The 125,511-nt window shown below is 44.0% G+C and overlaps 1 protein-coding gene across 1 annotated transcript; it reads left to right on the top strand.

The window, feature by feature from the left end:
• Positions 1-9,399: 9,399 nt before the first annotated feature.
• On the top strand, positions 9,400-120,363 carry LOC120989835 (microsomal triglyceride transfer protein). Its single transcript, XM_040418189.1, has 17 exons — positions 9,400-9,541; positions 41,666-41,853; positions 43,154-43,297; positions 65,815-65,922; positions 67,202-67,318; positions 69,589-69,728; positions 77,310-77,460; positions 79,594-79,751; positions 91,540-91,708; positions 92,608-92,715; positions 95,411-95,623; positions 96,499-96,710; positions 98,864-98,961; positions 99,594-99,715; positions 109,525-109,752; positions 115,138-115,261; positions 120,225-120,363. Exons 1-17 carry the CDS (start codon positions 9,478-9,480, stop codon positions 120,233-120,235), a joined length of 2,355 nt encoding a protein of 784 aa, XP_040274123.1. The 5' UTR covers positions 9,400-9,477; the 3' UTR covers positions 120,236-120,363.
• Positions 120,364-125,511: the final 5,148 nt, after the last annotated feature.

Here is a 125,511-nt window from a genome sequence, read left to right as displayed (position 1 = left end):
TCCGAAGGAGCTCTGAAAAATGAAAGGTGAAATCTGATTGGTTGCTATGGGCAACTAAGCCAGTTTTCCTTTACACCAGGGTTGATAAATCTAGCCCTGTGTGTCACTTTGCCAGTATAGTGTTATTTTTTTAATAAAATTGCAGCGGGTTGTGTGACCACACGTTCTCTGCCTTCATGAGCAGCGGGCTCCCCCATTTTTGTCACACAACACTCATGATAAACTGTGATTTTGTGAACACTACTGCAAATTGCCAAGTGTGTGACAGATTCCCTTTAGGCTAGGGCTACACATAAGACATTAAGTTCGCATTGCCACATTGTACCATCAGATTTAATGATTGTCCATTGGGTAACGTTCTGACCCCTCGGGGGTAGACTGGCCACAGACCCCACAGGGAAACTTGCCTGAGCACTCAGCGTGGCCGCCAGCCAGGTGATCTGACGCTCCCAGAGTTAATACTTCTGTACCCGGCCGGCGGCTGCAGGTGCCATCCTGAACTCAGAATTCAACTGCTCCGGAGGCAGCTGGAGTAGGAGCACGGAACATGTCACTGCACGGGGGCAGCTTCTGGGGAGTTATTTGTGTGCTGCACTGTGGTATCTGGTTCTGCTGGGGCAGTATATTGTGCTGCACTGTGGTGTCTGGTTCTGCTGGGGCAGTATATTGTGCTGCACTGTGGTGTCTGGTTCTGCTGGGGCAGTATATTGTGCTGCACTGTGGTATTTGGTTCTGCTGCGGCAGTATATTGTGGTGTCTGGTTCTGTTGGGACAGTATATTATTCTGCACTGTGGTATTTGGTTCTGCTGGGGCAGTATATTGTGCTGCACTGTGGTATTTGGTTCTGTTAGGGCAGTATATTCTTCTGCACTGTGATATTTGGTTCTGCTGGGGCAGTATATTGTGCTCCACTGTGGTATTTGGTTCTGCTAGGGTAGTATATTGTCATACCAGACATCCCAACCTGCAAAAACTCATTTCAAGGAGGTGCACTTCTTATTTCAGGGAGGTTTTCTTTTCTTTTTTTTTCACAAACTTTTTATTACATTTTCCAGACATATGCAGTATCTGCACACTTTGCTCTATGGTGTGGAGGACTGGGCTCATTACCGTGCCCCAAATTATCATATTTATGTATATGATTAAAGGGATTCTGTCACCACCTATAAGCCCTGTGAGCTAAACACATGCTCATGTCCAGGGCAGCATTCTGATTTCTAAGGTGGCCTTATAAAAGCTATTTGTGGCTTTATTCTGTGGAAAAAGAGGTTTTACTAACCTGTCAATCATTGAATTAAGGTGCCCAAGCAGGGGAGGTCTGTGGATGCATGGTGCCCGGCCGCACGCATCGCCGTTCGTGCCCAGCGCCGCCTTCTACTTCTCATTGCCGCCTCTCCCTCTCCTCCCGCTTTGAGATCCCGCTCAGCCTGATGCGCCGTTGCGGACTGGTGGCATCGGCTTCTTCTTGCACTGTGCGCACGCGCCGAGAAGGGGACACTGCTGGCAGGTTGCCGGAAAGGTTTACTGCGAGTAAACTAGAGATGAGAAGTTCGGATCTTTCACATGAATCGGTTCATTTGAATCAGTTCATTCAAATGAACCGAATCATGAATCAAATCTTCGGTTCATTCGCTGAGCTGACAAGAAGCAAGTGAACGAAGCTTAGGTTGCGCAATGCGCATGCGCGAATGCTTCGATTCACTTGCTGACTCGGCTCTTGGTCTGCGTCAGGAAGTTTATTCTTTAAAACCCTGTGTGTAATTATCTACCCCACTGTAGGAAAAAAATCAAGCTTCCAGGGGGTGTGAATTTAACACTGGGGTAAATAATATAATTAAAATGGAGGGTTAAATGTGTAAATGTATTTAAAAAAAATACATCTCTCTCAATAGTTCTATAGCTACTGAATGAGACAGAAGAAGGGATGCCTTTAACATAAATATCTCCTTGAGAAGCCAATTTGACCCTAAAGGGTTAATTCAACCTGTAATCTAAACTCTGTGTCCTGTCACTTCTCTTATCTCTCTGCTCTGCTATCAGTGAACCTTTTGGGATATATTGTCTCACATGAGGGTGTCAGGGAGCCGCTATCTAATAGCGGGAGACTCCATGAACGTCCGGGAGACTTGAGATCCCTGTCATACACTGTGGTATTTGCTTCTGCTGGGGCAGTATATTGTGCTGCACTGTGGTATTTGGTTCTGCTGGGGCAGTATATTGTGCTGCACTGTGGTATTTGGTTCTGCTGGGGCAGTATTTTGTGATACACTGTGGTATTTGGTTCTGCTGGGGCAGTACATTGTGCTGCACTGTGGTATTTGGTTCTACTGGGGCAGTATATTGTGCTGCACTGTGGTATTTGGTTCTGCTCGGGCAGTATATTGTCATACACTGTGGTATTTGGTTCTGCTGGGGCAGTTTTTTGTGATACACTGTGGTATTTAGTTCTGCTGGGGCAGTGTTTTGTCATACACTGTGGTGTCTGGTTCTGCTGGGGCAGTATATTGTGCTGCACTGTGGTATTTGGTTCTGCTGGGGTAGTATATTGTGCTGCACTGTGGTATTTGGTTCTGCTGGGGCAGTATATTGTGCTGTACTGTGGTATTTGGTTCTGCTGGGGCAGTATATTGTGTTGCACTGTGGTATTTGGTTCTGCTGGGGCAGTACATTGTGATGCACTGTGGTATTTGGTTCTGCTGGGGCAGTATTTTGTGATACACTGTGGTATTTGGTTCTGCTGGGGCAGTGTTTTGTCATACACTGGTGTCTGGTTCTGCTGGGGCAGTATATTGTGCTGCACTGTGGTATTTGGTTCTGCTCGGGCAGTATATTGTCATACACTGTGGTATTTGGTTCTGCTGGGGCAGTATATTGTGTTGCACTGTGGTATTTGGTTCTGCTGGGGCAGTATTTTGTGATACACTGTGGTATTTGGTTCTGCTCGGGCAGTATATTGTGATACACTGTGGTGTCTGGTTCTGCTGGGGCAGTACATTTTGCTGCACTGTGGTATTTGGTTCTGCTGGGGCAGTATATTGTGCTGCACTGTGGTATTTGGTTCTGCTGGGGCAGTATATTGTCATACACTGTGGTATTTGGTTCTGCTGGGGCAGTATTTTGTGATACACTGTGGTATTTAGTTCTGCTGGGGCAGTGTTTTGTCATACACTGTGGTGTCTGGTTCTGCTGGGGCAGTATATTGTGCTGCACTGTGGTATTTGGTTCTGCTGGGGCAGTATATTGTGCTGCGCTGTGGTGTCTGGTTCTGCTGGGGCAGTATATTGTGCTGCGCTGTGGTGTCTGGTTCTGCTGGGGCAGTATATTGTGCTGCACTGTGGTATTTGGTTCTGCTGGGGCAGTATATTGTGCTGCGCTGTGGTATTTGGTTCTGCTGGGGCAGTATATTGTGCTGCGCTGTGGTATTTGGTTCTGCTGGGGCAGTATATTGTGCTGCGCTGTGGTATTTGGTTCTGCTGGGGCAGTATATTGTGTTGCACTGTGGTATTTGGTTCTGCTGGGGCAGTATATTGTGCTGCGCTGTGGTATTTGGTTCTGCTGGGGCAGTATATTGTGCTGCGCTGTGGTATTTGGTTCTGCTGGGGCAGTATATTGTGCTGCGCTGTGGTATTTGGTTCTGCTGGGGCAGTATATTGTGCTGCGCTGTGGTATTTGGTTCTGCTGGGGCAGTATATTGTGTTGCACTGTGGTATTTGGTTCTGCTGGGGCAGTATATTGTGCTGCGCTGTGGTATTTGGTTCTGCTGGGGCAGTATATTGTGCTGCGCTGTGGTATTTGGTTCTGCTGGGGCAGTATATTGTGTTGCACTGTGGTATTTGGTTCTGCTGGGGCAGTATTTTGTGATACACTGTGATTTGGAACCGCCTAGTACAGGGCTGGCCAACCTGCGGCTCTCCAGCTGTTGTAAAACTACAATTCCCACCATGCCCGGCTGTAGGCTGATAGCTGTAGACTGTCTGGGCATGCTGGGAGTTGTAGTTTTGCAACAGCTGGAGAGCCTCAGGTTGGCCACCCCTGGTAGGTGGCCACTTTTTATTTTATTTTTTCAGGGCCACTTTCTCAGTCCATTCCTGCCAACCCCCAACCTGCAGCTGAAGTCTCTTTGCCACGGCTGCACTGGATCCTGGAAATATCCAATGTAAAGATATCGAGGGAGATTTATCAAAAGTAGATAGGAAAACAGACTTAGATGCCCATAGCAATCAATCAGATTCCACCTTTCATTTTCCAAAGGAGCTTTAAAAAGTGGAATCTGGTTGCTATTGACAACTACGCCTATTTTCCTTTCCACCAGTTTTGATAAATCTCCCCTGTTGTGTGCGGAAGTTATATTTAAAGAGGACCTTTCACCGATTCTTACCCTATGAACTAAGTATACATACATGTGGAGCGGCGCCCGGGGATCTCTCTGCACTTACTATTATCCCCGGGCGCCGCTCCGTTCTCCTGCTATGTCCTCCGGTATCTCCGTTCCCTAAGTTATGGTAGGCGGAGTCTGCCCTAGCGCTGGCCAATCGCATTGCAGAGCTCACAGCCTGGGAGAAAATAACCTCCCAGGCTGTGAGCTCTGCGCTGCGATTGGCCAGCGCTAGGGCAGACTCCGCCTACCATAACTTAGGGACTGGTATCTCCGCCTACTATAACTTAGTGAGCGGAGATACCGGAGGGCATAGCAGGAGAACGGAGCGGCGCCCGGGGATAATAGTAAGTGCAGTGAGATCCCTGGGCGCCGCTCTCCATGTCTGTATAGTTAGTTCATAGGGTAAGAATCGGTGAAAGGTCCTCTTTAAGGGCCTGGTCTAGGGTCTGAAATAAATTTACGGGGTCTGGTCTGCGGTTGTCCAGCCTTTTGTTAGGATGTGGACCAAGGCAGGTGCGCGTGGCTGTAAGCACCACAGCCAGTGTCCGGTTCCCTTGGTTACCAGGCAGGGGCACCAGCTATTTAGTGGCAACGTCACATCCAGCTTCTGAAGTCACGCAGGTCACATGATTGGGGACGCTCCATGTGACCTGCAAACTCGGTCTATTTGAACCACTGCTGGCCACAGTTGCCTATGAATTAGGTCTTTGTACTTCACTAGTCTGCATAGTGGACTGCGTTTTCTGTTTTTTGGATTTCGGTTTGCTCCTGACTATCTTCTGCTTGATTCTTCTCCTAGTTTGACCTTGCCTTAGATTTGGATCTGCTTTCGTCTGACGTTTTGGACCCCGACTCTACCGCTCGTGTTTGACTTCGGCTTGGTATTGTGCCACTCTTTTTCTTCTAATTTTGCTTTGATTATACAATCCTGGTTTTGACCCGGTCCGTACGAGTTTGTGTTTATTCTGGTTTTGTATCTCTCTATTCTGGAAGCCTGTCTGTCACTTTGTTTATTATTTTCTCCTTGCCTTCTCCCCTTAGGTCCCAGCACCTAGTCAGGAAGGGATGGTCCTCCAGTTGTGGGCCGTCACCTAGGACAGATTGTGCAATTAGGCAGTGTGGGTAAGTTAGGGCTCACCATTCCCTGCCATGGCACTTTTAGTCAGGATAGGCCATCACTTGCTGATTGGCAGAGGTGCCAGATCCCCGCCAATCAGCTGTACGGTTTAGCTCCATCAGCAGAAGTCAGCAGTACTGTCATCATTGCAGTGGAGGGAGCTCATTGTTCCCATTGACTCCAGCTGTACTCATTTGTATTAGATTTAAAGTACCACATTTTGGTTTTCTCTTACATTGGTCAAGCAGAGGTGACGCCAGAATACTACTATTTATGAGTATTGCGGCTGACACTGCAACAGGAATTCACTGTGATTGCTATTGTTAGGACATGTTCACATGTCAAAAATTTTCACATCAAATCCACGGTAGGTCGGTCACAGGGTTTCGTCATTTGAACATCATCCTTTTTATGCCGTTAAAAGAAAAAGAGCCTGGCAAGGTTTTATGGGTTTGCTGTCACTTTTATGGAAGCACTGTGGCAGTCACTTTTTTCGAATCGCAACCTTTTTCAACCCTCTCTGCTCAATTCTAAGCCTGTCCACTAGATGGCGATATACTTTAAGAAACTGACAATTTACAGCCAAGCATGCTCCAGTCCTCAATTCCCACCGGTCAGTCATGACTTGAGAATATCCCACAGAATGAGTAACTTTGATAAGTCCCTTATCAGCTGCTCAGTAAGACGGAAATCCAGAAAACATGGCATGCTGGGGTTTCATGAGGACTGGAATTGAGAAACACAGTGCCTGACATTTATGAAGCCAAAGGGCCAATTTTACACAAGCGTAATAAGTCCATAAAATATATTCTCCCCTAATGCTCATGCCACCAGTACAATTCAGTACAGCCAAGGTCAGGCAGGTACACACAGCATTATAAATCATTATAATGCCGTAAGTTCATGTCACAGGAGAAGTTTTCAGTCCTGGAAATACTGCTGGCACAGAGTGTATTTCATGGACTGAATACGTTCATGTGAAATTGGCCAAACCTTGGGGTAAAAGTAGACCAATATTGCTACGCCTTCACATTTGTATCCATTGAAGCCTATGGGAAGTGGCAGAGACAGAGGCCTTCTCATGTTAGTTGCATAGTTATAGGGGCGGCTGAAGTTACAACCAGACCCTGAATCCAGGAGGACCTGAAATGCTCCTGCACCATGTCAGTTGGCCGAGTTACTGTAGCAAGTGGGGCATGTGTAGCTTTCATTAGGTGGGACACACAGCCCCAAGTTACCACATTATCTCCTCCAAATTTAGGGTCTGATCTGAGGGCTGATAAAATTTTGGCCTCTAGTTTGGCATCTTGATTAATTTGGGGACTGATCTACATAGTTGATTCATTTTGTGGTCGGGGAGATCTGGTCTAAGGTCTGATTTGGGTCTAAATGTTGGAGTCTGAAATAATTTTTGGCTCTTGTCTGAATTAAGAAAGAATGTTGTATGATTTAATTTGGGGTTTTGAATTGAAAAAATATAACAGTAAAATAAAGGGCATATTAGAATGGCAGAACCACTGCAACAACCATCTAAATCTCTGCTATGTATGCCATTGGATTAGAAAGATATAATGCATTCGGAAAGTCTTCAGACCGTTTCACTTTTTCCAAATTTTGTTATGTTGCGGATTTGAGATAAAATTTTCAAAAATCACGTTCTCTGTACTTTGTTGCATTCAGCTTTCCCTCAACCCTGACCGTTCCTCCTGCCCCACCCCCACAGCATGATGCTGCCACCACCATGCTTAAAGAGGACCTTTCACCTGAAAATGCAAGTTAAACTAAAGATATACCCTTACTTGCCGGCCCCCGGTGGTGCTTATTCAGTTCTTCATTTTGCTCAGTGCCCCCGTTTGTCCGCGGTGCCCCCTGCAATATTTCCCGCCTTCTATGCTAATGAGCCATTCGGCTCAACTGGGCGGGCCTGCACAAGTTCTCCCGGGCGTGTCTTTCTTCTCCCTTTTTGGCCTAAATGCAGAACACTTTGTGTGGTGGAAAACGAACACTGCACATCACCCTGAACACACCATCCCCACTGTGAAACAGGGTTGTGGCTGCATCATTCTGTGGGAATGCTTTTCTTCAGCAGAGACAAGGAAGCTGGTCAGAGTTGATGGGAAGATGGATGGAGCGAAATACAGGGCAATCCTCGAAGAAAACCTGTCTACGAGAACAGAATACCAGAACTCAAAACCCACTTATTTATTGCATAGTGCCAACACGGCAATTTATCCTGAATACTACCATGCAATACAGTATATCTTCCATGTACTTTATCATTTAGCTATAATAGCCTGCCTACATTCAATGCTCTGCCAGTGCCATTCATAGTGCGCCCTGCGCTGATGAATGTCAAGTAAAGTCTAAGGAATATTAGTACACCATATACTTTTTTCCAGGGTGCAGGTGCCCACAGAGAGGGCTCTGAGCGCCGCCTCTGCCACCAGTACCATAGGTTCGCCACCACTGGTCTATAGGCTTGGAAAGTATCGTTTGTAATTGGATTAAAAACTGGCTGAAGAACCATGTCCAGAGAGTTGTGGTCAAAGATTCCTATTCAGAATGGTCCCAGGTTATAAGTGGTGTACCCCAAGATTCAGTGCTGGGTCCTCTATTATTTAATTTATTTATTAATGATATTGAGGATGGGATTAATAGCACCATTCCTATTTTGCAGATGACACTAAGCTATGTAGTACTGTGCAGTCTATGGAAGATGTCTATAAAATGCAAGCTGACTTGAACACTGAGTGATTGGGCATCAACTTGGCAAATGGGGTTCAATGTGGATAAATGTAAAGTTATGCATCTTGGTAGTAATAATCTATGTGTATCATATGTCCTAGGGAAGGTTATATTGGAAGAGTCACTTATAGAGAAGGATTTGGGTTTCCTTGTAGATGGTAGATTAAATAACGGCATACAATGTTAATCAGCTGCTTCTAAGGCCACCAGGATATTGTCATGCATTAAACGAGACATCGACTCACGGGGCAGGGATGTAATACTACCACTTTACAAAGCGTTGGTGCGGCCTCATCTGGAATATGTAGTTCAGTTCTGGGCACCAGTCCATATAAAGGATGAAAGGATGCTCTGGAGCTGGAGAGAGTACAAAGGAGAGAGACTAAACTCATAAGTGGCATGGAGGGTCTTAGTTATGAAGAAAGATTAAAAGAATTACATTTATTTAGTCTTGAGAAGAGACGTCTAAGGGGGGACATGATTAACCTATACTAATATATAAATGGGCCATACAAAAAATACGGTGAAAAACTGTTCCATGCCCTCAAAAGACAAGGGGGCACTGCTTCCGACTGGAGAAGAAAAAGTTCAGTCTCCAGATGCTTCAAGGCTTCTTTACTGTAAGAACTGTGAATCTGTGGAATAGTCTTCCTCAGGACGTGGTCACAGCACAGCTCATCCCCGTCCCCGCCTGCCATTGGCTGCCCCCCCCCTTCCAGACACCAGATGTTTTCATCCATGTACAGGGAGAAGAAGCAGGGGCGGGGACCAGCAGTGGCGCAGGAAGCGGGGTAAGTATATTACCTGTGAGGGGCCTGGCACACGGGGGGGGGGGGCTGTTGGGGACATTGGATAACCCCTTTAAGTAAAATGTACATGTAACATAGAGTGGTATTTGTCCAGCACTTAGTAAATATCATCCTCATCGTTGGCACTCATCTCAATGACCTCCGTGTTTACCATATGTACTTTGTGTGGAACAATGTACGGAGAAATCACAGTTTAAATAATGAGGGTACCATCTAGAAAGTCTTCCAGAATAATCATTAACTAAAAGACCTTTAGTCAACACAACTAACACATGGAGTTTGGATTCTGACCTTTACTACATCTAGATAAACATTGTTCTCCAGACTCGGTCTTTCCTTACCTAGTCTGAATCTCTACCCGGTAACAACTGGCCACTGATTCCTAGTAAATGAACCAACGCTGTCATTGGAGAAAGAGAACGGAATAATGATATCGCTCACCTTGTTATTTTTTTTCTGTATATTTTCCACATTTTCAGCTTCCATTAAAGGTAAGCATATTTAGACACCATTTACTGAGACTCCAGTGAGATACTTTCTCAGGCTTGTTTTTTCTCAAGTTGTATTCCTTAGATAGCGCAGACTGAGTGTATGTAATAATAAGCTCTCACAAGTCATATAATGTGTCATATTCTATATTTAAATGGGCTATACATACCAGAAAAGAGTTTGGTGTGATATTGTATAGCATTCCAGTGTATGGTGTGGAGAGGGCCTTGCTGTTGTTTTTCCTAGTGGTACTAAATATGTTACTGTGACTTCAGACGAAGCAGAATATTTCATTACAAAACATACACATATATCTATATATTACAGTGGGAGCGGTTTTGGTTCAGAGATAGATACGTTACTTTTATATACCGTAAATCTTGTGTTTTCATGGTGGTTTCACACATTGGGGGCATGTATAAAAGAGATATGCAATTTTTTTTTGAATAGAAAAGTGGTACATTTTGGTGCAAGTCAAGTTTTGCAGAAACATTTTAGATTTTTTTTTGCCGTTTTACAACACCCTTGTCACTTAAAAAAAAATATATAAATCAACTACAGGTGGGACCTCAATGGCCCAACACATTTAAAGTAAACCTGTCAACATGAAAGTTCAGTGTAGACAGCATGTTATAGAGCAGGAGGAGCTGAGTAGGATGATATATCGTTTTATGGGAAATTATTCAGTAAAACTTTTCATTTATACATTTAAATCTCTGCTCACTCTATGTTTAGGAGTCATGTGGGAGGTCCTACCTAGTGATTGACAGCTAGCCAACTATAAAAGGAAGGTTATTAATCACCGGTGGGACCATGCACATGACTCTGAAGATCAAAAAGAGCAGAGACTTGAGAGCAGATATTTAAATGTGAATTACAAGGTTTGGTGAATCACTTCCCACAAAACTATATATCGATCTGCTCAGCTCCTCCTGCTCTATACCCTGCTGCCGGCAGATAGGAATGCATTTTCATAGTGACCTTGGAAAAGTGGCGCACATTACACCTGAAATATACACCAGCTCCCTTATGTTTTAGATTAAATTTTCTGACACACGGAACTCCGGAAGATGCGTCAAAATTAGAGGCATCCTCCTAATAATTTTGGTACAGTCTTAACAAAATCCCCCCATATTTTTCATGCTGTTTTTATGACATCGTGTATCTTTGGTGCGTTTTTTTTTTTTTGCAGTTCTTTCTACCTGAGGTGACACAAGGGCCCCTCTTCTACTTTCTTCTAGAGCAGGGATGGCCAACCTGCGACTCCCCAGCTGTTGTAAAACTACAACTCCCACAATGCCCTGCTGTAGGCTGATGGCTGTAGGCAGTTTGGGCATGCTGGGAATTGTAGTTTTGCAACAACTGGAGAGCCTCAGGTTGTCCATCCCTGTTCTAGAGGATATATTTTTTAAAATGCCCCCCTACTCCAGCGGGACCTGTGAAGACAACTACATGTATCTGTTGTCCATCTCTCCATTTGGGATTTGTGGATCCTGACCTGGCATTGCTGGACTTCCAGTCCCTGTATGTATACTTCCTGCATTGACAGGATCATGTGCGCTGTTCCAAACAGTGATTGGCCTCAGCTATGGCATGCACCCAAGTTGTACATCACTGCAGAGTCTAAGGCCGCTTGGGGACACATTTCCATTGAGTGCTGCAGTGCTTGTGAGTCAGTCCATGCAGGAAGTTTACATGCAGGGACTGAAGGCCAGTGAAGATAGGCCGGGACCCACGGAGCCCAAATAGAGCAGTGGGGAGCAGGTAAGTATAGCTTCCTCCACAGGCCCCGCTTGTAGGCAGACCAAAAAATCCAGGGCAACCCATTTAAAGGTAACCTGTCACCATTAAAATAGAATATATGCTGCATGTTATAGATCAGGAGGAGGTGAGCAGATTGATGTATAGTTTTATGGGAAAAGATTCAGTATAACTTGTATATAATACATTTCTGCTCATTCTGGACTTTGAAGTAAAGGAGCCGATCCTATCAGTGATTGACAGTTATCTCTGTATACACAGTCATAGAGAGAGGCTGTCAATCACTGATAGGACTGCCTCCTGGACTTCAAAGCCCAGAATGAGCAGGAATTTAAAGGGAACCTGTCACCTGGATTTTGGGTATAGAGCTAAGGACATGGGTTGCTAGATCGCCGCTAGCACATCCGCAATATCCAGTCCCCATAGCTCTGTGTGCTTTTATTGTGTCAAAAAAACTATTTTATAGATATGTAAATTAATCTTAGATGAGTCCTGTCTCCTCCATGCTTTAGAGATAAGTCCAGCGTTCTCTGATTCTGAGCCCAGCCACCCCCACTGTGAAGGAGCCCAGCACCGCCCCGCATCCTCCGAATCTCCTCCTTGCTCTCCAACGTCACAAAGCTAGAGCTAGCGCATGCATAGTTCGTTCCCTGAGGCTGATGCTAGCACAGGGATGGAACACTATGCCGACACTGCGCGCGCGCTAGCTCGCACATCGCGAGATTACGGCGCTCTAGCTTTATGACGTCGGGGAGCAAGGAGGAGATTTGGAGAATGCGGGGCGGTGCTGGGCTCCTTCACAGTGGGTGTGGCTGGGCTCTGGAAACTTTAGTAGCCTCCTTTACATATATATAAAATCGTTTTCTTTACACAATAAAAGCACACAGAGCTATGAGGACTGGATATTGTGGATGTGCTAGCGGCCATCTAGCAACCCATGTCCTCAGCTCTATACCCAAAATCCAGGTGACAGGTTCCCTTTAAATGAATAATTTACTGAAGTTTTACTGAATCTTTTTCTGCAAAACTACCGCTAGATATCAATCTGCTCAGCTTCTCCTGCTTTATGTCATGATGCCTTTAGTTCATACACCATGTTCAACATGACACTAAATGCTGATTGGCCAGTTCAGTGCGAGCGCCCAGCAAAGAGCAAACCGAGGAGAATGAGCAGCGTTGCAGTATGTCACTGGCTGGGTCGGGGTGGGGAGCCTGAGCAGAGGGGAAGCGGGGCCCGCCCAAGCTCCAGATAGGGACTTGGGAGTCGGGACAGAAGACTGTAGCATTGATAAATACATAACTACAAACATAGGGGCGGGGCCTTCCATGCACTTCGGGCCCCCCCTTGCCACGGGCCCCATAGCAGCTGCGTGCGCTGCCTATATTGGCGGTACGCCACTGTAACGGGCGTTTAGAGAGGAGTGCACCCATCTGATGGCCATTAAAATAGGTTACACAGAAAAAGACATTCAGGGGTTAAAATAAATTTAAAAAAAATTCAACCACTTGCATGCATGGGACACTTGCCCCTCGTTGAATGCAGCAGGACCTGTGCTCCAAGCGCGCCCACGTTGCAACCGTCACACAACCGGCAGCGTCATACAGTACTAGCAAAGCGAATGAGATTTAACAAATCTCATGTACACTTTGTTTTTGTTTTTCTGTGACCTGCCGTGGGGGTTTATAAATCTTCTGCATGTCAGTTGCTTGAGTGGGGCTCCATAGGAAGTAACTCAGGGGGACAGAGGCTGCCGCACAGAGCCGGAGCACCGCCGGAAGTACGGCACTGGTTGGGAAGGGGTTAAAACACAATAAAAACTATAATGTGTGTAATTGACCCAGAGAATGAAGGTAACATGTCAGTTTTACCACATAGAGAACATCCTAAAAACAAAACCCATAAAACTATGGCGGTAATGCGTTTTTTCCAATTCCATCCCATTTTCAGCCTCCCTGTGACTCGTCTCTGTGATCTTTGAGCAGAGAGCTGCTGTTTTTACCAGTTTGCACTGTGATAAGCTCGATTAGTTCATGTATTTAAATCACAATGTACTGTTCTATTTCCACCGCAGGCAAATGTACGAAAGCACCACAAAGAGGGTCATTTATCAAACTGGTTTGTGTAAAGTAGAACTGGCTTAGTTGCCCATAGCAACCAATCAGATTCCACCATTCATTTTGGACAGCTCCTTTGGAAAATGAAAGATGGAATCTGATTGGTTGCTATGAGCAACCAAGCCAGTTCTACTTTACACCATTTTGATAAATGACCCCCAAAGTGTTCCAGTGCGATTAGGGTTATTATTGCATTGCATGCACGGCGACCTGATCCACCACCCATATAAATGTGATAAAGGGCAGGATTGCCAGAAAGGTCTATTGTGGCCAGGGCCGGACTGGGACAAAAAATAGGCCCGGGCAGTTTTGACTGAGCAGCCCAATCACATGACCCCCATCAGGCCCCACCCCCTTGCAGTCTAGGGGCAGAGCCAAAACCGGAAGCACAATTGAGAGGCAGGGCCAGCCACCAGTAAGATAGGAAGGCTTCAGCCAACACACAAGCTTCTTTGGGGGTCCCCAGGTGACATTAGGGGTCTTAGTACGATCCGGCCACCTAATCCGGCAGAAAATGCAAGGTATCGACTAGACACAAAGCACAGCATGCAGCGGTTTATGTCTCGCTGATTCTCTGCATTTTTCCCAGATTGTGGCCGGATCTCTGCCGTACCCCATTATAGTTAATAGGGCTGGCGGGCATTCTGTCTGCATCCAGCAGTGCCGGATCCAGTGAATTCTCAGCTGGAACAGCCTGCCAGGATCACTAACGCAGATGTGAAAGTAGCCTAATACAGCGCTACATACCTCTTATATCCAGTGACGTCTCCTCTGATGTAGATGTTCTCTTTCTTCATCTTCTACATTCAGACCAGACCACCGTGATAATTTCTTTCAGCCATCTCACGTCTCTGCAGAGTTTAACATCCCATCATGCACCCCCAATACTGAGAAGCTGTGCTCCCCAAAACTATACTGCAAAAAGAACTGTGCTAAGCTGATGCTGTGCCAGGGTGCCCCCAAAGTAATGGTGCTCCCAAAGTCCCAACAATAGTAATTATTTCTTTGCCAGAGTGCATTTAGTAGTAATAGTGCTCCTACAGTACCCCCAACAGTAATTGTGTCCCACAAGTAATAATGCTCCCATAGTCCCCCAGTTGTAATAAAGCCCACCATAATGCCCCGATAGTAATAATTCTCTTTATAATGTGTGACAGTAGAACCCCCCCTTATAATGTGCACCAGTACAAAAAATGCCCCGTTGTGTGGCAGTAAAAAAATAAATACCTCCTCTTAGTGCCCCCAGTAGAGCCAATGTCCCCAGAGTGCCCTCATGTGTTCCAATGACCCGTACTGTGTGCCACTACAAAAAACACTTCGTGCCACCAGTTGAGCTTAGGTGCCCATAGTGACCTTATAATTTGTGCCAGTATAAAATACTCCTATATAGTCCCCCCAGAAGATGCCCCCATATTGCTCCTTCCCCGTCTCCATAGTGCCCTCCATAATGTGGCACTATAAAATGCCCCTATAGACTGCCCCACATAGATACCCCTATAATGCTCCTTTCCTCCCTTCTCCATAGTGGCATCAAAATGGGTGCCAGTATTAAATGCCCCTATATAATGCCCTCATAGTGCTCTTGTCCCCCACTTCTCCATAGTGCCCACCTATAATGCATGCCAGTATATAGGGCCCCCAGTAGATGCCCCCATAGTGCTCCTTCCCCTCTTCTCCATAGTGCCCCCCCATAATGTGCCAGTATATAGGGCCCCCATAGTGCTTTCCCTCTTCTCCATAGTGCCCCCGTATTGTGCCAGTATATAGGCCCTCCCCATATTGTGCCAGTATATATGGCCCCATAGTGCTTCCCCTCTTCTCCATAGTGCCGACCCCCCCATATTGTGGCAGTATATAGGGCCCCATAGTGCTTCCCCTCTTCTGCATAGTGTCCCCCCCATATTGTGCCAGTATATAGGGCCCCATAGTGACCCCCCCATATTGTGCCAGTATATAGGGCCCCATAGTGCTTCCCCTCTTCTCCATAGTGCCCCCCCATGTTGTGCCAGTATATAGGGCCCCATAGTGCTTCCCCTCTTCTCCCTAGTGCCGACCCCCCCCATATTGTGCCAGTATATAGGGCCCCATAGTGCTTCCCCTCTTCTGCATAGTGTCCCCCTCATATTGTGCCAGTATATAGGGCCCCATAGTGCCCCCCCATATTGTGCCAGTATATAGGGCCCCATAGTGCTTCCCCTCTTCTCCATAGTGCCGACCCCCCCATATTGTGCCAGTATATAGGCCCCATAGTGCTTCCCCTCTTCTGCATAGTGTCCCCCCCCCCCATATTGTGCCAGTATATAGGGCCCTATAGTGCTTCCCCTCTTCTCCATAGTGCCGACCCCCCCCCCATATTGTGCCAGTATACAGACCAAAAGTTTGGACACACCTTCTCATTCAAAGAGTTTTCTTTATTTTCATGACTATGAAGGCATCAAAACTATGAATTAACACAGGTGGAATTATATACATAACAAACAAGTGTGAAACAACTGAAAATATGTCATATTCTAGGTTCTCCAAAGTAGCCACCTTTTGCTTTGATTACTGCTTTGCACACTCTTGGCATTCTCTTGATGAGCTTCAAGAGGTAGTCCCCTGAAATGGTCTTCCAACAGTCTTGAAGGAGTTCCCAGAGATGCTTAGCACTTGTTGGCCCTTTTGCCTTCGCTCTGCGGTCCAGCTCACCCCAAACCATCTCGATTGGGTTCAGGTCCGGTGACTGTGGAGGCCAGGTCATCTGGCGCAGCACCCCATCACTCTCCTTCATGGTCAAATAGCCCTTACTTTCAAAGTTTTCCCAATTTTTCGGCTGACTGACTGACCTTCATTTCTTAAAGTAATGATGGCCACTAGATTTTCTTTACTTAGCTGCTTTTTTCTTGCCATAATACAAATTCTAACAGTCTATTCAGTAGGACTATCAGCTGTGTATCCACCTGACTTCTCCTCAACGCAACTGATGGTCCCAACCCCATTTATAAGGCAAGAAATCCCACTTATTAAACCTGACAGGGCACACCTGTGAAGTGAAAACCATTTAAGGGGACTACCTCTTGAAGCTCATCAAGAGAATGCCAAGAGTGTGCAAAGCAGTAATCAAAGCAAAAGGTGGCTACTTTGAAGAACCTAGAATATGACATATTTTCAGTTGTTTCACACTTGTTTGTTATGTATATAATTCCACATGTGTTAATTCATAGTTTTGATGCCTTTTCATAGTCATGAAAATAAAGAAAACTCTTTGAATGAGAAGGTGTGTCCAAACTTTTGGTCTGTACTGTATATGGCCCCATAGTGCTTCCCCTCTTCTCCATAGTGCCGACCCCCCCTATATTGTGCCAGTATATAGGGCCCCCGCCCCCCTTCTTGCCACAGTATAGTATAAAATTAAATAATAAAAACAATAAACTCATATACTTACCTCCATGCTACTGTCAGCGATGCGATGCAGGCCTCTTCCGGCCTGTGTCCCGCGCTGTACGGCTCGGGCGGCGCGCGCAATGACGTCATCCCTCCGCCTGCACCGGCCTCTGATAGGCTACAGGCCTAGTGCCTGTAGTCTATCAGAGGAATGGGCAAGGGAGATGCCTCTCCCCTGCTCCATTCATCTGTATCGCTGTCCTGAGGACAGCGATACAGATGAATATGGAGATGAGCACTTCCACAATGGAAGCGCTCATCTCCACTCCTGCCCGGCTGCTGCCACATTAATAAAAATAAAAAAACAACTCAGCCGGCGGCCCGGCTGATTGTGTTCGGCCCGGTCCACCAGGCGGCCCGGCCCACTGGGCAAATGCCCGGTCTGCCCTATGGCCAGTCCGGCCCTGCTTGTGGCTATGTTTATTGGTGACGCTGGATGTTCTGAGAATTACTGGGATTGTATTGGAACTCTCTTTCTGTGCAGTCCCCATTTCTTACTGAAAATCTGTGAGTTTACAAGTCTAGGAAATTTCCTGAGAATGAAATACAGTAGGGATCTCTCTTCTGACGTGGATTAGTTATAGCTTCTCAAATAGTAAATCTGCCTAGCTATGGAGGAGTATCAGGAGAAGAGATGTTCACCAAGTTTATTGCAGTACAGTTGTACAGTAGCCATTACTAGATTTGTAATACTTAGCTTTTTTACATTGGCTTAGGTTTCAAAATGTTAGGGGTATGAGGTCAGTGCAAGGTTTTCTCTGCATTGCCCCTTATCTACCATTTGATAGTATTTTATTGCACCTCTTTATTGATTAAATCTTATTGATTAAATCCTATTCTGAAGGTTAGTGCTCCTCCTGAGATAACTCGGGTTATAACTCATTTTCCTTTGGCCATAAACTTATAAATCTTACACAGCTGTTGGTTGAGAAATGTATCAAACACTGGAGTTTAGATAAAGAGTTAGGTAGCTGGCACTTTTTGCACACTCATTGATAATATAGCTCTTGATAAACAGGTTTACAAGAAGGCAGTATCATTTTTAGAACACGCAGACACAGGTTTTATAACAGCCAGTTTGACCTAAGCCAAGGAATCTTTGATTGGACGTGTGTCCTTGTGTAGTCACTTTACATTTTCCAAGTGCACCATGGATGAATGTCTAAAGGTTTTAAGGGGTTGGCTTATGAAGACAACACCTGTCCATACGTCCTATTAATACTATGAACATAATACATGAGGGTCCCCTGCTTGGGACCCACTCTTTGTGGCAGAATGGAGAGTATGGTGGACTCAAGCTGTATTTGCCTTACATGAATAAACATCGTTTCCAGAAAGGCAGCTTAAAATAAAGACATACTTTCACCCAGTTCAGCCTATTATCCTAAATAGTCCAGGGAAGGAAAAAACTGTGCATCCCCCTACAGATCATTGATAAATATATTGAAGAGAATAGGGCCAAATACTGACCCTTGTGCAGATCTGGCTAAGGTTTTAAACAGTCAGTGCAAGGTTTTCATTTCATAGTAATTAATTACATTACACATTAATTATGTATTTGACATCCAACTTACCTCCTCATAGAAACTGTAGTTAAAGGGTTATTCCCATCTTGGATATTGGGGTCATATCACTAGGATATGTTCCCAATTAGAGATGGCCTTGCAGGTTCGCCCGGCGGTCGTTTCGCGGCGAACTTTGCGCGTTCGCGATTCACCGAACATGCGAACATATGGCGATGTCAGCTGGCACCATATTCTTTTGCATTGTGCCGAACTTTGACCCATGACACAGCCATCAGGTGGGAAAGGACAGCCAATTGAAATGTTTCAGCAAATGGACACACCACCACCCTATAAAATAACCCGATCTGGCAGCCATTTTACATTCTGTTTTTTGCCAGTGTAGGGAGAGCTTGCTGTGTGGAGCAGGGACAGGCTGTTAGGGCCACCAAACGCTAGCTAATAGGGCCACAAAAGTCCTTTTAAGGACTGGTATAGGTGTGCTATCGATAGGTGTGATATACTGAGGGGTGTGATATACTTATAATATACTTTCTAACATAGAAAGTATATTCTAGTGCATTTGTATTGTGCAGCAGTTGTGTGGGGTTCTGCTGTGATACCGCAGCTATGTAAGAGGGCAAGCGCTATTGGAACAACTAATTGCCATGGGTGTGATATACCTGTTGCCCCCAAAAAAACAGATTGATCGGTGTAATATACCTTCTACCACAAAATACTGATTGAGGGCTGCGATATACCTGTTGCCACAAATAAACAGGGTGGCGTGATATAACTGTTGTGGCAAAAACAATAATTGAGGGGTGTGATATACCTGCTTCCGCAAAATACTGATTAAGGGGTTTGATATACCTGCTTCCACCAAATATTGATTGAGGGGTGCAATATACCTGCTTCCACAAAATACTGATTATGGGGTTTGATATACCTGCTTCCACCAAGTATTGATTGAGGGCTGCGATATACCGTATTTTTTGCCCTATAAGACGCACCTGCCCATAAGACGCACCTAGGTTTTTGAGGAGGAAAATAAGAAAAAAAATATTTTTAACCAAAAGGTGTGCTTTTGGTGGGTTTTGAACTAATGGTGGTCTGTGCATGACACTACTATGGAGGATCTGTGGATGGCACTGTTATGGGGGGGATCTGTGGGTGGTACTGTTATGGGGGGATCTGTGGATGGCACTGTTATGGGGGGATCTGTGAATGGCACTGTTATGGGGGGATCTGAGGGGGGCACTTTTATGGGGGAGATCTGTGGATGGCACTGTTATGGGGGGGTGATCTGTGGATGGCACTGTTATGGGGGGGTGAACTGTGGATGGCACTGTTATGGAGGGGGATCTGTGGATGGCACTGTTATGGAGGAGGATCTGTGGATGGCACTGTTATGGGGGTGGATCTGTGGATGGCACTGCTATATATGTGTCACCCACAGATCCCCCACCCCATAACAGTGCCATCCACATATCCCCCACCCCATAATAGTGGCATCCACAGATGCCCTAATATACTGGAGCTAAACCTGTGGGAGGGGCCGGTGGCATGCAAATGCGGCGGGGCCGGTGAGGTCACTGTACTTTATAAATGAAGTAGGCGGCGCAGGCACGTTACATCAGTGAGTTACGGACGGCCGCCCACCTGCCCTGCTCTGCCTGCTACAGGACATTTAGTAAGTAGTACAGATGGGGCTTGGGATCGGAACTTCAATTAAAGTTATTATATAAGGTTTAGGCAATAAAGCAGTGAGTGAGCGGCGGGGCCGGAGTACAGTGACCGCACCGGCCCCGCCACATTTGCATGACACCGTCCCCTCCTCCCTCCCCCCTCCAGATGATACATCGCAGTCTGCGATGCTAAATGGCAGCATTCGCCCCATTTTTCCCACACTTTTGGGGGGAAAAAGTGTGTTTTATGGGGCGAAAAATACGGTACTTGCTTCCATAAAATACTCATTAAGGGGTTCGATATACCTGTTTCTACCAAATATTGATTGAGGCCTGCAATATACCTGCTTCCACAAAATACTGATTAAGGGGTTTGATATGCCTGCTTCCACAAAATACTGATTGAGGGCTGCGATATACCTGCTTCCACAAAATACTGATTAAGGGGTTTGATATACCTGTTTCCATCAAATATTGATTGAGGGGTGCGATATACCTGCTTCCACAAAATACTAATTAAGGGGTTTGAGATACCTGCTTCCAGCAAAGATTTATTGAGGCCTGCGATATACCTGCTTCCACAAAATACTGATTAAGGGGTTTGATATGCCTGCTTCCACCAAATATTGATTGAGGCCTGCGATATACCTGCTTCCACAAAATACTGATTAAGGTGTTCGATATACCTGTTTCCACAAAATATTGATTGAGGCCTGCGATACACCTGCTTCCACAAAATACTGATTAAGGGGTTTGATATGCCTGCTTCCACAAAATACTGATTGAGGGCTGCGATATACCTGCTTCCACAAAATACTGATTAAGGGGTTTGATATACCTGTTTCCATCAAATATTGATTGAGGGGTGCGATATACCTGCTTCCACAAAATACTAATTAAGGGGTTTGAGATACCTGCTTCCAGCAAAGATTTATTGAGGCCTGCGATATACCTGCTTCCACAAAATACTGATTAAGGGGTTTGATATGCCTGCTTCCACCAAATATTGATTGAGGCCTGCGATATACCTGCTTCCACAAAATACTGATTAAGGTGTTCGATATACCTGTTTCCACCAAATATTGATTGAGACCTGCGATGTACCTGCTTCCACAAAATACTGATTAAGGTGTTCAATATACCTGTTTCCACCAAATATTCATCGAGGCCTGCGATATACCTGCTTCCACAAATACTGCTCTTCTCTAGGGACTTAGGCACAGGGTCATTTTGAAAATGACAGGCAGATGAAGAGGCAGGCCGTTCTGCAGAGGTGGTAGAGGTCGGGCAGGTACACCAGGCAGAGGCCTAAGTGGGAAGTTGGAGAAGGCGCGTGCGATTACTTCAAAGGGCGCACCAGAGTTGGTTGAGTGGCTCACTCAGCCTTCTGCTTCTGCACCCTCCTCACTCTCTGCTGTGTGCACCCCCAAATACACCACCACCACCATAGCCCCTCCACTCGAGTCAGAGGAATTATTTTCCCATCAATTCCCAGACCTTACTGATGTGCAGATATTCTTGACATCGGATGAGGAAGAGGAGGTAGCAACAGCCGCTATCCAGTGGTCTGACGACAGTACCCAGATCAGCCCAAGGAGGGAGGTCCCCGCTGTTGCTGCCTACTCCGAGATCTCAAATGTCAGTGGTGGTGAAGGTGACGATTATGACATGTCGATGGACGTCACGTGGGTGCCCACAAGAGAGGAAGAGGAGGGGAGTTCAGAGGGAGAGACGGAGCAGCAGAGAGGGAGGAGAAGGAGGAAAAGCAGGCATAGCTCACAGGGCACAGTATGCAAAAAACAGACTGCAAATATATCTGGAGCGAGCTATCCACCATGCACGGTCACTTCTGGCGCTCCCAGGACGCCGGCACATGACTCTGCAGTGTGGGCTTTTTTTAATGTGTCAGCTGCTGACAATAGTGTTGCCATCTGCAGCCTGTGCTGTCAATGCGTAAGTTGCGGAAAGCCCAACACTCATCTAGGGACGACCGCCTTAAGAAGGCACCTGGCCTCCCATCACCGAGTCCAGTGGGAGCAACGCCGTCAGAACCCACAAATCCACACTCCTGGTGCTCCACGTCCTTCCTCTTCTCCTCTCTTCTCCCATTTGTCCTCCACTCCACCTTGCCGTTGTCTCGTTTATCTGGCAGAAGGCAGGCTTCGGTGGCCCAAATGTTTGAGCGTAAAAAGTTGATGACGCCGGATAATTCTCTTGCCCAATGGCTGACCGCTGGCTTGTCGGAACTGCTAGCCCGCCAACTACTGCCATATATACTGGACTCAGAGGCCTTTAGAAAATTTGTGGCCATTGAAGGTCCCCAGAAGGAAATATTTCTCCCAGAAGGGCATCCCAGAGCTATATGGCCACGTTCAGCGGCAAGTAAATATATCTCTGGCACACGGTGTCGGTGCCAAGATACATATGACCACAGACACGTGGTGTAGCAAATATGGGCAGGGAAGGTACATTTTACTGCCCACTGGGTGAACCTTCTGACGGCTGTCAAGCATGTAACCCATGGCTCCCGTGTGGATTTGGTGTTACCGCCAAGGATTGTATGCAGGCCTGCCTCTTCTTCTCCTCCTTCTACTCCATCCTCCGTCTCCTCCTCGGCTGACTTCTCCTTTTCCACTGCTTCCATCTCTTCCTCTGTGCCCCCCAAGCTCCCCAGAATCTATTCGACGTCCCAGGTGATACGTTGCCATGCTGTGCTGCAGCTGTTGTGCCTGAAAGCCAAGAGCGACACTGGTCCTGCACTGCTTTCAGCTCCGCGGTCACAGGCCGATAAGTGGCTAACCCCACTCAATTTAACAGTTGGTAAAGTGGTGTGCGACAACAGTGCCAATCTGCTGAGCTCGCTGAAACAGGGCAAAATAACACATGTGCCGTGCATGGCACACGTCCTGAACTTAGTCGTTCGTTGCCAAATACCTTGGGGTCCAGGACGTCTTGCGGCAGGCCAGGAAAATCTCTGGCCATTTTAGAAGATCTTACACAGCCATGGCTCGCCTTGCTGACGTTCAGCGGCGACACCACTTGCCCGTCAGACGTCTGATTTGTGACAGCCTGACACGCTGGAACTCCACCTTGTACAGTACAGACCAAAAGTTTGGACACACCTTCTCATTCAAAGAGTTTTCTTTATTTTCATGACTATGAAAATTGTAGATTCACACTGAAGGCATCAAAACTATGAATTAACACATGTGGAATTATATACATAACAAACAAGTGTGAAACAACTGAAAATATGTCATATTCTAGGTTCTTCAAAGTAGCCACCTTTTGCTTTGATTACTGCTTTGCACACTCTTGGCATTCTCTTGATGAGCTTCAAGAGGTAGTCCCCTGAAATGTTTTTCACTTCTCAGGTGTGCCCTGTCAGGTTTAATAAGTGGGATTTCTTGCCTTATAAATGGGGTTGGGACCATCAGTTGCATTGAGGAGAAGTCAGGTGGATACACAGCTGATAGTCCTATTGAATAGACTGTTAGAATTTGTATTATGGCAAGAAAAAAGCAGCTAAGTAAAGAAAAACAAGTGGCCATCATTACTTTAAGAAATGAAGGTCAGTCGAAAAATTGGGAAAACTTGAAAGTAAGGGCTATTTGACCATGAAGGAGAGTGATGGGGTGCTGTGCCAGATGACCTGGCCTCCACAGTCACCGGACCTGAACCCAATCAAGATGGTTTGGGGTGAGCTGGACCGCAGAGTGAAGGCAAAAGGGCCAACAAGTGCTAAGAATCTCTGGGAACTCCTTCAAGACTGTTGGAAGACCATTTCAGGTGACTACCTCTTAATGCTCATCAAGAGAATGCCAAGAGTGTGCAAAGCAGTAATCAAAGCAAAAGGTGGCTACTTTGAAGAACCTAGAATATGACATATTTTCAGTTGTTTCACACTTGTTTGTTATGTATATAATTCCACATGTGTTAATTCATAGTTTTGATGCCTTCATAGTCATGAAAATAAAGAAAACTCTTTGAATGAGAAGGTGTGTCCAAACTTTTGGTCTGTACTGTATATGCTTGATAGGCTGCTCCAGCAGCAACGTGCCGTTAACGACTACCTGTACGAACTCTGCAGCAGGACAGGTTCTGGGGAGCTTGGTTTCTTTTCACCGTGCCAGTAGCTGCCCATGCGCGATGCATGCAGACTTCTGCAGCCATTTGATGAGATCACCAAACTGGTCAGTCACAGCCAGGGCGCCATCAGTGACAACGTACCTTACGCCTTATTTCTGGAGTGTGCATTGCGTCATGTCATTGATCAAGCCATCGAGGAGCAGGAGCTGGAAGATGAGGAAGTCGCAATGCTGAATGAATTCCCAGGGGGGGCTACTCCATCTGAGACAAGTCAGCAGGAGTCTGAAGAGGAGTCAGAGAAGGATGGTGGCTGGGGGGAGGAGGAGGAGGAGCAAGAAGAGCAGGCTTTGAGGGGGACTTTAAACTTTTCAGGGATTCCTGGTGTTGTCCGTGGCTGGGGGGAGGAGACTGAGGATGACATTCTCCTGGGCGATAAGCAGGAGCCAGGGTGCTCCATCGTTTCTAATTTAGTGCAAATAGGGGCCTTCATGCTCCAGTGTTTGAAGAGGGACCCCCATATAAAAAGCATAAAGGGCAAGGACCAGTACTGGGTGCAACGTACTTAGACCTCCGGTACAAACACAAAATGGCAGAAATTTTACCAGCATCACAGAGGGCTGTCAGAATGCAGCATTTCCAGACCTGTTGCGGGCGCTGGCAGAGGAATTTCCACCCACAACGAAACAGGTGCGGGTACCAATCCTACCGCGCCTGCAAGAAGAGGGCGGTTTGAAGATGTGTTGGTCACTTCGGATATGAGATAATTCTTGCAGCCAACCCATCGACAGCCGTCCCCGGTATCCAGCCTCAGGGAACGCCTAGACCGACAGGTGTCTGGCTACATCTGGTTAACGGCCAATGTGGAGGCTCTGAGAAGCAAGGAACCCCTTGACTACTGGGTGTGCAGGCTTGACCTGTGGCCAGAGCTGGCACAATTTGCCACGGAACTCTTGGCTTGCCCCTCGTCGAGTGTCCTGTCTGAAAGGACGTTCAGCGCAGCAGGGGGGATCGTGACCAATAAGCGCACTCGCCTAGCTCACGACAGTGTGGACTACCTCACATTTCTAAAAATAAATGAGGCATGTATCTTGGAGGAATTCAACACCTGTGACAACCACGTGTAATTTAATTTCCTCATGCCAGCCCACACATATCCGCCACCACTCCAGAACAAAGAATGGTCCTTGTCTTATGTATATACAGTGGCATAAAAGGCCTTTTCTGTCAGGTGAATGCCTAATTTTTGGGGCCTGTACTCCCGTGGCCTAAAATAAAAATTTTCTAGGCTCCATTAGGGCACATTTTTGAGAGTTTCCCTTTAAGACGCATAGAAATGGCCCCTGATTAAAATACATATTTTTTGTGGGAATTTTTGCCAATGATCCCCCTCTGGTATGTCACTGTCCATGTTGTGGGACTAGTTTTGCACTTCTAGTAAGTATTTGGTGGCTGCAAATATGACCTGAAGGTTTTTCAGGTTCGCCTGCCATTAAAGTCAATGGGGCCCGCCGCGAACACACGGTTCGCGAACATTTAATCACGAACGTGCGTTTGCGAACCGTCCCGGCCAATGTTCGTCCATCACTATTCCCAATGTCTTATAGGTGCAGGTCCCACCTATACTTAGAATGGAGCCCGCAAATAGCCGATTGGCACACTTGTCTATTTTCAGAAGTCTGATTAAAATTAATGGGGAGTCCCACTGAAATGATTCAGGTGAAACACATCGGAAGAGGAGTACAATATGGTCTACAACTAGCATTGGAGTTCAGACAGGCCAGGGCTTTAGGTTTGAGTACTGTCTGGGATAGCCATTTTAACTGCAATTGCTCCGCTGGGCCATTGGTAGGGCAGACGTATACAGCAGACCTGCTTATTGGGAGACTATGGAAGTGCGGTTGACCCCAGAAAGAATGCTCAATAGACCTGACCCACTACATGAAACCTTTATGTTTGTTTGTTTTGGTGTTCACACAAGTTGACTCTCAATAGAAACAAACAACATTTACATTTTAACATTCTGACCTGACACTCTTTACCAGACCCTCCTAGTAATCTATCAACCCAATCTGGGATATGTCGAACCCGAGCACCAGGAAGATAATACAGCCTTGACACCGGTCCTTATGACAGATTGTTCTATCTGTCTATACCTCTAATGATTGAGTCTCCTACTACCAGCACCTGTCTGGCCTGCTCTACTGGTCTTCTTCTTACTGGAGCTAGCATTCCCGTGTCTGGCAGAGGAAGTGTCTTGCTGTAGCAGTGCCATCCTTGAACTGACATCCCCCTTATCCGCCAACTTGGCAAACTTGTTGGGGTGTGTCAGATCAGAACTAGCCTTCCTGACTCTCCCGCCTTCTGCTACCCAGCTATCATCTTCCCACACATCTACACAAGCGAGTATCTGTTCGGTGAGCAGCAAACTCTTTTCCATATTGTCAAACATCTCATTGTTACAGTTTGCTTATTTAGATACAGGATCTGGGCTTCCAAACGTGCAGTTTGCTCACATTGTACACAGTAATATGCACCCTCAAAAGGCTGTTCAAGGACTGCATACATACGTAGCACAAGATGTGCACTGGTCTCCATTGTCAGTCATGGAACACATACTTGCTAATGAGGATTACACCAGGAAAAAAAGGTAACTTATACAATGCAATGAAACTGATAAACAAATGAATGTAGTACTCTCCTAAAGTCCCTGAGTCTAAGGTCACATAATCTCGTCATACACTTAAGACAAACACACACTTTAGATCAAAACACACTTACTTTGTCAGTTTGCTTGTAAAGTATATATATTTTTTCAATCAGCAGCAAAACAGTCTACTGATTCTTTTCCCCTGGATTTAAAGGGAAGTAGCAGCCAGTCACTTTACTGCTGTGGTTCTCAACCTTTCTAAAGCCGTGACCCCCAACCATTAAATTTTTTTCCTCGCTACGTCATAACTAATTTTGCTACTGTTATGAATTGTAATGTAAATATCTGATATGCAGGATGTATTTTTATTGCTACAAATTGAACATAATTAAAGCAGAGTAATTCAAATCAGCGGTGCTCAGGGTACCCCCAAATAAATAAATCAGTGGTGCATCAGGTTTCCCCCAAATAAATAATTCAATGGTGCTCAGGGTCCCCCAAATAAATAAATCAGAAGTGCTCAGGGTCCCCCAAATAAATAAATCAGCGGTGCTTCAGGTCCCCCCCCCCCCCCCCCAAATAAATAAATCAATGGTGCTCAGGGTCCCCCAAATAAATAAATAAATCAGAAGTGCTCAGGGTCCCCCAAATAAATAAATCAGTGGTGCTTCATGTCCCCCCAAATAAATTAAGCCTTGCTCAGCCAAATAATTAAAATAAAATTAGCCAGGCTCAGCCAGGCTCAATTAAATCATTGGTGGCAGTGGTGCTCAGCGGCGGTGTCATTAACGAAAAAACTCAGACCTCAGCAGACAGGCGGCCCGACTTACCCGTCCAGACGTCAGGCTCCTTCAAGCACAGGCAGTGATAGGACATCACTTCCTGTGCGCGAGGATAAGGGGCCGCTGCCGTTGTGCGGGCGACCCACAATAGGAAGCTTCAGGCGACCCCCTGGAAAGGGCCGATCGACCCCCAAAGGGGTCGCGACCCCTAGGTTGAGAACCGCTGCTTTACTGTAATGAAATGAGTTAAAAATAAAACTGCTTACAATAATATCATGAAGCTGAATTGACATTGGTGGTGAAAAATCACTTCTTACTTTTTATTCAAAATAAGAGAAGATTGCAGAGGAAAGGAACAATAGAAGTATTACCAAAAATGGGAATGCATTCCCATTTTTTACTTGTTTCCATTTTGGGATACAAAATGGATGGGAGGACTGACCCCTACAACACTAATGTGAATAATTGTACTAATTATACAAAATAATCTGTGTGTGCTTAGCAGATCATCAATAAAGCATTAGCCGTGTTCTGGATATGTGTTTGGTGCACAGTAACTCGGCTTTTGAGAAGGGAACAAAATTAAAATCCAAGGTTTTATTATGTAACATCATCATAAAAGCGTGCTGTCAGCAATGTAATCAATATGGTTCATGTGACTGCTCTAGACACCTAAGGGCTCTTTACACGGGTCGACAATTGAACATATCATCGCTAAACAGCGTTACTAATAAACGATGAACTTGCACCGCCAATTACCCGATTAATTAGGAAAACGCTTGTTCATCGGGTAATTGTATCTTTTGTGCAGCACAAAAGATGATCGTTTCCCAGTGGCAGATCGTGCTGTGTAAACACAATCTGCTGCCGGGAAACAACGAGTCCTTATAGGGAAGAGCAGTGGAATTAGCGATCACTCCTCCCCATACTCTGGAGAAGATCGCTGCATGTAAATGCAGCAGTCTCCTCCTCTAGCGATCAGCAGATTGTAGGGAAGGAACATTACTTCCCGACAGTCTGCTAGATTGTCGTCCTGTGTAAAGGGACTATTACACATTTAGGTTCTTTTTCAAATCATGTCTAAGTTCAGGGTCCTAGGCATCTAAAAGGAAACGTGTTTGATATCAACACCCACTGGGCGGTACAAACAACCGTAAGGTTACCACAGGTAAGTAGCTAAGTAAACATAAATAAACTACAGTACAATATACACCCTAAAAAACAAAACACTACAAATTTCTCAAAGTAGTTGCATTGTACACGGTGGAAGTACCTCCATTTCAAACCTTCTTGATACCTTGTATCCCTATTCAAAACTCAATGTTTCCACTCTCGATCCCTTTTCAGCCTGACATGAATGAGTTGATCTCATAAAAAAACATTTAGCATTTCGGTCTGTACCTCACCTCTGACACTGCTAGAACACTAATCCAAGCTCTTTCTTTCTCTCTCTCACCTGGATTACTGTAATTCACTACCAATGGACTCTGCTTCCAACCAATACTGAGTGCAGCAGCCAGGTTGATCTTTGTGTTTAGCGGATATACTAACATCTCGGCACTCTATTGCTCAGTACATTGGCTGCATATTTCTTGTAGTCTAATATTCAAAACTCATCTACTATACCATACCAATCATATACATCTCACCTTTCATAAAAAAAACTATGGACCTAATTTATCATATATTTTCCCGTGCTTACGACTTTTTAGCGTTTTGCCGCCTTTACCAATATCCCGAAAAACCCAGCCACATTTATCTTCTTGTAAGCCAGTTTACTGGTGTAGAAGACTAAAATCTATGTAAGCCCCTGGGTGTATGGACTGCAGAAGGCTGCACCTAATTTATGATGAGGAGATCTCCTCATTCTAAATTAGGCGCAGCCTCCAGCAGTGCGCAGGGTTATCATGGACTGCTGTATGCCAACGGTCTATGATAAATCAGGCCCTATGACTCTTATCTTCACTTCTAACATCTTCTCGCTTTCTGTCTGCACAAACTCTCCTGTGCTGCACCCATTTTTTGGAACTTACAGCCCTTGTACCATTACTTGCTTCTAACATTCCCAGGCTTAAAAGTACATTGAATTCTAGTTTCTTCAAGGACAACTATGTCACATAACCATAACTATGGCCCAAAAATGCTCTAGTTACTTCCACTATGCTCTCCTATGTCCTTAACTTACTACCTATTGCTTCATCACTCTGCAAATTATCTCTCTATCTGTAGTGTTACTGATACTGAACTCTTTACAAAGAGCAAGTGACCTACACACAGTACCTGTGCAGGAACCCTCTACTGTTTAAGTATGCTCCTGCCCTAAGTAACTGTTCTTTGTGCTGTTTTTTACTGTTTACGATAAATAACTAACAGAATCTGATATGGGCTACGGTTCATATAGGTTCTCTTAAGGAAATACTATTGTAACACCGTGGCTGTGCACCTACTGTCTCACTGAAAGGATTTAACTTAGGGAAACTTCTAAGAGTGTTATCTAAGTGTTTCCCTGCTTTGTACCTCCCCACCCTGTACAGGGACCTGGCCTTTGCTGCAGAGGAACCACCAGGCCACTACCTCTTGGAGAAGTCTCTGTTCAGTAACAGTTGACCCAGGCGTGTCATAATCATTGCGTGTCACACCAGTGCGTGGTATCAAGGACATAGGCAAAATTGAGGTCTGTGGATAAGCAAAGATCAGGACAGAGTTAATACAGTAAACAGGCATAGGTAAGGGAAGGCATCAATATAATGAACAGGCCAAGGTCAGGATGTGCGGAACAGGGTCAGCAGGTAAACAAGCAGAGGTCAGGCACAAGAGGTCAGAACACACAAAACACTTTTTCAGGGGCTAGAAACACTAGGAACCTTATTGCTCAGCCACCTTCCCATTCCCCAGGGAATGCAGCCATTTAGTGTGCTGGCCATTAAGAGCCAGCGAGAGCATGCACGCTTCCTAAGGGAACACACACCTGGAGAGGCTAGAAGTGTAGAGTGGCAGAGATACACCACGCTCTGGTACCCACCAGGAGAGATGAGATGCTGGATGGCACTGGCACCACTGCAGGAGAGGTGAATATACTGGCGGCCATGCCCTCAGGGAGTGATAAGATGCCAGTGGGCATGGACTGCCAGCATTGCAACTACTCTGGTGAAATATATTTGTGCTCTGCTTTATACACACAGGTTTTCTTTATGATGAACTTTGACATTGGTCCTCTTCCTGTCTTTATCAGTGTGAAATCAGAATGTCACAGTGTCCCAGGCAACTATCCAGGGCTCAGTCTGCTATATCCACCCCCATTCTGCTCAAGAACCGAATTCGATTAACTCATATGGACTGTTGTTTCTACATTTCGGGTGTTTATCATATATTAAAAATGTTTTGCTGATTCTACTTCGTCTACATTTTCTGTACATATTGAGGCAGATTTACTAATCCTATAGATGGCGTAAAGTTAGACCGGCTGTAATAGACCTTTACTAAATATATCACAGTAACAATAGCTTTTACAAAGACAATAAACTTGGTGCAGGGATAGACACTTTTATCTAACTTTACACCGTTTATGGTTTGACTTACTCTGCAACTGAATTTTAGACCAGAATTGTGTTGCAATTTTGGCGCAAACGTCACACCTTAGGCTACATCAATTTCCCTGCTAAACTATGGTGAGCTAGGTGCAGAGGTATTCTCTAAACCTAAAGGCGCCATAGATCTGCCATATGGTGCCAAAATATAGTGTCATTTATGACTGTCTAGGTGTACTCACATTAGTAAATGTAGGCCACCATGTACATTTATTTGTTATTTTATACAGTTTGTATATTATGCTATTTTATATGCAGTCAACCCAGGATTTTTTTTTCAGGATTGGGTAACAACAGAGCCATCTCATTTAGCAGTCTAACAAATGACAGTGTCATGACCGGCGTGCCGATCACATACGTGATGCAAGGGGAGGGAAAAGGGAAGCCCCTGTCCAAGGGAGAGGGAAAGGTGGTGACCCCTAACTCACCTTGAGGCTGGCACCTGACTGCCCTGACGTCCCTAGATGGGTTCCTCCCCCGTACGTCGATCACGTGCCTAAACCCTGGCTTTCCCTAAGATGAGCCCTACGTAGTGAATAGGGCGGTGGGAACACTAGTCCGCACCACTAACACTAAAGGAAAACACCAAGGAGAGGACAGACAATACAGACAAAACATATAATCCCAGGTGGGCGACAACAGAAGACAACAGAAGCCCAACAGGGATCCGGAGGGTAACGCTCTGGAACAACAACCAGGAATCTCAGCTACACAGCTTCAGTGGGTCAGTATAGAAGTCCAGGCAGGAAGCTCTATATCTGGCAACCAGAGAAGTGGGAGAGGGGAATATAAGGAGGTTGGGAGTGCTGGACAAGAAACAGCTGAGGAGAAGGAGCTACGGATCCCTGAGTAAACCAAAAAGGGTTGCAAGGCAAACCCAGAAAGCTACCATTAAGAAACAGCACTCTCTTTCTACATAGAACGCGCAGCCACCCACTGCGACTTCCTGACCCCGGGTATAACGGAGTCAGGCGTGGCTCTTGACACCCTCGTGACAGACAGTCTCATAAAAGTCTTGCTTTTCCCTCCCCTCCTAGATATGTTATTCTTTGGATTTCACTCATGAATAAAAAAAGGAGTCCAGGTGCTTTTCACTCCTGCAGCGATGCTTTTCACTCATGACCCATCAACTTCCTCTATGTTGGCTTAGATTTCCCATGCTCCACGGGGACGTTTAACATAACGCTAACCCAATGACAGCTATGAAGGTCACATTAATTTAAGCCTTCCAGATGTCCTAGTTTAGCATTCTGAAGCTAATTCCACTGACCGATCAGAATCTAAGACAGAAGATTACATAAGGAGGGACATATATAAGAGTAGAATAGACAGCAAGTACGGTATACTGTATATACGGATTAGTAGATGTCAAACTATCGCATAAGAATAATCTATTTAAGGTAACAGAAATGTTTTTGAGATTGAAGTAGTTAAAGAAGGATTCTACCGTCTTGTTATGCCAACATTTATAGTTTTCTTAATTTTTTTTATTGAAACATGAATGCCAATGACACACATTGAGTGTTGCAATTTCTTCCTTGTCTTCCTGTTGTCCTCGCGCTTCCACGTATCCAGATTGTGACACCCCATGAGCTGGATATATATGTGTTGATATGATACAAAACAGCAATTTCACTTGTTAGCTAAAAATTACAATTTAGGTTAGGAGATCTCCCATGGCACATCACTATTCCATTATTTTATGATTGTGGGGGTCCTCTGGGACCCACATGATTCTGAGCTTTCCCTGCGCAGTAGTGCTCCCCTCCCCTTAGCTATGCATGGCATCACAGCTCGCCCCATTAACGTGAATATGGCCATGCTGCAGTGCGCTGCATAGCGAGTGGCCGGAGCACCACTGTGCAGGGAAAAACAGTGAAGAGTATGCAGCGATAAACCAGCACTGCGGCCCCTTCATTTTCAGAAGCAGTAGAGATCACAGAAGTCAGTGATTGCATATCCTAGCAATATTCCATCCCTTTATAAGATGGGAACACCCCTTTAAGCCCTTATAGTCACTTTATGATTGGTGGGGTTCTGCCTTTTGGGTCCCCCAATAATCCTAAGAATGACATTTTCCATGCACAGCAGTGCTCATGTCCACCTGGCTATGTGGTGAACCACGGTTGGACCCATTTGGGGGTACAGGTGACTTTTTGAGTACTTTATTCCTCTTTATAACTGTTTTTTGGAAACAAAATACACCGAAAACAGCTATTCTGCCTTTTTAATTTTTTTTAAGTTTATAGCATTTACTATGTGGGATAAAAAGGTGATAATTTTTTTGGCTATGGGACTCTACATATGTGGTGATACCAATAATGTGAAGGTTTTTTTTTATTCTTTTTATTTATTTCAATAATAAAACAATGTGTAAAACCACTTCCTATGGAATCTGATGTGTTAAATAGCATGGTAGTACAGTAAATAAAAGTGCTCATTTTCTTTTTCCTTTTCGTGGAAAAAAAGACCCCTATATGTTTTTTTCATGTTACTCACCTATATAGCGCCAACATATTCCACAGTGCTTTTCAGACACTATCATCGCTCGCTGTCCAGTGGGGCTCACAATCTAAGTTCCCTATCAGTATATCTTTGGAGTGGGGGAGGAAACCAGAGTACCCGGAGGAAACCTACGCAAACACAGGGAGAACCTACAAACTCCATGCAGATGTTGTCCTTGGTCGGGTCTGAACCTAGGACCAGTGCTAACCACTGAGCCACTATGCTGCCATATGTGACAATAAGAGAGCAAGTATGCCTTCTAATTGATATGGGTAGGGGGATAAATTTTAAACAAGTTTATATTATCCCTCCCCCTGGGTCATCTCAGACTGTACAAGGACAAGAGCAAGATTACAGATCCTCCTCCTGTCCCTACATTACCTTCCTTCCTCCCCTACCCAGTCTTCACCTAGGCTGATGGGAAAGCTGCAACTATATGCAGCGCCACTTCAACCTGCTGTAGTCAAGATTGTTGGGCACTAGCCACGTTCCAGCCTGGGTTAGAGCCTTTAGTAGTGGCTCCCTCCCTGGTATAAATGCTGAAACTTTTGATACCTTGTGTCTTTCACTCCTAAATACATGAGGATGTTTTTCTGTATGGAGTATATGCAATGGGTACTATAGGTACTATCTCTACTGTATTTATCGAATATCTATCTATGTATCCATCTATCTCTACTCTACTATATTTATCTAATATCTATCTATATCTATTGTATTCATCAGTCTGTCTATCTCTACTGTATGTATCTATCTATATCTATCCATATCTACTATATTTAATATTTAACTGTCTACCTCTTACTTTATTTAATGTCTATCTGATCTTTATTTTAGTTTTTGCTTTTATCACCATTTTTGTCATTTTTTTCTCTGTGCTCACACAGTATATGTGTTGTAATGAAATACTGCTGTTGCTACAAACCTAAGCTATTAGTTAACGACCCCTCAATTATAAGACATGCATGGCCTCCTACATAACCCCACAGTCACAGCTGTTGTTATCCTGTGACAGGATCTACTGCCCTGTGAGGAGCAGAGTCCATGGAGCTGCATGTGTTCAGTGTGGGAGGCTGCCCAGAGTGACAGCAAGAATCTCTTCTTGTTCCTCCTAATAAGACTTGATCTTAATGACATCTAATATTAAGATAACCTATTCATACAGTGCTCCCCAGATTAGAAAGTCTTATTTCTGTATTTGCCCACACATGGAGTCGTTTATTGGATAATTGTTTTTAAGTACTAAAGGGGAACAGTAGTAACTCCTGAAGCACCTCCAATCCTTGACTATTCTTGTGAGGATGACAATGGTCCTAGTGCTGGATGAAGGAGGGAGGTGTGAAACATGCCTGGTGAAGAGGGGGAAATGGCAGGAGAGATAATAGGGGTCATATATGAAGCGTTGAGTCTGTACATCAGAAAATATGTTTGTCATATTAGACCTTGCCTTGAGGTCAGGTGGCAACAAAGTAATGAACTAGTCTACATTTTCACAAGACCTCATGGACATGACTGTATTTTTGGTCTGCGTCTGATGCACATTTTTTGTGGTTCAGACGCAGACCTATTGATTTCTATGGGACTGCAAAAAATGCAAACAGTACATGGATTTCATCTGCGTGCTGTTCGCATTCATATGACATGTCCCATTCTTGTCCATTTTGCGGACAAGAATAGGCAATTTTTTACTAGTGGGCCCACGGAAAGAGCGAAATGCAGACAGCTGGTATCCATATTTTGTGGATCCTCAGTTTGCAGATCGCAAAATACATTTGGTCATGTATATGAGGCCCAAATATAATGCAGATTCAGGATTATTACAATCAGAGAAACATTGGAGTAAAGACTGATTCATGACCATGTCTCTTTCCTCAGTAATATTTAGGGTCAGATGACAAATTGATGTTAGCTACACATGTGATGCAGAAAAGCATGGGCGTTTCATAGAATGTGATCTGTGAATGAAGAAGAGCTTTTACTAACGTGGGAGATAACATAGTAGACATGTTATGAACAGACATATTAATTGCAGTTAAAGCGAAATGAATGATGAGTAATAGGATCATGGATTGAAGCCCTTAATTGGCTCTACTGCTGCTTTTGCCATATATAGTAGACTTTCTGGACAGGTTGGCAGGTTCTCCTGAAACACAGTCTGACAGATTTGAGCTACAGTATGTTACTGTTACTTTTCAGGTTGATTATTTGTTTGGTATTTTTGCTGCATCCATTTATTATAAAAAAAATACTGGCTTGTGTAGATTTCAATACATTAACCGTTTCTCTAGCAGGGTCCCCAGTAGTCTCCCAAACTATTTCTGAGGTTCTTTAAAACAAATAGTGGCCAATTTTACTACTACATCATTTTAGTTGTATCAGTGCAAATAGTCTTCTGACGCTGGGTTCACACCTGAGCATACTCTGTTGCGCTCTGTATGCGCGATTTTATCGGGCGTTTACATACGAGGCTCCGGAAACAAGCAAACGCCCATTGTCGCGCGTTCCCGGAAGTCTATGTGCGGGAACGGGCGACATTACGCCCCAAAGAAGCTCCTGTACTTCTTGCAGCGTTCGTACGCGCTGTAAAACGCTCAGGTGAGAACCATGCCCATAGGGAATCATTGGTTCTTGCCTGTTGAGCGTTTTACAGCGCGTAAGAACGCGCTGTAAAACGCTCAGGTGTGAACCCGGCCTTAGTAAAGCTATAACTGAGCATTGCTGAATAGAATCTGTCTTCAGTTCTACTGAGCACTGAAGACACCTGTGTGAAGACACCTGTGTGTAACAAGTCAGATAGGCAGGGTGAAGGACAGTGATATTTAGGGCACATATACATAGTCAGGGACTTGGGTAGTATAAAGAGGCAGCTGGAAACCTCTGTATGTTACACACAGGCGTCTTCAGCACTCAGTCAAACACTGAAGACAGACTCTAACACTGTTAGATCTTGGCTAAGAAGACTTTTTATACCCTGTTACAAAGCAATATCTTTCTCTAATAAAGTAGATTACGAGAATGTTTAATATCCCTGTCCCCTACACAATATTAAAAATAACTGAAACAATAGTTACACTTTACAGGAGTTGGCCCATCATAGACAGTGGGGCATATCGCTAAAATATGTCCCCATTGTCTTATAGGTGCGGGTCCTATCTCTGGGACCCACACCTACTCCAAGAACGGAGCAGGTAAAGGTGGTGGTCCATTCATTTATTTGGGGCCGCCGAAAAAAGCAGAGCGCTGGCTTGGCTATTTCCGTCCACCCCATTAAAATGAATGGAAGCGGTGGCCGCGCAAGCGCGGTGAGCTCCCATTCACTTGTATGGGGAGAGTGCTTGGCGGTGTCCGGAACCCGGGAAACCCGGGTTCCTCCAGCCACTGCTCTCCCTGCTCCGTTCTTGGCGTAGGTGTGAGTCCCAGAGTTGGGACCCGCACCTACCAGACAATGTGGGAATATCCTGGCGATATGCCCCCCAATGCCTATGATGGGCCAACCCCTTTAAGCAGGATCAAGAATACAGTGGCCAAGAAAGTTCTTTATTGACCCATACATCTTTGTCACAACAAACAACCTCTGTCTGCCTTGCAGAAAAGCCAATGTCCTCACACTGTCTTGTCAGTATATCGGATGGACTCTTTTTTTTTTCTGCATTTGGTATTCAAGTGACTCATTGTAGTGTACCCACCAAACCTGTTTCCAAGAGTAGGGTGGAATCATATACTGTACTGGATGTTTTCAGTCACTCAGTGTCCCACCCAACTAGTAATACTCATGGTAGCCATTAAGTACTAAATAACGTGATCATATATGTGATCAGGATGAGTTAGGCTCTGTTCACATGACATCTCAACAATATTTTTATTGCATGTACAGTATATTGCAATACTACTTCATTTGAAATGTCCTATTCATTGCCTAGTATTACTTTTCATGGAATAACCCCTTTAATGACAACCTATTACAACTGTGAGAACATTCAGCAAGATTATCAGCGTGTACTGAATGTGCAATTCAATCAGTGTCAATGCAATGCAAATCAAAGTGTCACATCAATTTATAAAACAGGAAAACCTAAAAGTAAACAAAAATAATTTATTGCTTACAAAAGTTTCTCTGTCAACATGCCTAATAAAGAATTTCCAATGTATAACATAGGAGTATGCTGGGCAGGTGACAGATATGCATACTTAGCATGTCGCTTTCTCAGCCAGTGACACTTGCTTGTGCGTGTATTACCAAGTTATGCAGTATACTATGACATGATTTAATTATAGACCACACATACTTATGCAATTGGTGATCAGTAAATGTTCTGATGAGCTATCCAACTCTAAAGCTACTGTACCAACTCTTTTATCCAGAAGCGTAACTATAATTCATGGGGCCCCGTAGCAAAATAAAAAAACAGTAACATCAGTAGCAATAATAAAGGTATGTATGATAGCACCATAAATCAGAAAACCTACATAATAGTAAAAAGCCACTATATTGTTATTCCTTACAAAATGTACAATTGTTATAGTATCTGATAGCCTCCCCCTAACCTCTGGGCCCCATACAAAGTGCTATGGCTGCTATAGCCCATGCTTTTATACAAAAATTTATTTTTCTCTAAATTCTGTTAGAACTTACAAATGACATATTTGTGTTGTAGTTATCATACGCCTGTATATTTATAATACAGTAACTTCAGTGTCCATCTGCAGATTTCATGGACATACATTTCACTATTCAGATGCAGCAATACGGTTCTTGTTTTAAAATGTATCTTTATAGGTCTTTTTCCAGGATTTTAATATCAATTGCCTCAGGATCAGTGGTGATCCGACCCCCACACTTCCACCAGTCAGCTGCTTCACAGTAGCTCTGGCACCGGAGCGCCAGTGTGAACAGCGCTCCAGTTACCACTACACAAGAGACAGAGCTGTGTAGCTCCATCACCAACTTCCGGCCTGTCCTGGAAAGCCCCTTTAAGGGATAATCTCTTTTAGACAACACACTGTCAAACCTTCTATTAGGGTATCATGAGTTTATTGAGGGGGTCCACTGTTCAGGACTTGATTTCAATGGATGTTGATTTCAATGGAAAATTTATATTGTTTAAATTGATATACTGTATATTACCCCTATCCACTAACTAGATAGGGGATAACTGCTAGATCTGTGGGCATCCGGCCATTTGACATTGTACCTGGTGTGGTGCCAGGACTCTGCGTTATTAGATGCAGCTCTGCTGCTCAAAGTGCTTTGAGGGGACGGGGTGCTGCTCAAAACAAAGCAGGGTGCAGTGCTAAAGGAGTTGGCAGTGCAACCTCCCATTTCCCTGAGGACAACCTTCAGAAGTTGGCAAGTATGGGTTAAAGGGGTTCTTTGTGATTTTCATATTGATGGCCTGTCCTCAGGATTGGTCATCTGCTGTACGAAGAGGCTGCAGAGTTCCGTGGTTGCTTAGGTCTCTTCTTAGTGTCACGGCCTATGGTGTGCGCTGTGACACTGTTGCTACACTTGCAGTTGCCCGCGGCAACGTGTTGCTGTGTGAGCATGCGCTGGCAGTGTCTCGGCCTTCTGGGTGATTGCCGGGACATGGTTGCCACGCATGCTGTTGCCGGTGGTAACATGTGGATTGTTATGCTTGTGTGTGCACTTCCCCTTTAAGTGGCTTCCTTCCCTTGCCTGGTGTTGGAAGGGTTAACTCCCTTCCTAGTGTTTTGTGAACAGTGGGTTTATGTGGGTGTGGGTGTGGCTGCTTGGGCTATTTAGTCTCTGCTGGAAGCCTGTAGCTCTGGGTTCCTCCAGCCTTGGTGTATGCTGGTGGTTCACGGTTCCTGGCTTGTGTCAGCTGTCCAGTGAGGGCCACCCTTGTGGTCATAGATGTTCTATGTTATCCCGGTGTTTCCTTCCCTTCCTGTCTTTATTTGTATGGAGTGGGTGATGTTCAGGGTGTTTGTATGTTTAGTTTGGTGTTTCATGTCTGGTGGTGTTTGGCGTCCAGCATGTTTGGCTAGACATTCCCCTGTCTTATGTTTATTGCAGCTATGGGTGTCCTGGGTCCCTGTGTGGTTTGTGGTGTGTGCTGTGTCCTCTAATGTTGGTGTGGACACCAGCACTTGTGCACGGGTTCCAGTCAGTGTGTCTGTGGAAGGTAAGTGTGTTATGGGTTCTGCTTACCTGCCATCTCAATAGCTGTATGTGTTCCCCTCTCCTTGCAGTCTGGCCTCAGATAGAGACTCCTGTTCCTCCATAACTGGGATGAACAGGTCGTCTCTCCCCTGCCCCTAAGTGAGGGATTTCCAGGGCGACTCAGGATATTCGGTATCATGGGTATGAGCCGTCCCACCATCGGGGTCCGCTCATACGGTGAGGAGTCAGGGAGAGGATTAGGGATGTTGTAGGAGGTGACCTGCTCCCTTATTACTAGTGTTGAGTGCGAATATTCGAATAGTGAATTTTTTTCTCAAATATCGCAACTTTGAGATTTCGTGAATATAGTGCTATATATTCGCTATATCGAATATTTGTAAATTTTAAACATCTGAAAAAACATGTTCGCCCACTGCTTCTTGCTTGTGGGCCAATGAGTCATTGGCCCACAAATAAGATTATGCCACTATATTAGCTAAATCGATTGATTCTACATAATTTTTTCGAATATTTGCTATATTGCAAGAAGCAGGTTGGAATCAATTTTGTTATTCGTATTCCCGATTTTTACCTGAAAATCGGGAATGTTATGAATGATCGCGTGAGGATTCGATCTTATGAGTGACGTCATCGTAATCGCTAATATACTTGTTATTTAATCAACTTCGGCATACACCTCCCTGACAAGTGTCCCTGTCACCATGGGAACGCCTGTGGGTTAGAATATACCATCGGATCTGAGTTTTCCCCAAGATCGTGAAAACTCAGATCCAATGGTATATTCTAACCTACAGGTGTTCCCATGGTGACTGGGACGCTTGTCGGGGAGCAGTATGCAAAAGTGGAATAACAGTACAGATTGTAAAAAAAAAAAAAAAAAGACGAATATTCAAAATAACTAATATATTGCTATAACTTTGTTTTTTAGAATATTCGTCATATTCTAAAAATCTAAGTTATAGCGAATATTCATAAAATACACATATGGACTGCCATTTAGCTAATAGTGCTGTATTTTTTGTAATTTTTTTTATAGTGTATGTTTTTTCCAAAAATGAAGTTCAGAAGAGGCAAAAAAATTCAACTATAAAAAAAAGATTATAGCACTATATTAGCTAAATTATGTGTATTTTACGAATATTCGCGATATTGCTATAACTTCGTATTTTACATTATTTGTAATATTCTAAAAAACGAAGTTATAGCAATATAACGAATATTCGTAAAATACACATATTAGCCATAGCCAACCAATATGAAAGTTGCCTTATACAGTTTAAAGAAAGTCGCAATACGCATATTATTCGAGATGAATAGAATAATGACGAATATTCAATCGAATATTCGTGAAATATTGCGAAATCGAATATGGCACCTCCCGCTCAACACTACTTATTACTCCTTTTTGACCTGGCTTACCCCCTTTACCCTTTGACACCGCAGGGTGAGGGGTTTCCCCCACTCCCCGCCGTGACACTTAGGCCATGTGACATCACATTCATCTGTCACATGGCCTTGGCGCAGTTCAGTCTCATTCCATTGAATAGGGCTGAGCTGTGATACCAAACACAGCCGCTAACCAATGGATGGTGCTGTGTTTGGTAAACTGTGAGGAAGCCACAGCACTCACCAGTGCTCCGGTAAGTGCCGTGGCTTCCTAAAAAAGCTGATCAGTGGGGGTGGCGGGAGTTGCACCCATGCCAATCTCATATTAATGATCTACAGTACAGTATTCTGAGTATTGGCCATCAATATGAAAATGTGCCACATTTTGGTGTATGTTACTTGTATGAACTGAAACAGTGGTTGGACTGGATAGAATGAAGTGACGTGGCCCAGTCGATCTATTTTCTAATGACAGATGTTAACTTTCCTTTTTATATAGTACATACCGCAGGCCCAAGACTAAACAATGACAAGGTATATAAATATGCATATACAGCGGAAGTACTAATAGATAAACCAAGAGGATCCCCTGAGGATAGTGTGGGATACAAGATTTCATCTGATGTAGAAGTCAACTTGATATGGAGAAACCCTACCAACAAGGATGACCAACTCATCAAGATTGTGGTATGTTTTCTCACACCAGAATTATAGTAATTATGGAATGATATTTTACACATGTACCACTATGCTCCGGTATGCCCCCTTTACCAACCAAGTCCAATAAGTAATTTGTGAATTATCACTTCTCATATGAGTTGTACAACACAGTGGACCAGTCCTGAAAACTAGAAAGATATCAGAGTAAAAAATGCACCAAAAACCAAATGAGCTTATTCTTTGTTTCCTTATCAAAAATACTTCACATTATAGTTCATACAAAAATAACTGATGGTCAAAAGCACATATTTATCACAAAAGTCCATACCTAGCAATAAAGTCCTGTATGCATAGGGTAGCAAGCATGTAGCTACGTTTCGGGGGTCTGCCCCTTTTGTCAAGCGTGTTTGCCGTAGCTACATGCTTGCTAGTCACCATCACATGTGCTGAACCTCAGAAAGACCCTATGCATACAGGACTTAATTGCTGGGTATGGACTTTTGTGATAAATATGTGCTTTTGACCATGAGTCATTTTTGTATGCACTATAATGTGAAGTATTTTTGAAAAGGAAACATAAAGAAGATCATTTTGTTTTTGGTGCGTTTTATACTCTGAGTCTGAATTGGAGTAGAGTTGGGATATCGACATTTCTGCACCACTGGGGTCATGTTGCATGATTAATGTTTATGCCACTTACAATACTGACACCTAAAAAAAAAAGGGTCCAAATAGTGTAAAATAAAAAAGTCATACTCCTCTTCCCGCTCTGACACTTCCCATTCCCCTGTCGATCTCTACTTCCTAATCCTTCTTAAAACACAGGAAATAACTGCTCCGCCAATCACTGGCTGCAGCAGTCATCCTCCTCAGCCAGTGAGAACAGAAAGTAAAAGGGGAAAGTGCTGGGGGATCAGTTAAGTGGGTATGAGTTATTTTATTTTACACCATCCTGAGCCTCTTTAATCAGCCGGACAACCTCTTTAAGGCATTTTTTTAAATCACACATGGCATCACAAATTATAAAGTTGTTACTTTATTTTAAAGATTATTATTATTATTATTATTATTATTATTATTATTGTTGTTATTGTTATTGTTATTGTTATTATTATTCAGCAGCAGCATTCCAGTAGTATGGTGTATATTAGCTGATCATAGCTCATAGCAACACTTTTAAGTGACCAGTGGCCATCGCCGGGCATGAGGCACCTTACTACTCTGGCATGACTCTACTCCTCATTGGTACATAGTGTTTGAGTGATGATGCCAAAATTACACAATACACACAAGACATTACTAATTCAGTTGTTTCTTTTAATTACAGATGAAAAATATTAAAGTTGAAAATATAAACCTACGTTCACAAGGTCCAAATATTTTTACTGAAACTAGCGCTGCACAATTACTAGGTGATACTAACCTGGCTATCCTCCAGAGACCAATGCTTGTGCAGTGGACTAATGGAAAGGTAAGTTATTATTGCAGATCTTGTGTTATTTATGTCATAATCTCAGTCATATAAAGCCCAATGTATACCCAATCATGTGGTCACCACATCATCATGCCATACAGTGGCATAACTAGAAAGGACTGGGCCCCACAGCAGATTTTTTTATGGCAACCCTCTCCTCCCTTGCAACCCCGACCCCCCCCCCCCCCCCCCCCGTGTCTCAGACCAGGCCGGGCAGCTGCTCCGTCCGTTTCCTACACTGTCACTGTATATAATGTAATTGTATAATACTGTTGAGGGGGCCCTGACAGGGGGGGTAGCTAGAAATGCATGGGCCCCATAGCAAAACAAATTTATGGGCCCCCCCCTGTGCCATCCACAGATCCCCCTCCCCTAAATAGTGCCATCCACAGATCCCCCTCCCCTAATTTGTGCCATCCACAGATCCCCCTCCCCTAAATAGTGCCATCCACAGTATCAGGTGCCTCCCCCCCCCAGGTGTTGGCACCTGATACTGGATTCTATCTGATGTGCCTGGCGACTTAGGCTACTTTACCGTTTGCCGCACAGCTCTCCGGCAAGCTGTTTCGGCATAGAATGCCAGGAATCGGCCAGACAAAAACTGTTGCATGCAAACGTTTTTGTCCTGTTAAATCCCGGTATATTTGCCAGGTAGTGGTGGGATCTTTGCCAGACCTCATTATAGTCAATGGGGCCTGCCGGCATTCAAGTAACATCCAGCAATGGCGGATCCGGGGGAACTCTGGCAGACTGTTCTATAAAATCAATTCCATTCACCTGACTGGGACTTGCAGATGTCCTTGTGCTTACCTCACCATTAAAATGAATGGAACTTATTCTTAGTTGTGGAAATTTCTGCAACAAAATCCCCAGTATGTGAAAGCATCCTTAGACTGGGTATTAACATTTTAAAGGAAAAACTTGAATCCACTCCTGGTTTTGGCTTCAAAAACTGCATTAAATGCCTAAATGTGGAAACCCAGCCTGAGGGCTGTATAAGGCTACTTTTCACATTAGCGGCAGCCCTCTCCGGCAGGCTGTTCCGACAGGTGAAGAGCCTGCCGGATCTGTGCTGCCGCTAGTGCATGCGTGCCGCCAGAAGTCCACTCCGGCCCGATTCACTATAATGAGGTCCGGCTGCAGCACGGCAAACATGCCGAGAGGCGTCTGGAATAAAACTACGACATGGCCGGAGCAGACTCCTGGCGGCACGAGTGCACTAGCGGCAGCACGGATCCGGAAGGCTGTTCACCTGCCGGAACAGCCTGCAGGAGAAGGCTGCCGCTAATGTGAAAGTAGCCTTAGACCTGGTGATAGTCGAGCAGATCATCACTAACAAGTGTACGTAGGAACGCTCATTAGTGATGATCTGCAATAGTGGCGCTGATTACCCAATGCTCGTTCATCGGCTACTCGCAGTCTTTAGGCAGGTTAAAAAAATCGCTTGTCGGTGGCATATAGCACTGTCTTATCACGATCTGCTGCCAGGAGATAATGATTCTGTTTTGGGACAAGCAATGACATTACCGATCACTCCCCCCTTATATAGTGGAGGAGATCGCTGTATGTAATAGCAGCGGTCTCCTCCACTAATGAGCAGGCGATTGTAGGGAAGGAATGCGTGTTTCCCAACAATCGTATGTGAAATCTTGCAGTGTAATACAGCCCTAAAGGTGCATTATGCCAATAGATTATCTGACCAATTTCTGTCCAATCAGACCAATAGTTGGTGTTTAGAACAAAAGATCTGTGTGTGTAAGCGGCCATCTGACCAGATAATCTGTTGGTGTAAATGCACCCTTCAGAGACAGATATGCAGTAAAATAAGCTTCACTTATCACCATGTACCATAAACTAATAAATTAAAATACTTGTATAAAGGTCACATACAACCAATCAAAATAAAGACACTTGTTTAAATCAGTGGAGGCCTTATCTGAATATGCTTAGAGACAAAGAATCCTGTACCAACTGCTCTCAGCAACAAGGATCTATAAAGTAGGTTTAATTATTGCTTCTAAACCTTATTGCAAAATGTAGTCATAGGCTAAAGGTTTCCTCACTCACCTATACTAAAACAAGGTTTTCTCTGTGTTATGTTTTTTGCTAGGTAAAGTTGGAATAACATATGTGCAGGAGAAAAAAAACAAAACGGAATTTTTAAGATCCAGAAACTGGGTTAGATTGGGAGAATGCTGAGGAAATAATTAGTAATCAATAAAGGAGTTTTCCGGGATCTCATTACTTATGTCTTTTCCTAACTATAAACTAATGAGGGTCTGATTCTTGGCACCCCAATGAACTGGTGCTGATTAGTGCCGTCACTCCTTAAAGGGAGTCTGTCATCAAAGTTTCACCTTTTTAACACTTCCCATAGCTTTCTAGCAGCCTTACAGTTAATAAAAAAGTTACCTTTATGAGCAATCCTGGACTTATAAAACTGGCAAAAAACAACTTAGTAGCATATGCAAATGAAGGCTCGCAAGTGCCCAGGGGCAGCGTTACCCTCGTAGGTGCCCAGCTAGCTCAGCCTTATTGTCGCTTCCCCCCGCCCATTCTTTCCCTCTGACGCCCATCTACTTACTACTTGTTTCACCGAGATCCCGCGCCTGCGCACTCAGGCCGGCGCATGCACACTGTGATGCCCATTCCTTGTATGGCATAACAGTAATTAATGCGCATGCGCCGTTAGCCGGCGCATGCGCATTAATTACTGTGATGCTGTACAAGGAATGGGCATCGCAGTGCGCATGCGGCGGGCGACGGACTGAGTGTGCAGGCGCAGGATCTCGATGAAACAAGAAGTAAGTAGATGGGCGGCCAGAGGGAAAGAATGGGCGGGAGGAAGCGACGATAAGGCTGAGCTAGCTGGGCACCTACGAGGGTAACGCCGCCCCTGGGCACTTGCGAGCCCTCATTTGCATATGCTACTAAGTTGTTTTTTGCTGGTTTTATAAGTCCAGGATTGCTCATAAAGGTAAAGTTTTTATCAACTGTAATGCTGCTAGAAAGCTATGGGAAGGATTAAAAATATGAAACTTTGACAGACTCCTTTTTAAGGGTACTTCTACACAGCAATTTTGACCACAACAGATGCTGTGCGCCCAAAGATCTCAGCGTCGCAGGGCTGTCATAGGAATGAATAAGGCTACAGCGTGACTTGCGCATTTGCTGCAACCGCAACATGCAAGTTGCCTAAAATTTGTTCTCATCATATTGAACACATGGTCATGCATAGAATATATCATATTCTCTTTCATATTAGTTAAAAGGGTTGTCCCATTTCAACATTTATGGCATACTGATAGTATATGTCACAAATGTCAAATTGTTGTGGGTCCAACCTCTGGGACAAAAATCCATATCCAAAACGGAGCTTCTGAAGTGAAGAGTAAGCAGGCATGCATGTTTGGCCACCCCTCTTTGGTGGGAAGTCTGAAAATAGCCGAGCACCATCAGCCTCAAAGCAGCAAATGGTGAGTTGACCACTTCTGCGTGGCTTGCTCTCCATTCACTGCTAGGGGAATTCCAACAAGAGCCAAGTGGGCTTGCTATTTTTGGAAGTCTCCTAGCAGTGAATGGAGAGGACGCTGCGTATGCGTAATGTGCTCTCTTTCACTTCAGTGGGTTCCAGAAGGTGTTCCAGGCATTTACAGTACTTCTCTTTCAGTAAAATAATATTTTCTGACATTGCTTCTGATCTTGCCCCCAACTTATTTCAGATTGCGTGACCTTGGTCTCATTTTCAGCTTCTTATTAAAGAAGCACTCCCACCAAAAAATGTATTCTATGAACTGTTAGAAAGGTACACGATGTAAACTGTATTGAAGGTCATTTTCTTATCAGTGACTGTATTTGTCAGTCATAACCTCCCTTCTGATCCTCAGCTGTGTCATCTGACCAACACTCTGTCTCTCTAAATGGGAGGCCTCAATGCCAGTCTCATAGGAATGAATAGAGAAGTAGCTGACTTTCTGTCCTGTGTGAGTTGGAGAATCAGAGGAGGATCAGAAGGGAGGTTATTACTCTCCAATACAGTCACCAGTAAGAAGATTACCGTCACTACAATTTACATGTACCTGTCTAACAGGTCAGAGAATACATTTTTTTGTGGGAGTGCTTCTTTAAAAGCACCTCCTTTCTGAACCTTATTTAAATGTTTAACAAGATTTTGATCCTGTCATCCCTTACCTCTCTTTCCTCAAGGCTGTATAATTTAAGTTTAAGTACTGTATTTCTTATGTTTTTTGCTGAAGACCCTCCACCATTTTTTCATTCATCTATTTATTTAATTGTGAGAGCATAATGCTGACTTTGGGTGGTTTTTGAGAGGCTAGTGCTGATTTTCCCTTCCAATAACATGACTAAAAATAAAGGAAAAAAAATATCAAGAAAGGCATAAGTATCTTCTGCATCGGTTTTCGTTTAGTTGATCCTATATATGTGCCATATACCTCACCACCTTTCTACCTTACTTGACAAATTTCCACAGTCTGGTAAAAAATAGCTGGGCACTCACTGATACTTGGAACCACACAGATTTATTGACAATAAAACATGCAACAATGGCAAATATTCGAATAAAAAGATGGCATATAATATCAATGACACAATAAATCGATGACCTATAATAAAATCGAAACCATGCGACTTAAAAGATACCACATGATAAAATGCTCGTAAAGAGGATCGTCCTATAATGAAAAATCGTGTAATGGATAATCTCTCTTCCTAGAATGCGAAAAGCCAAATCACATGGCGCGTGTGCGGCGTCCCGCTACACAGGCCTAGAGAAGCGTGTTTGAACAGAAAACCAAAGCGATGTTTGAAAGGAAAAGCCACAGCGATTCGAATGATAGTATGCCGTATAAAGCCGAAAGTCTTGAGACACTGGTGTTGTATGCTAACAGATACACTTACGTGTCCACGATTCTACCCTTTGATTAAGCCCTTTGATTGAAGCGTTTCTTGTTCACATCACACGCTGACCAGCAGGCATGTATCGATATCTGATGAACCTTCGGGCCAATGACATCCTTACACAGGTAGGCGGGTAGTTTTACTCCTCCACGACTAACGGCTTGTAGTTAGTAATGGCTGTGTTGATCCGTAGATAAAAAATCGCGTGGCAAAAATGTCATGCCAGAAGTGGTATATAGTCCAATATGATGATTCGAACGAGGGCCTCTTTGTTCTTGAATTGGGGGCCAGTAGTACCAAACGTGTTTAGGGACTGTATATCATCCCTTCCTCAGTGGTTCTGAGGAAGGGATTAGAGTTGAGCGAACCTGAACTGTGAAGTTCGGATTCGTACCGAACTTTACGATTTTTTTTTTTCCACCCGAACATTTACGTAAAAGTTCGGGTTTGGTGTTCGGCGATTTCTATGGTGCTTTTTTTAAAGGCTGCAAAGCAGCCAATCAACAAGCGTCATACTACTTGCCCTAAGAAGCCATCACAGCCATGCCTACTATTGGCATGGCTGTGATTGGCCAAGTGCACCATGTGACCCAGCCACCTTAAAAGCTGGAGTCACGTAGCGCTGCATGTCACTCTGCTCTTCACTAGTGTAGGGATAGGTTGCTGCTGCTGAGGGAGAGATTAGGCAGGGAGAAATACAACGAAGTCCTGAAATTCTGCACATCTACAGATGAGAATCATCGATCTTTTGTGGGTTCAGAGCACACAGGTTTTGTGCCTGCCCTGAGCGTTTTTTTCAGACACTTTTTTTCAGTGGTCATCGGCGGCTATTTTACCGCAATTGCAGTGCACCAGCACAGCATTGCATGATCTGACGCTTGTCTTCAGGCCATACCGCTCTGACCCAATCTGTGTGTGACCGTACCCATTTAGAAGTAGCTGAACTAAAGCTATTTTGCTGAGAATCTGTCATATTAACCAGCCCATATACACCACTGTGACACTATCTGTGTGTGACCAAACCTATTTAGAAGTAGCTGAAATAAATCTATTTTGCTGGGAATCTGTCATATTAACCAGCCCATATATACCGTTCCCTTTATTTTTTATTTCTTGCTTGGCGGAACGCTAATCATGAGGAAAAATTCTAATAAGGGACACGGTCGTGGTGGTGGTGTTGGTGGAGACACTGCTGCAGGGAGAGGACGTGGCCGTTCGGGCCCAGCTACACGTCCTAGTGAACCAACTACTTCGGGTCCCAGTAGGCGCCAGAATATCCAGAGATATTTGGTCTGGCCTAATGCCGTTCTAAGGATGGTAAGGCCTGAGCAAGTACAGGCGATAGTCGATTGGGTGGCTGACAGTGGATCCAGCGTGTTCACATTATCTCCCACCCAGTCTTCTGCAGAAAGCGCACAGGTGACGCCTGAAACCCATAACCATCAGTCTGTCACATCACCCCCGTGCATATCAGGGAACCTGTCTGAGCCTCAAGTCATGCAGCAGTCTCTTATGCTGTTTGAAGACTCTGCTGGCAAGGTTTCCCAAGGGCATCCACCTAGCCCTTCCCCAGGGGTGGAAGACATAGAATGAACTGACGCACAACCACTTATGTTTCCTGATGAGGACATGGGAATACCACCTCAGCACGTCTCTGATGACGAAACACAGGTGCCAACTGCTGCGTCTTTCTGCAGTGTGCAGACCGAAAAGGAGGTCAGGGAGGAAGACTGGGTGGAAGACGATGCAGGGGACGATGAGATCCTAGACCCCACATGGAATGAAGGTCGTGCCACTGACTTTCACAGTTCGGAGGAAGAGGCAGTGGTGAGACCGAGCCAACAGCGCAGCAAAAGAGGGAGCAGGCTGCAAAAGCAGAGCAGCCGTGGAAAAGACAGTTCGCCTGCTACTGGCCACCGCCACCAGGGACCGAGCACACCAAAGGCAGCTTCAAGGAGTTCCCTGGCATGGCACTTCTTCACACAATGTGCTGATGACAAGACCCGAGTGGTTTGAATGCTGTGCCATCAGAGCCTGAAGCGAGGCATTAACGTTCTGAACCTTAGCACAACCTGCATGACCAGGCATCTTCATGCGAGACACGGGCTGCAGTGGAGTAAGCACCTTCAAAACCAAGAAAGGGCTCAGGCCCCTCCTGCTCCCTCTTCTGCTGCTGCCTTGGCCTCTTCCTCCGCCTCTGGAGGAACGTTGGCACCTGCCACCCAGCAAACAGAGGATGTGCCACCACCACCACCTCCGTCACCAAGCATCTCCACCATGTTACACGGAAGCCCACCTAGCCACCCTCAATCTCTGGCCCTGAATGCCAGCATTTCTAAACTACTGGCCTTTATAATGCTGTCATTCAGGCTGGTGGAGACGGACAACTTCAAACAGCTCATGTCGCTTGCTGTCCCACAGTACATCGTTCCCAGCCGCCACTACTTCTCCAGGAGAGCCGTGCCTTCCCTGCACAACCAAGTATCGGATAAAATCAAGTGTGCACTGCGCAACGCCATCTGTGGCAAGGTCCACCTAACCACAGATACGTGGACCAGTAAGCATGGCCAGGGATGCTAGATCTCCCTAACTGCACACTGGGTAAATGTAGTGGCGGCTGTGCCCCAGGTGGAGAGCTGTTTGGCGCACGTCCTTCCGCCGCCAAGGATCGCAGGGCATCATTCTTTTCCTCCTGTTGCCTCCTCCTCGGCTTCCTCCTCCTCTTATACCACCTCCTCATCCGGTCAGCAACAGACCTTCACCACCAACTTCAGCACAGCCAGGGGTAAAAGTCAGCAGGCCGTTCTGTAACTGATGTGTTTGGGGGACAGGCCCCAAACCGCGCAGGAGTTGTGGCGGGGTATAGAACAGATCAACGATTGGTTGCTGCCAGTGAGCCTCAAGCCCGGCCTGGTGGTGTGCGATAATGGGCGAAATCTCGTTGCAGCTCTGGGACTAGCCGGTTTGACGCATATCCCTTGCCTGGCGCATGTGCTGAATTTGGTGGTGCAGAAATTCATTCACAACTACCCCAAGATGTCTGAGCTGCTGCATAAAGTGCAGGCCGTCTGTGCGCGCTTCCGCCGTTCTCATCCTGCCGCCACTCTCCTGTCTGCGCTACAGCGTAACTTCGGCGTTGCCGCTCACCGCCTCATATGCGACGTGCCCACCAGGTGGAACTCCACCTTGCACATGCTGGAGAGACTGTGCGAGCAGCAGCAGGCCATAGTGGAGTTTCAGCTGCAGCACACACAGGTGAGTCGCACTGTGGAACAGCACCACTTCACCACCAATGACTGGGCCTCCATGCGAGACCTGTGTGCCCTGTTGCGCTGTTTCGAGTACTCCACCAACATCGCCAGTGGCGATGACTCCGTTATCAGCGTTACAATACCACTTCTATGTCTCCTTGAGAAAACACTTAGGGCGATGATGGAAGATGATGTGGGCCAGGCAGAGGAGGAGGAGGAAGAGGGGTCATTTCTAAGACTTTCAGGCCAGTCTTTTAGAAGTGACTCAGAGGGAGGTTTTTTGCAACAGCAGAGGCCAGGTACAAATTTGGCCAGCCAGGGCCCACTACTGGAGGAGGATAAGGAGGAGGATGAAGCATGTTCACAGCAGGGTGGCACCCAACGCAGCTCGTGCCCATCACTGGTGCGTGGCAGGGGGGATATGGAGGACGCAGACGATACGCCTCCCACAGAGGACATTGTCCTTACCTCTGGGCAGCCTGGCACACATGAGCGACTACATGCTGCAGTGCCTGCTCAACGACTGCAGAGTTGCCCACATTTTAACATGTGCTGACTACTGGGTGGCAACCCTGCTGGATCCACGTTACAAAGACAATGTGCCGTCCTTAATTCCCTCACTGGAGCGTGATAGGAAGATGCGCCACTACAGGCGCACGCTGGTAGAGGCGCTCCTGAGAGAATTCCCGACTGACGCCGGGGGACAAGTAGAAGCACAAAGCGAAGGCAGGGGAGGAGGAAGAGGTCGCCAATGCAGCTGTGTCAGTGCCAGCACCTCAGAAGGCAGGGTTAGCATGGCCGACATGTGGAAAAGCTTTGTCACCTCGCCGCAAAACAACCGGCTCCAACTGCTGATATGAAGCGTGTTAGCAGGAGGCAGCATTTGACCAACATGGTGGAACAGTACCTGTGCACACGACTACACGTACTGACTGATGGTTCTGCCCCATTCAACTTCTGGGTCTCCAAATTGTCCACATGGCCAGAGCTTGCCCTGTATGCCTTTGAGGTGCTGGCCTGCCCTGCAGCCAGTGTACTCTCTTAACATGTATTTAGCATGGCAGGAGGCGTTATTACAGACAGACTCAGCCGCCTGTCCACAGCCAACGTGGACAAGCTCACGTTCATTAAAATGAACCAGGCCTGGTTCCCACAAGACTTGTCTGTACCTTGTGCAGAATAGACAGTTCTAACGGCCTCAACCATCTATCCTTGTACTCAAGTGCACTTATTCCTTTTTTTTTTTTTATATGTCCCAATATTTTGGGGGATACCCCTATGTAAAATTGCTAAATAACACACATCTGTGTTGGCTACCTATTCCTCCTTCGCCGCTGCTTCCACTAAGACCGCCACGTAAGCCTACACCGCCACATCCACCCATTCACCGCCTCCTCAACCTCTTCCTCCTAGATCATTCCTAATTTTTATTTGAGGTCTTTTATGTTATTTTATTTCATTTCCCTATCCACATTTGTTTGCAGAGCATTTGCCATGCTCTTAAGCACATTTTGCTGCTTTTGCAGCCCTCTAGCTCTTTCCAGGGCTATTTTAGTGGCAAAAGTTCAGGTCCCCATTGACTTTAAAGTTCGGCCGAACCTGCCGAACCCGAACACCCAGGTGTCCGCTCAACTCTAGAAGGGACGATATACAGTCCCAAAATGCATTTGGTACTACTGCCCCCCAATTCAAAAACAGAGGCCTTCTTTCGAATCACGTATTGGACTATATACCACTTCTGGCATTACATTTTTGCCACGTGATTTTTTTTTATCTACGGATCAACAGAGCCATTACTAACTACAAGCCGTTAGCCGTGGAGGAGTAAAACTACCCGCCTACCTGAGTAAGGGCGTCATTGGCCTGAAGGTTCATCAGCTATCGATACATGCCTGCTGGTCAGCGTGTGATGTGAACAAGAAACGTTTCAATCGAAGGGCTTAATCAAAGGGTAGAATCGTGGACACGTAAGTGTATCTGTTACCATACAACACCAGTGTCTCAAGACTTTCGGCTTTATACGGCATACTCTATCATATTCGAATCGCTGTGCCTTTTCCTTTCAAACATTGCTGTGGTTTTCTGTTCAAACACGCTTCTCTAGGCCTGTGTAGCGGAATGCCGCACACGCGCCATGTGATTTGGCTTTTCGCATTCTAGGAGGAGAGATTATCCATTACACAATTTTCCATCATAGGACGATCCTCTTTACGAACATTTTATCGTGTGGTATCTTTTAAGTCGCATGGTTTCGATTTTATTATATGTCATCGATTATGTCATTGATATTAGATGCCATCTTTTTATTTGAATATTTGCCATTGTTGCATGTTTTATTGTCAATAAATCTGTGTGGTTCCAAGTATCAGTGAGTGGCCAGCTATTTTTTACCATATTTTGTACCAGTATAGTGGGTGAGTCTGTATCAGCTGTGAGCACCACTCCTCCGTGATCTAACACTCTTGTGCAGCCTAATTACCATTATCATATTTCCACAGTCGACTGCCACAATTAAAGGGGCTTACAAGATTGGAAAGACATGGCTTCCAGAAACAATGGCAGACCAATTCATTGGTTATGTCTGGTATTGCAGCTGCGATACATTGATGTGACTGGAGCTGAGCTGCAGTATCACACTTGTGGAGATGTGGGGCAGTGTTTTTGAAGAAAGTAGGCATGTTTTTCTAATCCTGGACAACCCTTTTAAAGACTAAGACATTTTTCTTACAAAATACGGTTTCTTATAGGTTGTAGAGTTCTGTTGCAGTAGTTATTTTAGCAGTGTTGCTTGGCCCATAATGGCACACAAGAAATTCCGTATTTTGCTTGTTATCTTCAAATGTACAAAAGCTGATTTCCTCCTTTTTAATGGGATAAGGTTTCATCTACATTGTGAACCCCATGCTGAGATAACGTTGGCATCTGACTACATGGTATGCTGATGCCCACTGGTGTAACATTCTTTTCAAGTTGATGGTTATTCACACAGCCGTATTTTTGTTTAGTTTGCTATCTGTTACTATTACAAGTAAATGGGTCCAAACATGAGATGAGAGCATTAAAGGCTTGAGATTGACAGGCCCAGGCAAGATGTCTGTCCCTGTCATTCAATGGAGAGAGCAGAGTCTCTTGAGCAGTGGGGACAGCCCCTCGCTGCTCAAGCAGGCTGAGTTAGGAAAGAATTTGCTTCAAACTAATCGATTCGCTCCCCTCTAGTCCAAACCTAGAAACTCGCTGAAGGCCCTATTCTGGTCTGTTTTGCAGATCTGACTCATGCATTGCATGAGGGAGGGGGGGGGAATGGAGAGCACAATGAAGCCATTCGTGTGCTGTCTGCCTTTTTTTTATTTTTTATTTTTTTTATCCATTTTTTTACAGACGTGAAAAAATAGACAGTCATGTAAATGAGCCCTTAGGTAGTTTCCCAATACCTTCTGAATAGTAGCTCCAAAACAGAGCTTGATTTTAGCGCAAAGTTCATTTTGCTATTCATGAGTCATCTTACATGGAAGAGGTTACACTAGGACAGCACAAAGGGTAATTCCTAGAATAGTGCGTAATGCAGTGTTATCACTTCTTATTATACACTAAACATTTTAAAATCAAACAGGTTCTTAACCTGGAGTCCATATAGAAGCTATTGGATTGATGTGAGCAATAAGAAAACATAATACTAGTTGAATGTGTCACCACAGACATTATCACATTTTAGTTGTTTTAGATATTACAAAATATTGTTTGCGCTGAAACCTAGTTAAAGGGTCAATAGATTCACCTGATGAATCTGCGGCACAAAAAGGTTGAAATCCCTTGGTTTGAAAATAAACCATACAGAAGACAGTTCCTGTTACTCTCTAACAGCAAATCAGCAGTGAGGAGAAGTTGCGTGGCTTGGCGGTTGTGTATTGATGCTGCCCCTCAATACAACTTGATGGGAGGGTATGGACACAGCTGAGTGAAGGTCCTCAGATGCTTCTGGTGAAAAAACAGTGATGGCATATCTGAGCAAATGCCAACACTTCCTCTAATGGAAATAACCCTTGAAAGAAAATGAAGTACAAGAACCTGTATACAGTTTCTTAAGACTTGTGGCTCCAGGAGGGCATCTTGAAAATTGTAATACCAAAAAAACTGGTTTTGGAACTAAAAGTGGCCCCATGATGTAGGTGGCCCTAGTAATGCCCCCTATAGTGCCCCAGTATTAAAAAATATGCCCCTGGTAATGGTCTCTATAGTACCCCAGTATTAACATTCCCCAGTAATGCTCCTATAATGTCCCCAGTAATAAAAATTCACCCGTAGTGCCCCCCAGTAATGCTACCTATAGTGCCCCAGTATGTTTCCCACAGTTGTGGTCCTTTAATAAAGCTTTGTGTCAATATGTCTGTGTCTGGTTTATCTGCTGTCTTTAACTGTATGTGGAAATGTCAAAGCTCAAGTGTAATCGCCTTAAACCATTTATAATTTCAATCAAGATAGTACTGTTGTTATCTTTGTCTAGTGAAGGTTGCAGTCCTGGAGTGCACTCACCTGTCCCTTTTTGACTTTTTATATTTTTTAATATAAGACTAATGGTGAAAGTGTAATTGCCATTTCAAAAGCAGTAGAGACAGTCATTTTAATAACTCTCGTAATACTTTATTAGGAAAATATATATGTAATTTTATTTAGGAAAAAATGGTCTACCCTAAAGAGAATCCATCTTCTGTATTCTACTGAACTCTGAATACAGCTTATTATAAGATGCAGAGGTCGGCTTCTCAGCCTGCCTCTGCTCTCTCTGCCTAATTGTCTCGTTATGTGTAACTAGCCTATATTAAGGGGGGTTACCATGATTTGTACTGAGTCCCTTCCCTGCACTAAGAGTCAGTGCCTATATCATCTGCTGAACGCTGCATCCCTGCTCCTCTATCTTCCCAGTGCTAACCAGAAACTCACTATGAAGATAGAGATGACAGTAAGTCTACTGTGTGCCTGTGTTAATTACAGTGCTGTTCATTGTCTTCCCAGCTTCGTCCCTGGTTAGTTATTAGGCATTTTGTAGATGGAGAACCGCACTGCAGCGAACAGTAAGTTCTAGACACAGGCTCATAGTACAATAACACTACCCTCTATCTTCCCAGTAAGTTTTTGGTTAGCACTGGGAAGATAAGGAGAGGAGCGGGGTTGCAGCGCTCAAAGCTGATAGCAGATTATATGGGCACAGACTCGGTACAAGGAAGGGACCCAGTATAAATAATAGTAAACACCTTATTAAAATAGGTAAACATAGGGAAGCAGTGGCTGGGGCAAAAGCAGATTCAATACCTCTGCATTTTACAGTTCGGCCTTATTCACTCTACCGTAGCAGGTCCATGCCTGTATTGCAGCCCACAAACAGCGGGTCCATTCACCACACCTTCAGAGGGCACACAGTGGGCACGGTCAGAGCCCGTGCATTGCAGACCGAAAATTGCGGACTGCAGCACAGGCATGGCTGGTACACGGTTGTGTGCATGAGGCCTAGGCTAAGCCATATTCTGCGTTCAGTGGAACACTGAAGACGGATTCTCCTTTGCAGTGCTCGGAGTGTTGCTAAAGGGACCTTTTAGAGCCAGTGTTTTAATAAAATGGCACTTTTTTACCTAATAAAGTATATTAAATAAGTTATTAACATGACTGTCCCAACAATTTTTTTCTGTTTAAGCAGGCTAAGCCAAACATCTAATATGTATGGGAGCCTTTCAGCTCTCCCTCAACGTCAGACATGGTGGATAACGATCGAGCAGTGTTATTTCAACACCCCATTCATTTAGTTCTAGGGGAGATAAGCCGCTGTCAGAGGTGTCTGACAGCAGCTTTCTCCCCTCTCCCATTCAGCTGATCAAGCATGTGTATAGGGAGGGAGGGGAGTGGTAATCTGGAGAGATAGCTGTCAGCCAAAGCTATCTAATGGGCATGGCACGTCTGTGGTGCAACACATTTCAGGAAAGTCATAAGGGAATTTAAAAAGATTATAAAGTCAAACGTGGCCATGTTAAGAAGAATGAGAACTTTATAATTATTATTATTCTGCCATTTAAATCTTACTAATGCTCGGCCTGGGTCTGTGCTGCATGTACAGTAAATCTACATAGGTCACATCTTATCCCTGCATGGCTGGTTTCACATTATGTTTTAGCACTTTGCTAGGCTTTCTATTCAGGATATACGTATGAATACCCAAAAGTGGTAATCAAATTTATACCACAACAAGTACATTCACTTTTTAATCTTTCAGAGTTAAAAGGATTCATCCATGGACTCAGTTTGACCTGCTTTCTGTTTGATGACAGCCAGAATAGCATAGTCTATCAAGCAACAAAGCCAGAAACTAATGGAAGCAGGTCCTTTGACCTAAAGTGAATGTACCATTTGCAGTACATACGTTTGAATACGGCTTTCGAGTATTAAAATGTATACCCCCCAAGAGAAAGTCCAACAGGGGGCTAAAAGGTAATGTTAACCCAGCCTACACTGCATGGACAGTGGTGAAAATAAGTATTTGATACACTGGCGATTTTGCAAGTTTTCCCACCTACAAAGAATGGAGGTCTGTAATTTGTATCGTAGGTACACGTCAACTGTGAGAGACAGAATCTAAAGAAAAATACAGAAAATCACATTGTATGATTTTTTTAAATAATTAATTTGCATTTTATTGCATGAAATAAGTATTTGATCACCTACCACCCAGCAAGAATTCTGGCTCTTACAGACCTGTTAGTTTTTCTTTAAGAAGCCCTCCTACTCTGCACTCATTACCTGTATTAATTGCACCTGTTTGAACTCATTACCTTGATTGTGTGGACAGATGTCTTTTATAAATCACACTCCAACCTCTCGACCATGGCTAAGACCAAAGATCTGTCTAAGGGCCCCAGGGACAAAATTGTAGACCTGCACAAGGCTGCGATGGGCTCCAGGACAATAGGCAAGCAGCTTGGTGAGAAGGCAACAACTGTTGGCGCAATTATTATAAAATGGAGGAAACGCAAGATGACTGTCAACCTTCCTTGGACTGGGGCTCCATGCAAGATCTCGCCTTGTGGGGTAAGGATTCTGAGAAAAGTAAGGAATCGGCCCAGAACTACATGGGAGGACCTAGTCAATGACCTGAAGAGAGCTGGGACCACAGTCTAAATATTACCTTTAGTAACACACTACGCCGTCATGGATTAAAATCCTGCAGGGCACTTAAGGTCCCCCTGCTCACTCCAGCACATGTTCAGGCTCGTTTGAAGTTTGCCAATGACCATCTGGATGATCCAGAAGGAGGCATGGGAGAAAGTCATGTGGTCAGATAAGACCAAAATAGAACTTTTTGGTATCAACTCAACTCGCTGTGTTTGGAGGAAGAAGGATAAGTACAACCCCAGGAACACCGTCCCAACCATGAAGCATGGGGGTGGAAACATCATACTTTGGGGGTGCTTTTCTGCAAAGGACAGGACGACTGCAACTTACTGAAGGGAGGATGGATAGGGCCATGTATTGCAAGATTTTGGCCAACAACCTCCTTCCCTCAGTAAAAGCATTGAAGATGGGTCGCGGCTGGGTCTTCAAGCATGACAATGAACTGAAACACACAGCCAGGGAAACTAAGGAGTGACCCCGTTAAAGCATTTCAAGGTCCTGGAGTGGCTTAGCCAGTCTCCAGACCTGAACCCATTTGAAAATCTTTGGAGGGAGCTGAAACTCAATGTAGCCCAGCGACAGTCCTGAAACCTGAAATATCCGGAGAGGATCTTTATGGAGGAGAGGACCAAAGTCCCTGCTGCAGTGTGTGCAAACTTGGTCAAGAACTACAGGAAACATCTGACCTCTGTAACAGACAAAGGTTTCTGTACCAAATATTAAGTTCTGTTTTTTTTACTTATTTCATGCAATAAAATGCAAATTATTTAAAAATCATACAATGTTATTTTCTGGCTTTGTTTTTAGATTCTGTCTCTCACAATTGAAGTGTACCTACGATAAAAATTACAGCCCTCTTCATTCGTTATAGGTGGAAAAACTTGCAAAATCGCCAGTGTATCAAATATATTTTCCCCACTGTATAGTAGTTGCCATATGTACATGGCCGTTGATATTATTAAAGGATCTATTGGATGATTGATTGGATGAAGTAGACACTTGGTAACCTGATAACCTGATAAAGCTGTTCTCCGTACAATTTACAGAAGAGAGGGTACATGTGTGTCCTCATCAGTGTCAAGCCTGGAGGAGCATTACAAAAAGTAAAGAATATTTAAAAATAACCGATTCTAACTCTATTTTATTTCAAGTACTGTTCTGTTTCTGATATTTGAAGGAATATTGTACTATGAATAGTGTGTGGCAATGTGGCAATGGACATAAAGAAAGTACATGAACTTGGCATGTGCCAATGCATACTGTATTTTGAAGGAATCTTTTCCTAGAAGTGGTTCTCACGAAGGCACCATATGATAGCACTTTGAATAGCTATTTGTTCACAATATATGGATTTGTAAAGCTACATACAGGATCATTACAATGTGCATGAGCCTGTAGGTCGTTTCAGGATTTGCACTAAAATTGTAAAGTTGGAAGGAGTGTTCACATTTTCAAATATTAATGTTTTTATCCAACTAAAAATAAAAAAACACAGAATTTTGTGCAAAATATTTTTTTTATGTTTTGAATGTACACACACATCACTCGTCATTGGTTGGTACAAACCTATAGACATTATGAAAAGTGATTGACTGTACTTCGCAATATTATTTTAATTTTCACTATAGTCAATGGAGCCAGTGAGCCTCCAGTAACACTCAGCTATGCCGGATCCAGAGAGCTCCGGTAGGCTGTCCTCTGCTGAAACAGCTTTCTGAAACTACCGGCAGTGTGAAAGAAGCCTTATTCTGTCAGGATGCCGTCTCTAGGGAATATTAGTCAGGCCGGTTTCAATGTTGCAACATAGAATTTCAGAGATTATACTGTATGGTCTTACAGTCACGCTGGAAAAATAGATACAAAGTCCTAAAGTGTAATTCAGCAGATAAAAAGTAGTTCAAAGACTCCTCAACTAGTGACACGTCACCTCCTGCATAATATTGTAACACTTGGCATAACAGTACATTGAAATATTTAAAAAAGTCAACGTTTTTATAGGGCTGGTAGCAAATAATTTCATGTCTGCTGTGCCTCACCCTCTTTCCAGCATCTTATTGTAGACAGAAGAAGATACTCATGACCGCAAAGAGCAGGGGTTAGATATTTTTTTTTTATTGTGTTTAGTATAAACTAATATCGCATCCTGTAAAAAGTGATTTTCACTATACAGTTCAAGGGTTAACTGTTCCTGCAATGAATGAGGACCCCAAAAAGCTAGTTGCAGCTTTTGCATTGTATTGTAGGAAATACTTGCATTCCCCATAAAATAAATCAGGAACATCTTTTCTTGCAGCTCTGTGCCTTTCCTCTGTCATGCCATTCCTCTGTTATTCCTCCTGGAAGTATTTGAATCAATTGACGACTGGGTGTTCCCTTTCTCCTAGTCAGTGGGATGCGTCCAGAATGTTTACTTTATTTATACATTTTCAGCCGGTATTCTTTTGACATGTCATAAATGTGGCAGAGCAATCCCAAGAGCCATACATTTTTATATTTTTTTGTTTTGACTTCAAAAACTGCATCGCATTCAAATAGTATGGGATACCTTTAAGGCCTATATGAGGGGAATAATGGTCAGTTACATTGCAAACCTGAGAAAGGAGAAAAATGAGAACTTAAAAGAACAAGCCTCCTCAGCTACACAACTTTTCTATATAAATAGGACAGAGGAAAATAGGGAAACTATGCAGAAGACTACACAGGCATACTCTAACTTCTTGCTGGAGAAGGCACAACAGAGTCTATTCTTTAAGGGGCAAAATTACTTTACTGAATCGGGGCGACCGGGGAAACTCCTATCTAGGGTGATCTCGAGCCAGGAATCGAAAAAAAATATAGATAATATACGATTGGTTAATGGGAGGATGGTTAGGGGACAAAACTCCATAGAGAAGGTCTTCCTTGATTACTTCTCAGACCTTTATAGAGCCGACTGCAGGATCACTGGTAAAATTATGGACTCTTATCTTGATGGTATTGTCTTTCCTATTATTACTCCGGCTCAAAAGAAGGTACTTGAGGCCGATCTCTCTATTCAGGAGCTCGAAGGGGCAATTAAACTATGCTCTGGGAACTCCACCCCCGGTTCAGACGGACTCCCATATGAATTTTATGGTAAATCTAAGGAGGTTGTTTTTCCTAGATTGCTGGAGGTCCTTGCTGAATCGGTGGAGAAGGGGAACCTGCCGGGTTCAATGATGGAAGCTGTAATAATACTAATTCCGAAAAAAGGTAAGGACCCCATAGATTTGGGATCCTATAGACAGATCTCATTGCTGAACGCGGATGTAAAGCTCCTGGCGAGGATCCTGGCCACAGGACTTTCTGGGGTTATCTCCTCCATTGTCCATCCGGACCAGAACGGCTTCATTCCCAACAAAGGTACTCATCATAATCTTCATCGGCTCTTTGCCAACATACAGGCTCTTGGGGGGTCTGCCTGCTCCATCCTGTCTTTAGATGCCTCTAAGGCCTTTGACAGGGTGGAGTGGTGATTCCTATGGAGGGTTATAGCGAGGATGGGCTTTGGGGAGAGATTTATAAATATGATTAAAACATTGTACAAATCCCCTACTGCTAAGCTGAGTCTCAACGGGAGCCTTACTGCCAGTATTGACCTAAATAGAGGTACTCGCCAGGGCTGCCCACTATCTCCACTCCTATTTGATATTTATATTGAGCCCCTGGCCTTGGCTATTAGGCAGGATGTTCAAATTAAAGGCTTTGGAACATTAGGAGTGGAAGATCTCATTTCTCTATATGCGGATGATGTCCTTTTCTTCTCAGACAATACAGAAATAACTGTCCCAAGAATTATCCGTATGGTTAAACTATTTGGTGAGGTATCAGGCCTAGATATAAACTGGTCAAAGACCACTTTGATGCCAATAGACTCGGTGCCCCAAAAGGAGTCATTGATAACCCAGCTAGATGTTGTCGATACTTTTCAATACTTGGGTATGACGATATCTCCCAAGGTTGAAAATTCTGTACATCTTAACCTGATCCCATTGATAACAAAAACTAGGGCAAAAATAGGGATTTGACTGAGACTTCCTTTATCCAGAGCTGACCGAGTTTCACTGGTTAAAATGGTAATTCTACCCCAATTCCTCTATGTTCTTAGGAATATACCTATTTGGATAGAGGATAAATATTTCAAACTGGAAAGAATAATTAATGACTTAGTTTGGGGAAGAAAACCAGTGAGACTCAAACTGGAATATCTATATAAACTGCTGGAGCATGGGGGTTTAAATCTCCCATGCTTTAAAGGCTACTTTATTGCTGCTCAGCTATGGATGTGTAATGAATGGCCAAATAGTACACTTCCAAGTAGCCTAGTAAGAGGCTCTGTGCATAATAATATATTTACGCTTCTGGAATCTGGGCTACTGACTAACAGGGATCGGGGTTATAAAGGGACTACAAAATTACTATTGAAAATGTGGGCTATTACTAGAGGATGGCTGGGGGTAAAGGGATCACTTATATTCACGCCTCTCTGGCACAATATTCACTTACAGATTTTAGATGGTATAGCAATGGATCAATTCTGGCAAAAGAATGGGATTATTTATATGGCACAGGTTGTTAAGAATAGAGAAATTAAGTCGTTCGTGGAATTATCACATAGCGTAGAGAATCTATCTTGGTTTAGGTATTTTCAGCTTCGGTCGACACTTTTTAGTTTAGATGATAAATCACTGTTAGAAATAGATAATTCTTCTTTGTTAAATGAGAGGTTTGGGAAGATACCATTTAAGAATGAAGATTTCAAATATATATAAATTACTAATTAAGTCACGATTCTTTGAGACACGATCACCAGGACAAAGGGCCTGGGAGATGGATTGCCCAAACATACAAATGGTAGGGTGGGGGAGTATTTTCACTAATCCAGATGTACTTTCTCACAATTCTAATCACGCTCTAATACAGTTTTTAATATTTATCACAGACTATGTCACCCTATCTGGTTAAACAAGTGTGGATTAAGAGCTACCTCCAAGTGTCCTCGATGTGATACTGTTGGTGCGGATTATTTGCATATGATCTGGGCATGCCCAGAACTTGGAGCATACTGCAGTGGTATCAATAATCTCCTCACCCATCAGTTAAAAATACGGATCCCTCTTGAGCCACAATTGTTTTTACTGAACGATCTTTCGACATTAAGTAGTCATAAATCCCAAAAGATCCTATTAGGTAGAACACTATTATTGGTCAGGCTCCTGATCAGTTTGAGCTGGTTCGCACGCCAAGCCCCAGAGGTAAATAATTGGATAAACCTGGTTAACAAGGTTAAAAACTATGAATGGATTCTCTATAAGCAGAGAGGTGGATTAGAGAAATGGACTAAGATATGGGATGGTTGGTAGTTCTGATATGATTGTACGTAGAGTATATTTTTCCTTTTTTTTCCTCTTCTCTCTCTCCCCTTCTCCCTATTTCTTTTCGAGGGGGGGTTGGGGGGGGGGGGGAGGGGGTGGACGCATCCCAGGGTGGGGGGTAACTGGGTCAAGGGAAACTGCATCGTAAAATGTGAATGTGTAACCCCAGCCCTACTGTCCAGTTGTGTACCTCTGGGAGCATCACTTGTCAACCCAGCTTCTTATCCACTAGAAGAGAGCAATCAAAGATCCTACTAAACAAAGGCTAGCAGGGTTTTTGAAAACAGTGAGGATTTGATACAAAAAGTATAGTAAAAGAATGTATAACTTTCTGACAATCTACATGCAGTTTGTATGTCCTCTCTGTATTTGTATGGGTTTCTTCTCACAGTCCAAACAACATACTGATAGGTTATTTGGCTCCCTATGATAATGAAATTATCTTTAATGTGTGCCTGCCTGAAATAGGAAAATTAACATTGTGAGCCCCATTGGGGACAAAGACTGACATAAACGTTGACAACTTCCAAATGAATAAAAAAAACTCAGTCTTAAACTTATAGGATGAGATTTGTCATCCCCTTCCTCCAGTTTTTAAATGCAACTTTTTGAGGGAAAAGTCACAAGTGCCTCTTTTTACACGATCCTCAGCACTTTTCCAAAAGGGGCGTGGAAATGGTGGGAAAGGGAGCGGTTAACAGCAGAGACAAATTTATCTTCACTTAGGCCTCTTTCACGCAAGCGTGACGGATTAGGGTCCGGATGCGTTTAGGTTGCGTTCAGTGAAACTCGCACCATTTTGCAAGCAAGTTCAGTCAGTTTTGTCTGCGATTGCGTTCAGTTGTTCAGTTTTTTCCACACTAGTGCAATGCGTTTTGATGCGTTATTCACGTGCGTGATAAAAAACTGAAGGTTTACAAACAACATCTCTTAGCAACCATCAGTGAAAAACGCATTGCATCCGCACTTGCTTCCGGATGCGATGCGTTTTTCACTGAAGCCCCATTCACTTCTATGGGGCCAGGGCTGCGTGAAAAACGCAGAATATAGAACATGCTGCGTTTTTCACGCAACGCAGAACTGATGCGTGAAAAAAAAAAAAACGCTTATGTACACAGACCCATTGAAATAATTGGGTCAGGATTCAGTGTGGGTGCTATGTGTTCACGTCACGCATTGCACCCGCGTGGAAAACTCGTTCGTGCGAAAGGGGCCTTACACCAGTTTTCTGGAGCAAATGAAGTCAGAAATCTACGCCAGCTCTGGGCTGTCTATTCTATTTAGGCGCACGGTCTGCCAGAGGATGCGCTTAATTTAAGACTAGGCCTGCGCCTCATAAATTAGGAGCAGTGCAGGGGATATCAAGACCGGCACAGAAAGCACATACATTTAACAAAAGTGGTGTAAAGGAAAACTGGCTTAGTTGCCCATAGCGACCAATCAGATTCCACTTTTCATTTTTCATAGCTCTTTTGGAAAATGAAAGGTGGAATCTGATTGATTGCTATGAGCAACTAAGGCAGTTCTACTTTACACCAGTTTTGATGGAGCTCCCCCTATAGACTATCAGTCTATGTGAAGTAATAAAATTACTGATCATACCTCAGTGATGGATAATATATGAAGATAAAGGGGTCTAGCTCAACTAAACCAACAACCAATAACCCCAAAAAAAGTAATGGACGATATAATAAGTCTAGTTTATTAAATCTCGCATATGTGAAGTAATAGAAAGGTGTAAATGCATTGTGTGCAATGTTAGGTCTGCTTACCAAATGTATGTTTGTTTCCTTAGGTGAAAACACTGTATCTGTACCAGAATGAACCCACACTCCTTACTAACATCAAGAGAGGCTTGGCAAGCTTATTCCAGATCCAGCTCAGCCCTGGCACCGTCACTGAGGTAATAATCTTGCATGATGTGGGCAGCTAACACAAGTGGCGGCTTGTGGCCCAGCAGGAAGCTATCATACCATAAAAGCCCTTGGATTTCAGATTCCAGCATAGGTCATCTCCTGTGCCTGGTATGGTTTTATGCTATGTAGGAAGCAAAACATAGGATGAGAAGAGTCATATTCTTGTGGTGGAAATGTGTAGGATTGTTCAGGAACCGAGGAACCGTGAAACCTGTTTCCTCATAAATCATTTTTTTTCATCTGTCATACATACCCAACATAAGAATGGCAGTAGGATGCTTGAGTATTTGGCTGATCACTCAGATTTCACATATTAGATGCTAGCCACTTTCAAAAGGAGGAGATGAATTATTGAATTAAAGGGGTTGTCTAACCTCCTCCCTTTAGCATTGCAGGGCTGGACTTTTGGTGGTGTGCCTGTGCGTGCAAGACTTTTGGTGGCGTGCCTGTGCGTGCAAGTTTCCAAATCTGCCAATGGTTTAGTTGCAACCTCTGCCAGCTCAGCGCAACTATAACAGCGTACGAGGTGGCTGGGGAGCAAGTTGCTTATAATGCCATTTTATATATAATAAATGTCACATACCAAGGTGAGACAACCTCTTTAATAAGTAATATTATTAGATCTTCTTGTAGAAAGGTGTTATTTTAATCAGAAAAAGACATGCCAGTACTTCCCAATATCAACAGTAAGTACTACACATGGAGCAGTAATAGAGTACACAGACTTCTATAGTGCCTTAAAAGGGCTTTCCAAATCTCTCTATTCCTCAGGATAGGTCATCAGTATCTGGGGGTCTGACACCCAGGACCCCTGACGATTACCTGTTTGAGAAGGCACTTGTGTTGCTCCGCTGCCTTCTCGCAACTTACCAAGCACAGCGGCGTACACTGTATAGCGGCTGTGCTTGATATCGCAGCTAATCTCCATTCATGTCAAATGGGACAGAGCTGCGTGTAGGCCATGTGACTGGTGAACGTGACATCACTAGCCTAGGGTGAGCTGTGAGAAGGCCGCAGCGTTACTGTGAGCAACGCTGTCTTCTCAAACCTCCTGAGTGGGGTTCCTGGGTGTCAGACCCTCACTAATGAGAAACTGATGACCTGTCCAGAGGATAGGCCCATCAGTTGTAAAGTCTCAGAAAACCCTCTTTAATGTACCTCAAAATGTCTGGTTTCATACATATGATGGCTTTTTCTGACAGATTCCTTCTGAAAATCATATTTGCTTGCTTAGATCCCGGTTGATAACTGGATTGCTTATTTCAGGTTGATGTTTCTGGAAATTGTAAAGTTACCTACCAGACAAAGCAAAATCAGGTTACCAAAATCAAGGAACTTGCCAGCTGCAAGATCTCCAAAACTGGATTCACAAACTCCAACAAGGTATGAAATATATTGGGAGGAATTTATTAAAGTGTAACCGTCATGTTTTCATAAAAAAATCAATTTTGGCATATGTTACTGCTGCAGCAGCATTATGCATAAAGCAATCTTTAGTTTCTTCACATACCACTGTTTTCCTTGAGTTTTTCCCTTAGTTATGGCTGTTTAAACATTTACAATATGAGGACCTTCTCAAGATGGCTTTTCTGCCAGTTCTCTGAGGCAAAAACTGCTTTCCCTCACTTTCCATACACACTTGCTGTAGCCAGCACCTCGCTGCCAGCCAATCAGATTGGATTACTGAGAGACACGCCTCCTCACTCTGAAGCCTAATGCAGGCATGCAGTGTGAAGGACCGCCCCTCTGTCTTCCTGTCTTCTTAGCTGGAGACAGACTAGCCATAGCAACTGTCTTAAGGGAGCAGTGGAAAGGGACAGAGGACATTAAAGAGGACCTTACATCGGATTTTATTAATTGAGATAAGTACCTGTACTTGCGGGGTACCCCCCGCTGATGCTGCCACCTTGCCTGTTTTGTTAAAATAGCGCCACGCTGTGCCCCCTGGTATTTTCCCCTTACAGTATGCAAACACTGAGCATCAGAACAATGGGGAGGAGTCTTTCTCTGTGGGCATCTCCTTCTCCCCTGGCTGTAGCGCTGTCCAATCGCAGTGCAGAGCGTCACAGCCAAGGAGAAAAACTCCCTGGCTGTGAAGCTCTGCGCTGCGATTGGACAGCGCTACAGCTAAGTGCTTCTTGCGCAAAAATATGCAGCTATTGTAGAACAGAAAACTAATACTACTTTTGATAAATTCCCCGTAATGGGGAAACCCCCAAGTTATTGTGAAAACTAATTCCAACATCTGTTCTCTAGTCACTAGAAAACAGACGTTATCAGTATCAGTTCCTCAATAAAAATTACTTGACAGCTCCTTTGGAAAATGAAAGATGGAATGTGATTGGTTGCTATGGGCAACTAAGCCAGTTCTCCTTTACACCAGTTATAAATGACCCCATTGGAGTCTGATATAACCAGCACTTGTTAAAAGCAGCTGTCTGGGTGAGGAATTATGGAGAATCCATCGGGAAGAAAATGTACACATCCTATTATCACCTATAATGATCAAAATTTCTAATCTGTTGACAGGAATGGTTACATAGCAAAGATATATAGAAGAAAATAGTAAAAGTCTCCCTCTTTCCAGCTACTGCAGGTATTTAAAGGCCATCTCACACATTGGTGGCATATCACTAGGACAGGGGTCAGCAGCCTCCGGCACGCCAGGTGTGGTGAAACTGCAACTTCCAGCATGCACACTTGCTTGGCTGTTCTCAGAACTCCCATAGAAGTGAGTGGAACATGCTGGGAGTTGTAGTTTCACAACAGCTGGAGTGCCAGAGGTTGCTGATCCCTACTAGAATATGCCACCTATGTCTAGAACGGGAACCCCAAAGTGAAGGAGAGTGCACTGAGCATACGTGGCGTGCTCTCCATTTAGTTCTATGCTAGTTCCAAAAAGACCTGAGCTAGTGCACTTGGCTATTTCTGGAGCGGAGAACGCACTGCGCAAGCACAGCCCCCTCTTCATTCACCTCTGGCTAATTTTGGCACTTTAATAGAAATAAATGGAGGATAGTCACCCTTGCATTTTGCACCCTCATTCACTTTCGGGGCCCCGTTCTTGAGATAGGTGCTGGTCCCAGAGGCGGGACCTGCATCTGTCTGATACTGGTGGCATATCCTTGCAATATGCAACCAATATTTGAGAAGGGCCAACCCTTTTAAGCCTACACAGCAGCCCCAGTAATGTTTCGTCAGCATCTCACATGCTGTATCTTGTAAAATGGGAATTGGTACTCATCCTTTAGTAGTATTATGAAGTTTTTTTTGGGGCTCTAGATATTGATGACCTATCCTTAACATAGGTCTTCAATATCCCATTGGTGGTAGTCCGATACACGCACAATTGGTTGTCTCCTGCGGCCACTGGTGCCGGAACAACCACAGGCAGCCCCTGGGTGTTGTACCTCCAACAATCGGATATTTTTTACCTATTCTGAGGATAATTCATCAGTATTGGGAGCTGGAAACCGCCATGAATAGGCCAACAGGGCATTCTGAAAAAATTGTTACAGGAACAAGCCTATGAACCAATAGCTTCACTGTGTTACTTTATCACTTCTGTCCATATAGCCATATCCCATGTAGTTTATACATCTCACACACACATGCAATTGTGTCTGCATGCTAGTAACATGCTTATTGAACAGGTCCTGGGCATCTCTAAGAAAGAAACATCTAGTACAGTTTACCGTATCGACGATGATAATCTAAAATCTGCTTTGGCAGAAGAAAATCATGTTCTGATGCTTAATGTATATGAAACCATTGCAGCAAAAGTTCTTTGTAGGTAAGTTTCCTCTTGTTATGTCCATTATTTTTATTGAAGAGTGTAGTGTAATCCATATGAAACACATGATTAGGTTATTGGGGAATTCCCTCGGGTCCTCTATTCTCTCCCCATTCTCCTCACACTCCCCAACCCTACCTAGTTACTATATCCCCCTCCAAAAATGACACAAAGCCGAATATTGGAATTAAATAGCCACAGCAGCCTTTTATTAATACAAACATAACGTGTAACATATATTATATACCTATACCTGACGAAGGAGGTCCTAGAAGCCCCGATTCCAGCTGGTGCACCAAACACCCGACTCAATCCACCTTGCCTCCAGCCGTATCACTCCAGCTCGGAGACACCGAGTGATGGACACCCCACTGAAACCAACCAACTTTCCAACCCTGGGAGTCCAGCCCCACCAATTGAGGCTCTCCCATCCTCAAACACCAAGCCCTACCACCATCTTCCAGGACCTCCTACCGCCACAGACGCGCAACTTGACCTTCTACCTCAAGCTTGCGCGCCCCTCCACACCCCCAAAGCTCGCTCGATCCCCCCTTGCAGACCTAACGACCACAGATCAATGCCCACTGCATTGAGGTCGACCCCGTCCACCCTCCAAAACTCACCCACTCCGGGTTCTAACTCAAAATGCCGTACCACAACCGCCCCATTCCGTGCCACAAATTTTCCAACCGCCCTGTTAACTTTAATGCGGGCCTTGTTTATCCTCTCCACCGATCGTGCCTCCCGCCAACGCCGTCTAGGAACGATGTCAGACCACACTACTACCATCCCGGGGAACAACGACCACAACTGTAACAGGTCAAAATTAATGTCCCGAATTAATTCTCTCACCGGCTTCATGCCCAAGTCGTTCCCTCCAGCATGCAACACCAATACATCCAGAGGCCGGTCCAGCTGCACAAAGCGGTGAACCTCCCTCAAACCCCCCCCCCACCCCCACAACATACCTCGGTAACCCAGCCACCGGAAGGCCGCCACCTCCCTGTCAAAGCCCAGCTGATGACCGCCCAAACGCACATAGGATCGGAACCTACCCGATTCCCACCGACCTATCCTCTTAATGACCTCATCACTCATGCCCCGACGGGCTGCCTCCGTCGCCGCCCAAATCCGGAACGAGTGACCTGTGTAACACCGTGGATCCAACCCCAAATCCCCCAAACACCTCTTTAAAACCGCCAGGAACTGAAATCTGGATAAGAAGGACCCATCCGCATGCCGCAAAAAGGGGGCCGCCCCTTCTCCCATACCCAAGCGATACTCCCGCAGGCAAACAACTGGACACATCAAGCATCCCGGCACTGCAAACAAGCAAACACAACACCCTCGCCCCTCCTGATCCGTTTTAGACCTACGTAACCGAACCACCACCCTGTCATGAAAGATATCCACATCCCCATCCCGCAACCCCCGGCACAACTAACGCTCCTACTCACTAATTTGCCCAACCTAAATGCCCCGAAAAAGGCCAGCGCAAACTCTGCCTTGCCTTGAACAACCTTACCTCCCCTCGAGAGCTACAGACAACCTCCAACCGCCCCCCAAGATTCAACAACAACTCGAACGACACCGGCCGCGCCTATCTTTGGACCGCCAACCCTTCAACACCTGCCGAACCGAAAAAGCCTTGGTGCAATCCACTAGCCCTCGCAACTTGAAACCAAAAGCCAATCCCGACATGCATCTATTTACCTGAGCCACCGACCACCCTTCTTCCTTTCTCCATCCCAAAAACAACACCAAGGGAACTTTACCCGCATCCACCCCCACTCCCAGCATGCCACTCCAACTCGCCCAGCCATCCCAAGCCTCGTCGTACGCTGCCCACGTACCGGTCGTTAGGGAGGCCCTGAATAACCCACTCACAGTACCTCCATTTCTCCCACAGCAGCCCCGGACACTCCAACCCGGCGACCTCCGCCTCTGGCGCCAGCTGCCGAAAGCGCTCCTACTGCGAACGAGAAAGAGAGCATCCGCAATACTGTTAGAGACCCCGGCACATGAACCGCTACCACCCACACATTCAACGTTAAACAACGCAATACCATATGCTGCAACAACCTAACCACCGGCGGGCATGAAGCAGACAAATTAGTAATTGCCTGCACCAACCCCATGTTGTCACAATGGAACCTTTTTGTCACGAAACTTATCCCCCCACAACTCCAATGCTAACACAATAGGAAAGAGCTCCAACAATGCCAGATTCCGAACCCAACCTCTTACCCCCCACGACTCAGGCCAGCGGTCCGCGCACCACTGCCCATTGCAGTCGACCCCAAAACCAATTTCCCTCGCCACGTCCGAAAACAAATCAAAATCCACACTATCCACCGCATCCCCCAAAACCAACGCCTTCCCGTTGAACTCTGACAAAAACCTAGCCCACACTTCCAAATCCCTTCGCAGCTTGCGCCCCAACCGAATGAAGTGATGCGCCGACGTCACACCCGCGGTCACAGCCGCCAACCGCCTGCAAAATCTTCGGCCCATGGGCATAATGCGACATGCAAAATTTTACTTCCCCCAACAAGGATTGCAAATCCCTCCGCCCGCAAAACCCCCAACTTATCCTCCGGCAACCTACACTCCATGGCCACCGTGTCCAAAACAATCCCCAAAAAACTCAACTCAGTCATAGGCCCAACCGTCTTCCCTTCTGCGAGTGGTACCCCAAAGGACGCAAACACCGACTGTAACGTAGAAAGCAACAGATGACATACCCGCGAATCCGCCGGACCCAAACACAAAAAATCATCCAGGTAATGGATGACTGACTTGCAACCCGAAACTTCCACCACCCATTCCAGGAAGGAACTGAACGCCTCAAAATATGCGCATGACAAGGAACCCATCGGCAGACACCTATCCACGTAAAACACCCCAATAGATGTAAGCTCTCCAGGTGCACCGGGAGCAGACGAAATGCCACTTCAACGTCTGTCTTTGCCAACAAAGTTCCCGGACCCAAACGCCGCACCTACGCCACAGCCGCATCAAACGAGGTATAGACCACTGAACACAATTCAGGATCAATACCCTCATTGACCGACGCACCCTTTGGGAATGACAAGTGATGAATCAGCCGAAACTTGTTCGGCTCCTTCTTCGGCACTACCCCCCAAAGGCGAAACCTTAAAATCAGCGAACGGTGGAGCCTCAAACGGACCATCCATTCGCCCTTACAACACTTCCTTTGCCAGCTTCTCCGACACCACTTCTGCATGCTCCCCTGTCGAGTGCAAATTCCTACCCGTAAAGGGTGACGGCCCCGGGTCCGACTGGATACGAAAACCAAACCTAAACAATCTAACAATAACTGAGCCGCAGACCGAACAGGATACCTATTTAAAAACTGCTCCATCCTTTCCACCTGTACCGGCATCAAACCCTTTTTTCCACTGGATTCCCCCCTCTCGGCTTACCCCCTCGGAAACATCTGGACACCCCATGAGCCCCGCCGCAGGAAGTGCACTCGTGCTTAAACTTGCACTTTGCCCCGAATTTACAGTTCCCTTTATTAAAAAGGAAGCACAAACCCTTCGCAGCAGCCGTTGACATCCCCGACTGCCCTGCCTCGCTACCTGCGTCCCCCCGAAAGGACTGCCCCTGCCGCCCCGGCGCCGTGACCAGCATCCACAAACCAATATCTTTGTGGTCCCACCGCATGTTTGGGCGGACCGCTTTCCTCTGCCTAAACTGCTCGTCGTAACGAAGCCAGCCCACGCCCCCATACACCCGATACCCCTCCCCGATCGCTTTTTCCCCAATGACGCTTGCCAGAATGGCAAACGCCTGCAGTCAGTTGGAGAAGGTACGTGGAATCAGCCAATACCTGCGTTTTTCATCCTCCTCTTTTTTCCCGTCCTCCCGCCACACCCTATCCAAGTTAAATCTCTCCAGGGGCAACAAGGAAAAAATCTCTATATACTCCCCCTTCCAAATACGCTCCTTCACCTCCTGCTTCAAATGTGCCCCCAATGGGCCCTCAAAACAGACATATACCTCCCCTTGCGCTGAGTCATCCACTTTTCACCGCTCCTCTTCGCCCCCCCGCGCTTGGGTCTGCACCGATACCGACTCCCCCCCCCGCACTGGCGTACTAGCAACCCCCGGCCCAACCCTCACTGGCACCGTAGGGGCCCCTCCCTCCCCCCAAGCGGGCAACTGCGACAAACCTTCTCCCCCAAGACCAGCAACCCAACCCGCCAAGCTGCCCAGCAACTGACTCAGCCCCCCAACTAACTCCCCCCTTCCCCCACCCCCCAGAGGGGCTAACTACCACATGTGAAGGTCCCACAGAGGTCTTATCTGGCTGCCCGGGCACTGTGAACCCCGCAGCCGTCACTCCTGACTCCAGCCGATCATCCTCGGCAACGAGACGTCCTCCTGCGAAGACACCACTGCTGACCCGGATCCCCGCACCCCAGCCTCCATGGTGCTGGGTGCGCATGATGATGGTGAAGATGGCTCCTCCTCCAGCTGCTGCCTACCAGTGTTTGCCGCGTCCTCCTCTGTGTCCCAAGGCCTGAGCCCCTGCCGACCATCTGCCAGCCCAGCCTAGTGTCCGCACCGTCTCTCGCTCTCCCGCCGCGCAGGCCTCCCCTCCCCCGCTAAGAGGGGGGATCCTGCAGGTCCCGGTCCTGATCCACCGCTGCACGCTGGGGAAGGTAGGGGGCGGGAACCCCTGCCCTGCTCTGAGCTCCGCCGTACTGCGGGATTCCTTCCGCATCGGGAGGCCGACGCTGGAGCTTTAGCCATGGCTCCCCGGCGCGGAGGGTCCCTGGAGGGGCTCCCAATCCGGCACTGAGACGGTGGGGTTTTGCTCGGGTTAAGGCGCGCCGGCGGCTGTACCCGCCACGGCCGTCTGCCCTCCGGCGCCGAGCTGGACGTGCCCACTGCCTCCCCACCAAGCAGGCCCGACACCTGCGCCTCCAACCAGTCCGGGCCGTGCGACTCTGCCGCCTCCCTCAGCCTATCTAAGAGGGCCTCCATCTGACAGGTAAACAGGTAAACTATCTCTCTCTACCTCAGCCTAAAATGGTGCCTGGGTTCCCGCTTCACTTCCTTAAAAACCCTACAGCTCCACCCCTTTACCTTAACCCAACCTCCTCCCCACTTAACCTCTCACTGCCCTCATCTAGCCTGCGACTTCCCCTGACGTCCCCTCGTCCCCAAAACCTATCATGGCAGCCTCCCTTTATGCTGCGCTCTAGTACAGCTGCACTCGCTATTATGTATGTATGTACCTTGTAGGAAACACTTTCTTCAGTTTTATGTTTTTTCAAAGGGTACTTCAAGTGTTGCTTGTGTTCTTGTCTCCCACCAGGAGTTTAAACTGGTGGGGGAGGACAAGCCAGCAGATCAGGCAGTACCGTACCACACCCCAAGCTTCTTGTGCAATGCTTTTCTTCAGGCTACGCCTCCTAACGGCTCTAATAAACAGGACCTGTCACCTCTCCTGACATGTTTGTTTTAGTAGCTACATACTTGCATTCCCCATGTAATAACAATTTTGGAGCATCAATTCTTATGACTCTATGTTGTGCCATTCCTTTTATTCATGCTAGAATTACTAGCAGTTTGCAATGAAGGTCCAGATGGGTGTTACCAGTTAGAGGTGTGTCCTTGCACAGTCTGACACTATCCAATCAGTGCTGCTAGTGTCAGACTGTGCAAAGATACATCCCAACTGGTGACACCGATCTGCACCTCCACTGCAAACTGCTGGCAATCCACAACTTCTAGCAAGAATAATAAAAGAATGGCACAATGTAGAGATATAAGAATAGATGCTCCAGAACTGTTATTACATAGGGAATGCATGAAGGTGCTACAACAGACATGTCAGGAGAAGTTACAGGTACTATATGAACTAGAATGTCAGCAACTCTGGAGTTTTTTTAAATGCAATGGCAGCCAATGAGATATTATTTTAACCCCTTCCCTACATCTGCCGTACATGTACAGCAGATGTCGGTTCTTTAAGTTCCAGCATGCTCACGTGTCAGAAATTTCATGCAGATTCAGACAAGTATTTGTGAAATCATGTGAAATTTGCTTGTATTCCTTCTATGGTTTTCAGTGGGAATCCACACAATAGTTAATTTCTTGACATTGAATCCATGCAAATTCTGGGGCTAATCTGCATGGGGACTTGCAGCAAAATCCGGTTAGCCTCAGATTTCTCCCTCAGATTCTGCTGAGGATATTTCCAAGAGAAAAATTTGTGATGTGAAAAAAGAAAGGCAACAGATGTGCAGCATTTTTGAGCAGAAAAATTTGGTTGAAATAGTAAGGCCCCTTTCACACGAGCAAGAATTACGCGCGGGTGCAATGCGTGAGGTGAACGCATTGCACCCACACTGAATCCGGACCCATTCACTTCAATGGAGCTGTTCAGATGAGCTGTGATTTTCACGCATCACTTGTGCGTTGCGTGGAAATCGCAGAATGTTCTATAGTCTGTGTTTTTCACGCAACGCAGGCCCCATAGAAATGAATGTAAGTGCACCCTTAGGCCCCTTGCAGACGAGCATGTCCGGATGCGTTGCGTCTGCGATCAGGGAAAATTGTGCGAATAGGTACGCAATTGCAGTCAGTTTTGACTGCGATTGCATTCCAATGTTCAGTTTTTATCGCGCAGTTGTAATGCGTTTTGCACGCGCGTGATAAAAAACTGACTGATACCCGAACCCGGACTTCTTCACTAAAGTTTGGGTTTGGGTTAGGTGTTCTGTAGATTTTATTATTTTCTCTTCTATCTTCATTCAGCAGCACCTGCGCTGACGTCACCGCGCTCACCACGTGGTGATCGCGATTACGTCATCAAAGGTCCTTTGGCAGGTCCTGAAAGAAGAAGAAAGAAGATGATACCGGCTGTGCGAACAACAGGATGAGGTGAGTTAATTTTTATCAAATTTTTTAACCCCTAAAGCCACATTTGACTAAGCATTCTGTATTAAGAATGCTATTATTTTCCTTTTATAACCATGTTATAAGGGAAAATAATAAAATATAGTGAAGAAGTCTGGGTTCGGGTCTGGGTACCACATTCAGTTTTTTAATCACGCGCGCAATAAAAACTGAACATCGGAACGCAATCGCAGTCAAAACTTACTACAATTGCGTACCTGCTCACACGATTTTCCCTGAACGCATCCGGACCTAATCCGGACACCCTTGTCTGCAAGGGGCCTAAGGGTGCACTCACACAGTGCAGATTATGTTGCAGTAATTTCCACAACTGAAAATCGGCTCCATTCACCTGAAAGGGGTTAGCAGAAATCCATGTGCTTGCTGCCCCATTCAAATGAATAGCTGATTTTCAGTGGTGGACATTTCTAAAACAAAATCGGCAGCGTGTGAGTGCACCCTAAAAGTGCTTAGCTTGCTTTGAGCATGTGTCGCATTAAGCAACATTTCCCTGACCAGTTATATAAAAAGCCAAGGTTTCATACAGTAGGTCAGCTACAATACAATATTAGATCCATTTCAATTGTGGTGTCAGCGCACAATATACTCTTTCTTTCAGTTAATTTCATTTCTTCCCACATGTAGACAGAAACTAGAGTTAAAATCCAGTGAAGCCGGACCTAAAGAAGTTGCCGGAAAGCAGCTGTCCAACGTGGTAAAGACGGTGGATCCTAAATATGTAGCCACTCCTCTAGTGGCTGATCAGGTGAAATCCCAGTGTAAAGGCTGTCCCTTGGTGAGTACAATCCATCTTTTTTGATATTTACATGTATATATTTTAAAATTGATACATAAAAAAAAAGGTAAACAATTTTCAAAACTAAAGACTGAGGGTCATTTAAGAACGGCGTTTTAGACACCGGTCTTAATAACCCACCAAAGTTATGAAAAGGTGCCGGCCTCTACGTAACTTAGGCCGATCCACCGCCGCTTCTAAATGTAAGACCGCTTCCTAAAATAGGCGTAGAAAATGATAAATGAGACAGGCCTACTGGCCCGTTCCCTTCCCCGCCCATGCCGCGCCCACTTTTTTAGACCTGGCGTGAGAAAACTCGAACATGCCTTAAGTCTAGCCAATCATGGTTACCTTTAAGTACCTATCACAAAACATCAGCAGCCAGCGACTGTAAAGGAAGAGAGTCAAAGGCCACAAAATACAGTAGTTGCCAGTGGGCATTTCTGAGAAGGGAATATCGCACATTGTTACATCAGCAGTCCGGGTCCATTGCCACTCTGCTACTTTTATTTGGAACATTAGTCAGTGAACACTACTACTCCCATTTTTGCCTTCATTACAACTGCCCTTCCTTTGCTCTGTGTTGCACAGCTGCTTATAATTGCTAATCAGCTTTCTTCTATAAGACTGGTGCTGACCTCATTTCCTTGCCAGAACAATGAGGTACAATGAGGTTCCTAGCTTTCTAAGTTCCTGCTTAGACGTTTGTTTTCTGCCATGTATCGGCCTGTGCCTGTTTATCAGATTATGACTCTGCCTGTCCTGATCTATGCCTGTTTATCAGATTATGACTCTGCCTGTCCTGATCTATGCCTGTTTACTGTTGTGACCCTCTGATGCCTGCTCTGACCTAGAACATGTATCACAAATTCACATGAAATCTGCCTGCCCTGACCACACCCTGTTAATAACTACATGTTTTCCTGTTCATTCAGTGCCTTGCACCAGTGTCTTTGACAACCGTGGGTCAGCTGTCAACCACACCGGGACTACTCTAGGTGGTAGCAGTCTGGTGGCTCCCTGCAGCAAAGTCAAGATCCCTGTATAAGGGTTATATGGTGAATACCAGGGAGCCGCCATGATGACGCCCTTAAAGGGGTTGTCTCGCTTCAATAAGTAGCATTTATCATGTAGAGAAAGTCAATACAAGGCACTTACTAATGTATTGTTATTATCCATATTGCTTCCTTTGCTGGCTGGATTCATTTTTCCGTCACATTATACACTTCTCGTTTCAATGGTTACAGACCACCCTGCAATCCATCAGTGGTGGTCATGCTCGCACAATATAGGAAAAAGAATTGGCCTATGTGCATTCCCATGGCCCCAGCCACCAGAGAGGCTGACGCTTTTTCCTATGGTGTGCAAGCACGACCACCACTGCTGGATTGCAGGGTGGTCTGTAACCATGGAAATGAGCAGTGTATAATGTGACGGGAAAAAAAATCCAGCCAGCAAAGAAAGCAATATGGATAATAACAATACATTAGTAAGTGGCTTGTATTAACTTTCTCTACAAGAAAAATGCCACTTGCTGAAGTGAGACAACCCCTTTAAGTGTAGCCCAATGTCAAACTGGTCCGTTGACACAGTGGTTCCACACACACTGCCATAACACACATGTACTAATATTCAAGAGTGGAGCTCAGCTGAGCCCTTGGACAAAGCATTATAAAAGAAAATTATGTGTTAGACTAGTTTCACATATGCAGTAAAATTTTCCGCAGGTGATTCCAGTAGAGGAACAGCCTCCTGGAGTTCACCATATCCAGCACAGCCGGATAGGGCCATGCATTGCCTTATGATTAGATTAGACTATAATGGGATCGACTGCTTTTCAGCATAAGCACCCATTACCTGTTTCAGCCAGACAAAAACTGGTGCATGCAGAAAACTGCCTGGTTCCTGTTGTAGTCAATGGACTGGCGGTGAAAGTCAGAATCCGGCAGGCTTTTCCTCTGCCGAAACAGCCCGCCGGATACTTTTACTCAATAAAAAGAGGAAAATGTTGATGAGGTATAAAGCCTGTAGACAAAGGGGTTAGCTTCTTTTTTTCATGGTTTTGGTGACAGATGCTCTTAATGGATAGTTAACAATATCATTTTGATAATTTACCAAAAATATATATTGTAGCTGTTACAGCAATGGAAGACTATTCGTAAGGACCTGGAACCTGAAAATCTTTCAAAATCCAGTGCTGCTCGTAGCTTTTTACAACTGATTCAGAGTCTTCGAAGAGCCAGAAAGTCAGACATCTTGGCGCTTCTCAAGTCAGAAAAAGATGATGTTCTGTGAGTATTAGTGACCTTTTTATAGTTTTATGGTTGAGCACATTGTAGGGCAGATTTACTAATCCTGTCTAATATTTACCAGTGTAAACATAAACTAGACAGTCTAATGATGCACCAGATTTAACGCAGTGGCTCATGCTGGATGATAAATCCTATGCGCATTTAGGGTAGGTTCATACGGGTTCTTCCTGCCGGAGTTCACTGGATCCAGTCTAGCCAGATTCTGCAGTTCACCATGCAATTTTCTAGGATTCTAGCAGTCATGTGCGTAAATCTGGCCCATCTTAAAATGCAAGTGACTTTGTAGTGATATATTTCATTCCAGTTTAACTCCTTAATGACCAGACACTTTTTTGCCATTTTGCACATGTGGTGGTTAAATGGTCCTAACTAGTGTTGAGCGAATTGAAGCATCCAAAGTGGGTTTCGATCCGAAATTTTGAAAAAATTTGATTCGCCCATGAATCAGAATTTCCTTGTGCTTCATGGTAACGAATAGTTTTTCCTAAAATAGCTGCTGCATGTGTTACAAAGTGAAAGGAAGAAGCCCAGGAACCCAATATGACTTATAATGCTGTGCAGCCAGCCAACCCACTGGTAGCCATCCCCTGTGATGCCCTATAAAACCCTTATCCCGCTCGGCCTCCATTATTTTACTGTGCGCTGAGCATAGGGAGAGACGTGACAAGTGCTTATTTGCTAGCGACAGTGTTGCTGAAAACTGTTAATAGAAGAATATTGGATAGGGAGAGTGCAGGGAGCGATTTTGGAGACTGTGCATCTTATTGAACTGCTGGCACATTTCCAGTTAATTTGTTAGTTTATACATAGAATTACTGCGCCTCAGTATTAAAGGGTGGTCAATATATCACTGCGTTTATTTTGTTCAACTGCTGCCACCTTCTTAGTTAACCCCTTAATGACCAATGACGTACTGTGGCATTGTCCCGATGGTTACCATGGCAACTGGACACCTTACACAAGTATCCAGGCTTATCACCGTATGTAAGACCTAACCCCTCAGGTGAACGCTGTAAAAAAAAAACAAAAAAAAACTGTGCCAATATTACCAATTTTTTGGCCACCTTGCCCCAAAAAGTGTAATAATGAATGATCAAAAAATCATATGTACCCAAAAATGTTACCAATAAAAACATCAACTCTTCCTGCAAAAAACGAGCCCCTGCACAAGATGATTGGCAGAAAAATAAAAAAAATATGGTGTTCATAAAATGGAGACACAAAAACATATATTTTTTTCAAAAATCCTTTCTTATGTAAAACTAAAACAAACAAAGTAGACCTATTTGATATCATTGCATCCGTAACAACCTGCTCTATGAAAATAGCACATTATCTACCCTGTCAGATGAACGTTGTAAAAAACAAAAAATAAAAACAGTGCCAAAACATCCATTCTTTGGTTACCTTGCCTCACAAAAAACATAATATAGAGCAATTAGAAATCATATGTACCCCAAAATAGTACCAATAAAACGGTCACCTTATCCCGTAGTTTCCAAAATGGGGTCACTTTTTGATTTGTTTTTACTGTAGGGTACATCTGGGGGGCTTCAAATGGGACATGGTGTCTAAAAACCAGTCCAGCAAAATCTGCCTTCCAAAAACCATATGGCGCTCCTTTTCTTCTGTGCCCTGGCATGCACCCATAAAGCAGTTTACCACAACATGTGGGGTGTTTCGGTAAACCGCAGAATCAGGGTAATAAATATTGAGTTTTGTTTGGCCGTTAACCCACAATGTGTTAAAGAAAAAATGGAAAATCTGCCAAAAAAGTGAAATTTAGGAATTTCATCTCCATTTTCCTTTAATTCTTGTGGAATACCTAAAGGGTTAACAACTGTAGTAAAATCAGTTTTGAGTAACTTGAGGGGTGTAGTTTCTAAAATGGGATAATTTTATGGGGAGTTTCTACTATGTAAGGCCCACAAAGTGACTTCATAACTGAACTGGTCCTCAAAAGTGGGTTTTGGAAATTTTCTTAAAAATGTTAAGAATTTCTTCTAAAATTCTAAGCCTTCTAACGTCCCAAAAAAATTAAATGACAAAATGACATATGGGGAATGTTAAGTAATAAATATTTTATGAGGTATCACTTTCTGTTTTAAAAGCAGAGAAATTGACATTTTGAAAATTACGAATCTTTCAAAATGTTTGGCAAAATTTGGGATTCTTTCATAAATAAAGGTGAAATATATTGACTCAAATTTATGACTGTCATGAAGTACAATGTGTCACGAGAAAACAATCTCAGAATGGCTTGGATAAGTAAAAGTGTTCCAAAGTTATTACCACAAAGTGATACATGTCAGATTTTCAAAAATAAGCCTGGTCTCGAAGGTGCAAAATTGCCTGGTCATTAAGGCCTCTTTCACACGGGCAAAGTGTTTCAATGCGTGTTTCACGTGCGTGAGAAAAATCGGCATGTTTGGCACCCAGACCCGAACCGGGACTTCTTCACAGAAGTTCGGGTTTAGGTTAGGTGTTGTGTATATTTTATTATTTTTCCTTAACATGGTTATAAAGGAAAAAAAATAGCATTCTTAATACAGAATGCTTAGTAAAATGTCCATTGAGGGGTTAAATATAATAAACAAATTTAACTCACCCCATCCACTTGATCGCATAGCGGATCTCCTCTTCTTTCTTCTGGACCTGGGTAAAGCACCTTTGATGACATCACTGCGCTCATCACATGGTCCATCATGTGATGGGCCGTGTGATGAGCGCAGTGACGTCATCAAAGGTCCATTACCCAGGTCCTGAAGAAAGGAGATCCGCTACGCAACCAAGTGGCTGGGATGAGTAAAATTTGTTTATTATTTTTTAACCCCTCCATCCCTAATTTACTTTGCATTCTGTATTAGGAAAATAATAATGATCGGGTCCCTATCCCAATCGTCACCTAGCAACCATGCATGAAAATCGCACCGCATCCGCACTTGCTTGAGGATGCTTGCGATTTTCACGCAGCCCCATTCACTTCAAAAACGCACAATATAGAGCATGCTGCGATTTTCACGCAACGCACAAGTGATGCGTGAAAATCACCGCTCATATGCACAGCCCCATAGAAATTAATGGGTCCGGATTCAGTGCGGGTGCAATGTGTTCACCTCACGCATTGCACCCGTGCGGAAAACTTGCCCGTTTGAAAGGGGCCTTAGGGGTTAATCCTTTATATTACTGATACAGTTACTGTACACTAAAGCCAATAGACAGTTGCCTGGGACCTCTAAAGGGGGGCAGTGGCACAAATGTTGCTGTAGCTGGCGCAAGTAGCAGCAGAAAAAGGGGTGTTGGTAGCTTGCGCAGCAACAGGACAGAGATACCACTGTCATCCAGCGGTCATGTTTTGACCAACAATCCAGCTGTACTGGAATGGTCGACTCACTCTTCAACATCATCTCAAGTAACAACAGATACACACAGCCAGGAATCGATGGGTTCCTCTGACACCAGCCTTAGTTGGCATGGCCCAGGAACTGCACAGACTCGGACAGCACAGACTCTGAGGCGAGGTCCCCTGTGGACTCCTCTAGACATGCAACTACTGATGATGACAGTTGGGTAGGAGTACATGTTGCGAGAGGTCAAGGATATGCACAAGAGACAGGTGAGGGTGACACAAGTGACAGCCAAATAGATGTAGATGATGATGTAGCCAATCGCACGAGGGAGCCAGGTGAAGAGGGGCCATCGTCCTCATCAGGGGGCGAGGATGGATGCATGCCCGTGAGAAAGCAGGGTGGAAGCAGTGGGAGATCTGCAGCCAAATGTGTGAGGGGTACACCGTATGCTACCCCTTAAAGAGGACCTTTCATCTGGCAAAACATTGTGAACGAAGTGTCATGATCTGTACAGCAGCGCCCAGGGATCTCACTGCACTTGCTATTATCCCTGGGCGCCGCTCCGTTCTCCTGCTATGCCCTCCGGTATGTTTGGTCACTTGGTTATAGTAGGAGGAGACTGCCCTTGTTCTCCTGGGCGTCTCCTTCTCCTAGGCTGTAGCGCTGGCCAATCGCAGCGCAGAGCTCACAGCCTGGGAGAAAAAAACCTCCCAGGCTGTGAGCTCTGGGCTGCAATTGGCCAGCGCTACAGCCTGGAAGAAGAAGACGCCCAGCAGAACAAGGGCAGTCTCCTCCTACTATAACCAAGTGACCGAACATACCAGAGGGCATAGCAGGAGAACGGAGCGGCGCCCGGGGATAATAGTAAGTGCAGTGAGATCCCTGGGCGCCACTGTACAGATCATGACACTTAGGCCTCATGCACACGACCGTTGTGTGCATCCGTGGCCGTTGTGCCGTTTTCCATTTTTTTTTCGCGGACCCATTGACTTTCAATGGGTCCGTGGAAAAATCGGAAAATGCACCGTTTTTCAGCCGAGACCGTGATCCGTGTATCCTGTCCATCAAAAAAATATGACCTGTCCTATTTTTTTGACGGACAACGGTTCACGGACCCATTCAAGTCAATGGGTCCGTGAAAGAACACGGATGCACACAAGATTGGCATCCGTGTCCGTGATCCGTGGCCGTAGGTTACTTTAATACAGACGGATCCGAAGATCCGTCTGCATAAAAGCTTTTTCAGAGCTGAGTTTTCACTTCGTGAAAACTCAGATCCGACAGTATATTCTAACACAGAGGCATTCCCATGGTAATGGGGACGCTTCAGGTTAGAATATACTAAAAGAACTGTGTACATGACTGCCCCCTGCTGTCTGGCAGGTGCTGCCAGGCAGCAGGGGGCAGCCCCCCCCCCCCTGTAGTTAACACATTGGTGGCCAGTGCGGCCGCCCCTCCCCCTCCCTCCCCTGTAGTTAACTCGGTGGCCAGTGGGCCCCCCTCCCTCCCCTGTAGTTAACTCGTTGGTGGCCAGTGGGCCCCCCTCCCTCCCCTGTAGTTAACTCGTTGGTGGCCAGTGCGGCCGGCCCCCCTCCCTCCCCTGTAGTTAACTCGTTGGTGGCCAGTGGGCCCCCCTCCCTCCCCCTCCTAATTAAAATCTCCCCCCCTATCATTGGTGGCAGCGGAGAGTACCGATCGGAGTCCCAGTTTAATCGCTGGAGCTCCGATCAGTAACCATGGCAACCAGGACGCTACTGCAGTCCGGTTGCCATGGTTACTTAGCAATTTGTAGAAGCATTATACTTAGCTGCGATGTCTGCGTCCGGCCGGGAGCTCCTCCTACTGGTAAGTGACAGGTCATTAAACAATGCGCCGCACAGACCTGTCACTTACCAGTAGGAGGAGCTCCCGGCCGGACGCAGACATCGCAGCTTGCAGGTAAGTATAATGCTTCTACAAATTGCTAAGTAACCATGGCAACCGGGACTGCAGTAGCGTCCTGGTTGCCATGGTTACCGATCGGAGCCCCAGCGATTAAACTGGGACTCCGATCGGTACTCTCCACTGCCACCAATGATAGGGGGGGAGATTTTAATTAGGAGGGGGAGGGAGGGGAGAGGGCCCACTGGCCACCAACGAGTTAACTACAGGGGAGGGAGGGGAGAGGGCCCACTGGCCACCAACGAGTTAACTACAGGGGAGGGAGGGGGGCCGGCCGCATTGGCCACCAACGAGTTAACTACAGGGGGGGGGGGGGCGGCCGCACTGGCCACCAATGTGTTAACTACAGGGGGGGCTGCCCCTTGCTGCCTGGCAGCACCTGCCAGGCAGCAGGGGGCAGTCATGTACACAGTTCTTTTAGTATATTCTAACCTGAAGCGTCCCCATCACCATGGGAACGCCTCTGTGTTAGAATATACTGTCGGATTTGAATTTCACGATCTAACTCATATCCGACAGTATATTCTAACATAGAGGCGTTCCCATGGTGATGGGGACGCTTCAAGTTAAAATATACCATCGGATTGGAGAAAACTCCGATCCTATGGTATATTAACTCCTGACTTTACATTGAAAGTGAATGGGGGACGGATCCGTTTGAAATTGCACCATATTGTGTCAACGTCAAACGGATCCGTCCCCATTGACTTGCATTGTAATTCCGGACGGATCCGTTTGGCTCCGCACGGCCAGGCGGACCCCAAAACGACTTTTTTTTCATGTCCGTGGATCCTCCAAAAATCAAGGAAGACCCACGGACGAAAAAACGGTCACGGATCACGGAAAAACGGAACCCGTTTTTGCGGACCGCAAAAAAATACGGTCGTGTGCATGAGGCCTTAGTTCACAATGTTTTGCCAGATGAAAGGTCCTCTTTAAATCATTTTAAGGTTTACTATGCATATGCATGCCACTCGGCCTTGCTATAAACTGCTGTTTTGGGGTTCTGCTACTACCGTGATCTGCCACCATCTTTTGCTGTATACTACTGTTGCTGCCCCCACTCCCCACTCTATCATGGGGCAACTGTTGTCACTATCAATGCTGCTGACCCCCTCCCCAGTCTGTCATGGGGCCACTATTGTCCCTGTTACTGCCACTGCTGTTGGACACCATCCCCACTCTGTTATGGGGCCACTATTGTCCCTGTTTGTCCATGTTGACATCGCCATTTATTTTTTCGTTCTTCTTATCTGTCAGAAGAACACACACAAAAAAAGATCCTGTATTTTGAGCATCTGTATGTCCTCATGGTCAGTATTTGATCAGTATTTGTAAGCTAAAAGGAAGAGTAGGTCCAAAACACAAAAGAGATGCAAATATTTCCATGACATTTTATCTCTGTTTTGGACCCAACCCTGTTTTTGGCTTAGAAATACTGACCAAATACTGACCTTGTGAAAGAGACATCATTAAAGTCCTGCATGCAGTACTTTTATTCCTTGAAACTGATTTCAAATGCAAATGGCCAAAACGAATGCAAATTGAGCATAAGGCCTCTTTAACACCAGTATTTTGCATCAGTATTTGATCAGTATTTGTAAGCCAAAAGAAGGAGTTGGTCCAAAACACAGTATATGCAAATACTTCTATTATATTATATCTCTGTTTTGGACCCTGGTTTTGGCTTACAATTACTGATCAAATACTGACCGCCTGAAAGAGGCTTTATGGATGCTCGAAGTACAGGCTTCATTTTCTTTTAGTTTTGTTTCAGCTGCTGCCACCCTCCCCAGTCTGTCAAGGGGCCATTACTGTCACTGTTACTGCTGCTGCCACCCTCCTCTCTGTCATGGGGCCACTATTGTCACTGTTACTGCCACCCACCCCGCTCTATCATGGGGCCACTACTGTTACTGATGCTGTCATCCACCCCAGTCTGTCATGGGGTCACTATTGTCACTATTACAGTACAGCTGCTGCTGCCCCCCTCTCCACTCTGTCATGGCGCCACTATTGTCACAGTTACTGCTACTGCTTCCACCCTATCCACTCTGTCATGGGGCCACACACAGTAAATCTGCAGCTAACAGAAGGAATTAAAAAGTATGTGTTTGGACTGCCTCAACAAGCATTAAAAGAAAAAAAAAATGTATCCACTACTTTATTGCCACTGCCTCCCTTTCTTTAATTTGTTCCACTAAGGAGCCATTGCACTGCAGGGGTGCGCATTGGTTTTTTTCTTTACTGAAGGGTGCTGTATGCTTTTCTTTTTGTTTAACAGAAGCGATTAGCTATAAAACTTAGTGCACTGCATAGTGATGTTAAATTATTAAAAGAGCTTAGTGGTGAGCTGGCAAAACCGTTAACAGATTTATTTAACCAATCATTAGTAACAGGAGTCGTCCCGGAAGATTGGAAATTGGCAAATGTCGTGCCCATTCACAAGAAAGGTAGTAGGGAGGAATCGAGCAACTATAGACCAGTGAGTCTGACATCAATAGTAGGCAAATTAATGGAAACCCTATTAAAAGATAGGATTGTGGAACATCTAAAATCCCATGGATTGCAAGATGAAAAACAACATGGGTTTACTTCAGGGAGATCATGTCAAACAAATCTTATAGATTTTTTTGACTGGGTGAATAAAATAATAGACGGTGGAGGTGCAGTAGACATCGCATATCTAGATTTTAGTAAGGCTTTTGACACTGTCCCACATAGAAGACTTATCAATAAACTGCAGTCATTGAGCATGGACTCCCATATTGTTGAGTGGATTAGGCAGTGGCTGAGTGACAGACAACAGAGGGTTGTAGTCAATGGAGAACATTCAAAACAAGGTAATGTTACCAGTGGGGTTCCACAGGGATCTGTACTGGGACCGATTTTGTTTAATATCTTCAGGAGTGATATTGCAAAAGGCCTCGCTGGTAAGGTTTGTCTTTTTGCTGATGACACAAAGATATGTAACAGGGTTGATGTTCCTGGAGGGAAACGCCAAATGGAAAAGGATTTAGGAAAACTAGAAGAATGGTCAGAACTCTGGAAACTGAAATTTAATGTGGATAAGTGCAAGATAATGCACCTGGGGCGTAAAAACCCAAGGGCAGAATATAGAATATTTGACACAGTCCTGACCTCAGTATCTGAGGAAAGGGATTTAGGAGTAATTATTTCAGAAGACTTAAAGGTGGGAAGACAATGTAATAGAGCAGCACGAAATGCCAGCAGAATGCTTGGATGTATAGGGAGAGGTATAAGCAGTAGAAAGAGTGAAGTGCTTATGCCGCTGTACAGAACACTGGTGAGACCTCACTTGGAGTATTGTGCGCAGTACTGGAGGCCATATCTCCAGAAGGATATAGATACTCTAGAGAGAGTTCAGAGAAGAGCTACTAAACTAGTACATGGATTGCAGGATAAAACTTACCAGGAAAGGTTAAAGGACCTTAATATGTATAGCTTGGAAGAAAGAAGAGACAGAGGGGATATAATAGAAACTTTTAAATACATAAAGGGAATCAACTCGGTAAAGGAAGAGAGCATATTTAAAAGAAGAAAAACTACCACAAGAGGACACAGTTTTAAATTAGAGGGGCAAAGGTTTAAAAGTAATATAAGGAAGTATTACTTTACTGAGAGAGTAGTGGATGCATGGAATAGCCTTCCTGCAGAAGTGGTAGCTGCAAATACAGTGAAGGGGTTTAAGCATGCATGGGATAGGCATAAGGCCATCCTTCATATAAGATAGGGCCGGGGGCTATCCATAGTATTCAGTATATTGGGCAGACTAGATGGGCCAAATGGTTCTTATCTGCCGACACATTCTATGTTTCTATGATGTACACAGTGTAAAATTACACCTGTAATACTGACGGCACAGTACCTACAGAACGGATTAACTATGAATGTGGGTCCACTAGGACGTAATTCACACTGTGATACACTCTCCCTGCAGCTTATGTTGCAAGCCTTCACACTGAGATTGGGCCACCAAGTGGGATGAACATGACTAGGCAGAATGGCCTGGGTATACCTGAACTTGTAACGAATCAAAGTTCATAGAATCGTCCGAATCTAATTTTTCAAAACTTCGCTCTTCTCTAGTCCTAACCTTTGTATTTGTTGGACTCTCAAAGTATTTTTTATATGACACCTAAGGCGTTTTACTAATAGTTTTTTAGATATTTGTGTTATTTTGGGAAAACTGTGCAAAAAATGTATTTAAAAATCCTTTTTTTTCTTAGTATTTTCTTTTTTTTTCTTTTATTAGTTTTTTCTTTTCTTTTTTACTTTTTAAAAATAATAATAATTGGCACATAGTAAGAGGTCATTAAAACCAACACTTTTTTTTTTTTATTTTGCACTTTTCCATTGAGACTGGGGCTTCCAATCTACACAGGCAAACTGATCAGACCCTGCAGCTCTGTCCCCGAGTCCCCGGCGATCATAGTCACTTCCTCTATTTACTGAGCACAGGAGAATGCAGAAGCGGTAATTTATTGCTCCTGTCTTCTCCTTGGGACCAGACCTGCTCCTAATAATAATAATCTTTATTTATATAGCACCAACATATTCCGCAGTGGTTTACAATTAGAGGGTTCAAGTACAAACTGAGTCATAAATAACATAGCAGCAAACAGATCTACAATTAAAACAAGAGGAATGAGGGCCCTGCTCGCAAGAGCTTACAATCTGTGAGGAGATGGGGGTGACACCAAAGGTAACAAAATAGGTAGAAAAGTGTTTGTTTTATACAATGGTCCGGCCATCTTAATACAATAGGAAAGTAGTTATAAGGCAGCATGAGCCAGTCACCAGCCGATATTTGTAGTGCTTATGTGTGCATTTGGTGTAGTGGATACTGATAGATCAGGTTCATGATGCAGATACAAAGTGCCCCACCTGCTGAGACCTCCAGCGATCACCTACCTGTGGCCAAACCTGGCAGTAGATATTCAGTTGCCCTGCAGAACCTCCATAGGTATAATTAAAGGGATTACCCTGCCATATACAGTACAGACCAAAAGTTTGGACACACCTTCTCATTCAAAGAGTTTTCTTTATTTTCATGACTATGAAAATTGTAGATTCACACTGAAGGCATCAAAACAATGAATTAACACATGTGGAATTATATACATAACAAACAAGTGTGAAACAACTGAAAATATGCCATATTCTAGGTTCTTCAAAGTAGCCACTTTTTGCTTTGATTACTGCTTTGCACACTCTTGGCATTCTCTTGATGCGGTTCAAGAGGTATTCCCCTAGAATGGTTTTCACTTCACAGGTGTGCCCTGTCAGGTTTAATAAGTGGGATTTCTTGCCTTATAAATGGGGTTGGGACCATTAGTTGCGTTGAGGAGAAGTCAGGTGGATACACAGCTGATATTCCTACTGAATAGACTGTTAGCTGCTTTTTTCTTGCCATAATACAAATTCTAAGTAAAGAAAAATGAGTGACCATCATTACTTTAAGAAATGAAGGTCAGTCAGTCAGCCGAAAAATTTGGAAAACTTTGAAAGTAAGGGCTATTTGACCATGAAGGAGAGTGATGGGGTGCTGCGCCAGATGACCTGGCTTCCACAGTCACCGGACCTGAACCCAATCGAGATGGTTTGGGGTGAGCTGGACTGCAGAGTGAAGGCAAAAGGGCTAAGCATCTCTGGGAATTCCTTCAAGACTGTTGGAAGACCATTTCAGGGGACTACCTCTTGAAGCTCATCAAGAGAATGCCAAGAGCGTGCAAAGCAGTAATCAAAGCAAAAGGTGGCTACTTTGAAGAACCCAGAATATTACATATTTTCAGTTGTTTCACATTTGTTTGTTATGTATATAATTCCACATGTGTTAATTCATAGTTTTGATGCCTTCATAGTCATGAAAATAAAGAAAACTCTTTGAATGAGAAGGTGTGTCCAAACTTTTGGTCTGTACTGTATATTGATAGGTCATTAATATCTGATCAGTGGGGGTCTGACACCCAATCAGCTATTTGAAGAAAAGGTGCCGCTTCCTCTTCATTACACTGCAGTTTGTCTTGGAAGTGCAGTGTAATGACGAGTACTATTTCCTTTCACTTGAAGGGAGCAAGTAGTTGCAATTACACTATGCCTCTGCTCCACAGGAGACTACGCATAGTTTAATGACCAGTAAGTGGCGCTCGCGTGGAGCACCGCTTCTTCTTCAAACAGCTTATATCAGATATTGATCCTGATGATAGGTCTTCAATATATATGGCAGGACAATCCCTTTAAGTACTAGACAAGTATGTATAATGCAAGACTTTGAAACCACTATCTACATTATATATGTTAAAATATGAAAGGCATGTGGACATTTTCAACTACACAGATCTCAAACTGACTGTTTATGTACTCGATTTTCACATGTAAAACATAATTTCTTAAATGCTAATTTATTGTCCCTGCAGAATATCTCTCACACTATAACTATGCTCTTCCCACAGTCCTCAGCTAATTGATGCTGTTACCTTTGCTCAAACGCCTGATGCTCTAGAGGCACTCTTGGAGTATTTGGACTTTGGGAATGGAAGTAGACCTTTATTACAAGAGAGGTTCTTATATGCCACTGGACTTGCCTCACATCCAAATGAAAGCATGCTGCGAGCACTACTCGTAAGTTTATTTGACTTGTGATGAGCAAACCAAAATGTGTAATCAGGGACACAAAATGTATTTAATCATATTTACTGCCTACAATATCAAGTCGCAGTGCACACGTGCCGTCTCCCGTCTCCCTTCCTCCACACTGCTGCTTTGCCATAGACATAGCAGCGAGCAGAAAGAGGAGGGAGACGGCACGCGTGCACTGCGCACGCCTCTCCTTCATATAGCTGATCGGCGGGGGTGCCAAGTGTCGGACCCCTGCCGATCTGATTTTGATGACCTATCCTGAGGATAGGTCATCAATATTAAAAGCCAGGAGAACCCCTTTAATTCCCAGGGAACCCCTTTAAGGCTTCTGCAGAAACAGGCCTCATCTGTAAGTTCCAGTGGATAGCTTTAAGAAGTGCAGAGGTTATGGCATTAGTGCCGGGGGATCCATGGCCCCATTCACTTTCATATGACAGACGTACTATAAAGGGCCCAAGATCAACTTGACTCTTTGATTTAATGTTAAACAGGGGTGTACATGTCATAGAGACAGACCTTGTAGATGCAGTGGTTCCAGTGAATATGTGGATGACCCTAGCTTAGGTTGGCTCCACCTTTCTTCCACGATAGCAGTGTGAATCTCTGCTGGTTACCCTCTTGTCCGCATGCGCTGATGCATTAGCAAACAAGAAATGGGGAAATGGTCCTAGTATTCGACCTACCTTCCAGCTCTAGACTCTTCTGTGTTCAAATGTGATATGGCGCCATCACCTTGAAACAAGAGGGATTGCAGTTATGCACCCTTTTCCTGTATTCAGGATACCCCACTATTGTTACGATATTCTTAGTTGTATGCAACAACAGAAATATTTTCGTTATTTCATTTTTTTTATTGCTTTATTTTCTGTATAACATTACAGGACAAATACAAAGGAAAAATAGCAAATGTCGAGATTAGAGAAACGGTGGTTATAATTATTGGTGCCCTCATCAAGAAACTTCACCAGGCTACAGGCTCTGAATTACCGGTAAATATCCTCTATCAAAGTTGTGTACATGTGAGTGGGTGTGCTTTGAAAGGTGTCATGTCATTGTCACGTGCTTGCTGCTTGGCCAGGCACAGGTGCTGCTCCACTCACCCTATGTCTTTCACAGGTTCAGCTCTCTGGCAGCGGGCCCAGGCGACAGTATCCTGTGTCTATTAGGGATATTTGTAATTGAACCTTACCTCATTCTGCAGTATTGCAAGGGATAAACCCTCCTTTGTTTCTGTGTGAAGCTGCTAGGCTTTTTCTAATGTATTAATCGGCATCTGCTACATATGCCATTCTGTTTCTCATTCTCTGCCTGAGCAATAGGTTCAATAGTCTGTTAGTTCCTGTTAAAGTGTGCTTTACTGATTGTTTGCCCATGTACCAATTTCTGCCTGATTCTTTGATTCTGACCCTCTACTGCCTGACCTGACCTGTGCCTGATTACTGTATTGACCCTTTACTGCCTGCCCTGACCTCGGACCTGTTTCTTAGATTTGCATGTACTCTGCCTGTCCTGACCATGACATATTACTGACTACAAATTTGCATCAGTGTCTTTTGACCACCACATGGAGGCAACTCCAAGAGGTAGTGGCTTGGTGCATTCCCTGCAGCAAAGAACAGATCCCTGTATAGGGGTTAAAATCAGGAAGCCACCATAATATCACCCTTAGGTATAAACAAAAGCCACATTCATTGGTTGGCACAGTTGGTAATAGTGGAGAGATTTCTTTTTTGTGAGTCACTATTTGTTAAATACTCAAGCTATTCTAGAACTTGGAATTGTAGTATTTGGGTATTAGGAATTCTAGTAAATCACCAGCATTCACACAGACATTTGGGGTAAAAAAAGAGAAAACAATCAGTTTATTATAGTTAAAAAGAGAATTTCATTTTAGATACATTTTAGATATCGATGACTGTTTTGTCCTTTACATAAACTTCTGTTGACTGTGAAGAAAAGACAGTTAGAAACATAGAAACATAGAATGTGTCGGCCGATAAGAACCATTTGGCCCATCTAGTCTGCCCAATATACTGAATACTATGAATAGCCCCTGGCCCTATCTTATATGAAGGATGGCCTTATGCCTATCTCATGTATGCTTAAACTCCTTCATTGTATTTGCAGCTACCACTTCTACAGGAAGGCTATTCCAAGCATCCACTAGTCTCAGTAAAGTAATACTTCCTGATATTACTTTTAAACCTTTGCTCCTCTAATTTAAAACTATGTCCTCTTGTAGCAGTTTTTCTTCTTTTAAATATTCTCTCCTCTTTTACCTTGTTGATTCCCTTTATGTATTTAAAAGTTTCTATCATATCCCCTCTGTCTCGTCTTTCTTCCAAGCTATACATGTTAAGGTCCTTTAATCTTTCCTGGTAAGTTTTATCCTGCAATCCATGTACCAGTTTAGTAGCTCTTCTGTGAACTCTCTCCAAAGTATCAATATCCTTCTGGAGATATGGTCTCCAGTACTGCGCACACTACTCCAAATGAGGTCTCACTAGTGCTCTGTAGAGCGGCATGAGCACCTCCCTCTTTCTACTGGTAATGCCTCTCCCTATACACCCAAGCATTCTGCTAGCATTTCCTTCTGCTCTATGACATTGTCTGCCTACCTTTTAAGTCTTCTGAAATAATGACCCCTAAATCCCTTTCCTCAGATACTGAGGTTAGGACTGTATCACTGATTTTATATTCTGCTCTTGGGTTTTTACGCCCAAGGTGCATTATCTTGCAACATTAAATTTTAGTTGCCAGATTTTTGACCATTCCTCTAGTTTTCCTACATCCTTTTCCATTTGGTGTATCCCTCCAGGAACATCAACCCTGTTACAAATCTTTGAGTCATCAGCAAAAAAAACACCTTACCATCGAGGCCTTCTGCAATTTCTTTGATAAAGATATTAAACAATATGGGTTCCAGAACAGATCCCTGAGGTACCCCACTGGTAACAAGACCATGGTCTTAATATACTCCATTGACTACAACCCTGTGTTGTCTGTCCCTCAGCCACTGCCTAATCCATTCAACAATATGGGAGTCCAAGGACAAAGACTGCAATTTATTGATAAGCCTTCTATGTGGGACAGTATCAAAAGCCTTACTAAAGTCTAGATAAGCGATGTCTACTGCACCTCCGCCATCTATTATTTTAGTCACCCATTTAAAAAAAATCAATAAGATTAGTTTGACATTATCTCCCTGAAGTAAACCCATGCTGTTTTTCATCTTTCAATCCATGGGATTTTAGATGTTCCACAATCCTCTCCTTAAGTATGGTTTCCATTAATTTCCCCACTATTGATGTCAGGCTTACTGGCCTATAGGTGCCTGGTTCCTCCCTACTACCTTTCTTGTGAATTGGCACAACATTTGCTCATTTCCAATATTTTGGGACGACTCCTGTTACCAGTGATTGGTTAAATAAATCTGTTAATGGTTTTGCTAGTTCACCGCTAAGCTCTTTTAATAGTTTTGGGTGTATCCCATCAGGCCCCTGTGACTTATTTTGTATTAATTAGTTAGCAGCTCTAGAAAAGGAATCCACACTACTGTACAACACTGAGTGAAAGCCTTCATGCTATCTCACATTTCTCAGGTGTGAGGGAAGGACATCTACAAAATTACAAGTAGTAAACATGTCAGAAGTATGAATATTATTTGCATTGTTTGCTTTACAGGCAGTTTTGGAAGCCAAGAAGTTAATCTTGGATGGTTTAAAAAAGGCCGAAAAACCCTCTGATGTTAAGATATATCTTCTAGCACTGAAAAATGCCAATCTGCCAGAAGGAATTCCATTCCTGTTGAAATATTCAGAATCCGGGGATGGTCCGGTCAGCAGCATTGCTATTAGTGCTCTTCAGAAATATCCTATCACCTTCATCACTGATGAGGTAAATTAACAAAGATGCCTTCTAGCTACAGTATTACAGACAGACATATGTTTGTATTTGTATATACATTTGTGCTTGAAAATTTGTGAACCCATCAGAATTTACTTTATTTCTGTGTAAACTTTGCCTAAAATTGCATCAGATTTTCACGCAAGTCGTAAAAATAGAGAACCAAAGCAAACAAATAAGCCAAAATATTAGACATTTATTTATTGAGGAATATGTTCCAATATCACATGTCTGTGAGTGGCAAAAGTATGTGAACCTTTAGAATTAGCAGGTAATTTGAAGATGAAATTAGAGTCAGGTGTTTTCAATCAATGGGAAGACAATCAGGTTTAAGTGGGAGACCTGTTTTGCTTAAAGAACAGTGGAAGTATATCATGGCATGAACAAAGATTTCTGTGGACCTCAGAAGAAGAGTTGTTGATGCTCTGCCACCTCTGGCATAGCCTAATGGGCTTATACCTAAGGCAGACCAAGGAGCCTTTATTAGGTTGACTTTAGGTCTACCCAATGAGTAGAGAGAGGGAGCTCACTACATCTGCCAAACTTCTTAGATTCTGTAGTCGCTATTAACAGCAGCATCCTAAAGGTTAAACGACCAGGCTCCTGCTGTAGATGTACAGTTATGCCATGGTGTGTTAAGGGACTAATATTAGACACCATATTACAGTTTTTTAGGAATCTGACAGAAAAAGCCTCTGTATGAAATCGGAGGCATACAGTATAGTTGGGACCTCATGCATCTCTATGGCTGCCTTACTTCAGCTTTGTACAAGAAGCCTTACCTTTGTTATGAATTATATATAAACTATAAAGCAGTGGCTTTAAAAAGTATTCAATTTTGCTAACATATTTTTGTATTGACCTAGATAAAAAAGGTCATGAACAGGATCTACCACCAGAACTATAAAATACATGAAAAGACAGTGAGAACAGCAGCAGCAGATATTATACTGAACAGTCAGCCTACATATATGGAGGTTAAAAATCTGCTTCTTTCTATTGGCGAGCTTCCACAAGAGATGAACAAGTATATGCTTTCTGTGTTCCAAGATATTCTTCAATTTGAGATGCCAGCCAGGTACATGAATATATAAATTTACTGAGAGAAATGTTGATGAGGATTAGAGGATGGCAGCCACTGAGAAAAAGTTGTTCACGGTACCATAGAGTAAGCTGATTATAGCACTTACAGAGGCACTTACCAAAAATTTTTCTGCCCCCCCCGGTAAGTGAGCAGGCATACATAATCACTTAACAAATAGTTTTATTAATGTATTTTCAGCCTGCTGTATTAAATTATTTCACTGGGCACAACGAAAGTAACACTAGAGTGTCCGGAAAACATGTCGGATCAAACCACGTGTTGCCAGTCTCACCGATCTCCTTCCACCTGTTGCGGGAACGTCCGTGACACATCCAAATAAAAATAATATATAGTACCCAAAGTGAGGTTGGCCTCTGCTGGTTACCTAGTGGGACAGGTAGTAAGGCCGCCACGGCTATCTTGAAAACGCGCCAAATCTCGTGCACACTGATGTGATGATATTACCACGTCGGCGCACTGATGTCATCACTGATGATGTCACCACATCCAGCCAGTGCACTGGGTTCATGGCAAATCAAATTTTTCCTGAAATTCAGACAGAATTCCACTTCATTAACTTTGATTCGCTCAACACTAGGGACAGGTGTGAAAGACCACTAAATAGCTTCCTCAGGAGGAAATCCGCAGAATTCTCAGCTTACCTGAAATGTACATTTCCTGCACCAGCCCACCACCATCAACTCATGCACCATCCTTAATCAAACAATAATAATATAGTTATATGATGTCTGTTAACTGCCAAACCACCATACACCACCAAAGATAATAAATATTAACCCATAATCATGTTAGACGACCATGGAGAATAGAAACTAAAATGATTCTCTGGGAATAGTATAGTAATGCCCTCGAGCAACCTGTCCAAGAATTTGAATAGGACAAGTTGTCTCCACTTCTACAGCTCCTTAGGAGGGAAGGGTGAAAAGGAAGAGGCCACCCTACACTGAGCACCAGTGTGGCATTCACTTTGTGGTGAGGAGATGTCATAAGGCTGCGCAGCCTGCCAGCATATCTCATGTACAGTACGATCTTTCCATTACTATCTATTGTGGATCAGGTCCTTTTACAATAGACAATAAACACGTGATCTTATGTTCTAACTGAGAAGCCTGACAGCAACAGGGACCAGAATCGCATCCCTACTCCTCGTTCCTGTCAAACTGCTCAGCCATGATAGAAGATTGCATGATTATTATCTATTGCAAAATACGTGCTCTACAATAGGTAGTAATGGAACGATCATAGATGAGATATTTTGTCAGGTTGAGCAGCCTGACAGTACATCTCAGCAGTGTGACGTGAAGGCAGGTGCTGCAGCGGAGTGCAGATAGGCCTTGCCCCCTCCTAAGCAGCTGCAAGAGTGGAAGCGACCCCTTCTAGTCACATTGTAGGACGTGTTGCCAGAGGCCTTATCTATACCATTCCTGTAGAACCTCTTCAAAGAGTCTGTCACCTCCATAATCGGCACACAATGTAGGGTAGGTGCCCTGAAACACAACCATATCTTTATTGTGAAAATCTGGTCTTCAACTCCTTACAAATACTTATTTTTATGCCAATAAGGTTTTCAATGCACCATAATTCTGCCAATAATGCCACACGACAATAATGCCTTCATGTTGAATTGTTAGTCCCTAAGATTTCAGGAGCAGTGATTGTGAGGGGGAGCCCAAAACCTTATTTGCATAAAAATGAAAAGAACCATTCTGAGGATTGGAGGATCAAATTTTCACGAGAAAGATTTGGTTATATTTCAGGGCACATACCCTACTTGGCGGTATGCTTACTTTGAAACTGAGTTTGGAAGTGACATACCTCCTTTAACGAATTCACTCTAGATTATCAAAGATGCTACCTTTTAACTGCTGAGTTGCTATAGTGTGTAACATTAGACTGAGAGGGAAGAAGTATTTAGCATTTTCTATAGTGGACACAAATGGCCTGGAATACATTATAATAGAATCTAAAGTGACAGCTAGTAGTATGTACTGCCCAACATTACATATGTAAAGAAGAACAAGACTGCAGGAAGCTGCTTGTATGATTGAGTAGTAATTTCACTATGACTTGAGCTAGGACCTGTAATTCACTGCTAGTAACATGTATATGTCTATTCTGTACTTTAGTAAGCTCATTCGGCAAGTGTTGAAGGATATGAAGGTGAATAACTATGATCGCTTTTCAAAGCTTGGATCCTCATCTGCTTACTCAGGATATGTGACACGTAAGTTGCTATTGGTTATGATTAGGCTTCAATAAGACAGCCATAACATGAGCACTTTTTACTGTCCATATTACAGACTCAAATCCCGGGCAAAAACGTGAGGATAGTGATACGAACTTACAGCTTCATAGATCCCTGTGAAGCTGCTCGCTTGAGTCACTAGACCCTCAGTCAGACAGGGATTCGCTACTATTCTACTTAGAAACTAGATGTAGTGGCAAGATACTAATATGCATCACAATGTACTAGTACATCTATGTAGGAGATCCTATGGTGGGCCCAGTCTCTGAAGTCTCCTCAAAAGTCCAGGAGAAAAATCCCATTAGGAGCTCCTTTTGGAGCTAATCGTTTGCCACTAGGCCCAGAGAATAATTCCCTCTGGTGGTCTCAAGTAGCCCCAGTCCAACACTGCTAGTTTATAACATATCGATGATCTTATAGGAATTTACCTTTAGTAAATGGTTGTGATTTATGCGCTTGTAGATAACAGGATTCCTTATGGATAGAGAGGGGTTTCTTCTGAACAAACCACAAAGTAATTGCATTTCTCTCTATGATTAGTGCTTTGCATTTGTATTCAATAACACGTATACATTTTTACTAGTGATGATAACAATGCTTCCCTCCATTAGGAGGCCCTGACTCATCAGCAACGTACAGTCTTGATATACTATACTCTGGATCTGGCATCCTCAGAAGAAGCAACATGGATACCTTCGTCTATTCCAAAAACACTGAGCTGCATGCCATTCAGGTAATCGGATATGTATCCAACTTAATTATCCAAGCAGCCTGCAACATACCCTTGCAGAACTTGTCCTTTAGGCCTGCTCACTCCGTGCATTAAGAGCTTCCGGCAAGATCTGTAGCCTGACTCATTGTATTTCATGCTAAATTAGCAGCTCAACAGCTGTCTATTTCTGAAATCCACCTCGTGGAGGGGTAAAACACATGCATGCTATTCTCCAAAATGTTTACTGACTGTTCCCATGTGGCACAGTGTTTCTGTCTTGGTTACTCTTGTTCCAGCATGTAAGTTGTTACAAAGTGTGAGATTATCATGTCCTTTGGTGGGTAGCAGGCTATGTTACCAAGATTGCCTACCTGTTATAGCTTTAATGGCCTAATTTTTTATTTGTTGGGCTGACCAAATACATTTTGTGTTCTTTTCCTGACACAACAAGCTGGATTTTATATTTTTTAGGGGCAATTATGAAAAAAGATAATATAAATAAATATATACCGTATATACTCGAGTAGAGGCCGACCCGAATATAAGCCGAGGCCCCTAATTTTACCCCAAAAAATGGGAAAAATTATTGACTCGAGTATAAGACTAGGGTGGGAAATGCAGCTATAATGCAGAGTGTATGTGTATATAATGCACACACTCTACATTATATACACACATCTGCAAGAGGGTGACTCAGATTGATGGGAGTCTGACTCTGACTCCCTGTATTTAATGCAGAGTGTGTGCATTATATACACACACACTCTGCATTAAATACAGGGAGTCAGACTCCCATCAACTGGGCATTTATTTTAATTTTTTTTTATATTTATCAGGTTGTTTATTTTTATTTTTTTGTTCCCCCCCTCCCTACTTCATACTTGGCCAGGGAGGGGGGGCTGTCCAGGGGGAGGGGAGGCTGTGCAGGGGCCGGTACTTACTGCCGGTGTAAATCTCACGGTCTGCTCCCAGTGTAAATCTCGTGGCCAGAGTGTCTTGCGAGATTTACACTGGGAGCTTAACAGAGGTGCCGCGCGGACGTGCTGGGAGCTGACCGGAGCAGCTGTAAAGGTAAGTAACAGCTTCTCCGGCCCCCAACATGTCATGGTCTGTATTATGGCAATGTAAGTTGCCATAATACAGACCTAGACTCGAGTATAAGACGAGGGGGCTTTTTGAGCACAAAAATATGTGCCAAAAAACTCGTCTTATACTCGAGAGTATATATATATATATATATATATATATTTATATATTTTTTTATATTAGTGTTAGTGTGACGCACAGACAACGGCCAGGGGTCCCTTAAAGTAAATATTATTCGTGACGCCAGTTGCAGTGAAGCAACAAGGGCATAGGGCCCACTTTTTTAGTGATACTATGGTAGATGGTACCCAGGTGTAGGGTAGCCTATAATGTCCCTTAATGTTTTGTGCACGTGTCACGGTGCTCCTACATGGATACGCTGGACCACAGGTGTTGTCGTCTGAAGCAGAAAAAGGGGAAAAGTTAACTTGGGGATGAGGAATAAATTGAGTCCAGACCTTGTGATGAAGTTGAAAAGCAGCTTTACTTTCAATAAACGTTTCTCCAAACGATTTACAGACTTTATCTTGGCTCCCAGCAGGCTTTTGCATGAACAAAACAGTGGCAGGCAAACTCCTTGTTGCTACATCTGTCGATCTCTGGCTCTGCTGTGCTGACAGGCTTAAATAGAATCTCTGCTTCTGCAGGATGCTGCAACTTCTCTCTGTAGCCTGACTCTAGCTTAATCCAGGGAACTGTCTTCCTGGCTCTTGAGGCTCTTGAGGCCCCCATGCTGCGGCCTCTCTATCCAGCAGGGCTGAAGGTGCCTGCTGCACACCCTTCCTTGGAAGGGGGTAAGATGAACTGACTCTAACTAGTCCCTGCCCTCCTTAGAGAGAGGTGAGAATGGAAAGAAGGGTTCCATTCTCTCTAAATGTAGCTCTGCCATGCTTGCTGCCACCTTCTGGTGAACCAGGTAAATTACATGAATAAGAACAGTTACCAACATTAGAAATGCAGTGTTTGGACCTGAAATAAATGTATAAGTTGACATTGCATTAGCCCATAGGAGAAAGTAGCAGAGTGCGGAAGTGGTAATGGCTCTCCGGGACATTACACTAGTTGAAGGACCCGGCTTCACACGGGTATATTTCATCTATTTCATTTAATGTTTGCATGTGTCATTAAAATATATCGACAGTATCCACTATAACAGTGACAGCTACAGTACTCAGACCCCTTAACAGTGACCTCCACAGCCCCCACCCCTTAACACTGACCCCCCACCCACAGTGCCCCATCTCCTTAAAATGGGACCTCCACAGCAGCCCACCTCCTTAACTTTGAGCTTCACAGCAGCCTTCCCCTTTAACAGTGAATTCCACAGCACCCGACCCCCTTGACAGTGACCTCCACAGGGGCCGCCCCCTTAACAGTGACCTCTACAGCACCCGCCCCTTAACACTGTCCATAGATTATAGTCCCCTTAACTGTGACTTCCACCATTCACAGCCCTCTTAACAGAGACCTCCACAGCAACTGCCCCTTTAACAGTGACTGCCACAGTACTCCGCTCCCTTAAGTGACCTCACAGTATCCCCGTGCCCCTTTAATAGTGGCTTCCACAGTCCCCTCCTTCCTTAAAGGATAACTGTCGTATATATATTTTTTGGAGTATTGGATTGTGGTGATTAATATCACCTTGGTGGCCCTATTTCAACTTTTCACTGTGTATTCAATTACCCCTAATTCCACATTTTTGTTCCCTGTACTGCCTATTTTTACCTGTGCTTAAAATAGGGTTGCTAGGCATGGTCCGTCTATCTGTTTATAGACGGAGCACGCAGTGTGCAGGCTCACATTACTGACAGCCAGGGACTGTAAGTAAATTATTAAAGCCAGGTCCTCCCCAGCAGCTGATAACAGTGCCTGGGCTGTGTGCACTTCTCCATGTCCCTGCGCTTGGCAGACGCTCCCTCATTCAGCAGAGCTGGAGAATGCAGAGTTGAAGCAGCGCACAACAGGGAAGGGAGATCTGCCATCTGCTCAGTGTATAAATGAAAGCAACATGTGGTAAGAGGACCCCTTTGTGCTGCAGGAGATTAACCCTTTAGGGGGAGGGCTCTGGTTACTGACACTTTTGGGGGGCTATTGTTACTGGCTAGTGAGCGCAGGCGGGATTAGCCTCAGGGTGAGAGCAGTGGCGGCCATCTTAACTGAATAGTGAAATTGTAGTTTTATGCAGACTGGTTGCTAAGGGCTGAATCTTATTAAATATGGGGTAAGTCAGTCTAATAGTGATTCTACTGAATACTGATTCTGGAATATCATGTTATTAGTAACTACATATATGAAAATTGAAATTAGGCTCTAAAGGTGACAGTTATTCTTTAACAGTGACCTCCACAGTGGCCTTCCCCCTTAACAGTAACATCCACAGCACCCTCCCCTTTAACAGTGACCTCTACAGCACCTGCCCCTTAATACTGACCTCCATAGCAGACCATCCCCTTAACTGTGACCTTCACCGTTCCCTACCCCCTTAACAGAGACCTCCACAGCGCTCGCCCCTTGAACAGTGACCTCCACAGCAGCCGCCCCTTTATTAGTGATCTCCACAGTAACCCGTCTCCTTAACAGTGGTTTCCACAACACCCCGCCCCCTTAACAGTGGCCTCTACAGCAATCTGCCCCTTAACACTGACCTCCATAGCGGACCATCCCCTTAACTGTGACCTCCACAGCAGCCTGCCCCTAGGGTGGCCAGAGGTCCAGTTTTAGGGCGGACAGTCCGGCTTTCAGACTGCCTGTTCTCCATCCGGCGCAAGGCCTGGACTGACACAGGGACATCCTTTTGATCAGCTCACTCTCAGACAGCAGCACTGAGCATGAGCTGCAGGGAGAAAGTCACCCTCCCTCCCACCCCTGCAGCTGACAGAAGTTGATTTTTAACTTCATTTTTTCAATCCCCGTTGGCTGCAGAGTGTGAGGGGTGTGGCCTAACCGGGTCAGGGGCTTGGCTTAGCGGGATCGGGGGCAGGGTTTTTAAGTCCGTCTTTTGAGGGAGGCCTGAATGGCCACCCTACCTGCCCCTGAACTGTGGCCTCCACAGCACTCCGCTCCCTTAACAGTGTCATCCACAGCAACCTGCCCCTTTAAAGCTGACCTACAGCAGTGAAGAAAAATGGCTCGGTTGTTATGGAAACCTGGTTTAAAACTGTGTGTATGTGGAGATTAAGGGCCTGCAAGCTTCTATTGGCTGATAAGGGTCATGTGACCAGGCTTCTATTGGCTAATGCTTTTTTGGGGAATATCTCAGGAACTGTACGTGCTAGAGAGCTGAGACCCGGTCTACAACCTTCCCGGACACCTGATGTACCTGGGTGCCAGATTTCATGATTGTAAATGCGACGGTGCGGATTCCTTTAGCATACATACACACATACACACATAGATACATACAGTCAGCTATATATATATATATATATATATATATATATATATATATATATATATATATTACACTCACCTAAAGAATTATTCGGAACACCTGTTCTATTTCTCATTAATGCAATTATCTAGTCAACCAATCACATGGCAGTTGCTTCAATGCATTTAGGGGTGTGGTCCTGGTCAAGACAAGACAATCTCCTGAACTCCAAACTGAATGTCAGAATGGGAAAGAAAGGTGATTTAAGCAATTTTGAGCGTGGCATGGTTGTTGGTGCCAGAAGGGCCGTTCTGAGTATTTCACAATCTGCTCAGTTACTGGGATTTTCACGCACAACCATTTCTAGGGTTTACAAAGAATGGTGTGAAAAGGGAAAAACATCCAGTATGCGACAGTCCTGTGGGCAAAAATGCCTTGTGGATGCTAGAGGTCAGAGGAGAATGGGCCGACTGATTCAAGCTGATAGAAGAGCAACGTTAACTGAAATAACCACTCGTTACAACCGAGGTATGCAGCAAAGCATTTGTGAAGCCACAACATGCACAACCTTGAGGCGGATGGGCTACAACAGCAGAAGACCCCACCGGGTACCACTCATCTCCACTACAAATAGGAAAAAGAGGCTACAATTTGCACGAGCTCACCAAAATTGGACTGTTGAAGACTGGAAAAATGTTGCCTGGTCTGATGAGTCTCGATTTCTGTTGAGACATTCAAATGGTAGAGTCCGAATTTGGCGTAAACAGAATGAGAACATGTATCCATCCTCTGATGGCTACTTTCAGCAGGATAATGCACCATGTCACAAAGCTCGAATCATTTCAAATTGGTTTCTTGAACATGACAATGAGTTCACTGTACTAAAATGGCCCCCACAGTCACCAGATCTCAACCCAATAGAGCATCTTTGGGATGTGGTGGAACGGGAGCTTCGTTCCCTGGATGTGCATCCCTCAAATCTCCAACTGCAAGATGGTATCCTATCAATATGGGCCAACATTTCTAAAGAATGCCATCAGCACCTTGTTGAATCAATGCCACGTAGAATTAAGGCAGTTCTGAAGGCAAAAGGGGGTCCAACACCGTATTAGTGTGTGTGTAAAATATATATATATATATATATATATATATATATATATATATATATATACACTGCTCAAAAAAATAAAGGGAACACTTAAACAACACAATGTAACTCCAAGTCAATCACACTTCTGTGAAATCAAACTGTCCACTTAGGAAGCAACACTGAGTGACAATCAATTCCACATGCTATTGTGCAAATGGGATAGACAACAGGTGGAAATTATAGGCAATTAGCAAGACACCCCCAATAAAGGAGTGGTTCTGCAGGTGGTGACCACAGACACCTTCTCAGTTCCTATGCTTCGTGGCTGATGTTTTGGTCACTTTTGAATGCTGACGGTGCTTTCACTCTAGTGGTAGCATGAGACGGAGTCTACAACCCACACAAGTGGCTCAGGTAGTGCAGCTTATCCAGAATGGCACATCAATGCGAGCTGTGGCAAGAAGGTTTGCTGTGTCTGTCAGCGTAGTGTCCAGAGCATGGAGGCACTACCAAGAGACAGGCCAGTACATCAGGAGACGTGGAGGTGGCAGTAGGAGGGCAACAACCCAGCAGCAGGACCGCTACCTCCGCCTTTGTGCAAGGAGGAACAGGAGGAGCACTGCCAGAGCCCTGCAAAATGACCTCCAGCAGGCCACAAATGTGCATGTGTCTGCTCAAACGGTCAGAAACAGACTCCATGAGGGTGATATGAGGGCCTGACGTCCACAGGTGGGGGTTGTGCTAAGAGCCCAACACCGTGCAGGACGTTTGGCATTTGCCAGAGAACACCAAGATTGGCAAATTCGCCACTTACGCCCTGTGCTCTTCACAGATGAAAGCAGGTTCACACTGAGCACATGTGACAGACGTGACAGAGTCTGGAGACGCCGTGGAGAACGTTCTGCTGCCTGCAACATCCTCCAGCATGACCGGTTTGGCATTGGGTCAGTAATGGTGTGGGGTGGCATTTCTTTGGAGGGCCGCACAGCCCTCCATGTGCTCGCCAGAGGTAGCCTGACTGCCATTAGGTACCGAGATGAGATCCTCAGACCCCTTGTGAGACCATATGCTGGTGCGGTTTGCCCTGGGTTCCTCCTAATGCAAGACAATGCTAGACCTCATGTGGCTGGAGTGTGTCAGCAGTTCCTTCAAGACGAATGCATTGATGCTATGGACTGGCCCGCCCGTTCCCCAGACCTGAATCCAATTGAGCACATCTGGGACATCATGTCTCGCTCTATCCACCAACGTCACGTTGCACCACAGACTGTCCAGGAGTTGGCAGATGCTTTAGTCCAGGTCTGGGAGGAGATCCCTCAGGAGACCGTCCGCCACCTCATCCGGAGCATGCACAGGCGTTGTAGGGAGGTCATACAGGCACGTGGAGGCCACACACACTACTGAGCCTCATTTTGACTTGTTTTAAGGACATTACATCAAAGTTGGATCAGCCTGTAGTGTGTTTTTCCACTTTAATTTTGAGTGTGACTCCAAATCCAGACCTCCATGGGTTAAAAAAAAATGATTTCCATTTTTTTATTTTTGTGTGATTTTGTTGTCAGCACATTCAACTATGTAAAGAACAAAGTATTTCAGAAGAATATTTAATTAACTGAGATCTAGGATGTGTTATTTTTGTGTTCCCTACTATTCATTACAATAGAGACATCCAACATGCTCCTGTTAGCTTGCAAGAGGTTAACCCTTTCAAGACCGGGTAATTTTCTATTTTCGGTTTTTACTCCCAGCCCTCCCAAAGACATAACTTTTTTATTTTTCCATTCACATACGCATATGAGGACTTGTTTTTTGTAGGACAAGACATAGGACTATTTACGGTTACATATAATGTAGTGGGAAGCTGAAATAAAAAATCCAAATGGGGTGGAATTTATAAAAAAAAAAACACCATTCCACCACAGTTTTATGTGTTTGTTTTTTACACTTGTTACTTTCATTCTCCAGGGTCAGTATGATCACAATAAAAACACATACTGTATGTATAGTTTTTCTTGTGTTATAATACTGGAAAAAAGAAACAAAAAATTCTAGAATTTTTTTTTTTCTGTGCATCATCCTATTCTGATCCCCATAACTTTTTTTATTTTTATGTGTACGGAACTGTTGAGGGCTCATTTGTTGTGGGACAATCTGTACTTTTCGTTGATACCATTGGGGTGGGGTGTGTGTGGCTTTTTGATCACTTATTATGAAATTTTTTGTGGCAAATGAAGCGACTAAAAAAACAATTGGCCATTTTGACTTTTTTCCATATTGCCATTTCCCATATGGGATAAATATTTTTATATTGTAATAGTACGGGCGTATTTGCACACAGCAATAACCAAGATATTTAGTTTTTTTTAAATTGTTTATGCATTTTTATTTTCATTTTGGAGAAAGGGGAGTTATTTGAATTAAGATTTTTTTGATTTTAAAAACTATTTTTTTGTACACTTTTTAGTAGTTCCCATAGGGAACTACAACAAGCAATTATTAGATTGCTTTTCTCGTAGACTCCAATGCATTAGCATAGGAACTAATGTGCATCAGCCTCTTATTACTCGGAAGGACAGAGGCTGCAGCACACACACCTCGGCTCCCACGATCCTCACTAGGGGGAGCCAGTGCACAGCAGGGAGCGAGCTTTTTATCCTCACAGATTGACCACGACATCTGAGGGGTTAATGTATGCGATGATCGCATACATTAGTCTTTAATACCCAACCGCCGACGTAAATTTTCGTGAGCTGGTCGGAAAGGGGTTAAAGAGGACCTGTCGCCCTTCCTGTTATGTTTGTTTTAGTACCTACTTGCATTCCCCATGTAATAACAATTCTGGAGCATCTATTCTTATGTATGTATGTTGTGCCATTCCTCTGTTATTGCTACAAGAAGTTTATGAATTATAATTACCAGCAGCTTGCAGTAAAAGTACAGCTGGGTGTTACCAATTGATGGCGTGTCCCTGTACAGTCTGATACTAGTAGAACTGATTTGACAGAGTCAGATACAGCCACTACTGGTAACAATTTATTTGTAAACTTCTAGCAGGAATAAAACCGGAATAGCACAACATGGAGACATAAGAACAGATTCTCCAGGATTGTTATTATATGGAGAATGCAAATAGTTGCTAAAACTGCCATGTCAGGTCCCTTAAAGGAGTTATCCCATGACATGTAAAAAATGAAAATCAGACATCATGTAGCACCTGACAATCTCTTTCTAACAAAGCTAGAACCAGCCCTGTACCTCACATGGATCCAGAGATCTCCCCATTCATTGCTCTGCTAGATTGATATCAAGCTGGCAGCTCAAGGGGAGTGTCTTTTCTGCTGCAGCTCAGGGGGCGTGTCCATGCTCGCCCTATCACAGCTCAGAAGGAAGTTGAAGGATGAAACTGAGCATGTGCGGCCCTCTCAGTGAGCAGGACAAAGAAATAAGAAAAAATCAAACAGCAGGTGGCGCTATACAGATACATTTTATTGAATAATTCAGTGGGTATACAAAATTTTTTATTACATGCAGTTACAAAAGTATTCAGATCCTGGTCAACACCTTTAAGATAAGGTCAACTGAATTGGTAGGCTGAGGTAAGAGTCAGTATGAAACTAAGAAGTTCTTTAAAGGGGTTGTCCAAATTATTTTTATTGCTGACCTATTCTCAGGCCAATCAGCTGGTTGAAGAGAAGGCACGGGCAGTGCCAGGACTGCTTTCTTTTCATTTTTTACCTGCTTGCCATCACAATAGCAGTGGTGAGTAGGTATACCTACCGTACAAGAAGCCGTCACATTCACTTTTATGGGACAGCTCATTTCCATACACTTGAATGTGTCTATATGCGGCTACGCAGTAGACATGTTGTAAATTCAGTCTGTCGGGTCTTTCTTGTATGTACTGATATTGTTTGGAATTGTTTTCATGATAAATTGGAGTTATTAACCAATGTAGAACTTAGGTTAGAGTGGACACATCTGTGTGAAGGAACTATGGCAACATGGTGACATGTAAAGGAACATGTCCTCAAAGATACATGATTGGGTCTTTGCACACCCCGCACAGTAGTTCAGGTACAACATTTAAAACCACTCCAAATTTACCACATGTAGTCCTAGGTTTAGTCACCTTGGAGTCTATCGCTTGTAAAATATTTGTTGTTACCAAAGGTCATAATTTGCGTTCGCTTCCCTAGTCTGAGCAGATAATGAAACTGAGCAGACATTTGGTCTAGGCATGTAGACACAATACATTTACTATAGTAAACACCCTCTTGTGTTTAGGTTGTGATTGAAGCACAAGGTCTGGAGAGTTTAATAGCTGCCACTGCTGATGAGGGAGAAGAAGACCTGGAGTCCTTTGCTGGAATGTCGGCCATCTTGTTTGATGTTCAGCTTCGGCCTGTAACCTTCTTCCAGGGATACAGTGATTTAATGTCAAAAATGTTCTCAGCAACTGGTGACCCAATAAGTGTGGTGAAAGGGTTGGTTCTCCTAACAGATCACTCTGAGGTAAGTTACACCAAACCTTGCATATTTATATATGGTATTTTATGTACATGCATCTCCAAGTATTTTGTAGGATACAAGGCCAAAGTGCTCTGGGTACATTCATGTTCTGCTCCATACCTCTACACGAGACACGCGGATGATGCTGTATACATTTCTAACACCTCATTGAGTTCTCATATTGCATTTCTTAGTGCTAATTCCCCTTCAGCGAGCTTGCATTTTGCAAGCATACATGTTTTCACTCTATATTTTACATTGGTTCTTGCAACTCATCCCAGTATTGTATATCACCACTCTAGCAACCCTGTCATAGAGTCTGAGAAAAATACACTGGGAATATTTTTTTGGTTCTACTTGCAGTTATCAGTAAGGGTACGACCACACGGCATGGTGGTGATCCGGTCGGGTTACCGCCTTTCTGCAGTCAAGAACCGTGCGGCCAATAAGTCCGCAGCTGCCTTTCATTTAGTCGGTCTTCATTGTAAATGGCCGCGTGGTATTCAAGTTGCCGGGTGGCTGTTAACTAATGAAGACCGATAATATACTGTATATATAAAGGCAGCTGCGGCAAATTGGCTGCACGGTTCTTGACCACAGCACAGCCTCAGCCCGACTGGATCACAACCGCGCCATGTGGTTAAACCCACATCAACGTGTGAGAGCACATTCACATTTTACGGGTTTATGGCGTGGATTTGCCACCCTGGATTTTCATGCAGAAAATCTTAATTGTTTTACAGTACTACCAAAGGGAATGAGATTTCTTAAATAAAAAAAAATAAAAAAGCATAAACTGACCTGCAGAGCAAAATTGAGATCTACAGGATGTAAATTTATGCTGCTGATCTCCACCACGCCATTTCCGCCATTGTGATGCAGAGGGTGAAATTCACTGCCATTTCTGCAGCAAAAACCACATGTAACTCACATGAATGATTTGCAGCCAAGGAGTGTGGTCATTTACATGGAGTGTGGTCATACCCTTAAAAAAAAGCATAATCAATTGTGAAGAAGTAAAAATGTGTAATCCAGAGATCTAGGAGTACAGGCTGCAAAATATTTCAGCCATAGTTTCTCTGACTTAGGCCTCATGCACACGACCGTTTTTTTTTTGCGGTCCGCAAAACTGATTTCCGTTGTTCCGTGACCGTTTATTCTTCCGTGGGTCTTCCTTGATTTTTGGAGGATCCACGGACATGAAAAGTGAAAAAAAAAACTAAGACAAGTTTGCATTGAAAATCATAGGAAAAACGGACACGGATCACGGACGCGGATGACTACCTTGTGTGCAAAACATTGACCGTGAAAAAAATAGGACGGGTCATATTTTTTTCACGGACTGGAAAAACGGATCACGGACGCGGAAGCCAAATGGTGCATTTTCCGATTTTTCCACGGACCCATTGAAAGTCAATGGGTCCGCGGAAAAAAACGGAAAACGGAACAACGGCCGCGGATGCACACAACGGTCGTGTGCATGAGGCCTTATTCAAAGGGCCTTATATCGAAAAGATAGACATGGCCATATATTAATTTAACAAAGTACAAAAAAGCAGCACTTTAAATCTCATTAAAATCAACAATCTTTATTGAATAATTAAGAACATATTTATAGATGAATCCACAAAAAAAGCAGAGCACGCACGACATTGACAATGCACACTTATTCTCTACCCAGTCAAAATAAATGTTCCTAAAAATTCTAAGTTAGGACTTTATTAAAGTGGTGCATGCTCTATCGCAAATTAGGGCACTAGCCAAACTTTGGTCGTTGAATTTCTTTTATTTGCAGAGTGAGGCCGGGTTCACATCACTGTTTATTTTTCTGTAGGAGATCCTTTATTTTAAATGGAAAAAAACCTCCAGCATGCATATTGGTATTTTTTTCTAATTTGTTGTGAAACTTACAACAGGAAGTGCAGCCATTTTGACAGTATGTTCTATAAATAAAAAATGAATATGTACCCTCAGCTTTTGAGATGTACAGTACATTTGGAAAGTCTTTAGACCCTTTCCCTTTTTTTAACATTTTATGTTGCAGCCAAAAAATGTTTTCCCCCATTATTTCAACATAACGAGAAATTGAAAACAGAATTTTACAAATGTTTACAAATTAAAAATGTAAAATTAAAATGTCCCATAGACATGTGTTCCTACCCTTTGCTATGACACTTGAAATTCAGCTCTGGATGCCTCCTATTTCTCATAATCATCTCTGAGATGTTTCTACACTGTTGTTGGAGTCCACCTGTGGTAAATTCAGTTGAATGGACATTATTTGAAAAGACACACCTTTGTCTATATAACGTCTAACAGCTGTCAATACATATCAAAGCAAAAGCCAAGCAATGAGGTGGAAAGAGCTGCCTGTAGAGCCCAGAGACAGGATTGTGTGGAGGCACAGATCTGGAGAAGGGTACAAAAATATCTGCTACACTAAAAGTTTGCAAAGGCACAGTTGCCTTCATAATTCATTAAATGGGAGAATCTTGGAACAACCAGGACTCTTCCTAGAGCTGGCCACCTTACTAACTTAAGTAATCAGGGTAAAAGGGTCTTGGTAAGAGTTGGTAACTAAGAAACCAATGGTTACACTGTCTGAGCTCAAAAGATCCTGTGTGCATATCGGAGAAACTCCAAGAAGGTCAACCATCACTGCAGCATTCCATCAATCTGAGCTTTATAAGAGTGGCCAGAAAAAAGCTTCTCCTCAGTAAAAGACACATGGAAGTTTGCAAAAAAGCACCTAAAGGACTCTCAGAATGTCCTTTATTGAACTGTTTGTCCTCAATGCTAAGTGTCATGTTATGAGGAAACCAAGCTGAATGGAACAAAGCACAGAGATATTCTTAATGAAAACCTGGTCCAGAGTGCTATTACTGGGCTGAAGGTTTACCTTCCAACAAGACAATGAACATAAGCACACAGCCAAGACAACACAGGAGAGGCTTATGGACAACTCTGTGAATGTCCTTGACTTGAACTCAATCTAACATCTATGAAGATACTATACTTGTAAATAGCTGTCCACTGACAGTCCTCATCCAACTTGACAAAGCTTGAGAGGATCTGCAGAGAAGAATGGCAGAAAATCCTCAAATGCATGTGTGCAGACCTTGTGGCATCATAGCCAAGAAGACTGTAGGCTGTAATCACAGCCAAAGGTGCTTCAACTAGGTTCTGTATAAAGGGTCTGAACACTTTTGTCAATGCAAGAGTTTAGTTGTTCCTTTTCAATAAATTAGCAAATATTTTGAACATTGTTTTTACTTTGTCATTATGGGGTATTGAATGCTGGATGATTTGGAAAATGTAAACTTTTTTATTCTAGAACTAGGCTGCAACATAACAAAATGGAGGGGTCTTAAGACTTTCCAAATGCACTCTACGTAAAAGAGAACTTATGTTGGTGGTGGTAGTAGTAGCTAGTAACAACTTTATATACTGTGTAAAACATCAATGTTTTTACATGGTAGCAAAGAGTTCACAACTATTGACTACACTGAGATATAGCAGGCCATGCCAATGACTTGCAGTACATTGTGACTGGCTCTGCATTGGTACAATACTTTAATGTTATCATGGTACGTAATAATAGAATATTGCTTGTCATAAAAGATTCAAGCACAGATTTTCCTTAACAAGTTAAAAACATCCATTCAGGATCAGCTGCTGCACCAAAATATAAGAAATGCTGTTTGTATGTAGTTTCACAAACATGTGGTCCATATACTAATATCATTACTGCAACATGAAACAGCGAGGAGAGTTTTATAGAGGACGTGTTACCACTTCTGGCATGTCTATTTCAGCAAATACTTGTATTCCCCATGAAATAACAATCGTATAACTTTTTTCTTTAGGCTGCTTTCACACAGTGTTTGATCAGTGATTTCCAACTATGATTGTGAGCCAAAACCAGGTCAAAAACACATAACAGGTGAAGATATTTCCATTATACCTTATCCCTGTGTATACGGTACTTTAGTCCTGGTCTTGGCTCACAATCACGGATGGATACCATTGACCAAACAGAGAACAAACACTAACTGTGTGAATAAGGCCTAACTCTGTATTGTGCTGTTTCTCGGTTATTCCTCCTGAACAGGGGCAGATTGGGAACTTAATGTGGCCCTGAAAAAAACAAAAAGTGGCCCCAATGTTGTAGGTGGGTCCAAATTGACAGAAGGTGGTGCTCAGAATACCATTCCATAGAAACAAATACCCCAGTGTGGCACAAAATACCTTCCCAGAAGCTGTCATTCTGTGGTGGATATCAATAGCTGCCATGTTCTGTCCACCTTCTTCTCCTTCAGTTGTCTCTAATATGTTTATGGAGCAGGGTGCTTGGGAGGTGAGATGTGGGCCACAACACCAGGCCAGCCTCATCTTCAGTATGCTGCCTGGACTTCCTCTAATAATGATCTCTGTTGTTTCCCTAGTAGTATGTACGCGTCCAGCAGCAGTGAGGAGGGCTTGGGTGGCCCTATGAGCATCAGCCCACCGGAAAATTACCTGTAGGGTCTATGGCCAATCCGCCCCTGCTCCTGAATGTTTAGGAATAAATTGACCATTAGGTGTTACCATTCTCCTTTTCAAAGGGATAGGCGCCTACATAGTTAGATACTATCAGCATTGAATGGACAGTGTGTATAGGAACATAACTCCAACTGGTAACAATAACAACCAGTTGTCAATTTATTCATAAATTTCTAGGAAGACTAACATAGGAACAGCACAGTTTAGAGATCTAAGGAAAGATGCTCCAGAATTGTTATTTCATGGGAAATACACTGTCAGGAGAGCTATCAGGTCCTCTTTCAAGGGAACTTCTCAGGAGCTTCATTGAAGCAGCATGAAATACTGACAGGCCCCCGGTGGCAAAGCAATTATATTTACTCTGAAAAGTTGCAGAAACTTTAGAGAAACATGGTTTAAAAAGGAGACCGGAACGGGGAGAAACATCATGAGGGTGGCTTCCCTCTCAGGAAGAAGCTGGAGGGGAGCCGCCCTTGGACCTCCATCTTCATGTTCTCTGCTCCGAAATACTGCAGTGCTTTAGAGAAAAACATAGCCTACATAGCCAATATTTCATACTGTACTTAGTAGGGGCAGCATGAATCTCCTGACAGGTTTCTTTTAAGTACATTTATGTTTCTATTCATAGCACAAACCAGTGGTTTGCACAAGTTATCTTTTTCTTTTTTTTATATGTTGTCAAACTCTATGGCCTGCATATATAGATATTTTTGTCCTGGCTGTTACATTAAATACATATTCATGCAAGCATTTATCTTAGTGATATTGTGAAATAATAAAGTAAAAACAGTTTTCAGATTGCCCACCCCTCGGTCTGATAATGACACCATGCTTTAACTTTTCTAGACTATTCAGCTGCAGTCTGGCTGCAAGCCAGTGCAGAGTTCCAAGGCGGACTGGCCATTGATATCTCTGGAGGGATGGATTTCAGCCTTTGGTACAGGGAATCCAAAACCAGTGTTAATAATCGGTAAGAAAACCTGTTCCACACTCTTTATCTGCATGTACAATAAATCACTTGCTAGGAGCATCTTCCTAATAGGATTTTGTCAGTAATCTGTTTGCTGCTTTTGTTTCTCGAATCACTGCAAAGGTGCACTACAATATATGCAAATGAAAATACAAAGCACGCTAGATGTTAAAATGAGACTTTAGCCAATATATTCCGTTCAAGAACATATCGGAGCCCGCACACCCCGTCAAGGTATCTCAGTTGGCGCAGGACCTACTGCTAAACCTACCTATAGTGTGTGAACACTGTCTGATAGGTGCTAAGATCTGACTCACAGCCAAGCTACCACAAACCTCCAAAGTAAGGTCACAAATACAATGGGAGGAGGGAAGAGTCTGTGAGCCCCACCTATAACAGGCTAGTGTGACACAGGCTACCAGGTGCACCAGAATGTTACCAAAGATAAAAAATGGCACATTCCATAAATATAGAGACAAATCACTGAATAAAGTGGCCTGAATGGGAGGAAATTCTTAGAACCCCAAATACTGTAGCGTATTTATAACCGGGGGAACAAAACCTCCACATGTGATCCGCTGCAAATGCCAATCCCCAGCAAATAATGCATACAATGGAGGATGCCGGCAGCGGACCACATGTGCCACAAAAAAATCCTACACAATATAGAATAATGTGTGGATTAAACTATGAGAATAAATAAATCACTGAAAAGGTGCACTACAATGTATGCAAATGAAAATACAAGGCTTGTATTTTCATTTGCATATATTGTAGTGCGCCTTTGCAGTGATTTATTTATTCTCCTAGTTTAATGCACTATACTCTGGTGGTCCACATCCACTGGCATCTTGTGATTTGTCTTTTTAGACTGCAACAGTATTAGTAAATCTGCCCCAATGTTTTAAATCAGCAAATGGTAACAGAGTATACAGTCAAGTCCATAATTATTGGGACATCGACACAATTCTAACATTTTTGGCTCTATACACCACCACAATGGATTTGAAATGAAACGAACAAGATGTGCTTTAACTGCAGACTGTCAGCTTTAATTTGAGGGTATTTACATCCAAATCAAGTGAACGGTTGTAGGAATTACAACAGTTGCATATGTGCCTCCCACTTGTTAAGGGACCAAAAGTATAGGACAATTGGCCTTCCCAGCTGTTCCATGGCCAGGTGTGTGTTATTCCCTCATTATCCCAATTACTATGAGCAGATAAAAGGTCCAGAGTTCATTTGAAGTGTGCTATTTGCATTTGGAATCTGTTGCTGTCAACTCTCAAGATGAGATCCAAAGAGCTGTCACTATCAGTGAAGCAAGCCATCATTAGGCTGAAAAAAACAAAACCAACCCATCAGAGATGGCAAAAACATTAGGTGTGGCCAAAACAACAGTTTGGAACATTCTTAAAAATAAGGAACGCATCGGTGAGCTCAGCAACACCAAAAGACCCGGAAGACCACGGAAAACAAACTGTGGTGGATGACTGAAGAATTATTTCCCTGGTGAAGAAAACACCCTTCACAACAGTTGGCCAGATCAAGAACACTCTCCAAGAGGTAGGTGTATGTGTGTCAAAGTCAACAATCAATAGAAGACTTCACCAGAGTGAATACAGAGGGTTCACCACAAGATGTAAACCATTGGTGAGCCTCAAACAGGAAGGCCAGATTAGAGTTTGCCAAATGACATCTAAAAAAGCCTTCACAGTTTGGAAACAACATCCTATGAACAGATGAGACCAAGATCAACTTGTACCAGAGTGATGGGAAGAGAAGAGTATGGAGAAGGAAAGGAACTGCTCATGATCCTAAGCATACCACCTCATCAGTGAAGCATGGTGGTGGTAGTGTCATGGCGTGGGAGTGTATGGCTGCCAATGGAACTGGTTCTCTTGTATTTATTGATGATGTGACTGCTGACAAAAGCAGCAGGGTAAATTCTGAAGTGTTTCGGGCAATATTATCTGCTCATATTCAGCCAAATGCTTCAGAACTCATTGGACGGCGCTTCACAGAGCAGATGGACAATGACCCAAAGCATACTGCAAAAGTAACCAAATAGTTTTTTTTTAAAGGGAAAGAAGTGGAATGTTATGCAATGTCCAAATCACCTGAAACCAAAAAAGACCAACCAATAACCCAAAGAAAGTTAGGAAAATACTTCGTTTTATTATTACATGAAATATACACAAAATGACTAAAGGCACACGGTCATGGGAAGACGGGGCACCCCGTGTAGTGGGGAAATAATCTCCACCCTCGCACGTACCGTACTAACAAGAGAACGGACCAGAGAATCCAAAAATAGTCAGCCACACACTAATGGGTCCAATATAAATTACCCAAGAATGACATAACTGGATAAACATCCAAATAGATGTGCATAGTATCGAATGCTACCAATGCCGTGTCACAGTAAACCCCTAAAAATACAATGGTCAGCCTACAATTGATGAAAAGCAAAGGTCTGGTCGCAACTGTATGAATATAAAGCAGAGCGAAGGCACGGCAATAGTAGGTATACTAAGGAAATATCTGATACATGATCACACTAAGAACAAACATAGGAATGCGTCAATTACCCATGATGTGTGGAAGCACCGGGTGTCTGGACAGAGCTGTACCTTGACGCGCGTTTCGCCAGGAAAAGGCTTTGTCAGGAGGTCAGTCACCTGACCTGAATCTGATTGAGCATGCCATTTCACTTGCTGAAGACAAAAATGAAGGGAAAATGCCCCCAAGAACAAACAGGAACTGAAGACAGTTGCAGTAGAGGCTGGCAGAGCACCACCAGGGATGAAACCCAGCATCTGGTGATGTCTATGCGTTCCAGACTTCAGGATGTAATTAACTGCAAAGGATTTGCAACCAAGTATTAAAAAGTGAAAGTTTGATTTATGATGATTATTCTGTCCCATTACTTTTGGTCCCTTAACAAGTGGGAGGCACATATGCAAACTGTTGTAATTCCTACACCGTTCACCTGATTTGGATGTAAATACCCTCAAATTAAAGCTGACAGTCTGTAGTTACAGCACATCTTGTTCGTTTCATTTCAAATCCATTGTGGTGGTGTATAGAGCCAAAAATGTTAGAATTGTGTCGATGTCCCAATATTTATGGACTTGACTGTACAAGCTAGGATATCTGCATAGTATGTTGGATTGTAAAGAAATAGTGAGAATGAATAGAGAATCAAGGTCATACCTTTTGGATCTTGCACCATTTTTAACCCCTTAACGCCCAGCGCCGTACATGTACGGCGCTGGCGGGGTCTTTAAAGATGGCGCCCACTCCTGAGCTCCTGAGCGCAGTAATGCCGATCGGACATTTAACCCCTCAGATGCCCGTGGTCAATCCTGACCACGGCACCTGAGCGCGTGAAACAAACTGAAGCGCGCGTGCTCCGGCTCCACGTTGTGGCGATCGGAGGAGTCGGAGCATATATGCAGCAAACCCCTGTCTTTGTAAATGACAGGAGGCTGCTGCATAGTATTTCCATGGAGCCCTTGCATGTAATAGTAGTGAAATTGTCCTAGATTCAATGCAAGTGCATTGGAGTCTATGATAACAGCAATCTAATGATTGCAGTTATAATTCCCCTATGGGAACTATAAAAAAGTGTAAAAATAAAAAAATACACATCATGGGTTGTCGCGATGGGTGAAAACGCTATAGTATAAAAACAGAAAAATATATTCCCCATACAGCAAAACGGAAAAAAGCGTCCAAATGGCCGATTCGCCATTTTTGGTCGCTTAATTTTCTACAAAATTTTTTAATAAAAAGTGATCAAAAAGTCATACACACCCCAGAATGGTATCAATGAAAAGTTCAGATCGCCCCGCAAAAAATGAGCCCCCATACAGCTCCATACACATAATTACAAAAAAGTTATAGGGGTCAAATATGCCAACAAAAAAATTAAACTTATCGCGGATTCATACTGGCCTGTAGAATAAAAGTAACCAGTCAGTTTTATCGTACATCGAACGTCGTAAATAAAAAAAAAAAAGTAAAATTGTGGTGGAATTGCTTTATTTTTGCAATTTCACCCCATTTGGATTTTTTTTTTCGCTTCCCACTACATCATATGCAATATTAAATGGTGGCGTTGGAAAGTATACTTGATCACAAAAAAACAAGCCCTCATATGGCTATGTGAACAGACAAATAAGAAAGTTATGGCTCTGGGAAGGCAGGGAGCGCAAAACAAAAACGCAAAAAAAAAACAAAAAACTCCGGGCCTGAAAGGGTTAAATTCACCCCTTCCCAACATCGGGCATACATGTATGCTGGATGTCTGGACTTTAAAGATGGAGGCCGCTGAGAAAAAAAGTGGGCACAATAGCCACCAGGTGCCTGAGGTTTTACCACAGGATCTTAGTTGGCTTTTTCTGGGAGCGCTACAAACTGCCCCCCCGCAACAAGATTGCAAGAGCCGGTCAGTTGTTATAGTGGCCTCTGATTTTCTGAAGGATCCAAGGCCTGTTACAGCTAAATTCCTATAAAGCCCTGACTTTGGCAGGGTTTGATAGAAACATAGTGAATCTCCCATAAACAGTGGTAAATCAGTCTGATTGCAGATGATTCAGATGATTGCATGTTAAAGTCCCCTAAAAATAAATGTAAAGACATTGTAAAAAGTATATAAAAGTGTGTGTGTGTGTGTGTGTGTGTGTATATATATATATATATATATATATATATATATATATATATATATAATTATTTAAATTGCACCCCTTTCCCTCTTTTAAAAATAAAGATCATTGTCATCACACGTGTCAAAATGCTAGAACTATTAAATTATAAAAGGACTTATCACCGTACAGTGAATGGTGTAATGGAAAAAAAAAATCAAAATGGCTGAATCACAGATTTTGGGGCTCCACTTGACCTTCCCAAAAAAAATTGAAAACTCACTGATGTCATGTTATCTTTTACTTTACAGTGGGGCTATAGTTATTGTAGGAAACATAACCCTAGACTCGGAATTTGCTAATGTTGGTATGGAACCCGCCTCGAAACAGAATCATCCTTCAAACTTTATTACACTGTGAAGTTTTCATCTATCCATTTTGGTTTGCATGCAATGGATAAAGGGACATTTCCCTTCAGGTAATTCCTTTTTTAGCCCATTTGAGATACGTACTGTAAGTGGCATGTATGGTAAATGACAGAATAATTTCCTGAACATTTTAGGATATGTAAAGTGATTCTTGTCAGCAATAATAAAGGTGACCTTGTCTATTAGAAAAAATATATAAAGGACAGCAGAGAGGGATAGCTTCTTCTGAATCCTACTACTGTATATGTAAAGATGACAGGGTTGGCAGGGTTGTCAACCCATCCAGAGATTTCTCGATAGTCCGTTAAAAATAGGCAACTTTATTTTGTGTCCGTGAAAAAAATAGATTTTTTTTTATTTTTATTTTTTTGAGGATGGTTTTACTTAACTAGATTATTTTGGAGGTAATTATGATCATTTTACAGTCACAGTGAATGCTGGTAATGACTTTTTAGCAGTATATGAGTATAGATATGTATTACTATTATATTTATCATTCATTGTTTTTTGTCTGGAAAAATATTGGCTGTTTGTGATTTTGAGAAGTTGTCCAGAAAAAAAGATAAATTCTGGTTGGCAACCCAGAGGGTCGACTAAGATTCATTATGCCTTGCAGTCTTCTATAAAGACATTAGCAGAGTGAGATGTTGAGAGGGACATCCAGCTCCCTGCCACCATTGCAGGCGAAAAAGAACTACAAAAATCTTCCTCAGTCACGGTTGGAACTTCCATTTTTTGACACATAGCCCTAAATTCCCTGCTAAGACATGGAGTTAAATGATAGCTTTCTGGCTGCCTGCATCCACTACAATAGGAGGCTTAGACATATACTCTAAACATGATCATTTGGTTATATTATCCCGACAGAGGTAAAAAAAAAAAAAAGTATGTAGTAAGCTCCCTCTAGTGGCAGCTTCAGGTAGCCAGCATTTTACAATTTATCTCTATGGCAGAGATATGGAACTTTGTATAAAATAAAATGAAGCACCTTGTCTAAAGTTTTATTATGAAACTAGCATGAAGTGTAAAGTAACATAACTTTAAGTGGGCTAGAGTTTTAAATAATATTACTACTGGAAATCAATTATAGTATTATCATAAAATGTAATTTGCTGCATTGAACATTTTTAACATACATTTAGACACTAGATACTATACAAAAAGTTTGATATCTGTGTATGTATTTTGTAGATACTGTATAAATAGTAAAATACAAAAAGGCTTGATCATTAATGAATCTCTGAGCATTTGTTTTCATTTTGCAGGCGATACATCACTAAGTCATGAGAAACTGCCTGTGGCAAGTCATACGTGTCTCGAAAAGGAAAAAGTGCAAACCCATGATGGGTTCTGAGCTTCCTCTTCATCAGGGAGAACTCGAATATGTGCAGGGTAGTTTTTGGAGAGCAACAAGATTCCACAGACAACTGGTTTTAAAGAGTCATATCATTGCATTTGCGCCAAGTGAATATGACTGGAGGGTTGTGTATGTACTGTATTTGTTTGGTGCATGCATAAAGTTTACATATTTACTATTTAAAGTCATTTGTAAAGTGTTAGGAAACTAAATTAAATTGTAGTGGTTACGAAGTGCACTAATATTGTTAGAAATAAGTCTGTATTATCCCTAAAATGCCCAGGTGCTCAGGTTTGATGTCCCCTTATTTAGGTTCCTGGGTAAGAAACCTGCCTTTATTCACTGTTTGGTACATACTGAACAGAAAAACTATTGTTACTACCTTGTGAAGCCATCATGAAAATTGTAAAGAATATCAGAGCCTATGAAGAATAACTGATCGCATTCACATGTGGGTTAAACTATAAAGACGGAAGGAAGGTATCATAGATAGGTTGGAATTAGCCATTCAATGTGAGAATTACAGTTAATATAAAGTCATTATCAATAATAACCAGGGCTGTCCATCCATGGATTTCACTGGGCGTGAAGTGTCTTTTAGGAAATTCTCCATAGATTAAGATAGATCAGGTGTGCACAACCTGCGTCCCAGGGGCCACATGTAGCCTGCGATTGTATTCTTTGGACCCTTCAACCTTCAGTCAAGTCATGCTTGTTCGTGTCTGGTACCGGCTCACTTGTATTTTTCGTGTCAAGAAAAGTGGAGAGGTGTGTATCGTGGGGGCAGAGACAGGTGCACTAATGGTGTAATGGTGCAAAGTGTAGCAATCTCTGGGACCACCATATATTGGCAGAATGGGGGCCCCCTGACTTCTGTGTGACACTCCAGAAAGGAGTTAAGAGGTGGCCCTTCATGATTGCAGCAATCTTCATTGTAGATTGTCAGTAATAAAACACGTGACTGATTCAGCATCTCACGTAAACTACAAAGGAAAGAGCCACATACTTGCCTACTCTCTTCCTATCTGGAGTATGTATGAAACAGAGAAAAGAGGATCCTCTATCTCCCAATAGGTGGGAGTACTAGAAGTGCAACTGGCACATATCAGATATTTTTGTTAGCACCCTTTTAAGTTTTACTGTGGCCCTTGGACTTGGTTTAATCTGACATTGTGGCCCTCAGACCAGAAAAGTTTGTGCATCCCTAAGATAGATAAATATAGATTTACACCGTTACTGTAGGTGGTTTGAAAATATCCACTGAGCTCAGCTTTTTAGACCAACAAACTCAAAATGATCGAGAGAGGAAAGTAAAAAAAAAAAATACTTAAAGGGAGTCTGTCACCACATTTGGGCATATTAGACCGATCAAATAGGGTTATATGATCCACCCAGAACTTAAAAACGGTACCTTTGTTGTAGAAAACGGACTTTTCTTTTAGCCGAAAATGAACTTATAAGGTTATGTTAATGAGCCCTCTCAAGTGCCCAGGGCGGTCTCTCAATCCTCGGAGCCCCAGGCAGCACCTCCTAAACGGCTCATAACCCCGCCCTCCGTGCGCCTCTGCCCGCCCGTTTACTCCCCTCCCCTGTCCTTTTCCACTGCAGCTGTGCGGTCCAAATCGTAGCGGGCGCATGCGCAGTAGGTATCGCGATGCCCTGCCAGGAGCGGGCATCGCATTGCGCATGCGCCCGCTACGATTTGGACCGCACAGCCGCAGTGGAAAAGGACAGGGGAGGGGAGTAAACGGGCGGGCAGAGGCGCACGGAGGGCGGGGTTATGAGCCGTTTAGGAGGTGCTGCCTGGGGCTCCGAGGATTGAGAGACCGCCCTGGGCACTTGAGAGGGCTCATTAACATAACCTTATAAGTTCATTTTCGGCTAAAAGAAAAGTCCGTTTTCTACAACAAAGGTACCGTTTTTAAGTTCTGGGTGGATCATATAACCCTATTTGATCGGTCTAATATGCCCAAATGTGGTGACAGACTCCCTTTAAATGGATTTTCCTAGATTTCTCTGGATAAATCATCCGTATCTGATCAGTGGGGACCCTGCCAGGACACCCAGGACCCGCCAATCAGATGTTTGCGCCATGGCCTTCTCGCAGCTTTGCCTAGGCCATGTGACATCATGGCCTCCCAACAATCAGATACTGATGACCTATCCATAGGACAGGTCATCAGTTAAAACAATCTTAGAAAACCCCTTTATTAGAATAGAATAATTTGTAATTGTTCTGAAAAACTCCTTCCTGACCTCCAGCTGGCAATCAGACATATTCAGTATACACATGAATAGGAACGAGCCATCCCATTGAAATGAATGGTACGACTTGTAATTACACCTGCTCACCTCTGCGCTGGCAACAAACAAGGGAAGGCTGCACTCACATGGAGCGAAGCCTTCCCTTCAACCAGCTGATCAGCGGGGGTGCCGGGTGTTAGACCCCCACCGATCTGGTATTGATGGCCAATCCTGAGGATAGGTAATCGATATTAAAATCCCAGAAAACCCCTTTAAACATTTTCAGCAGTTTTTGTCCCACAGGTTTAAATTTCAGCCTAGCCAGGAGTCCAGTCATGTTGCTTTTCTAACAGCTATGTATAGCCCTTATCTCAACTACTGACTGCCACATGCTTAGTACCCCCGTATATAGTGCCACAATCTCACTTCCTCTTTTATATAGTGCCATATAGAACCCATATAGTAACCCATATACAAGGTTTCTATAACCTGTGACACCTGTATATAGAGCCTGTTGCCTGTGCCCTCTATATATAGAGCCTCATGCCTTCTGTGCCCCCTGTGTAAAGTGCCTCTTGCCTGCTGTGCCCCCTATATATAGTGCCTCCTGCCTGTTGTGCCTGCATCCCCAAGAAGCTATCCTGGGGATGCAGATACAATTGAGCGTAGGGTCCTCAAACTGGGTAAATTGACCTTGTGCATGGGACAGGGGGCCTAAAATATTTGTCTCCTTCCTGCCTAGCGCTGCACCTCCCTGCAAGGAGGGGATAAGGTACAAGTTAATTATGTTTAGGGGCCTGGGTTGCGGGCCTCATCAGTGTTTGGGCCCCGTAGCAGCAGTTATGGCAGTAGTTCCACCACTAGTTGTAGCCACTTTGTGCCACTGGGAATGTGAAATAAACCCTGAAATAAATCATTATCTTGAGTATTATTCTGACAGTTCACACTTTTGACATATAGTTGTGGTTCTAGGTAATCTGCGAGTGGAAATGTGTACTAGAAAATGTAATGTAAAACTACTGACCAAGCCTGGTACATGCAGTGTTGGGTTCTGGGCTTTAATCCTGAGTGCCATGCATGTGCAGTGCAGGATTAAAGCTCCTGGGCCTGCAATCTAGCAAGAGCAGGTTGGGTTCCCGAAGACAAGCAAAAGCATTTTATTACCACTTCAGTTTTTTCCTTTCCTTCGTGCATGGTGCTCAATGAGCACTACATAGTTAATAGATGTGACTGTCGCTTGCTCTTTTGGGCCCAGCAAATATGTGATCGCCGGGTGTCTCGGGCAGAGCAGAGCTGCTAGGTCTTAGAGCCAGACCAGCTCTGCATGTGTAAAATGGCCCCACAGGGAATTTGAATGACTCTTTTTAATGACCTCTTGGTGGACATATTACATGCCAAAAATACAATAAAAAAAATAAGGAAAATATACTAAAATACAAATAAGAGAAAAAATTAAAATACCCAGTGCCATAGTTTGCTAGTTCATTCATTCAAAATAGGGAACCCTGTTTAATAATTTATTTTGGTATTAATATGAATATTTGAAGAAGAAAGAACTATATTTTTGAA

This window comes from Bufo bufo, chromosome 2 (assembly GCF_905171765.1).
Source record: "Bufo bufo chromosome 2, aBufBuf1.1, whole genome shotgun sequence".
NCBI lineage: Eukaryota > Metazoa > Chordata > Amphibia > Anura > Bufonidae > Bufo > Bufo bufo.
The sequence above is the reverse complement of the archived record's forward strand: the minus strand, read 5'-3'. Positions and strand labels throughout refer to the sequence as shown.

What these genes read in the sequence shown, in the direction of transcription:
- LOC120989835 (XM_040418189.1), top strand. Translation starts at nt 9,478, where the DNA reads ATGATATCGCTCACCTTGTTATTTTTTTTCTGTATATTTTCCACATTT. An exon ending in GCCCTGGCACCGTCACTGAG is followed by an intron (nt 65,923 to 67,201) that starts GTAATAATCTTG and finishes TGCTTATTTCAG; the next exon opens with GTTGATGTTTCTGGAAATTG. An exon ending in CAATTTGAGATGCCAGCCAG is followed by an intron (nt 96,711 to 98,863) that starts GTACATGAATAT and finishes TCTGTACTTTAG; the next exon opens with TAAGCTCATTCGGCAAGTGT.